Genomic DNA, 121,896 nt, shown 5'->3' with positions numbered 1-121,896 from the left:
TGCTGATATATGCATTGAGCTTCTGAGCTAAAAATAAAGATCACACTGAATGCTGTGCCACTGGAAGTTGCAAGACTGAATTCAAAGTGACAAGTCTAGTTCTCTCCAGACTACTGAGGTTACACTCTCACTACGGTTGAAGTATGTTTCGCCATTCATGTTTAGTACAGGGTTGTCATAGGCTTACCAGTGTTGCCATTTACCACAAATGATTAATATAAAGATTTTCATGTTAAATTAGAAATATCAGTGGCTCAAACGAGGAACACACTGCAGACAAACCTTGGAGTCACAATTCAGCTTTCCACAAGAACTTCACTGGTGGTTGTACAGCTATGTAGAAGCAAACCTCATTTAATTCTAATTGCCATTTACAATTAATGATAAAACTATACTGTATATACTTTCGGTACACAGCGGCAGGACCATTGTCTTCTATTGGACAGCGTTCCCATTTCCCATTGTGAGTTATGAGAGAATGACCATCCAAAAGCCCACATGAAATTTGTAAAAACATTTAATGTTTTATCTTGAACTCAGATTGGCCTATTAAGAATCATTTCCTGTGCATGGGATTTAGGAAGAAGCACAGCACTTGACAAAGTCTACCGTGACCCGATAGCTACACTTCTCTTGACCACTGCTATTAAAACAAACAAAATACTGCGAGTAACGAAGACATTTGAACACTGTACTGGAGACACTTTCAAAGGATTGGTCATTTTTGGGTAGTGGTAGTCTTAAATCTGGAGATGAGAGCTTTTGACAAGAATGTCAACAGTTGGAATCCCTGGATAATTTGGCAAGTAATGCTATTCACTCCCTCAGCAATCCCTGCTGAGATGCCCTGGGCCTAGAGCAAAGCACATAACTAATGTTAATTAATTCTTAAAGGTATATTCAGTGATTTTACTTAATTCAAATATCACTTATTTTTTCTGGATAATCCTCCCTACTATAGAGTGTGCTGACCATATAAGGAGTTCCTCCCTGTCCCCAGTTAGCCCCTGAGGTAAAAAAAACCCCCCTAGTTTCAGTTTTGGTGGCGGGTGGCAAAGCCTTCATCCAATCAGGATGAGAGGGGCCTTCCTCCAATCATGATCGACTGGGGGCGGGCCTTGGTGCACATGCTGTTGGCCTGTTGCACTTCCCCCCACTGTAGAGCGTGCATGTGCACATTTTGTTACCGGGGCGGACTGGGTGGTTTTCCAAATCACCCAAATCACTGAATGCTCCTTTAAGATTATTATATTATTTTAAAAAAAATATATGAGAGGGGGCAAAGGAGCTGTGCTTTGAGTTTATGGCAAAGTGGTCCATTTAATTACATTGACTCCTAAAAAAAGAAAATAAAGGGTGCTTGGGTAGCGCAGTGGTAAAGCAACAGCAGTGACAACACACATTTTTGTAGGCAGAATTCATTGAAATAATGACTACATTGGGGAGAAAAAGGGGTATAATAATACCTCTACAAGTTTGGCAGATTCACACAGGAATATTTTCTTTCAGTATATTCTTTTCCCTTTTCTTGTAAACGGCAAATGATGGGAATTTAAAAACAGGTGTTTCACTGATGCCTTCATCAGGGTCTCTAGTGCCTTTCTTCAGCAATAAACAAACAAAAAACAGAAATAAAAATAAAAATAAATTATCTTTTAAGCATGTTTTTCTATAAAATGATTAGTTTATTATGTACATCAACATTTTGTGAAAATAACAACAACAAAACAAGGTATGAAATTTGCTGTACTACAAAAAAACAGCAACACATTTTTAAAACCAAAATGGCCAGATGATGGGGAAATGATTACTTTTTACATCCTCCTGGTGACACTCTTGAAGGTTTTGTAGAAAATTGACTTTGACTTTTGAGGTTCAAGACGGCTGAGATTACCCTCAGAGATGCTTCTTACCACTCTTCTGGCAGGCTGATTCTCTGCTGATGCTAGGGGCAGAAAGGAGAAAAGTAAGGAGCATTAGAGGTGATTTAAGTGGCTGCCATGTATGAATAAGGCGGAAAACTAAAAACTAAACAAAGAGCAATAAAATCAATCCTCAAAAATACAACACTATAGCTATAGCCTGAGAAAAGCGAGCCAATCACGTTCCAGTAGGTTTGGATTTATAATGTTGAAGCTGCTACATTGTCTCAGTGAAACGGATTAAGAAATATTAGGTAACCCTAGGTTACCTCCTCCTTCAATCAGGAAAAACTGATATTGTCTGCTGATACTCACCTCCAAAACGACGACGCACTTTCAGGGGTCTAATGGCCACAGAAGGCTCTACCTTTACACGCTTAGCTGCTGAAAGGCCCTGTTTTTCCTCTTCCGTGGAGGCCCTTAATGAAAGGGTAGAAACATATAGGTTCAAGCTCCAATACTATCATTTTTTACAATTGCTCAAAAAACGAACCAAAACATACATAAAACTATAATTGCACTCTGTCGAGTGCACTAGTAGGCCATAAATGGCCTACTAGTGCGCAAGCAGAGCGTGCAAGTTGAAATTAAATACTAAAACAAATAAACAAAACGTATTATTATAACTGGCTGTCGACGGTGACGTAATTACGATATGTTTCAATATTGGTTGGGTAACATATGTATGTATACATATGGTATGCACGCATACCATACGTACATACGTCCAGCCGACCACAATACTTGCGCGCTCTGCTTGCGCAAGTAATTAAGTTATTCAATAAACCATTTTGATGTTTAGTTATAACATAATGCATTATGAAGATGTAACCAATCAATGTAAGTGTAAAAATAATTCACCTTACCGGGGTAATTTACGCTTTACTTGTGCAGCTGACGTCAAAGCCATGTAGGGCGGCTCTGTGCGTCTCATCATGTCTGATAAAGCTGGGATCGGTTCTCTGTAGGGCACAAATTACCGTTAGTGTGGTATTGCTTGTTTGGATTAAGAGCTTGGAATACTTTTTATTTTGTACTATTTGTATTATGTTATTATTGGGTATTAATTTTGGTGAAAAAAGAAAAAAAAGAAAAAAGACAGTCAGACAAAAAGGTCTTTGATCACTAAAATTCTTTGGTGAGACCACCTGGTCGCGCAAAGTAAAAAAGAAAGTTTTCTTTCATCTAAAATATCACATGCGCAAATGTTTTGGATTGTGTCATCGCAAGGAGACGCACAACACAACACAGCATGGACCTGTACCGTGTCTGTCATCTGCCTGTGCAAAGCACCGCCACAAATAATTCGATTGAATACTAAATCATTTGCAGACATAATTAAGGAGGTGAAACAGTGCCGGTGTCGGTTTTCGTCCGCAGAAGGGAGACACGACCGAGCGGATAAATGGACGGTGATCTCAGCCGACATACTCTTCCCCCCCACGCTCTAGGCTCCCAGGCTGGGTGCGTGTTGGCCATGTTCGACTTTAAGTATCTAGCCCTGAGATGCGAGGAGGCGGCCTCGGAGCGTCCTTCGGCTCATGCCTCTGCCCCTCCATCAGCATTTGACCGGCTGTTTGCAGCCCAACAAAACGTACACCTGCCCAAAGCCAAAGTAGCCCAGAACAAAAAGGAGGAGTTGTTTAACGACGTACACGACTTACTACGAGAGAGAAAAGTCGGGGGAAAAAATCCTTGCTACCCATCCTTCCAACGAAAAAAATATATATAATAAAATAAATTCCCTACCTACCAAAAATGACAGCCAATCGGAAACCAAAGTATTTTTTTGTAAGGCCTTATTAGGAAAGCCACACAATAGTGCCAGACAATATTGTTGGCAGCTAGGAGCGTAACAGAAAAAGTGAAATCAAGAGAAACTTGTCCAGCGCACAAGTAAAGATTTATTACTTGTCCAGGACAACAGGACAAGCCTTAATGTCAAGCCCTGCATACAATTGTGTATGAAAACTTAAATCAATCCACAGGGGTGTTCAACAGTATAAACATTCATTTCAGTTGCACCACTCCATTCAAGGCCAAATCATTCAGCTTTGCAATTTCGCAAATTGGAGTATATTGTTGTTCCATTTTTTCAGGTTTTTCTTGTCATTAATTTTTCAGAACTTGAAAACGTTATTGTTCAGAGAACAATATCCTTGTGGTTAGAGCGTTTGCCCAGATATTGGGACCCAATGCCTTCCTGCTTGGCACTCAAATGATAACCATTGCACTAGATCGTCTTGTTTAGAAATCCATTTTGGACTGCCCTTTCTCTTACACACATTTATTTGCGGCCTCTATTATTTGGTAGTTCTTATTGTAATTTTGGTATTTTCTATTAAATTATTCAGGTCTAGTCAGGTGGCTGTTAAGTATGCATGAATGAATTGTTAAGTTAATTTATTACCACTGTATTACCAACAAGAGCATTGTACAACCACTTCAAACAATGTGCCTACACTTCAATCTACAGATCTTAGATTAACTTGCATTGAAAATGGCCAGTCCAATTTCAGGGGATTTATACTGCCAAGTAGAAATGAAACAAACAACAACAAAGATTCTTTCACCTTTTGGCGGTCTGTTGCTTCCAGATGTTGGTCCCAGTAGGCTTGAGAGGTTGGTTGTGGACCGAGTGGGCTGCAGATGTTGATGCTTCACAAAAGCTGGCAGTTTCTACTATGATGGTTGAATTAGCGATTGGACCATCAGACTCGGTAATTTCAAAAGTCATATTCGGATCAATCGTTACAGGTGGATGGAGTGGCAGGGTCAATGGAGCATGTTCAACAGGTTCTGGTGTGCATTGGAGTGGTAACATGCCCTCCTCAAAGCCTTGTGACTGGGCAAAACCAATGGTCTTGGGGCTCTGTGGTGGCATTGACACAGCAAGATTTCTTCGGGTGGGCTTCCTTGAAGGGGCGTCGTCATTCATCCCAATGGTATGATCTCCTGTACCACAAATGCAATACAATAATTACAAGATAATCCAGAATCAAGTAAAACAAGTTCAGTCAAGCCAGAACGTATTTTGTGGGCTCAATAATTATGAAAAGTATATAATATTAGCTGGCAGTGACATAGCTTTGGAATATGCCTATAACATGGTTTCCCCAGATCGGCAACATTATAATTAAGGGACCAAGCCCGAAGGAACTTCTTGGTCCGCCAAAAATAGCAGTTCTGGCTTAAGGCTCATACATAGTCTGGATTTTCGGTGGTGGGGTGACCACCGAACTACAACATGACGTCACGAGCCGCGGTGAAGAGCAAACCACCGCCACCGCTCCAGCCCTTCTCTGTTTTTACTCACCACCGCTCAACGTTATTTCAGCTCCGGTGGTCAGCTCACCTCATCACCGAAATCCAGACTATGAATGAGCGTTTAACCGTGCAGTCGGTTTTCGCGAAACTTGGCAATATGGTAGAAGGCTATGCCAAACTGTGAGGACGCGAAGCCCATGACCACTGGCCAAAGGGTGGCGCTATAGCACTCAATTGAAAATGCAAACTTTGAACAGTCATAGCTCATGAACTGTTTCACAGTCAGCAATACAACTTCATACACATGTGTCTCCTCATGCCGAACAACTTTCAGCGATCCAGTTTGATATCAATAATAAAGCTTATCAGACGGAAAATTACGCCAGAAGCAGTTGCTAGTTGGATTCCTTCTGACAGAACGTTCCGCCACGAGCAGCTAATTGGTTAAAAACTGTCAATGAGAAATCACGTTTGATGTCTCACATCCTTACTCAAATGGACCTCCCAGGGGCGGAGCTAGACTCTCAGTTCAAATTTGGCAAAGCACTCTTGAGGTGTCCTCACTATACCCACTTTCATATCACAATATCTTCATAATATCTGCCCAGATCTAATGTATGTTTGTCTTTCCTTCGCATATAGAGAACCTTTCATGCAACCAACTACATACTTTGTGGGTGTACTTCTGATTAAGGCAATCAGATGTCTATTCACAGTTGTGCATCTTGTGCTGACCATACACGTGTGTGTGCATTTGACTTGCTCAACGATTGTTTCGCATAGTGTGCATAGTGTGCAATAGCAATTTTTTTAAACCCTTCTCCCGATAATAAAGACGGCTTCAATACAACAATAATGCTAGTGTAAAAAATACATTAGCTGCAACAAATACTGTTTTACATGCTTACATAAATGGATCACATATACTTAATTAATTTGACAAATGTAATTTATGACTGTCATAATACATAAATAAAAATATGCGGAAATGTGAAGATGATTAATGGAACTATACATAACATTACACTGAATAGCAATAACACAAAAACGTAATATTTAACACAATTTAGTCAGAGCTCAGACTACACTGCAGGATGAGGGAACAATGATAAATGGCTCATTTCTGTGACGGAGGAGTTGTCCCTAGCAATAAATGGCGGCAGAGTTCCTTCAATCACATATTTTTGGATGTAGGGGATTAATACATGCATGAGTTGCTATTTTTGGTCGGAGCTGACTGAATTAGGGTCGCCTGGTTGCTACTGTCTGTTTTTTTTCATGGTGCTGCTTTTTTAGCTGGTGGGCAGGGGAGACTACGTCTGCTGACGTCGTCCCTGCCCTGCTTTGGATTAGCATTTTCATGAATGAAGCTCAAGAGGGGTTGGGGTGAGAGATTGTAGATAGACAGGGAACAAATAGAGAAGGGGGGGGGGGTGTATACACAGAGGCAAAGAATGGTCCAATAATAGCAATAACCAGACTGACGGACACTGGGAGAAAAAAGAACAAAAGAAGCGCGAAGGACACGAAGGAAGAAAAATGTGGCGGGGAGAGAGGAGAGAGTATGAGGATTTAAGATGACGCGAGAGCTAGGAGGTAGACAAAAAAAAACTGACAAACGAGAGGAAAGGGAAGGAAGATAAAATAAATAGAAATTTGGCAGCACAGCATGCTCATTTAGGCAAATAATGTCCCTCTCCTGTGAACCTGAGCGTTTGCGGCAATGTCCCTTCCAATATTTTTGAGTAATCTCAGTTTGGCTATTTATATCCACTCCACAAAGAGTTAACATTTCCAAATCCATGCCCTAAAAAAAAAAAAAAAAGAGGAAAAAAGGAAAAAGGGAACTTCAGTATGATTGGCTCACAAGGCTGCAGGGTGGAGCCATTTTTCATAACATGCAGTGACTAACAGAAAAAGCTGAGGAAGCAGCGAGGGATTGATGAGATTGATATCGATTAATGAGAAGGACAGAAATAGGCCATGAACCCCCACATTTGGTGTAATTGTTTTTTATCTCTGGGACCCGCAATCTACACAAAATCCTCAGTGTTAAACACCATAAGGGTCCATTTGTTTCCATTTAAATACTGTTGGGAGTTATGGACCAGTAACGGTCCATTTGGTTCCCATCAATCATTTAGCTGTGAAAACCCTTGTAACCCTCTAAGGACCCCTGGGGGTCGCTAGACCCCACTTTGAGAACCAGTCATAGAATATTAAAATACTGAACTATATAAAGTGAAAGCTATTTAATTGGCAGGCATTGTGATTTGGTTCTTGGCCAGCTAGACAGGACAGGTGTCACATTTTACCAGTAGTGCTTTGTGTGGATGTGAGATAATTCCACAGTTACCTTCAGTAGATACTAGTGTAGATAGACACAATCTGACAATGATCAGTGAGCTACTTAATACGTACAATGACATGAATCAGTGATATTATGCATGCACCACAACCAGTTTGCGTCCCGGCCCACGTGTTGTGAGCCAGAAACGTACTCCTAAGTGACTAACCCTAACCCTGATACTTAGGATGGGTTAAATGCGGATACATAGGTCTACTACATTTCACTGTATATGCAAATGTGTAGTGACAAATGGAGCAAAGTTTTATTAAATAATAACTTAATTGTATGTTGCGTTGTATTGTAGGGGTGTCATGATACTCATTTCACTATATTGGGCTCAAAACGATACATAAAATATTATTAAATTTGTATTATATATTCATCCAATTATCAACATTGGCCAATTGAAGTAAGTCCTCTCCAACTGTAAACCACATTGTGTCAGAGGACACATTGTGTCTTAGATTAGATGTAGTCCTATTTGACAGTGCATAAATATAATTGCCTTGATGCATGAAACATTAACGAGCGTGCAGCATACACAAGTGCTCTAAAATGAAGATGACTGGAGTCCGTTTCATTTCTCTCCAAAAGCCCTTGAATATGATGGAATGATTATTCCAGATTATGGTAAACTCACATTTCATATTGCACACCCTACAGTAAGAACTCCTTCCATGAACCGGAAGTACGGCTATGTAAAGTGTCGCACAATCGTTATTTAATCCAACCGAAACATACATTTTGTAACCGCAATCAGCAAAGCTTTATTTATGGGCCCTGAATAAAGTTTGTTTTGGAGAAGAAAAAAACGTAATCTGGGATCCGAGATAAATGCATTTTACGAGATAAATGCATTTTTTAAAAATATGTTTACATTGAAGAGGATGGTAGCCGACTTTTTCACGTCCGGCTCATTTCCGTTATTGTCGATCGCCTAGCAACCGCAAGGCATTTATACGTTGCATAAGTGTGCAATCTAACTTAATAAATAAAAACCCTTAATTGACTCGTCAAAACTCGTCAATGGCAGTGAATGTATAAAAAGTATAGCAATAGAGTATGATAATGGGTCTTGTTCACGAGTGAGGGGAGGACTGAGAAGGAGATCAGCCGGAGAATCGGAGCATCAGGGGCGGTATTGCAGTCGCTATACCGCACTGTTGTGACGAAAAGAGAGCTGAGCCAGAAAGCAAAGCTCTCTGTACCTTCGTTCCTACTCTCACCTATGGTCATAAAGTGTGGGTCATGACCGAAAGAATAAGGTCGCGAATACAGCCGGCCAAAATTAGTTTTCTTCAACGGGTGGCTAGCATCTTCCTTAGAGATAGGGTGAGAAGTTCAGTCACACGAGAGAGACTCAGACTAGAGTAGAGTCGCTGCTTCTTTGCTTGGAAAGGAGTCAGCTTAGGTGGTTTGGGCATCTGGTTAAGATGCCTCTCAGGCGTCTTAACCAGGGAGGTCTTCGAGGCACGTCCCACTGGGAGGAGACCCCTGGGCAGACCAAGGCGCAGTTGGAGGAATCACATCGACTCACTGGTCTTGGAATTTGCACTGCCTGTATGCATGACTGGCAAAGTATAGTTATCGTTCCGGAGTGTCTGTGTGGTTGGCTGAGAACAAAATAACCAGAGAACGGATGGGCAGATTTTCCTGGAACTTGGTAGTAATGAACAGTGGGCTGTCAAAGTCACCATCCAATTAAATAATTGGCCAGATCGGTGATGAGTGGTAGCATAAAATCATATCCCATCCCCACCCTTTGCTTATTTTTCTTACCAGGGTAATTACAACTAAGTGCACTTCTTCCCAAGTTCCCAACACCAACTCAGGATGGCATCCTACCACAACCACAACCTTTTCACTCTCAACCATACTTTTTGAAATGGTTTAGATATTTGCGTATGCACTGCATGTGATTATTATGCATACATTGTGCTTGCAGATGTTGAGTTTCCTTTGTGTATAAAGATTAACTAGCTGAATTTCTTTTATTAAAAAATAAATAAAAAGTGGTGTAAAAAGCAAAATTTCCCACAATCTGCTTCAATAAAATGGAGACCACCTGTTCAGTTGAAAATATCATTATAGTCAATTTGGGGGACTATATTTCACAAATGTCCGTGTTATGCTTCCCTAAAGGTTTGCATTGTGAACCTTTTCCTCCCTAAAGGAGGTCTTGAGTGTTCATTTCATTTCATTAGTTAACTTTGGGTCAGGCAGGATGTCTGCAGCGCTGCATAACTGTAAATCAAACTGAACTTTCATTTGTGAACTTTTTTGGTGCATATTTAGCACTCACAACTATCTGACCCTTAGATGACAACACCCCCCCCCCCCCCCCGTTATACAGAGTATAGTAACACAGAAATAGATGGACCGTGGTAGAGAAAGTTGGCTTTGATACAGGTATGCAGGGGTTTTAGATTAATGACCGGGTTAGCAGGGGATGGGGGGTAGATTTACCTTTGGATGATGAGGCGTGGCTGCGTGACATTCTTTTATTATGGCTCTCTGCACCTGCAAGTCAAATACATTGATTAAGAACAACTTCAGAACTATCAAAATAAAGATATAGTCAGACAGACAGACAGACTGTACAGTAAATGTACAGTACCATAGGCCACAGAGATGAATAACATAAGATTAACAACATAATGTACAGAAAATAAGGTTAGATATAACCAATCATAATAGGAATAATTCTTCTGAAACAAAGGCCATCGGGACATGAACCTGCGACGTGCTGTCATACTACCCTGAGCCTAGGTGCCCAGACCACAACACCAGCTATCCAGGCCTCCACTTACATTTTTGGCCGATATTTGGCCTGGAAGCGGTGAGGTTAAAAAACATTTTACACAAAAGATTGCAAGCTTTTATGCTTGGGGGCGTGGCAGCAGATGTGTGAAGCTCTATATGCTGCAGCTGCCTTTCAACTGGGAAACATACTGTATGTTGTCGCTGTCTGGTGGAAACCTCAAAACTGTTTTCAGGATGTAAAAAAATAAAATTGATCTTGTAGAGCTACTATTTTTGCTACTTGTGTGACACTGTAGTATGTCAAAGTAGGGCATTATGGCTAAGAAGTAAAAAAAAAAAAAAAACTCCCCCCAAAAAGTTCAACTATGGAGATCAGAGTTTTCTTCCCAACAGCAACGATATGAAATGTTGCAGTTATAGCAGGAACAAGACCATTTTACAAACATCTTTGGTAAAACACCAGTATTACAGGAAACAAATGTGAAGCTGTGTTTTGATTAAGGCAATATTTTAACTGCCTCAAACGGGCGAGTAGAGCACACACAGCCAGCTGATTCAGAGTGTTTCAACAGTGCGTCCAGCCAGCAGGCCATTTATAATGTTGAGCATTAATGTAAATATGTAGTAAAGAACCTGCAAATCTGACATAACGATCACATGACATCACCTGAAATTAAAACAAGGCAATAAGAAGGATGGAACCACGCAATAGGAAATGGCCAATGAATCATGTTAAATAGAGCTATGGTGGAGGAAATGAGCTCTGAAAAGAACCCTGATAAGAGACAATTTACTGTGAGTAAAATCAACAATGACACCTGTTAACAGACAGTATTACCTATAGAGCACTGGCACCATTATGTTTGTGCACAGGGGTTGTGAAGAACAAGGTGTCAAGTTACACCATATCATTCAGCTGCAAGAGCAGACAGACAGGCCAAAAAAAAGTACAAAATATAAGACACTAAGGGAACAAGAAAGCAGTGGCGGAGGGGGACAGGTGCAGAGTGCACTGGCTGACAAATGATGGACACCATCATAGTAATTGAGTATTGTTGGCCAGCTTTGGTTCACGCTCCATTGTCTGTTACAGCTAGGATGTCACGAAAGGCTTGACTGAAGTCTTGGCGCTGCTGGGTCACACAGGGATGACAGACCAAAAATACTGTATGTAGTACATTCCCATTCCCTCTGATGGTGTGTGTGTGTGTGTGTGCGCGCACAAAAACTATGCAATTAATCATGCAGTCACGTTTTCTTTAGAAAGAAAAACAAACAGAAATTGGTTGTACTGATAAGATTGTATCTAATTGAATTAGAGTTTTGTTGTTAAATTGTAACTACTCTAATATGTGGAATTGATGTCCTATAAAAGTATAATAATAGAATCTGTTCATCCGTAAATTGACAATACAAAGTGCCTGTCATCTGATCTCAGTAATTTTCATTATGGAATATTCAAGTCTTATCAGTCAGCAGAAATGAACATGTCTAAATCTAAGAACGTATTCCTTCATGTGTGTGTGTGTGAGACTGTGTCACACACACACACACACACAGTCAGTCTTAGTGATTCTGTCTGTCCTGGGCATAACTCGGGCACCGTCAGATTGAACTACCTCAAATGTGGTGTGTGCACCCCAGATGACCCGAGGGTGTGCAGTGCCAAACACTAAAATAAAAGAACACTAAGATCTGCATCACTTTGTTAGGGTTATATATTGTGTTGTCACTACTGTTGTACCCTACTGGCTCATCTGCCAATGAGGAGCCCACACCAGGAGGACATAGCGGCTGCCATTTAGAACCTCTTAAAATCAGGGGGTATTACAGAATTTGCTCAAACCGTGGCCTCGTTATGCGCCCTTTCATATTATGGAAGCCGTGCTGAACGCACACACATATACACACACACACACTTTCCTGCATATTTTAGCATTGTCCATATGTTAATTATATTCGCTTTGCACAATTTGCTATTAAGCCCCTTGACCTAAAAAGAATCAGGGCATACCGATTACACCTGGGTCTGACTACCTCTTAAATGCAAAAAGCAATGTTTGATTTTACACAAGAGCGATCTGTATTCTGTGCGCTGCTCAGCAGTGTTGCCATGTCTGTTTATTATAAGCGACTTTGGGCTTCTTTTTCTGTAAAGTTGCTTGTAAAAATTGGTAGTTGTGGTTGCTTTTCTTGTTTCTAAAGTGCTTATTTGGGTTTGTCTCCTAATGTTGTTTAAACCAGTGATCCTCAGTGACATTGCCATGTCAAGGACCCCCAGATGAATGCATTTTCCCAACTAAGGACCCTAATTCAAAAATATTTGGGCCAGTGACAGATTTGTGTTTTTAAATGTTTCAAAAATATTCCACAATTGTCACTTTTTTCCAAGATTCCTTTTTAAAATAGCAGATCTACCAGCTCACAATGCATCACATTGAGACACGTTGTGAGCTTGTAAATGGGCACCAGTGCCACATTGGCAAAAGGAGGGTGACAACTGAGTATTGTCGGTTTAAACATCTATAGTCAAATAACATTCTGCACAGCACATTCTATACATTCATTAAAACTATGAACTCTGACTGCATGGATATATTATAATGATCATTATAACGTGTGTGGGGGATTTGGCTGTGGAGACCCCTGGCCTCTACCCCCGGCCTAGTCTAAAGTGGCTATACCACTCACACGCTATTAATCAAAGCTTCATTTGCGCATATCGTACCGGGGATCAGCTGACTGTTAACACTTTGAGAGCCCAAAAATCACTTTCACCTAGAAAATCCATTCACATTTTTTATAATTCAGCTGACTGTGGAGACACATGCTGGAACTTTTTACTTTGAAATGTTTTATAGTTTGAGTTATTTAATTTAAACGCCAAATGCATTCTCAATGGCGAAAACACAAACTTTGGCACCACGTATTAAAAAAAAACAAAAAACATTGTTTTGATTTTTTGTATTAAAAAAAATATATATATATATATATATATATTTTTTTTCAAATACGTCTACAGACGTCTTGGGCTCTGCCCGTGCGGTAATACCAAAGACGTCCACAAACGTCTTGGGCACAAAATGTGTTAAAGGGAATGGCACCCACCAAGCTGTTTATGGAGGTGACGCCCTAAACACACCCATGACTATTTCAGGGCCGCTTTGCGCACACCACGTTGTCGTAGAGCACATTTCACCGTCTTCATAATTGCAAAATGACATTTGCCATGCCTCCACCTCTTAAATTATGTCATATTACATGGTGGAAAATAGGAAGTTCTAAATGGCACCCAGCGCCTCCTACTTCTCCCACCCAACAGACCCTGCTGACAGGGAGTGTGTGGAGTGGATAGAAATAACATCCCTAAACACAAACCCATAAGAACTATCAAAGTGAATCAGGGAATTGTGACTTACTGCAGGGGCTGTTCTGGTGGTAAAGCAGGTGGGAGAAAGTCAGGACAGGTGCTAGATCCTGGCAGAACGTGAACTGCCCTGCCTTGTCCATCTTGGGTAGTTCTTCCATAGTTTGCTCTCCTATCGGATTCTGCACACCTCCCTGGTCTGCCCACACCACACCTCTCTCTTTCAACACCAGTTGCTCTATCTCACGGTTTTCCACTTCATCTGCTGGTGTGAGAAGCGCAGCTCCATGCAGAGCACAGTATTGTCGACTGTAAGTGGGCAACAAGATGTTCACCATTCTGAAATATAACAGCAATCAGAACAGAAAGGTGTTAAGGACGAGTGCGGTTTCGGAGAAGCCTCGCTATTGAACATTGACATTCTAGTTGTGTGAAATCAGTGATACAGGCCCTGTCAACCTACTTCTGTATACGCTTGTTCTCCCGATCCTGAAGCACAGTGAGCTGGATCATCTGCTCAATGTGTTTTTTCAGGTCATTTACTTGCAGCTGCAGTCTGTGGATATGGAGGTCTTTCTTGAGGACCTGCAAGGGGCGAGAAGTGAGAACAGCCTATTCAGTAATTCAGATACTTGGAACTGGCCCTCTGGCAAGAAAGGTTATGGGAGCAAACCAAGGGGCCAGTGAGGCTATTCAACGTTGAAGCTCTGGGCCCTAGTGGTAGGAGGAGGGACTACAGGCGGACCCGTGGATTCATGACCGGGAAACCCCGTGCAGCTGGGCTTTAACATTGAGCGCTCGGTTGCACTTCCGCATTTGACCACCAAAATTTGGTGGTCAAATGCGGAAGTAGACGTTCTGAGACGGTACTTCCGGCAGTCTTCCGGGTGCTTCAAAACGCCACTGAGCAACTTCCACTGACATGAATAGCTGGGGGGGCGGAGCTTCGTGCCAGTTCAGTCTCTATCCTTTTATATACACTCTATGGAGCCAACACAAGCAGGAAAGCTTCAGAATTTCTCCTATGCCATGTTCCCTGTTCTTTGGCGAGGAAGGGTGAGGGAGGGGTGGTGGTGGTGCACAAAACAAAACAAACTCTGACGTAAGGAAAGTACGACACAACAGAAAAAGAGAACATTTGACCGGTGGGTGCATGATAGTTCTGAGCCACTTCCTGGAAAGAAGGATGAAGAAGAAATAAATAAATAAATGGTTTTAGGTAACTGGCGGCCGTGTGAGGGATGAGTAAAGGATATTGATTTATTCTCTTCAGTGATCCATGAGTGAGCCAGAGAAATAAAATGAGCACGGTTCTAATTACTGGGAGAACAGATGGGAAGAAAACAGTCACGACAACCAGTAGAGAGACAGCCTACCTTCCAAAACAAACAAACAAAAACACCAAGCAGTGAGTGAGCCTTAAAACTTGAAAGCATCAAAAATCACACACACACATGTTTTTCCCCCCTTATCTTATTATGTTCCGTTATTATCCCCAACTGTTCCAATTTACAAATCTAATAATTCAGCCGGGTGATTTATCGTCTCATAGTTTATATACACTTTAATAATAATAATATTGTTGTTGTATTACTGTTTTTTTGTATGTAATCTCGGCATCATTGTAAATGAGGGGTTCCCTCAATGGTCTCTCCGAGAATTTAAATAAAATGTTGAATGAATGAATAAAATTGAAAGTCTAAAATATAATAAAGAATAAATATTTGGGCACAACTGGCCATTAATTGCATCAATTCACAGCTTTCTAGGCTGTGGCAAGCCGCTTTGTATTTGCAAGCAAGTCAAAATGATGAACATATGTAACTAAACTACTGTAGCCAAGATGCAGCAGCACCCTGAAATTATTAAAGCTGCATTGTGTGACTTGTGGCCCAGATAAACAAGTGGAATTACTATAACAAGCCGTTGTGTTTCAAAACAAGGCAGGTCTTCTCCTCCACATGTCACCTCCCTTGGGCTCCTCAGTCTATCAAATGCCTTCACACACACACACACACACACACACACACACACACACACACACACACACACCCCTTTCTCCCATGGGAAAGACTGGAAATGAGGTTACACACAGACACGCTAGCTAAACTTGGCTAATACTGGCAGTCTGCTTCCGCTTTGTTTTCACGTCACGGGAAGAGATGCTGTCACAGGCGTGTGCACTAATTGGCCGATTATGTTCACCCAGCATATTATCGTTCGTTTGAATAGTCCTAAAACTATTTGACTACATTCAAATAAATATTTTAAATGTAAAAAAAAAAAAAAAACGACATTTTGACCACCATTTGATCTGCCGTCAATCTAAGGGTGTCATTATCTTCCAGGAAGCATGAAGGTGTGCAGCACATTCCGTGTCAATCCAGCCAGCAGGTCTTTTTATTTTTTTTATTTCCAGGGAAAATAGATTTGACTGCACAAGAGTTTTAGGCCAAAGGGTAAAGCTGCCATTATAGTACCACCGTGAAGCCAATTATAGTGCCACAAATTAGGCTGATTTGAAAACATTGGGGTGGAATGACTTCGGTCCAGCTGTTTGCGAGATCAGCTACGCAAACATACAACAGTCACACACCGAAAACATTCTCCTCCTCCCAGCCTGTCGGGAGGGTGCTCAGGTGGCACATGGGTCAAGTAGCTGTCCATCACAGGTACGTTATCTAGGGGTTTGTATCCACAGTGATGCATCCGGCTTGCCAAGCATCGACACAAACACAGCTGGCCATGTTCAAGGGATGCAATCTTTCTCACTGCACTAACGACTTAAAAATTACTCGATACATTTGATTGCGTTTTCACTCACGTGAGTTTGTCTGTTTGTGAGCAGGTAATCTTGGGCACTGTTGAACCGATGTTGGGATTTGCAACAGTTGACGGGTCAGGCAATGCATTCAAGGTAGGCTTACACAGCACACATCAAAGACCGTCAGTGAGCACTGCTTTGTTTGAATTGTCATTATAGCAGTAGGCATGGTTACTAATCGTATCGGTTTATATTTTTACAATGCCCAGTTTTTTTAATCACCCAACAGATTAATTCCAAATGACATGACGTAGGTTGTGTTTACCTCTGGGGGCTGGGCATCCGGCCCCAGCAGCTTCATCTCATTCTCTACCCGATGAAGGCAGCCGTCATTCTCCAGGAACCGTCTTTCTGCCTCCTCCATACGCTTGTGTATGTGCTGTTTCTTTGTGAGCAAAGCGGCCATCCTGCGCTCATGTTTACAGGTGGCCTGATGGAAACGAAATATAGATTCAAATGTATCATCATTTACAGATGTTACATGAAAATACTTTGAGAAGGGTTATGCAGAGAGCAGTATGACGCATAGTCTTTGAATATCAACAATGCTCAACCAAAGGAATAAAACTAAGTATTTGGAATGGAAAAACAGTTGGAATCAATTTGTCAGCCTCATAAGGTTACAGCAAACCCAGAGCTTAGAGCAGCATTGTCACTGTCCCATAGGGGTGTGAAAGAGTGGCTAAAATATCCATAATGCAGGGAAAAGTGGAACAATGACTCAGCAGTGGTTGTTTCTGAGGAGATGAAATAATCTGTAGACAGCAAAATTATGTATCGTTACCTTCTCAGTCTTTTCTCTGCCACAGAAGAATTGGATCTGCAGGTTGTTCTCCTCACTGTGGCGCTGGCGCAGCTCATTCTCCTTCAGTTGTCTCTCCAAATCCAGCTGTTCACTCCTGACCTGGGCCCGGCTGGAGAAAATTGTCTGCAAAGATTCGGACACCCTAGAGACAGAAAACGGTACAACTTAAATATTTACTTTTCAGAATTCTTTTACTTAACACCTTGAGGGACCAGACCTATTTAATCCATTAATAAAATGTGCCCATCATTTATAGCGCCCGGACCACTTTTACCGGGGGACCGGAAGTTGTTGTGAATGTCTGTGTAGCAGCTAACAATAGCCACACCACTCTAGAGTTGATCGACAACAGCGGGAGGTAAGAATAAATCTATCGCGACTAGCGACTGGACCGCCGTCTAACACAGGATCTTTTTTCATAATTAGACGGGATGATTTAGATCGCGAGTTATGAACGTTTTAAGATTTTCGCTTTCGTCCGCTAAACAGGCAGGGAACATTTTCGATGACGTGTCACTGTTGTGCAACACCGAGGATTGGGCAACAAGCGCTCCTAGGCTGTGGAGCGATGCGACCGGTTTTGATATCATTAATCTCCGTCCCGTTTATCAATCTCCGTCCTGGTCAACTGACCATGAACTTGATCTCCGTCTGGGGCCCTTAAACTGTTAATATAGTGGTTGCAACTTTATTAATCGATTGTCCCGTGGTGGGAGTTCTGCTCTGGTTTTGGCGAAATATTAAGTAGTTCCGGTCATTTTGTGGGGGGCACAGGGGGCCACACATTAAAAGTAATTTGTATTTGTATTGCTGACCTATTTCTACCATATAGTGCAACTTTCGTTCATTTTTGACCCCTCTATCAAACAGAACTGTTTTGTGTGTCACTACGCCCAAAAAATAGTTCCATGTGATAGAGGGTGTGCCCCCCACAAAATGACTGGAACTACTTAATATTCACCAAAACCAAAGAACTGTACCGACATTTATTAATGTGCCATGTAGCAATGAGGTGCCATGAAAAGTGTTACACAGAAAGGTTTAACAATTTCACCCAAATATTGAAACATAGTGCACTAGCTTTTCCTCATTCATTTCTCCCTTTGGAGATGACACCAAATAATTAGTAAGTGAGTCGTCTCATCATTTCGAAGAACAATATTGTCCAGTAATCTATAGAATATTCTTATGATATTCTAGCATTTAACTAGATAATTAATAATAATAATAATCTGAGAAAGGTGGTGGTTACTGAACCTCATATAGAAGTTAATTTGTTTAAAATTGGGTTGACAGATGGGCTGCATATAAATGCAGTCCCTGTCAGGCAGAGGACAGGAGGTAAATAAGCAAACTGGAGTGCTGTCGCTGAAATGTGACTGCACTCTCCAATGTAACCCTTGTGACGTAGGAACCGTCGTGGCCTTGCTAGACTGCTGAATTTTTAATAGTGAAGCGTGCAGCCTCTCTACAGAGGCTCTCATTGTGCGAGTTGTGAATTCTGATGCCGATGAATGAAATGTGTGGGACTGAGACTCATTCAGTTTTTCAGCGCCATCTTCACAGCAGGTCCACCTAAAACCTGAATATCTGAGACGCTACCCGATAGTTGGGTTCACAATCTTGTCTTACACAAAATTACAATAATTCATGAGTCCTATTTGCCATTGTCTCAGGTAAATTAGAAACAGTTCAGGTGGTACATGCACAATTGCACACCCAACATTTTGACGGGTGCGGGATAAAAAAAAAAACGTACACTTGCAGTGAGAGAAAATGAATAGTCAATTGATCACAATTAGATTTACATGTAGGCCTATGGACCTGCAGGGCTCTGGCCAGCTTTTTCCCTTCTCCACAATGTGCTTACTCAATCACTTAATTTTTAAAATATTTGGGAACCATGCAAGTCAGGAATGATGTAAATAAGGAATGCAAGGCCCACCCGTTATAACTGTTGTCAGTACCTGTTCTAACAGTCCGTCTTTGCAGAGCCATTGTGTCTGTGTTCCTTTTGTGCCTATATATGGAGATCTTGGAGTCTGTCTGCCTGCCTGCGTCACTTTTATGCCCATAAATGGAGTTCTCCATATCTCTCCGTCCTTATCCCTTTTATGCCCATATATGGAAATCCCTAATGCCTGCAGTATATTGTCATATGTGGGAATTGCCCATATAAGCCGATCCACACAATTTGCATGTCAGGTGGATCGGCGGTTCTGGACAACTGGAACTCCAATATGCATAATACATTGATCATGACCTGACGAAGATGTGACTGATGCATCGAAACGTTGTCGCTTTTTTTTTAACTTGCACCCTGATAATAAATTAAGGGCTTAAACTGTCTGAGTTGCTCCAGTGCCTCCTTTCCTCCTGTAACCTGTCCTTTTTTTTATTAAGAAGTGATACATGTGCCATAAAAGTGTGCTCGGGATTGAACGTATGACCTTGTGGTCCAAACTTAAGGCGAAGAGAGCTCTGTATTGACTGAGCTACCCGGACTTGTAATGTATGTTTACTATTCTTTTATGAGTCTTTGGCACCAATGGAGCAGACAGAACTTCCAGTTGACTCAGTTGTTCTGCACAACTTGCGTCAGCCTCCTTTGACCTCGACCATCAATGAGCTGTTTTCAACCACTGGCCTGACGTCGGCTGCATGTCCTTTGAGTTGTGAACCATTGCAGATATACACGGACACTGTTGAGTGTGAAAAGCCCAGCAGTGTTGTACACAGAGACACATTCAAACCAGTGCGTCTGGCACCTACCATCAAGCCCCGTTCAAAGGCACTTAAATCTTTTTTTCCTCTACAATCCATGTCTTAAATAACTCATCTTTGAAAATCTATTTACACTACTCAACACTAAAATTAAAGGGATTTGCCCATGCCCACTTCAATTGTTTCCTTCTCTACATTTACCAATACACAGTAATACACAAGCTATAAATTGGGAGGGCCTAAAGGGCTTTACATGCTCACATTTAACAAAGAAACATACAACCTCCAGGGTGGACTACCTTCCAGGTGTGTGTCGAGGGGGCAATATTCAAACACACAAAGGAACAAAGCTGATGTCCATCCTGTTAAAGTGACAGTACTAATAACACATGTACTAGCCCCTAAGCTCAGCTCCAACACATCATGGCTGCACCACACATCTTCCATACACAAACGGTCTAGTTGTTGATGTTCTTCATTCTATCTTTGCATTTCACCTGCTGTGGTTACTGGTTGGTATACTGAAACACTGTAAAGGGGGATAGAGGCATATTCTTTCTTGAAATACGACTGGGGTCACTTTGTTTCAAATGAACACGTAATATTTAAGTAATTTATGTTTGCTGATTTTGGTCTATGGTCCCCCAAAATGGATAGTAAAATATTTTCATACACGGTTAACCATGTAACCACCCCATCCAGCTGGCAAGTCAATTTGATCTTAATGATAGGGCTATAACCTACACCACCATGCCTAATTAGATCCTAAACTACCTGACCCAATTCATTATTTATTATTGACCTAAAGCCGCCTGAACCGCTGGTAAAACCACAAGTCTCATGGCTTCTGGGCCAGTTCTTTTATCACAAGCAAATGGCTTTGTGCTTTGTCTCCAGAGCCAGAATTAGAAACGATGTCTCTCACTCTCACACAAACTTACTTTTTAAACTCTGCTTGTTTCTGAGAGGCGATCATGTTAGAATCCCCAGGCAAAGAGATTTCCTTCTTGTTGTCCTCATAAGCTTTCAGCTTCTGCTTCAACTCTGCAATCTTCAATAGAAATACAATATTAGATTAAAACTGAGGGTTAATAAAAATGCTTCTATACATTACCATGAAGACAAATGCAATATGAAAATGTTTGAAGACATTATTGGTAGGGATAACTGATGCCAGACTGTGAATGCATTTTTAAATGTGTATCTTGTCTGTGAGTAGAGTTGCTTGTTATAATACCTCTTGTCGCTGTTTTTCACATATTAATGCATACTGGCCAATGTGACTGTCCAAGGTGACAACATTGCTCTTCAGCTGATGACAGAGACAGAGGACACATATATTTCAAAACAAAGATTTTACTTTGGGTGGAAAAAAATATTACACAGTAATAGTAATTGAATAATTCTGTCAATGCTTCATTGAAATCGACTTAACAGCAAACAATTATTTTATAGAAAGCTAATATGATATAACTAGTATTGAGTTGACGTACCGAGGTCTTTATCTCCTTGGCCCTGTTAGCATACTTCAATGTGTTAAGGGTGTCGTCATACGACAGGGACGAGGGGCTGACATTGGCGATCATGACTGTCCTGCAGTTGCCTCCCAAGGAGTCTTTAAGAAGTCGTGTCAGCTTGCTGTCTCTGTATGGTATGTGAGCAGACTTCTTACGCTGAAACAAATTAATAACACATCAGCTTATTTAACAAGTGCATTTGATGAACAGGACGGAATAAAGGCTGTGGTGTTCCGATGAAAACTCTGCGGAATTACCGCAGAATTTTTACACGTTCATGTTGTAGTTTACTAGACCAGCGTGATTTATTTGGGTTAACCAGTGGACGCATCCCGCCCCGGCCCCCTCCTCTCATTGACATTGTGACTGCTGACTAAATGTTGTGAGCTGGTCTGGACTGACTGGACGAGATTATTATATAACTTCATCAAAATACAGTACAATGATATTGTGTTTATATATATATATATATATATAACACACAACTATTATAAAAAATTGATTGGTTGAGGCAGATATTCCTCTTGAGAAAGCCCCCAAGCTGGCCCCTGGCTATCTGGCTGGCTGGCTAACTGACAGAAAGCCACATGCTGGCTGACTGACTGACTCAGAATTCGTGACTGACTGACTGACTGATGGAAAGCCACTGACTGAAAGCCACTGGCTGGCTGGCTAAACTTGTATGTATGTTCATGTTTGACCAATTGTAAATTTCACATTTATTTGAATTGTAATAATGTTCATGAAGGAGTGAATTATTATTATATAAAAATTGACGAAATCGAAGGTTTGACTAATAGATCTTACTTTGTTGTGATACTTTAAGGTTTATTTAGCTTGTTTAGAGGTATTTTTGCTCCAGACACATTGATTATAGACCTGGATAACCTTAAAAGAAACATTAAAAAAAACACCCGCAGATTTTTCTCCGGAATCACCGCAGAAAAACAGAAAGAAACCTGCAGATTCCGTTTGGCCTAATGATGAGGTTATGTGGTTTGTTTTAAATACACAACGTAACAGGTTTGGTCATCAAGTAATATACCTGAAATACAAGCTGTTGGCGAAATAAGATTAAAACAAATGTGAAAACGTTTGTGTATTTATGGGGCGGAAAAAATACAATTCCTGAGTATATGATCACCCTGAACCAGCAAGATTGTATTCAGTATTGAACTGCACGGCTGTTCTCAAACAAACATGGGTCAGTCAGAATGAGGTGAAGTGAGAGCCATGGTTGCTAACAGAGGTTCCAGGCTAGCCAGATGCTGTTCCTGTCTAGCTGCACCTCAACTGGTGTAGTGGTAGGTGCGTGCCATGAGTCTGATAGTGTGGCTGAAGGGTTTCAGTATTGTCTTGAGTAATTCCCGACTTTGGCACTTTACTTCATAAAAACAAAACTGGCAATAGTTATTTTCAATTGCAATGTTTTCCAATTCACGCATTAAACCATTTACAAAAAAGGGGGGAAAAAAAGCAAGCTAAGCTGACAACAATGATCAATTAAGTATATCTCTGCAATATCTAAAGACATGTTATAGCAACCACATAATTAGTGGTCAATTCTTTCTTCCCAAAGGGGCAGATGATGACGATGGAATTCTCTACAAAGGGTGCAGCATAATTTAAGTGAATCTGAACAATCGTGCAAATATTATCTGATGTTTTCTAAAATGTTCATGCATGTACAATTGTACATACCCAGACCTAATGGAGGACATTGTGTTTTTCTGATGTAGACCTCTTGACTATATAGTCGACATGTGGGGTAGATTTAATGTTCTTGTCGAGTAGAGCATGAACACACGATTGCTGGGCTTTATGCTGCACAGTGCACACACTTTATAGAGTAATTCTCTGCACCTTGTATGCCGTTTAATTTTCAGCTCATATTATGAGGCCTCAAAAATCTAGGGCAAACACTAGACATTATTCTTGTGGTATGCAGACTCCTAGCTAATTGTTTGCTTACCATCTGTTAGTTCTGACACAAGGCAATACACCTGTGACATCCAGAATTGCATACAGTACACATGTCTGTGGTCGAGACTGTGGACACTGGACAGCCAATGTCTGTGGTCGAGACTATGTGGAGAGCCAAGAGATGTCTCAAATTAAACTTTTCTTTTTAATCAGACGGTGCCATTAGACTTCTTTTCATCCAGTTACAGTTCAACGTTTTCCATTACGATTTTGATTCGTTTTTTCTTAGGTTATAACCACACTGGAACAATCATTAGGATATCAGGCTTAAAAATAACCATGAATATGCCTGCGTTATGAACAAAATGTGTCCATATACACTTATACAGTAGAGTACACATTCTTTGACTCAACAGTTCCGTCAATGGCAGGTAACACTGAAAGATGGCTAGATTGACATTGTGTAATGTATGCTAAACTATTGTAATATCTCTGGAGTCACAGTTTTCAATGGTAACCCATTTTATTGGAACTCTGAACTAAGGATCAATGCCAGGTTAGAAAGGCACTTGGCACCGTATGGGTGTAAAACTAGACAACATAGTTGAATAAAGGCTGAAAGTAAAACCAAGAGTCATGACATTGGCTCATAAGCATCAACACTGGAGCACTAAGACACAAAGACAGCTCTGTTTACAACCACAGGTGAAGCTCATTAAGACTAAACTATGTGGTTTGAATCAGCAGCCACTGAAACCAATAGGAAACCAACCTCAATATGAAGAGTTAAGGTTGAGTTACAAACTGAAACAGACACCCTGACTGGTCTGCAGTCACTGTGCAGCTGGTCTATAGCTCTGTCTATAATGACAATAATGACACAGCTACAGGTGATTCTCAATCTCATGGAGATTCAAATTGCAAGAATTCAAAGGAAATGGTGTAGAAACACTGAAGGAAAACAATAATCTCTTCTCCGGCTTGCAGCTGCCATAGCTCCATTCAGCACTACATTTGGATCGAGCAAAACGTCAGTTTTTACGTCAGGGGTATTTATGACACATGGCAATTTGGTAACGGTAAGTCTTCCTTATTACAAGATGCAATACTTGCAATCACATTTGAGCAATCATTAGCAAATAAATCGCAGTTTCCCTCCACAAAGAAAAGCAGGTACTGATGTAAATCAGAGCCGAGTAGCCAATCACTGAATGAAAATAAGTGCTACAAGCATTTTTATCTGAAGTAAGTAGCAAAATGACATACTGAGTGCATGACAGCAGATGTTCCTGTCTGGTAAACAAACCACCACCTCTTTTTGAGACATAAATTCCCTGTGGGCCTACAGTAAACTGTACAGCACTGGTAACCTTTGGGATGGGGCGGTGTTATGGTTGGTACAGCATACAAAAGGAACAAAAATGCAACACTCGATTGGTGGCTAGTACCAGACTGACCCAGCACAGCAAGGACATAAAGATATCTTTCCCCAAGAATGAAACAAGCTGGTCGGGACGGGTCACATTTCACTATGGCGGTGGCACGTTTGAGCAGCATTTCCTAAATGCATGTGGCCTGCTTGCGTTTGGGCCCCTGGGACTGGTGCGTAAAACGAGACGACTGGTTGACAGGTTAATGTATGCAACTGGAATGAAATAATACCCAAATACTCCGTTGACTCCCCCCACTTCCCAGGCTCCTTGAATCATAGGGAGGTCAGATATTTACTCTATATTCCATGAGAATGTCAGGCACATTGTGTAAAATTACAAATGATCCCATTTAGCAATCAACAGTTATTGCTGAGCAACTACAAGTATAAAAACTAAAATACTTGTAGTAAACACCAGAAACAAAGGCCTGCAATGGGTTAATCTAGACTAGTTGAACATCAATATGCATCCATATATTTTGTAATGCATATACACAAGCGTTACAATTTCAGGATCACCAGTAAGAAGAAAACAACTAACAGTGGCAGTTATTGGGTTAATTTTAAAGTGTGAATTGTAGCCCTACTAGCCCAATCACCAATCACATTTTAACTGGTCGATAAAAAGAAAACATAATAGTACCATGTCATATGTAGGATTCTGTGTCACACCACACACACACACACACACACACACACACACACACACACACACACACACACACACACACACACACACACACACACACACACACACACACACACACACACACACACACACACACACACACACACACACACACACACACACACACACACACACACACACACACACACACACACACACACACACACACACACACACACACACACACACACACACACACACACACACACACACACACACACACACAAGAAGTACTAACACAGAATAAAGTGTTTACTGTATTTATTTTCTGAATTAGAATTAATTGGCATAGTATCTTCTCAAGACAAGTTGCTCTAGTATATGTTCGCTCAAAACACAAATGGAAATGCAAATTTCTGATAGGAAAGGAAAACTATCAAACTAATAACAAATGTCAGCTGACATAGTTTGAGCATACGTACATACATGTCTCAATGATATGTATAATATATAAGGGCTTGTCTGCACGCCTAACTAGGCAGGCATGGCAGAATGTTGCACTGGCTACAGTGTACTTAGAGAACACGTGTATAATGTAACATTGAACAATGTAACATTGAATACAGCATTCTTTCAGGCTTAGCTTTACTTATGCATGCGTGAATTACACACAAAGTACTGCATCTAAGTAGTACTCATAGACAGGGACAATTAGGGACAATTTTAACTTACCTTGGGATCAGCAAGAGCATTGATAACATTCCCTAGAGCGAGAAGTGACTTGTTGATGTTTGCGCCTTCACGGAAACGTGCTCCTTTGCAATTGGTGGCGCTGGCTCTCTCTGAGCCTGCCAGGTCTATCAGGCTCATTTTGGCCACACAGGCATTAGGATTGAGGCTGGCAGTCTTGTCCTTCTGCTTCAAGTAAATCTAGAGGATGAGAAACACAAACATGTCAACTCACGGTCAATCACATTGTGAATGATAAGAATATTTAGAGGCATGCTATCCCGTTGTTGAAATCTGTCTACTCTAAAGGCATCAGTGGTTAGAGTACTAATGATCATCATTAGATTCATTACAATTAGACCTAGTTCACCTTCCTCAATTGAAATACCTGAAATACAGCATGGGAGCGAGAAGAGTTGGCATTCATATCAGTTGGATGCTGTGTCCTGTTTTGATTGCCGTATTCCAAAGCCTCAAGAATGTGGTCTGCAGACTTGGGCTTCAAAGAGTCAAGAGGAGAATGACATGAAGTTCAATCACAATTGCACTGTGAGCCGTATGGCACGGTGTGTTGGTGTTCTTTCCGTTCAACATGTATGCCCCATCAGATTACATTAGGGTGCAGTGCACATACCCTCACACACAGACTAGAACCAAAACTCATGAAAAGTGATGAATCTTAACTTCTGATTGGTCTGTGGTAGATACTTTAGATGTAAAAGGCAAAGACAAACTCGGATAAAACAGAGATACGTTGGGGCATGATGGAGGTCAGAGCGACAGAAATATCAATTTATTTGACTATGCTAATGATATTTTATGAGAATAAAGTCCTTAATGATCCTTGTGATTGTTTAGTTTTCTCAAATTAAATTCAGTGTAGCTCCATGTGCACAAGTACACGGAAGCTGCATTGCTTTTATAAACCAGAAAGCAAAAAGTGGAAGAGCCAATCAGTTGCTGCGCTTTGGGCCCTGTGATTGACAGACCCCGATTGGCTCTTCCACTTGTTGGTTTCAGCAAAATGCCCAAACAGCTAGACCGGTCTGCAGGATAATGTGAATTCACGTGACCAGGATGGTTTACCAGGCTACTCCCCATATATTGAAGACCATGTATATTTTAGGCATGAAACATGGTGACTATCAATCTTGTATGCACCAAATTCTACAACAAGAGAACATAAACGATAGAGAGTTGACAGTTGAAATAGATTAGAATTGTCACTAACCCGATGCAATGTGAGGCCTGTCACCACGACTCCTTTACTATTGTCCTCCCTCACTGCCAGGGGGCCAACATTAGCCAACAAGTCTCTGATCTGCTCATTGTAAACCTGCAAACATGGAGAAATCAAGTATAAATCAGTGGCAGATTAATGAATCCGTCACACATTGATCTTGACTAATTAGCCCTTCGCTAAGTCCCTCCCCAACCCGTCCTTGTCCAATAGAGGGTATGCGCGTGACATCATCATCAAACCCGGAAGTTATGCGGAACGTCTACTGAGTGGAAAAAAACTACTTTCTAGCCTTGACAGCACATACATCCAAACAGAAAAGTTGTATTTGATTGCATGTTAAACCGTGTAAATATTCAACAACACAGCCACGCAAAATAACATTGACACCTATGAGGTGGCGAAAGCTTGACCCAATACAGTTCCTAAACTATTTTGATTGGCATTGGACAGCGATCACACAGCGATTTAGAAACACAGACCAGGCTTTCCTCCGAGGTGACGCGAGGTTAGCAAATGTCAGGTAGCAGAGTAATTTCTGACAGAAGCAGCCAATGTAGATCGCAAAAAGGAAAAAGAATACTCACCTCGAGATATGAGAATGAAATATCAAAGTCCTTCTCCTCCTTGAGTGACTCCATGCGCATGAACAGCTCCTTCATAGTGCGGTACATAACCCCCGGTTCATCTGGTGAGCCTAACATCGTATGCGTTTTGCCTGCTCCAGTGGCACCATAGGCAAACACTGCAGAAAAGAGGAGTCACACAATAAATAAATAAATTACAACATTGGTGGTGATGATGATGACCTTGTAAGCTTGAAAACTATATCAAGCCATACAAAGTAATAGAAACAAGTAACAATATAATGCATTTCACTAAGTGGCAAATAAATGCTGATGCATTATTTTGCACAATAAGAAAACCAGTAGTTTGTCCATTGTTATTACTAGAGCGGTGCCCATGGGGCCTCTACATGCAAGTGGGAAATGCATTCCCCACCAAGATACTATGTCTGTGTCCCTTTTATGCCCATATGGAGTTTCTTTGTCAGCATGCCCAAATATGGAGTCTATGCAGACATCAGAATGATGTCAGAACAGGCCAGCTCCATATATGAACACTGGGCAGGGGTCCTGTCCAGAGCCCGGGCAGAGGCCTTTTGTGGCGGTTCTGGGCAACCGTGGGTCCGACTCGACACAGGGCACTGCACTCCCTGTGGGGGTGTGGAACGCGTGTGTCGAATTTGAAGTAGGTGGGGCGAACGGTTCTCAAGGATATCGTCTCCGCCAGACCTAAGCTGTGAGCAGCTAATCTCCGGCACTGTTGGACCGATCTGCGTGATCTCAGCACACACTCTCCCTGGAGGCCAGAGCAGAACCAGAACCACATCGGCCTGTTATAGTGGCACCAGCAGGCCGATTACTTCCACAGATTTTGTCCAAAGATCACCCAAATTGGTACACATTATCTCTATAGTCAAGTGATCAAAACCATCTGTCCGATTTTTCATATTCCATCACGATAGGCTAAGATTGGCATCTAAAGTTAGCAGGAGTGGCTCGTTTTGAACAAATTGCCTCAAATCATGAACACAGCCACTGATTGCCATAAATCTTTGCACGCACATTCCCACTATGCAGAGGAAGAAAATGCCCCCTTTACACATTGTCCTGTTATAGCGCCACCAGGAGGTAGATTTGTGCAAAATATATTTTTTATATTACTCCTACAGAACAGACTTTGTCCAAACATGACACAAATCGGTACACATTATCTCTATGGTCATGTGTCAAGACGGATCTGTCCGATTAGATTGCCAATGCCATCTAAAAGTTTGCAGGAGTGGCTCGTTTTGAACAAAATTCCTCAAATCATGAATGCAGCATGATTGCTGTGAAACTTTGCACAAACATTCTTACTAAGTATGCTGAGGAAGAAATGCCACCCATTTGTCATTTGCCTATTATAGCACCACCAGCAGGATGATTTTTGCCATTTTTATATTACTCCTACAGATTTTGTCCAAAAACCACACAAACGCATTACAGTCATGTGATCAAGACGGATCTGTCAAATTTTTCATCTTCCTAACATAATCACTGTAACAAAATACATTTATCTTAAGTGAAACATACCTGTGCAGTTAAACCCAGCCAAGACTCCATCGAGAACTGTTTTCGTAGTGTTCTCAAAGATGTCCATTTGGATAGAGTCCTCTCCAAATACATGATCAAACACAAACTTGAGGTCTTTGTTTGGCCTCTTGTTCATGTCCCTGTTTCTTACACGTTTTGACCCAAAACACAAGATATCCTCCTGTTGCTTGGGATCAAATATCAGCATGTGATTGTCCACAACCTGGACCACGTTCCTGAAGTTGTCACGCTGCTTCTCATTGTCATTCTCTGGCCTCACTCTAACAACCACCTTCACATGACTGCATACCTCTCTTGCCATGATGTCTCTCTGTAGTGATGTTGAGCAAATGCTCTGCAAAACAAACAATGCCATAGTTAGACTCATGTAATACTGCCACATCAAGCTTTCAGTAGAAGTTCTTTTTTTGTTGTTGTGTGAATTCAAACAGTAAATAATATTTTAGTAACTAGTAAAGTGTGTGTGTGTGTGTGTGTGTGTGTGTGTTTGATTGATTGAAATATGTATTAACAGTTTGCAGAATTACAGTACATTTCAAGCACAAACTCAATACAAAGTCTGTTAACTGAGTGGACGACCCAATTAAGCATTACACTTGTTTACAAGAGGGTCCACCTTGTTCAATTCATCAAAACATTTAGAGACGTACAAATAAACACTTCTATATAGTCAAAGAACAGAACAGTGTGTGTGTGTGTGTGTGTGTCATACAGACAGTCACACACAATATTCTATATTATATTCATTCCAGTACACAACACAACCGTATTCATTACTGTCTAAAGACATCGAAATAATCATGAGTTCCTCAGGAACATCAGATATAGTTTCAGCCGGTGATGTTTATACATTGCACCGTACACTGCTTTACAGATGCTTTCGTAACGAGTGGGGTGGGCTACATGCAGTTAGCCTAACGTGGATGTCAGGGAAACTTTTTCAAAATGCTCATGTTCTTCTAGGTGCACGTACATTATATACGCAAGAAGGTGCTCAAACATTACTTTGACACCTGACATTATGTCTCATTTACATTAAAGACAGACGCATGATTCGGGCTCAACGAACGTGTAACGTACATGTTAGCTTGTTAGCCAAAGGAGCAATAGCAGCACAAAGAGCTACATATCTGCCAACGTTAGAATACTTTCTGCTAAGTTACCGGTTTATTTAATATAACTGACGCTGTGCCGCTCATATCTGGCGTAGTGTGCAACGTGTCTTACCTTTATCAAAAACTGGGGATCATTAGAAATGTAGTTTGAAGTCCGTGCTAGCAAGAGCTTAAAATGCGGAACAACATCAACAAGCGCCAATATTTTCAAACACAAGCCCTGAACGGTAGATCTTTTAAAGCTTTTGTGATTGGACAGACTGGTGATGACGTTTTGGTGTGACGAGTTTTGTAGTCCGGTCTGCGATCGATTCCAAAATCCAAAAACCTGGTGATGCAAGGATTGATATGGTTAGGATAATAATGAATTATAATAATTATATATAATAATATCATAAATAATAATAATAATAATAATAATAATAATAATAAACATTATTATTATTATTATTATTATTATTATTATTATTATTATTATTGTTATTGTTATTATTATTGTTATTATTATTATTATTATTATTATTATTATGTTTTATGATATTCACAAGATTATTCTTCACCAAGATAATCTCCAGAAATTAAACACACTTCTTCCGATGTAAGGGTATCCCGTCCATAACGCACTTCCGGACATATTTAGGACTACAATCATGGAAGTATTCGACTACAACTGTCACACCAAGGTGGAGCTACATAGACGTACCATATAGTCGATTCACGGTAACTATCTTACTGAGAATGTTAACACGTGCAGAATTTGTTTCGTTTTCTGACACTCTCTGATTTATTTAATTACTGGGTTATGGTTATGTGCTCGCAAATGCTACTGATGATGATAGTGATAGTGTAGTGCATCGATCTCGCCTTGTAATGTCACACATGACGTGCAGAGCTAACGTGTTAGCTGTCATTGTACTTTCTATTTGATTTGTGTGCCACACACACACACGCACACTCGCGCACGCACGCGCGTGCAAAAGCTCTGTGTGCTATAGCTTCTTCCATGGACAGATGTCATGATAAATACATAAACTGACAAACACAGGGACATTCCACAAATGTGGAGAGGACATTGCTTTCTTTTAAAGATTTAGAATGTGGTTACCTTTTATAGAATTTAAGTATTTTTCTGGGTGTTTTTATTGTGGTGTATTTATGTATTGTATTGTCTTGTCTTTAATGTTTGCATTGTCCCGAGCAAAACGTTTTCCCCTTCTGGATAACTTCTGATCTAATCTACAGTGACATTCTTAGCAATCCCACACTGTTTCTTCAGGAACAGTACTTTGTAGTTAGGCTATAAGATCCATTGTTTTTTGTTCTGTCGTAATGTGCACATTCTTTTTAAGAGTTAGTGTAACACAATTTCAGGTGTAAACCATAGGTGTATCAAAGTATTTGACATTTAATTATAAAGTCTCCCAAATATTCATCACATTGTACCATTTGCTTAATTATCATAATATGACCCATATGAATTATCATATTTTCCCCAGAGTTTCTGTCAGGAGTCAGGACCATGATATACCGTGATGTGTCCAAGCTCTGCTATTTGGGGTCAAGACAAGCAACTCTTTCTATTTGGAGAGTCAGGATGCCTTGGATGTTCTTTGTGCACTCATCAACAATTGGCTCATCTAGTCCGTGTTCCCAGGATAGATCTCAAGATCTTTCTTCCTTTGCAACTGAAAAGACTCCTCACAAACCGGTCATGCTCAAAGAAGTGCTTTGTTGCTTAGATGTCCAACCCGCACAGGTAATAATTATTTCTTCTATTTTCATCATTTCAAATTATACAGAGAGAACAGTCACACAACTATAATTCAACAATTATACTATTGTGTGCATCATGGATAAATAAATATATATGATATCATTCCTGGGTTATGACTGAATAGGACCTCATTGTGACTTGAGGGAATTTTGTGAAAATTCACCACTCCTTGTCATATGTAAGCCAGTACCTCGGCTTCAAACAGTTTTATGTACTATCCTATAGTATAGGGACAGATGGACATGACACAAAAGCCTGCTGGTGTGGTGGGCAGCAAAGGAGGGTTAATAATGGTGCCCTCCACACCTTGATATGCATAAACTGGGCAGGTGGGGGCCATGGGTCAACAACTTAGTCAGGGATTTCACCAATATAACAGTGTTGGCAGGACATAAAGTGCTGCATGAACTTAACACCTCTAAACTCCTCCGCTTCCTGCCCATTTGCCAACTGTCCCAACATAGCTTGCCAATTTGTTGCTATTAAAACAGATTATAACATTTGTTTGAGGAAAGTCATGCAGTACATACCATAACTTAGTGTTACAGTCTACCAAATTGTAATAATGCATAATTACAGTTGTAACTTGTAACCTATCGTCGATCGATATCTGTCAAGCAATCAAAAGTCAACACACTGCTATTAGCCTCTAATACAGCTACTGTACAATCAGGCAATCACATAATTGTAGTGGTTAAGTGAAGGTGTGACTATATTCAATGGCAGGGAGGAGCAAAACCTCCCTGTGTTATCAGACAAATTCCCTCTAAAATCACTGGGGACTAAGGTTAATATTTTTGAATGGTTGTTGTAAAGCAATCAGCCATGTGTAGCTGCTTTTTTCAGTCAAGCCAGAGTTTGTATAAATGGAGCACTCATGTGATTACGGGTGTCTGAGAGCAAATACTGCAATTAGACCAAAGTGGGTAAATGCAGCCTTTCAACACCGTGCTGTCTCCCACACATGAAATCTGTCTGTGGATATCTACTGAATATGGGCAGGAGTCATATTGCACTATTTTCACAATACATTGCACACACATTTTCACACATTGTCAGACACACAATAGTATTTTGTGCTATGTCTTTCATGAATACACACTAATTACATTCATTAATGGTAAAGAAAACCGGCAGAAAAAGACTCACACTCTAGTTCTACATAAACCTTAAACCTTTAAGGAAGACTCTTTAGACAGACTAAGACAATATTTTTGAGCGGTGCTAGTTCCTCCAACACTTGAGTATGTGTGTAGCAGCATGAGTCTGTGTCTAACTGTCTATTTAGCCTGAAAGAGACGGTATGGTTTTCTGGGCACAGAGGGGCGGACCATCTCCCGGACTTCCTATTGGTTCACCAACCATTAATGTTACAAATGGTTTGACTTAACTTTGTATGTGCCTACAAGCAAAAAAGATGTCACGCTTGGAGAACCTCTCAAACAATGTGTACATGCATTCCTTGCTTTCAGGCCTAAAGTGCAAGTGTGAGATATAGACCCCTGGCAAGGAATAGTGTTACGGTTGCAGAGTGTAGAGGTTGTGGTTAGGGTATATAGACCCTGCATAGTCTGATGGAAAATGTTCATGCAGTGAGATGGAATGGAAGTCATCTGGGTTAGGTTTGTTTGAGTTCTTCTTAAAAGGATCCCTGGCTAATAAGACTTATATGCCTTAATACATACTCAATACTATGAGTCCCCTAATTAGGAATTAAAAATCACACCCGTGTTATCGTGCATCATCATGACGTAACATGTCTGTTTGCTCAGACACATCCATCCATCCATCCATCTTCAACCGCTTATCCGTAGTCGGGTCGCGGGGGCAACAGCTCCACCAGAGTGCTCCGGCCCTCCCTCTCCAGAGCAACATTTAATAGTGACTTCCTCCTGGGGGATTCCGAGACGTTCCAAGGCCAGTGAGTCGATGTGTTTCCTCCAACTGCGCCTTGGTCTGCCCCGGGGTCTCCTCCCAGTGGGACGTGCGTCAGACACATATGATGTAAATTCTCCATTCATTGTCAATGGGAATTTAATCTTCATGTAGGACAAAAATACAGATAGTCTAGACCACACATGGATTGACAAATTACATCATCAACTTGTGACAGGCATTGCCCCTATTGAGTGCAAGATTAACTTGTTTTTAAAATAAATACAAATATTTAAGGTGTTTTAAACAAATAGGGCAATTATAACGTATTAAGGCATATTTGGCTTATTAGCCAGGGATCCTAAGGATTTAGATTGAATGAAGGACTTTGGATTTGCATTCCTCCTTTGGCAATATGGTGAAGTTTCTCCTGTTTCCTGTTATTTACAATGGAATAGTCGTGCTTTAACAACAACTGCTTGTGTTGGGCAGTAAATACATTTTAAACCGATAATGGCTTCAAAAAATGAATCAGAACACAAACAAATATTACAAAATAAGCTGTTTTAATTCATTTTAGCCATATACATATATATAATGTTTGAGAGTAGGTCATGGGAGAAACATCCACTGTAGTTACTATAGTCAGTATCGAGTTGCATGACAAACAAGAGATCAACAAAAAAATAATAAAGTCTACACACTTTTAAATAATCTCCCACTGTTTATTACAAGCTCAGTCCAACAATGTTTCAATCCTGTCTGGATCTTCATCATTCATTCCTGATGAAGTTCTAGAAGGGACCATATGCATATGGGTTATTGAACAGAAATTGCAATAAACAGTGGGAGCATATTTAGCAGTATGAAGGCTTTATAGGCTTTATTTTTTATTGACAATTTTTAGCATGGGGACCAGTGTCTTGCTAAATAGCAAACTGCTAATGGCCACAAAAGTATCCATTGAATGGGTTGAGTTGTATAAATATCTTGGGATTTGGTTGGACAACAAGTTAAACTTAAAACACCACATCGATTCCTTGGCAAAAAAGCTAAAGTTCACACTGAGTTTCTTGTACAGAATGAAGTCCTGCTTTTCTAATGCTTCTCACAAAAAGCTGGTTACAGGCCTCTTCCTGTCGCAGCTCGATTATGGCGATACTGTCTACCGTTTTGCTAGTTCCTCAACTCTGAGCAAACTTGACCCCTTTTTTCATGCTGCACTGAGGTTCATAACCAACTCCCCCTATAGGACTCATCACTGTACTCTGTACGCCCTAGTGGGTTGGTACTCTTTAACGTCTTGCAGGTTGCTATTGGTATATTCTCACTTATAAACCCATTCTTGGTAATCTCCCACTTTAAATTTGTTCTAAATTTGAACTTGTCCAAAACTACCTCAACCTCAGATCAAATGCTTGGCTGCGCTATGTCGTGTGGCACGACTCGTGCCCCCAACAAAATCTGAGGCTGGGAAAAAAAGCCTTGCCTTTTTTGGACTCTGGTCATGGAATGAACTACAGACCAAACTCAAACTGGCTTCTGTGATAACCCTACTGAGCTTTAAAAGGATTGCCATGGGCACACTTCCCAAACATTGCTCCTGCTTTGATGTATAGCAAATGTTGGTTCTCTTGCTTTTTAGTTTATTAGCACATTTCGTTGCTTAGTTTTTATATATTAGCCTTTTTTGGTTGCGTTATTAGATGTTCCTGGCTGTATTCCCTTTGAGCTTATTTGGTAGTGGGTACTGTAATTATGAGCGTTGCATTTTTGTCCTGTTATTGGTATAGGGGCGACTGTGGCTCAGGAGGTAGAGCAGGTCGTCCAATGATCCATGGGTCGGCGGTTCGAATCCCGGCTCCTCCTGTCTACATGTCGAAGTGTCCTTGGGCAAGACACTGAACCCCAAATTGCTCCCGATGTGCTGGTTGGTACCTTGCATGGCTTCCGCCGCAATCGGTGTATGAATGGGTGAATGTAATGCACAATCTATGTAAAGCGCCTTGGATAAAGGCGCTATATAAATGCACCATTTACCATTTTATTGTCTTGTGTTTATTGTTACTGGCAGAGCTGTGTTACTTATTTTGCCTCTTCTCTTGGCCAGTTCACATTTGTAAAATAGACTTTAGTCTCAATGTGGTTTTTATTGGTTAAATTAAGGTTAAAATAAATAAATAAAATTAAAACAAAATCTTTGCGAGGCCTGCTTGCCTACCGTGTCAGTCATGGGGTGCAGCCATGAGGACATGAAGAAGCTGTGGGAAGCTGTTTGTGTTTGTGGTGACCCTATAGGTAGAAGTGAAAGCAGTTTTGTTGGTGCACTCCACAGAGGCCCCTTAAAGGGCCACTTCACCCCTTTTGCAACCAGATCTTTTTTTAATGATGTTTGGGAGACATAAACACTTTCCTGGGGTTTTTATGTGGGTAATATGTGTTTTTAGATATTTTAGTATTTCAAGGTGCCTGTGATGTCACACACACTGGTCTCACGTCCTTCCTGGACTACATGTTGTCTCAGAAAGACAGCCGCCCCCCTCTCCACAAGGTGGGGTGAGTGCACCAAAGCATTATGGTCATTGAAGTAATCCAGCAATCCAGTCGAACCCTAGTCAAACACACAGACTACATTATTTTTCTGGCCATAGGGTGCAAATTTCTAATTGTGCTACTGTTATCTACTGCAGTTTCTTCCATCTGTGAAATGTTAAGTTTCTTCCTTGTCCCAATGCAAGTGTGACAAATAAACACACATACAGACGGACAGGGAAGAAAACATTATCCCCTGCCGTTCCGGCCTGGCAGAGATAATTAGTTTATTTTATTTTTGTATTATTATTATTATTTTAACCAGAGATAGAAGTTTACTTTATTTAAAGCCAATGTTCCAGTCAGTTTATCCAGGTAAACAATCAGGATTAATCAGGACTGTCCATGGTGCTGAAGTCTCATTGCTGTATGGAGTGCTGAAGGGACAGCGCCCCTTTGTGAACAGTAAGCATGAATGACTCCAAATCTAATCAAATATAAATGGAGTTGGATAAGGAGCTGCTTCACTGCAATGGATTCAAGAATGCTTGGAATGTGGATTCATACTTCTATATTAATATCATTGCCCTTGTAGTACTCAATCAGGGGTTTAACGTACACATATTTGTTCCGAACCATTTTGGTACAGTGCATTCGGTTCTGTGCACATGTGTGCACCAAACGAGTGTCAAAAAACACTATGTACCTCCATTAAATGATAGATGCATTGCTAAAAGTATGATTTCCATTACACTTGGAGAAACAGGACTGGAAGTTTTCTGTAAGGCATATTTCAAGTAATTATTCAACTCATACAGTAAATCATTGAATGCTAATATTGTTGAGCTAATATTTATTTTCTTCTTAGCTTTCAACAGTATCATTACTGATCTGTTTAATTGAGTTCAGTATAGTTTCTGAACATTAAATATGCCTGTAGTCAGCTGTAGAAGTTGTGCAATTAAATATCCTCTCACATAGTCAATTAGTTTCATGTTCAATTGTTGTCATGTTTGTATGAATGATTGCTTTAATTATTGTGTCCACAACTTATTTACTGCAGAATAGCCTGTAATGGTGTCGGTTACATTATAGTGCCATTCTTGTGTATTATAATGCCAATTCTATGTTTGAAACTATAGGGTTTGTTTTTGTTTTAGTTGGATTCTCAGAGTTTGTTAGGTAAAAGTGCTGTACTGTACTCTCTCCTCCCACCCACGCAAAGGGGAACATCCCAGTGACTGCATACAGAGAGGAAATTGTTTGTTTCAGTAGTGCGAGGAAATCCCAGCTGGCTTGTTGCTTCTGTGGCATCATCCTCTTCCCCCTCCTGTTTGTCCACCCCCTCTACCTCACTAGTACTGATGGGCAAATAGAACAGTTCTGGTGAGAAAGACGAGGCATGGGGAATCCTCCTCTGGCACCGGCTGCTTGGGTTGGGGACCTCCGCCAGAATAGATTAATGAGCCGTCAGCTGAGAGTCCAGGGGAAAAACCCTGTGCTGCTTTACTAAGGGAAAGAAGCTGCCTACGCTTACACTGCAGTCTCACCACACTCCCCCTTGTGGAGTTAACAAGGCCATAAATGTTAATACTTCCTTTTTTGGACGATTATCCAGAAACTGCTCTTTAACATGTGCATGCACTGTGGAGAGCTTTGATGCAGAAATCATGATTATTTGCCGATGTGACAGATGATGAATAATTGTGTATGGAGTTGCAATAGTATGTGACAGTGTAAAATATAGTTTGCTCACACCCATATGTGCATTTATATTGATACATGATGTGGGATGGCGTATTGGAAATGTGTCCAATCTTCAATTGCAACTTCAGAGTCAGAGTTTTGATCCTCTTGACATCCTATATTCACCCTGTTTTAGTTTGGATCTATGTCCAAGTTCATACATTCTCCAGGATATCTGCCACCAAGACATGTCTGCCATGATAGATGTAGTTTGACTCTGACAACTTCACACTCTGAATCAGAAGTTCAGTCAGAGTCAAACTACCTCTCTTTAAGAACATAACCTGTCTTACCAAGTGTGAACTACCATCATATCTGGAACAAAATGTCACTTATTAAAAACTTTCATTTTGGGTGAATAGGAAATATATATCTTTCAGTATGCATAGTAAAGATTAAATATCGAACAATAGAAAACAACGGTAGTAAAATGCTATATTATACATTGCTCATTGTATTATATGGGACTAGCCTCTCTAGTGGATTAGAATTAAATCATCTCGAAAACGCATATTGTAAAATGAACATACCGTAATACATTCTGTTGGAGATGGGGAGATCCTACATATTTGTTTAAGTCTCAAAAGTACAATTTTAGGAAATTAGGAAATCAAATTCACTGTTGTATACTGTACAATGTTTGCAACTATGATAATATAATAATAATAATAAAGCTTTATTTTTATAGCACCTTTCAAAACAACGTTACAAAGTGCTTTACAAAAGGAAACAGCAAAGTAAACATCACACAGCAGGAAAAACACAGAAAGAATGCAAAGCAAATAATAATACAAGGCAGAGTAAACAATCAATAGAACACAATCAGGAGAGAACAGAATTAAAAGCTAGTCTATAAAAATGAGTTTTAAGTAGAGATTTAAAATGTGGAACTGACTCAGCGAGCCTGATTTCCAGGGGCAGAGCGTTCCATAGGGTGGGGGCCCTAAAGGAAAAGGCCATGCGACCGGTCGAGTTCAGGGGCCCCTTTGGTAGGGCTAGGAGTACTTTGTTAGAGGATCTCAGACTGCGGGCTGGTATGTATGGGGGCAGTAGGTCTGAGATATAAGGTGGTGCAAGACCTAGGCTGGCTTTGAATGTGATGAGTAAAACTTTGAAATTGATACGAAATTCAACTGGCAGCCAGTGCAGAGAAGCTAAAATGGGTGTGATGTGATCATACTTTCTTGAACCGGTTAAGAGACGGGCAGCGGCATTTTGTACTAGTTGGAGACTGTGGGTAGATTTTTTTGAGAGGCAGGTGTAGAGAGAGTTACAGTAGTCTAGGCGGGAGAAGATGAAGGCATGAATTACTTTAGTCAGGTCGGAGGTGGTGAGGAATGGTTTGATTTTAGAAATATTTCTGAGGTGGTAGAATGAAGATTGGACGACCTTCTTTATGTGTAGTTGGAGGTTGAGGTCTGGGTCAAAGATGACACCTAAGTTTCTGACAGTGGGTTTGAGATTCGGTTGTAGTGGTCCGAGGTTATTTTCGATGTGGGCTCTGGCAAGGGGGGGACCAAACACTAGGACTTCTGATTTGTTATCGTTGAGCTGAAGGAAGTTATTGAACATCCAGTTTTTTATATCGGTTAAGCAGTTGTGGAGGGTGGCTACACTATCTTTATTGTCCGGGGTTATTGGTAGGTAGAGTTGTGTGTCGTCAGCGTAACAGTGGAATTGGATGTTATGACTGCGGATTATTTCACCTAGGGGGAGCATGTAGAGGGAGAATAGTATAGGGCCGAGGATCGAGCCCTGGGGGACCCCACAATGTAGGGGGGCTTGTGATGATGACACATTGCCGATGGTGACCGAAAAGTGTCTGTCGGTTAGGTAGGAGGTGAACCATTTGAGAGCCACACCGGAGATTCCCATGATATATCGAGTGTTTGACTCAAGGCTGTGTTGAGTCTTGCTGGTGTAATTGGATGGTTGTAGAGACTTCCTGTAACTGATAACTGGAAGGTTCAACACCACAAAAGCCTTTGTCTGTCTATAGCTGGAAGTGTCTTCAAGCAAGACACTAAACCCTTACCTGCCTCAGAGGCGCTGCAAATGGTTCACCTTGCACTAGATCCCACCTTGTGAAATGCGCACCATTATGTGTCACAAAGGCATGCAATGCATTTCATTTCGTGACTGACTGTAATAAATTATACTCAAACGGCTTGAGTATATTCATGCATACTAGACAGCACATCATCTGATAGAAGAAGAAAGAAATGATGCAGTGATTATAAAATAATACTGAGATAAACTTTATTATTATTGCAGAGAGACTCAACATAACGATTTTATTGCTTGAACTTGAAGATGTTGAAGCAGTTCATCGTCTTTGAAAAAGGCATCACAAATAATGCATGTAATGGGCAGTAAATATACTACCTGGAGCAAGGGATTTTCTGTTTTCTCAAATGTAAATGCACCACCCCACCCCCTTGTGGGTCTTACCTTTTGTTTTGTTTTTTTCACTCCTCTTTTGTTTTTGGGAGCACTGAGTAGTGAAAGAGGAGGCTGGTGAATAATTGATCCTTGTAATTAAACACTCCAGCTAGGGACGCTGGGGCTGATTGACGGCCAGATATTAGGCCCTTGTCTCGTAAGGTTGCAAGTTTAGTCTGAGGTTATCAGTGGCCAGAAGAGTCTTACTCCCTCCCTGCCTCATTACTTGCATGAGTAGAACATTTCATAGTGGAGTGGTGGGGGCGTGGTGTGAAAGACAGTCTGGGACTTCATTAGCCAAATGGGGTGCCTCAGTCTATGGTATGCCAAATTGTTGCTGAACAGACAACCCCCTTGTGGGTAGTAGGGTACTTCACTACGTCCTGTGGAGTTGCCTCAACCCATTTATCTTGCTCATATTCTTCAACTGTAGATTTCTACATGAATAATGTTTATAATAAAAGTAAGCTGTGTCATCTTTTGGGAGCACTTCACATGATGTATAGGTGGCAGCAGCTTTTGAATCGGTTTCCCATGCCAGTGTTGTTTGTGTTATTACGATTTTAACAACTTGCACTGTATATGTATATGAGAGAAGGGAAAGCCGATTTCTATACTGTTTACTGAACATAACACACAGGGGTAAAGGAGAATGAGAGGCTGCTATACTATATAACTGCTAAATGAATCACTGGGAGCTGAAAACAGTTTCAGTAACTTTATTGTGTGTGTTACATGTATGCAATATTGCTGAAAGTAGGGAAAATAAACAAAGTGAAACCCACCCAACACACAGAATCAATACTATTACAGAGGAGTTCATGACAATATTTACATTTGTGCGTAGTGTATGAGCGTGGGTATGGTAATCAGATGTATGCCCTGTGGACAGCTGAGTAGGGATGATGACTCATTCCTGCAACACATCCTTGATTGGGGTTCAGATGAAGGCTCACAAACTAAAAACACTGCCAGTGATTTATACAGTGATGCATTTTAGAGTAGTTAATTTTACTATCCCAAACTAGAGAAGCTCGGAGTGCATATCCCCACCAGGTTGGGTTGCATAGCCAGGGCTATGTAAGATCTTGCATCACATTAACACAATCAGTGCCGGGATGCCTTCAAAATAGGAGCTCTGGGGTGCCGGAAAGACATGGCCGCTTTTACTCTGAAGCTACCCACCCCCCTCCCCCCCGGAAACAATCCGGAAGAAAACCGGAGAAATATTTTGTTAGCTTACCATGGTCTCGAGTCTATTATATCGCTAGAAGCTCCAAAGCATTCATATTTTGAACGAGAGGCATGTTGAAGTCAGAAATGAAGCGCGTAGTATATCGGATCAAAACCACGGAGAGCGCCCTGGATTAGGAGAGACGAGGCATTATTTCTGCCGCGCAGCTAAGTGAACGGTAAGCTAATATGACCGTAGGCTTCGCTCTACAGTGGCCGAGTGTCCGACTGAAACATTTAAAAAAGGAAAAAATTCAGAATATTCTCCCCACGTCCTTTGTACGCGTCGATTGGGTTCCCTAGGACGTGTGGAGCCGTCCTACGGACGGAAACGGTTAAGGGTGTGAGGAAGTGTGGGCGGGGTGGGGAAGTTGTAGTTGTAGCATGTCTATAACATACAGTACAACTTTACGCATTTGGAGGTGCACTCTGTAGATTGAGGACCCTCATCATGCGATGAGGGTTGATTGTATGTTACGTTCATGATATAACATTTTGGAAAAAAATAGTCCCTATATTGGTTAGACCAGTCATTAGTCCTACAATCTCAAACCCTCACCCTAACCCTAACCTCACAGGGCAGCACACCTAAACCTAACCTTAACCCTCTCCCAACACTTAACGCACCCCTCACCAACCTTAATCCGGTCGTTTTAACGCACCCCTCACCAACCTTAATCCGGTCGTCTTAACGCACCCCTCACCAACCTTATGTCTAACCAATGACTAGTCTAAACTAAGTATGCACCCCACTCCAGACCATAGACTCTGCCCAGTCACTGAGTGGTATTGTGTTTTGAACCTGCAGTTTATCCTGGTTGAAAAAGCCATTCTTCAATGAGTACCAGAGGTGGGGGTGGGTGGATTAGCCAATCAGCACCACGGTCCGTTATCCAGACTATGGGGTCTAAACACAAGGCACTTGCGCTGTGTGGTGCACTCGTAATGTGCCTCATATTCAATAGCGTAAACATGGTGAATGGCCCAAACTAGAGGTGATCGGTGATCAATCAGGTCAATCAGATAGGGCTGGCCAAATGGAAACATTTTATTAACCGGTTACCGTCAGGCCTTGCCGTTAGCCGTTAAGGAAAAAAATGCGCTATTTTTATCCTTTCAAAAAAGACAAATACAACAGGGTTTTTCAAATCCCAGTCCACCCGGACGGGGGAATTAGCAGCCGCAGCGGTAACGTGCGTTATCATGAACACATGCACTGTGATGCACACACTTTCCCAGTAGCCTAAAGGTGCTTAACTTTCGAGACCACAAAATGGAACGACCGGGTCCATTTGGTTACACTCCCAATGTTAAATTACTGTGTACTTTTTATATCTGTTATATCAATAATACAATCCACCACTCGAGGGAGGGGGAAGACAGTTACTGATCGTGCACGAAAAAGAGTGAGCTGGAGCGAAGGGACTTTTATTTTAATGAGTTTTTACCAACGCTGACCTGCATGACCGAAGTGATTGAAGCGACAGTGGTAGCCTTGTTCAAAAGATGCAACCTTGTCTACTTGACTTCCATAGAGTCCAGTGCATTCCGTGAACTTCCGGTCCAGGGCTGTCGCTATTAGGCTCCCCATAGCTGCCCAGAGCCGCCATTGGACTGGCCCCATGAAGTGTACAGAGTTGTTGCAACTCTCTCATCTAAATAGCTCTGGTTCCTACCTAGGGACACCCTAGGGACGTAGGCGTAACCACATGCGCTTAAGGCCCTGTTCAGACTGGCAGCGCAAATGTGATTTCCTATCCAGGAGTCTGGACAAGGCTAAGGAGGAATGCCATTCAAATCTGATTAGAAAAAATCCTTTTGGCATACAGACTACATAAAAAAAAAAACAATGTGACTCCAATCTGGATGGGCCTCAAATCTGATTTGAAACAAAAGCTTTGCAGTTTGAAAGTGGATATTCAAGCTTGCCCTACAGCTGCAATGTTGGTGAGTTTAATGTCGTTTAATACAAGCAGATCGCAGATGCAAATTGGATGAATGGGGAGTCAATGGATGGTATATGGCAAGTTACTTCATATCATTATAATAAATCTAGAGTTGCAAATTGCAAAGGACTGTGTGCAGTGGGTGAATAGTCTGTCTTACTGGCTGTGTGTTCACTGTACCTAGTTAAGGCTTCCCTAAATTTTGGGTCGTTTACCATGTTCAGGTATTCAGCTAGATAGCATTCCATTCCATTTCGCTTTGGTTTTGGGTGGTCTCTTTCCAGTGTTTTCTTTTTGTTTTCTTATATAATCTAGTTAAGTCCATTGGGTTTTCCGTCTCGTAGTTGTGCTTGTGTTTGTGCACAGAGTCCCTAGACCATCTGACTAAGGGGGCATCTCTGTAGGTTTTCTCTATGGTGAGGGCTATATGCTATGGAGCGTGTCTGGGTTGCTTTTCTTTGAGGTGCTTATACATTTTAAGCGCTCTCTTCTTTATTTTGATAATGAGTGCTTTGATTTGCAGAGTTCTGCGTGCAGAGTCTTGGTTTATTGTTTATCCCATTTCTCAAGTTCTTGGTTGGTAAGGGCATTGAGACCCCAGATCACGCAACCATCGAGGGAGATGGGTTCTATGACATCTTTAACCAGATTTTTATTGAGATGTCTAGCTTAACATTCCTTAAGCTAGCCTGATGGCATAGAAAGCTTTTCTCTCAGGTAATTTGCAACTTGTTGAGGTTTCCTGTGCTACTGATGTTTAGGCCGAGGTAAGTATATTTTTTTGTGTAACAGTTCACAGATTGTTCGTATTCCATCCTGATTGGCTAAGTTGGCTTCCAAAGTTTGCAGGAGTTTTGAACGAAATGCCTCAAATCCTGAACACAGCGTGCGATTGCCATGAAACTTTACACGCACAATGCCACTATACATAGCAAAACTCTAGTCAATTAACAATGGGTAATTGGCCATTGGCCAAAGTTGGAGTGCCAAGAAAACAATTAAGTGTTACAAAGTAACTAGGATACTAGGTGAACATCAAACTTGCATCTGTCTAAACAACATGCTATCTTAATCCATTGTCCCATTGGCACATAAACAAAGCTGTTAATCCACGTTAATCCAGGTGTCATGTGGGAAGAGAAGCCGGTATCGATTGCTGTTTTATTTCGCTCCATCAATCTCCCCTTTCTCAAGCTTGTATCATTTAAGTAACATTTACCCTGGAGCTGGAGAGGAACGACGGGAACGTACAATGTTTTCTTCCAACTGCTTCGTAATAACAGTGTGAGTTTAGTTAAGTTAAGTTAAGTTAGTTTAGTTAAGATCAGTGATCACAGGGATGGGCATTTGGACCTTTTTTGGTAAACGTTTAACCTTTGGACTGTGGGCTGTTAACCATCTAAAGTCATATCAATGTACAGTATAAAGTTACAGTGCTATGTGTGGGATGTTCAAATATAAAACATGAATTGTTACATACATTAGGTCTATATCTCTTTGTTGTTCTCTTGGTTGTTTTCTTCTCTTCAAATGTTCTTTTGTTTATTAGGTATAATAAAATATTGTATGAGGAACAAGTATAGATTATAGTTAAGTGATTTATTGGTTATTAAGTGTTAACATTTAGCTGTGTTGCTCATTCCACGAATGCCTGGCCCTTACAAGCTGTACCTTGTTGTAAAGGTAACTAATCAATGATAAAAACGATATGAAATACAACACCAATAGGTATTGTATATATATATAAGGGGAGAAATAATCGTGAGCTTTTTGTGAGGAGTTTATTATATCATCCCCAAATGCCTACTCTCACATGCTTTAGACACCTCTTGCATGAGTATTACGTACTGTAGCCGTTTAGTGTTACATTAAACTACAGACGCATGTGGGAGGGCAATCTTTGAATGATCCACTGCCTTTGCTGACAATTTCTTCGTACAGCAATGTTAAGAATTCTAAGTGGGAAAGGGGCTTAAATAACATACTTAGCATCTGTTGACAAGAAATCAGTAGGATATACACCATAACATCCATAGTACATAGATACATACCATATGCATTATGAACATCTGCATAGCACAAGTAGAGTCTATCAAAATAGAGTTTTCAGACTGTGGCAAAAACGTGAGTCTGTAATCCTTCCTGAGGTGGGAGGTCATTCCACAACTTGGGAGCCAGGAGGAAAACAGTCTGGAGGTCCTATCTTGCGCCACTACCACTCAGCCCTAAACTTTTTTTTTTTTTTTTGTATTTTGAAAAACATTTTTAAATAGTTCAACTAGCCACTACACACGTTGTGAGGTTGTAGATCGACTACTTGAACTATTTTAAAGGTTTTTTTTTTAAATAGTAAAAAATGGCAAATAAGTTTAGGCATAAGGGGTGGTGCAAGATATAGCCCTAGGTTGTTTGGAGCATTGGCCAAGGTGTCGGGACAGACAGACATCCTGTGCTTGCTTGCTTGATGTTGTTGGTTCGATCCCTGGCTGCTCCTCATGGCTTTCTGTCAAAGTGTCTTTGATCAGCGGATTCACCTTTTATCACTGTATTAAATAGACGAAATCAACCGTTATCAGGACGTTGGAATACGGCCAATATGGCCATACTGGCATACTAGACATTGTGGTGTCACGTGTCATTTCCAACTCTATTGTCGGCGCATGGAAACTAGGGGCTACTAATATATACTATTCTCTGCCTATTGGGACGTAACTTGGACGGCGCTTTGTCAGGTCTGGTGGCCTTCGCAACGCTCGGCACAGCGACTCGCTCGACGGTGCCTCACGTGGCTCAAGGCCACCAGACACGGCGCGCCTCCTTCATTGACATCAGTGACACAAAAATACCATTATCACCCGTCACAATAGGTGATAATGACATACTGAAACAGTGAGTATGTGGAAAATGTCCACCATTGCATGGTCCTGATGACGGTTGATTTCGCATATTCTATGCACTGAAACAGTCGAATGGGGTGCTTTAATCAAGACACTGAACTGCTCCCGATGAGCAGGTTGGTGCCTTGCATGGTTGCCTCCACCGTTTGAGTGAATGTGCGTGTGAATGGGTGGGTGAATGTAATGCACATTGTAAAGTGCTTTGGATAAAGGCGCCTATAGAAATGCAGACCTGCCATTTGCAATGCCCTTGATTGCCTTGTAGGTCATCACCAGTGTTTAGAATTGGATGCAAGGCAGCAACCGCAGGCCAATGAAGGGAGTGCAGAAGTGGGAAACGTGTAAAAGTCCTATCATATGCATACCCGGTACATGTCATTGGCATTTGGCATCATTTGCACTGTTGTTCTGAATGGCTTGTCAGTACTGTGAATGAATCTCAAGAGAGATTCAAGATTGTAATTTGTTTTGTCACATATAGGTGTTACAGGAGTACAATTGTTTGGTTTAAACTTTTGGTCAATTTGTGAGTTGACATGAATAATTGCAAAACACACTGTACATGGCAGATTAATACTCACTATCATATGTGTAATGACTCAATTCCATTTCTGTGATAGAAGGTGGTGTTGATGACACGTTGTGAGCTGGTAGATCGTCAATTTATGAATAGCCAAAGTAGAAAATAGGTTAAACTGATTGTGTTGTATATTAACAGTAATTTTGCATGGGAACTCCTGGAGCCCAAGGCCCCTGGGGTCCCCGCCTTGAGAACCCCTGTCCTAGTGTGATCGTTTTTGGTCTCCCAGTGGTTTCCTGGCTCTTGTTCTGAGTTCCTGTTGGTGTTGTTCCTGTGTGCTTCCGAGTTCCTGTTGCTTTGTCTTGGGATTCTTGGGAACATTATACTTGCCCTTTATAACTAAACAATTAAATGTAACACCGTACACGACATCTTCTTCGCTTTAAAAATAGTTAATATTTTAATCCTAAGGGGGACAGTGTCTGGCGCAGATATGACAAAACAGCATGTGCTGCACAGCTGCTCACAGAAGTATTTAAAACATTGTTGTGGTGCTCACATTAACCTCAGGAAGTATTGAGTTGCTTTTCTGTTTGTGACAACGTCGTGCATATGAAGAAGTTGAATTCATAACGTTTCCACCTAAACCTTTACCCTGTTCATGGGGGACATTTTATAGTGCCTTTATTTGACCAGCGGGGGTCAACTTTGTTTACGTTGCAATGCACTACTGGGTAATTTGGGTGTTTCTCTCACTCTCCAACAAATAGCATAGTGATAGCGTGTTTGTTCAGCCTTTTTAGATAGGGTTTGAGTCGTTTGGCCGAGCGCAGCGCAGACAGAGACATTGCTGCTACATGGTGGTGGACTAGGACGAGCCTAAAACGAGATGCCGTGGCTAATATCTTTCCTCACAAGGACAGCGAGTGAGAACCGCAAGCAGACGAAAAGATGCGCTCCTCAGGCTCCTGGCCTACTACTGGTCAACACGCAGGCAGCCTCAGGCTCCTGGCTGGTAGCCTACTACTGGTCAACCCGCAGGCAGCCTCAGGCTCCTGGCTGGTAGCCTACTACTGGTCAACCCGCAGGCAGCCTCAGGCTCCTGGCTGGTAGCCTACTACTGGTCGACCCGCAGGCAACCTCAGGCTTCTGGCTGGTAGCCTACTACTGGTCGACCCGCAGGCAACCTCAGGCTTCTGGCTGGTAGCCTACTACTGGTCGACCCGCAGGCAGCCTCAGGCTCCTGGCTGGTAGCCTACTACTGGTCAACCCGCAGGCAGCCTCAGGCTCCTGGCTGGTAGCCTACTACTGGTCAACCCGCAGGCAGCCTAGGCTCCTGGCTGGTAGCCTACTACTGGTCGACCCGCAGGCAGCCTCAGGCTCCTGGCTGGTAGCCTACTACTGGTCGACCCGCAGGCAGCACTTGAATGCTGACGTGACATAATAATCCCATCTAGTGTTTCATTAGCGCGACGGAACGTGACAAAATAGGCTACAGTTGAGTTTTGTTGTTCTGCTGACAGGCAGCTTCATGAACACAGTAACACACGCGTTGAAACAAGGCTGTGGTAAAGATACCAAGAAGGAGTGGACAGTGATGTCACTGTTATGCAACACGGACGTAGTATGGACTTGAAGCTGTTTATAAACCAGTCAGTCAGTGACATCACTGACGAATCCTTGGTGTTACTCTTCCTGCGACCAAGTAGCCTCTGAAACCTTTTCACCGTCGTCTTGACTCTTTTTTCCCCTTTTTTTCATGGGCCCCTTGGGGGGCTTAGCCGGTTGCACCGTCTATATATTCGCCACTGGGATCAAACAATTGACAGCTGCAATGTTTCAGTGAATACCCCCCATTCACAATTTTCACAAACATAGTTAAAATAGCCGATCTACAAGTTCACAAGGCTGGTTGTAAGCTTGTAGCTCACTTATTGTCATTGTTTGTGAAATAGGGCTTACAGTAAGTGTACATTTTTTTTGTTATCAAATGTTTTTATTTGTCAAAAACAGCACAACCAAACATGTTGACATCATGAATGAATAAAGAAGTTTGGATGGCCAACATATGGGAACGTTGGCCTGCAGACATGCAGAGGCCAGTAGGGTGCAGTTCAGTGCATGATTCAGGTCTTCTAGACGTTCACTTTCATAAACAATGGATTTATAATAAAGCTTATTGTACCTTTGTACAACTTCAATAAACATCCATAGTCTAGGACTTTACCGTAGCAAGCTTTAGTATTTGCACTGTTCATTAGGCGACTCATTCTGAAGCAAGGAGGTTATATTTATGTTTGCTTCTGCCTGAACATGATCATCAGCGTCCAAGTAGAGACAGCTCCCAGGTATGTCTCCATGGCTCTCCAACTTGTAGTCAGCATTGTACTGCTTTTGTCATGTTTCCAGTAACCAAAACCTGAGTGGCATTTCTCAAGTCCTCAATTTAATAAATGGCTGTTAAGTGCTGTCTTATTAAGTAACTTGCTTTTCAAAAGAGATAACCCTACACTGAATGAAGATGATAAAGTGGTATAAAGCTTTGGCTGTGTCATCTGGCAAGTTGTGGAGATAAGTGCAGAAGTGGGAGAGGTTACTAGTAGATGGCCCGAACTGCCATATGCGTCAATATAGTGACAGAGAGAGAGAGGTATAGATATAAGATATTTTGGCAGTGAGTAAAGGGGTGGAGGAGAGGAGCAGGGGGGAGAGGATGTAAGACGCTATAATTGGCAGTGAGTAGAGGAGGGGAGAGAGGGCGATGTGATTGGCTGAACTTTGCATAACGTTTGAGCCACATGAGCCTATATAAGTGGGAACTGAGAAGGGGGCGAGAGTAGAGGTAGGCTAGTGGTTACTAGATGCCAGTTGCCGGTCTCTGGCACTCTCTCTGGATCTGTCTCTCCTGCCCTCTTCTCTGCACTCCCTATTATGTTATCTTATTTCCTTGTATTCAAATAAAGCAAATCATGTACTGTAACAAAAAGTCTAGGTCTGACATCAGGCAGTCATCCAGGGACGTAGCTGACCATGGTTGCCCTACTCCTCGTAGGATATTTGTGCTGCCCCCCGTCCCGACGAGAGCGCTGCTATTTTTATGTTATTTTGAGGGTCGGCTTGGCACTTTTTGGCACATTTAGTTTCCCCCCTCGGCGTGTTGCCCTACTCGCAGTGCGTATTGCAAAAAAAAAAAGTGTCGCCTGTCTAAGACCTTCCTTAGCAGAGAGCAAGACTGTGCTCGCTTTGGGGCCCATCTCACAATGCCACGGCGCATGGACAGCCACAAGGAACCTAGTGCCCACAGCCCTGTCCTCCAGCCTCAATGTGCACTGCTTGCAACCACCACCATTTGCTTCCACTATTTTAATTTACTTCATTTTTGCCAAAAAACAACAACTCCTACACCCGCCATCTTCCCGCTGATCATACATCACAAGTGAAATGCATGTTGGTAGGGACACAGATTAATGGGTCACCGTTTTCGGTGCAACACTCCCCTTGCCTTACCCACCGCATCGGCACCCCCCATTTTGGAATTAGACAGTGTCTCGCAGCAGAGCCACACAACAACACGGTCGCCTATACCACTCTTTCTACCACCACCGCAATCTACAAAACCATGCCAAAGTTTAAACTGCTCGAACATCACTCGACATAACTTTTAACTACGCGGATGATACACTCCTCTCCTCCGCCACCTCCTTCACCGTGCCAGACAAATACAACAGGGTTTTTCGAGTCCCATTCAGTCCGGGACGGGGGAATTGGCAGCCACAACGTTACGTGCGTTATCGCCAACACATGCACTGTCATGCAGTGTTTCAACACCACAACATGGAATGACCGGGTCCATTTGGCTACACTCCCAAAGTTATGTTACTGTGACAGCGCAATGACCGCCATCCCATGCCGTCTGTAAAATAAAATGATACATTTACATACATATACATACATACAATACATACAGAGACAGTTAATGACAGATATCTATCTATCTATCTATCTATCTATCTATCTATCTATCTATCTATCTATCTATCTATCTATCTATCTATCTATCTATCTATCTATCTTATATAATAACATTACTTTTGTTCCCAAGTTCAACCCAACTTCCCAAGATCATCCGTTAACAATTCCCTCTCAATCAATGTGATCTATTATACCACATTACCCACACTGTACATACTTTGCTGTTCATATATTAGAATGGGTAAGGCCCTAGTTTAATAAATGACTGGTATGTTTCATAGAGAGATACAGTTGAGAATTTAAATGAAAGGACGAATTGAATTATAGAGTGATGACAAAGCCCACGCAAAGTATCAGTGAAGCAGGAGAAATATAATTATCCAATAGAACATTTTAAAAGTTTCATGGGTAACATGAAGACCAATCCAGTGTGCCAAACATACCACCCAGTTTAACCACTTAAGCCCTTTCAATTCAACTAGAAGTTCGCTGCCCTTGGGTGGCTCACCTCTAGTTGCGTGCGGTGCGAATGGGAAGAAGGACATTTCGGGATTTCACAGCCTCCACTTCATGTTTCAGCTGTGTTTTTAAACCCTGTATTCTGCCCTTCACATGTAGTAGCGGATGGCCACACATCGTAGACACACACTTGGAAAGACCTTATATTTAATAGTGTGCGCTTGTGTATCTGTGGAAGCTGCAGGTAGTGTTGGCAAGTGTTTGTCAACCACTGCTGTGAAACCACATTGGACAATACATTTTGTGGCAGGTTGAGGCCAGTGTACTGGACGCATGTAGTGAAAGCATACACTGCATACACTGCATCATGCATGCATGAAATTGCCAGGTGTGGTGAATAGAAATATATTTGATACACAGAAGGTACACCAGTGATTAGTATTCATTGGCAGGTCTATTGTTAGGTTAATGTGTGAATTGCCTCGAAACTATATGGCTCACAGCCACCCATTAGCACAATATGAGGGGTCAAGGATGTTGGGTTGAGGGGGCAATGACCCCTTTTGACCCCTGTGGCACCGGGCCTGGCTTAACTTCCACTGTCAAAGAAGTGATAGTATTTTCACACACAATGTGGTGGAAACAAAGCGCGCGCGTGCGTGCGTGCGTGCGTGCGTGCGTGCGTCACTTGTTCGCTGGCACCGTTAGTCAACTCTTTTTCCGGGGGACAACGAGCTACCTTTTCATTTGTAATAAACTGGATACTTTGTTGACCAGGGTCCCCCAGGGTTCTGTACTTGGCCCCATTATTTTTGCACATTGTGAGCTCATAGATCTGCTATTTTTGCAGATTGTTCACCAATGCCAAATGTCTGTCTATTATGACATGCACAGAATAGGGATGCCATATAGGGTTCATGTGTATAATGTGTCAGGTGGGAATACCACGGTAAAGGTTGTGCCTGATGCAAACAATAAGTTGAAATACAGGCAGGTTCAGAGAAATACTCATCATCATTTATGGCCATTTTGTATTCAATGTCCTTTCAACAGGAGTGGTAATACTGACTAGCATTGGTAAATGGTGCATTTATATAGCGCCTTTATCCAAGGCGCTTTACATGCATTACATCCACCCAATCCAATGTCTTGACCAAGGACACTTCGACATGTAGACAGGAGGAGCCGGGATTCGAACCGCCGACCCATGGATCATTGGACGACCTGCTCTACCTCTTGAGCCACAGTCACATTCTATTATCGTATACTTTTGTGTTATTGAAAGATAGAGCAGTACCACCTGCAAACTGATATGTCAAGCTTGTTTGTTTTCATTGTAAACCATCAGAACCTGAGGGAAATTCAAGGGACAATCCAGTTGACATCAGACAAACTCTAAATATGACTGCACATTGATTTACCACAGTTGATACACACAAACGTCACAAATGAGCTTGTCTCGTATAGTGCCAGTTGACCTGTGCCATGGTTATGTTTGGTACTTCCTTGCAGATTCATTGAAGCTTATATTTTTTTAATGGGTGAAGGAAAAAGTTAAAGGTTATTGTTCGATGACTCAGCCTATGTTGCCAAGCTGTCACTTCAACTACATAAACTAAAAAGGGTATCTTTGAAAAACAAAGAAGGGTCTATTCGACCTTCATCTGTCCTGATGAAGGTCGAATAGACCGAAATGTTGAATAAAGAGCAACATTTGGCAAGTTTTCTGACAGTGTGTGGGACCCTTCTTTGTTTTTCAAAGATACCCTTTTAAGTATGCTTTATTGCCCTACGCACCTGTCAATAGCCTTGAGGTGTGCATCAGCCTTTTGCTAAAAACTACATAAACTAAACAGTCTTTGCTTTAATTAAAGTGCAGTTGTTAGTTCAACGTACACAGGGCTATCATTGCATTTAACCATACATACACATGTAAGGGGCAAGTGCAAGTTTCCTGACATATGTAGTTGCTATGAAAAGATGTTGTATGCATCTTGAACAGATGTCGGGTGACATACATGACAGTAATTACATATAGTATTAGTACTACAGTATATATCAGTGATTCTCAATATGGGGTTCACCGAATAATTTGGAGGGGTCGTCAGATGCTTCTCAAGCCCGGAGGAATACAGCCAAAAAGGTAGTGAACCACTGCTGTGTATTAAGCTAGCTTGGGAATCCCTTAGTCAAGAGTTGGACCATCTGTAACAATTTGTTGTTTGAGTGCCTTGGTCAAAGGCTGAGAGAGGTATTAACTCGCCAGTCTCGCATTAAACTGCATGCCATAATTTTGGATATAATCCATATATTACAATAACATTAACTACTATGATAATAACACAAATTAAAAAAATAACAAAGAACTGCAATACACATTCATATAATAATGAAATTATTATTATTAATGTTAGGAATAGGAATGGATGATGAAAGTTATTTGGAAAAATGATTGCGACCGCTAGGTCGCACTTACTATGAAAACGAGCAGTAACGCTGTAACGCATCACACTCTGTGACTGCCAGGGACTTTCCCATCCATTTCCCATGATCGCGATGGTTTGACTCATATGGATATAAAGAATCAAGTAACTGACTGAGAGAAAACGCTAATGTTACTGCCGTCGAATTATTACAAATTTCTGAGACAGTTTATTTACATCTGTGACGACACAGAGACAACTCCCTGACAATATCGCTGAGACAGTTTATTTATTTTTGGACCACAATGCTTATGAGACGATTTAAAATGAAACTTATTATGCTTGAGGACTAAACGGATCTATGAAATAAGATGGTTGTTTAACTTAATAGCATAACATACTGGCCCGGTGCAAAGACCTACTGTAGGAGAAATCACATTTGAGCACAACAGGCGAAAGGAGAAACCGTCCGTTTGCTAGCTGGCGAAAGAATGGTCAAACGTCACTGTGCCTCTTAACGCAAAATTCATGAATAGAGAAAAAATGTGCTCTCCATCTTTTCCGCAATTTGGTTTTTGGTTGTTTTTTACTGCGATAAAGACAATGTTCATGAACCATTGAACTGAATGACAGGCCCTGGCACACTACATTTATCTTTTTTTGGAAATTGGACAGACGTTAAGCTTAGTGTTCGCTGTGCTGAAAATAGTGTCTCCCATGTTTTGTTTATCTACTAGATTGGCTACTTTTACTAACTTTTACTAACAAAGTATACAGTAGGTCTTAAAGTAAACTGGGTGGGTGACCTGACAGCCAAATGGTAGGCAGCATACTACAGCTCTAATGCCTGGCAGCAAGTACCTGGTTTGATTCCTGGCCGGTCGGACCATATGTTGCATGCCACTCCACTCTCTTTCTGTAGTTTCTGTCTCTCTGCACTGTATAGCTTACCTAAGGCTCAGAAAAAGTCCCGCAAACAACTTGAGTATGAAGCCTATGATTGTAAAACATGCTGAATGATTGCGATTTGAAATTAGCTGGAATCAATATAACCCATAAATGTTAATTGCACCAACCCAAACAACCCAGCTTGTTGTACAAATGATTGTTGCTGCTTGCTGGTAGCTGGTGGTAGGCCATCTGTTTGCATTGTATCTGTGTCATAGCCTGTAGAGGGCTGCTCAAGCACATCCAAAATAAACACTGACGTAGTGAAATGGCACATATTTGGCTTATAGGTGGGGCTCTGTCATCCCCCGCCTGATGTTCTTATTGTTAAGTAGAAAGAAATAGGCGAGATAGGAGCTACAGGGCAGGTGCAGCATAGCTTTCAATATGCTTTTGTCAACATGCCATCTTCAGTTCATTAAATGCTTTCACTAGCTAGAATAATTTTAAAGTAAAAAGATCATTTGAATTACAAAAGTCTCACTAATATGTCTGATTTTATGTGCTTCTACCAGACTGAAACATTTAACTTAACTCTATAGCAAGTTTCACAATAGTGAATACATGGCAAGTCTACAAACATAAGTATATCTGCATTAATGCATTATGCACCATATGTCTTTTTGGCCATTATAGTATTGTTTCCTACATTTAATCACATTTGTGTGATGGCGGATTACTCTGTGAAGCCAAACGCTGGTGGTATCCTTTAATTAAAGCCAGGTGTTTTGGTTCCCACAATCATTCTCACTTTGGTGTCTCTGAAGACATATCCAATGACATACCTACCTCTAAGTAATTTTCAGAACTGATAACTCGAGGCTCTCAGGCATATGCTTACTGCAGAAGGCTGTCCAATATGTTGCTTTTAATGCTTGTCCTACTTTGTCACTAGCCTAGAGGCATACCATTTCATGTTTATGATCCAGTCCGGAGCGGATGATAACTTATGTCATGTTGTAGTCTGTTCATCGGGCTGGAACCCCCAGACCCTAATCAGAAATACCCATAATAATTCCCTGCATCATAATTTTAAGACCTACCCAACAAAAGCCTTGATATGGCGTATGAATCTGACAAGGCCTATCCATATTTTATTCCAACTCTTAGCGACTGGTGAGACTAAAAACAACCAGGGGGACCATAACTCTATGGGGTGGGGGGACCAAAGCAACGCCTTTTTTGTTCTTCATTTTTTTATCATTCGGTCGAAATCACGCCTAGACCGGACCAAACGTGCAATTTCGTAACGCTTTCTCCGAGGTGGAAAGTCTGGTGACGCGAGGTTACTTTGTCACTGGCCCACAGGATTGCACACCTCAATTACATTTTATAAATATATTTACATTTGCAACATCATAAATTAGGCCGTGAGAGACTCCAGTTCATGGTCAGGCATGCCACCAACTGGAGAGGTGGGGCCTACACCCCCACCTCTTTTTAACTGCTTCATGTATACAAAACATTGGAGGGCTGATAATACTGGTCTTAGAAAGGCCTGGGGCAGAAACTTTATACATTAAAGATTACACTTACAGTGCATTGGCCTACACTAAGGACAGCCTACTCTCAAACCCTCCCTTATTCACTTCCTCACTTCACTCTTCCGTCCTCCATTTCCTTTTATTTTGCCCTGCATTGTCAGACCAGTCTTAAACTACTGGGAGCTCTTTAAATGCCTCTAGATCTGTCTTTTCCTATTAACATGTCTTTCACCATGAAGTCTTCATTTAGCTTCAGTCCCTTTTTACACCCTAATGGATTTGGCCCTGTTCTTCTTTTGTCTCCTGTTAGTAGCATGAAATTCACCTTCAGGAGAGGAAGCCATTTCTTGTGATGCTTCTTTACATTTTGTGAATATAGTTACATGATTCCACCCCCCTCCTTTCATTTTCATTCCTGTTTCACTTGAGCTATATATAGTTTGCATTGTTTTCTTTGCATCCTATTTTCACAATGGTGTTACGCTTAAGAGACGTTCATCAGAGAAGGCACCAGCAGAGCGCATAGTCATTTTGAATGGATCCGCTGCATCATGCTTGACCTTATTTCCTGTCAAATTAAGAGCTGTTTGGTTTGTCTTTATATATATATATATATATATATATATATATATATATATATATCCTTAAACATTTTATTGTTAATTGAAATATTTCAAGTCTAATTCCAGTTATGTATGGATGTATGGAGTCTTTAAGAATTTCATAACCATTACACAGATTTTTTTTTAAATTGCATCAAGTGTTAATTATCGGTATTAATAGGAATGCATTCTTCCAATGAAATGAAATGAAATGAAATGAAATCTATATTTACCCAGGGTATCTGGGCTAAGCTCAATAACTTGTTTCCAGCCAGGCCCTGCTCATAGAACACATTTCATCGTAGTGGTTGATGCCTTGTTCAAGGGCATTTCAGCGGTGGTAATTTTAACGTGTCGGACGGCTGATACGAACTGGGAACCTTCCGGTATCTAGACCGCGCCGCTATCCGTTCGGCCACCGCTGCCACTGTTAATTCAATATAACTTATACAATTGGGGCTGTTGTATTTGGTCTCCCTGCTACTCTGTTGAGACATTTGGATCCTGATCTGGGGTAGAACATGAAAGTTACACAGTGCCGCTTTAAAATATGTGTCATGTAGCTGTCAAGAGATGTTATGGAAGTATTAGAAATGTGCCCCAAGCCATAGTGAAAACATATTTAAAGTATGGAGACCATCCGTCTGATGGACGTCAAACTCGCCGTGCGCAGCGCCATTGGGCGTGCGTATTGCAGATCTTGTCGTCATCACCAGGACATCGTGTGGACGGCTTTTTAGTGACCTATAATGGTCTCTAGGAAGTCAATTTCCCAGCATGCACTGGGTCGTATTGGGGTTTTTTGTTTTGGGTCATTGTGTTTAGTGTTTTGTCGTGGTGTCATCTAACAGCTTTCTCATCACCCAAAATCGCTGTCAAAACAAAAAGGCCCTATGATGTCCTGGTGATGATGTCCTGGAAATGACGTATTAAAAGATCATCCCCAAATGGGCTGTAATCTGTCCTGAACATCACTGGAGGATGTCATCATAACGTCATCATGATTCACAACGTCATTGTGCTTGCTGGGGAAAAGTCCTATCTAAAAATATTAGAATATTTTACGAGACCACTACAAATATATTTTTGAGGGGCGCCCCTCCTATGTCCAGCTTTGAGGGTGTGTGTAAACACAAACATTGTCCTAACACAAACATTAAATGCCATTGACAATGAATGGCCAGCTTTGACTGTTTGTGTAAACACAAACATTGTGTAAACACAAACATTGAAGACGAAGGTGAGGACGCAAATTAAATTGGCCGGAATGAGATGATGTATTATGAATGATGATAAGAGCGCCCCTCACTTCACACGTGTGTGATTTTTTTTTAATTGAGAAATGTCGACCATCTGAAAAGTATATTGATGTACGGAGTCAATACTTCTCTGTCTGGGCTACTTTTGAACAAATGATTTCATCAATGGGGCGTGGCATGGAGGTTATCAGCCTGTGGCACTGTTGAGGTGTTATGGAAAACCAGGTTTGCTTTGATAAGTAAGTTAATTTGTATTGTATCTTATGTCTCACACCTTAATGACAATACAACTTAAATTCCCTGTGGGGTTCAGGTCCAGCCAGTTGGCTGGTCAGTTAAGCACAGTAATACCACAGGGGTAACACTTGCTATGTGAAATTATGACAGGCAGTTGCTACTGTCAAAATTAGGGGTGCCAAAAAAAATCGATTCGAATTAGAATCGCGATTCCCGTTATGGACGATTCAAAATCGATTCATAATTTCATTTTTATTTTTTATTTTTTTGTTACAGTTACAGGAGTTTTCACTACATGGTGTTTGTGATATGAAATGTAAGCTTACCCTAATCACAGTAAACATCATGTCTTCAGTCATTTTCAAGTTACTGTAGTATAGTCACTTCAGTTGGCTGGAGTTGATTGTGAATCATATTGAATAGAGAATAGTTTTGAATCTGAAAAAAATAAGCTTTTGAATAAAAAAAAAAAAAACGTTTTTGGATTGAGAATCGATTTTGAATCGAATCGTGACCCCAAGAATCGGAATCGAATCGTGGGACACCCAAAGATTCACAGCACTAGTCAAAATATGACCCCCAGTAAAAAAAACACTTTGTGTTTGAAATAGACACTCATGCTTTCTAAGGTGTGATTTGAGGCCCTGGATATCAATACATAGATAGGGAGGGGGTTATGACAGGCAGTTGCTACTGTCAAAATATGACCTCCCACCCCCCAGTCAAAAAACACTTTGTGGTGGAAATAGACACCCATACTTTCTAAGCCGGTGTGATTTGGGGCCCTATAAGGATGAATACAAAATCAATATCAACATCTTAATACTGTTCAATACTTAGATAGGGAGATTTCTGCTGTCAGAATATGACTCCCCCAGTCAAAAAACCTCTGTGTTTTAAATAGACACTAGTGCTTTCTAAGGTGTGATTTGGGGCCATAGCCACTTGCCAAAATGTGCCCAAAATGTGCTGAACTCATCACATTTGTGATGACGGCTGGGGCCATGTTTAGTGTTTTTTGTGCAAAACTAATGCTTGGAATGGATTCAGAATCATGAAAACCCCCTATAGTTTGATATGCCACATGCTACTTAAAGCATAATAGGATGTTAATGGTATGGTCACATATAAACCCCTATTAAAAAAATGCTCAATGCTGACAGCCGGTCAGCAAGTGTATTTATGAATGTATGTACAGTATATAGACAATATTTTAGGCCAATAAAAAAAAGACTATATACGAAATGTTGCACTTTAAACAAAAGAAGCCTGTTGACTGCCGGACTAGAGGACATGCATTTTACTTAAAGCATATATACAGAGTAGCTTTACTGCTGTGTGTGCGTGTGCGTGCGTGCGTGCGTGCGTGCGTGTGCGTGCGTGCGTGCGTGCGTGCGTGTGTGATAGATAGGTACTGTAGATATAAGTAGGTACAGTACATGAATGTTTCCAGCAAAGACAATGTAGCTCAGTGAATCTTCAACCTGAAAGGCTAAGACAGACAGTTTGGAGGGGGTGGGGGTGGAGAGTGATGACTCATGCACACACTAGAGGTGCCTCCTTCTCCATCTCTTTCAATATCCAAACAGTTCTTTTCCAGCTGTCATTCAAATCATTGCCTCCACACCGTACTTTAAAACAATTTGTTTGCTAAGTTCACATCAGGTGATTAGCCTAAGTAGATGAATACAAATATGATGTTATGGCGCTCACTGCTCATTCATCTTTGCATGTTTATGTGACTTCCTTGCAGCATATATGGTGCAGAGATTGCAGATAAAGCCTTAATCTCATACTTTTGGGCTTTGCTGAAGCACTCTGCCGTATAGTTACTTCGACTTAGCATTTCAATAAGTCCAACATTTCATAGCTTCCATTCCCAGTTTGCCAGCCGTCGAGGCTGTCAAGGTTCTGCTGGATTAGTTATGGGAAAACGAACAATCTCAAAGTATACAAAGATTTTTTTTCTTCTTTTTCTTTTACAAAAAAGAACATTTTATCCTTTTTTGTCGTTTTTTCAATAATATAAACACCAGCACATCTTTTAAAGCTTCTTAAGACTTTTCAAGACTGCTGTTGTCTCCAATTTCATTATCCTTTTAACAGTTTTGACAAATAATTTGAATTGTCATATTTGATCTAAATGTCTTAATCACAGCCTATTTATTATTGTATTGTGGGTGCGCAATACAATGGGCATTTGATGTATTCATTTGTAGCTTTACAGGGGGATGCAAGTGTCTTCTATATGTGTGTACACAAGTCTCCTGGAATCTCCCTCAGCTACTACTGTCTGTGTAAGAGACTCAGGACTCCCTGCCGTGGGAGGAGAGCTTGACATGGACTTTGTGAAGGGGAGGACAGGGAGTGCAGTTTAGATGGCACTGGAAACATCTCCAGGGGCGTTGATGGAGAGAGATATATCTGCCTGTCCTCCTCCGTATAACTGTACATTATAGTAGTACACTCAAGCGGAATAATCATGGCAAGAGACAAGAAAAAATGAGAGTAGGAAATGGGTTTATTATGGAATGTGATCACTCTAGTAAGATAATTAACTGGGCATCAAATTATGACAGAATTACCAGGGCTTTCATTTTAACATCCCACTTCAGCCACTGTGTCTGTGACCCTAAAGGAAGAGTCAAGTTATGTTGTGTGTGTGCGTGTGCATGCGTGCGTGCATGCGCGTGTGCGTGCATGCCCGCAACTATAGGGATCAGTGAGTACAGCATTGTTGTTAATGTAGTGAAAGAGTATAACAATAACTGTTGTCAATAACGTTTTATAAATCTTAATGATCTTTGTACGCACACTACATACAATTATATTTTTAAAGTGTTCATGTTATAAACCATGCAATGTATTTTGGCTTTAATGGTTATAAAATCAAAATGAATGTACTGTACCTGCTATTTTGCTATGCAGTATAGTGTGAAAGTAGCAAAATACTGTGTAAAGCTCAACAATGAACATCATTTGCATCAAAGGAAGAACCTCTACCCCAATTTTCTTACATAGTCCATAGTCCTGTTATAGCGCCACCATGAGGCTGTTTCTTTTTATTTTATTATCAAACACCGGTTTGACTTATCAGATTTTTGAGGGGCACTAGCCCCTCCTATATTCAGCTTTTAGTGAATATAGGAAACTTCATCCTATTAATTCCCATTGACATTGAATGGAGAATTTTACATCATAATGTCTGAGCAAATCGGCTTAGTGTCTATTTTTGTCCTACACAATCATTAAATTCCCATTGACAATGAATGGAGAATTTTACATCATAGTGTCTGAGCAAATAGTCATAGTGTCTATTTTAAGACATGATGAGGTACGATGATAAGAGCACCCATCACTTCACACAGGTGTGATTTTTCATATTCCTTTCTGATTAACTACGATCGGCTTCCAAAGTTTGCGGGAGTGGCCCATTTTGCACAAAATGCCACAAATCATGAACTGTCTGCTTGCCGTGAAACAGTCCACGCACACTCACAGTAGGCCAGCCACTCAACGCCATTGACAATGAAGGGAAAATGTCATTTTCTCCCTAACACAAACATTAAATGCCATTAACAATATAGAGTTTGTGTTTGCACCGTTTGTTTTACATCACATTACATCACCTGATCAACATGAGTTACACTTTAATATATTAGCGCCCCTCACTTCACACAGGTGTGATTTCTTTGACTATAACTCTTGAACCCTAGGTCATAGAATCAAAATCTTTGTTCTTGCAACTCACACAATCCTCCTTTGGCCATTTGTGCCAGATTACGTTTTCCACCATTCTGTGTTTACATCAAAACACACTTTTTCCAACTAAAGAAATTTGTTCAAAACTCACACAAATTGGTACACATCATCTCTAGGGTCACGTGATCAAGATGTATTAGTCAGATTTTTCAGATCCCACTCCGATTGGCTATGATTTCTCGGGTCTGGCAAAGGAGGGTTTAAGCAATAAACCCGAGATATTCCGGGTTTGGCATAGATTGGGGTATTAAGAGACTTTAGAGGCAGTTTAATATACAGTACATAATTGATTTTATACATAATTTGTTCTAATCAGTGTTATAATAGCAGGCAGCCAGCAACATAGTGTTAGGTAGCACAGTTTGGAGTGAATATTGTGTGTTAGGTAGCACAGTTTGGAGTGAATATTGTGTGTTAGGTAGCACAGTTTGGAGTGAATATTGTGTGTTAGGTAGCACAGTTGGAGTGAATATTGTGTGCTCCCATGTGTTTTGGTCATCATTTGCACCATTCATCGTTGAAAAATAAACCTCCCATAAACTTCCTCACGTAGGCTTTTATAAAAGTAAATGAGCATGGATGGTTTGGCACAACATGCATGCTTGGCTTGTCGAAACTAGTCCAAATACCTCCTAAAATGTGTTCATTTAAACTCCATTCCAAAAGATTTCAGGCAACACTGAATAGATGAGCAATGTTACTTTTTTGTTGTAACTCTACAACATTCCATTGACAAAAGGGAGATTAGCCTAGCACACAGGAAGGCAGTTTGAACAGCCCTCTGGCAAGGTTTTCCTCAATGTTTCTTTTTTTCTTTTCTTTTTTTGCTACTCTATTGCTCATATGCTCATTGCTCACACATACATATAGACACAGGCCTAAACACATTATACACAGTCAAGATTTCCAGGTAGGTCCACTTACAGCTTAACGGTAGTGGAGGCAGGAGGCCACAAGTGTGTGTTGGCTACCAACATCAGTGAATTCATGATCAACATAATAACTTCTTGACAGAATAATTGCTTGAAGCTTTCATGTCCTTAGGTGAGTTAGTCCTCTCTCTCACTTGCCATCTGTTTTGCCTCCCGAGCCTAGGCTAATGGCCAGACAAACACTGTCAATCGGTCTGAAAATAAAATAAGCTGTGTTTTATGACTTCCCTATTTGTGAGGTTGTGTGTGTGTGAGGTTGTGTGTGTGTGTGTGTGTGTGTGTGTGTGTGTGTGTGTGTGTGTGTGTGTGTGTGTGTGTGTGTGTGTGTGTGTGTGTGTGTGTGTGTGTGTGTGTGTGTGTGTGTGTGTGTGTTTTTAAATGAAGCGTCAATGAAGCGTGAGTCTTGTCCATCGTCATTGGGGTGTGCGGTCACCATCACCTGGATGTGCACGAGAGCTACCTGATTTTATATTCTGTATATGCTGAAAAGAAAGTGCTTATTTCTACACTATATATCAAGTTTTAAGATTGGTTAATGGTAAATGGTGCATTTATATAGCGCCTTTATTCAAGGCGCTTTACATAGATTGTGCATTACATTCACACATTCACACACACATTCATACACCGATGGCGGCGGAAACCATGCAAGGCACCAACCAGCACATCAGGAGCAAAGGGGTTCAGAGTCTTGCTCAAGGACACTTCGACACTAACTCTAGGGGAGCCCGGGTTCGAACTGCCAACCTTGCGGTTGCCATCCAACCACTCTACCCCTGAGCCACCGCCACCCCTGAAACTATATGTTTATCAGCAGTTTGGAGCTTACTAAAAGTTTTTAAAGTTTGAATTAGTTGTCAGACTTCAGTGCACACAGGTGGCAGGCTCATCCATAACGCAACCGAACTTGCCATCAAGCTTATTATCCCAACCTGTACCTTCACACCACATGCATTATTCAATACTCATACCATACTCTCAGAATTGTCACTTTTGCGTGTGCTTGCATCTTGCCATGAACTTTGTGTGATGGAGAGAAATGCAAACCGGGTACCTCCACCCTTGCCATGGCAACGGACGCGACGAGGAAAGCGATCCTGTACCCGTGTATCTGTCTCCCTAATGGTCTGTCTGTTAGTGTAACAGGATCTGTAAAAACTCCCCTCGGTGACATTTTAGATCCCCCACTGTAACTGACCTGGGCTGGGGAGTCACAAGTAGGATTTACGTGAGTACTCGGCCTTCTCTCAGGTTCCTGCCCCCCTTTTCCTAATGAATTCAGCCAGCAGAAGACTGAGAAATGGCCCCTTTTTCCATATAGTCAGCAGTGTTCTTCTGCAGGAGGTAGACCATGTGAGAAAGAATCTCACTTATACCAAAAATGCAAGTTGCTTAACAAGGACAATTCCTAATGTATATAAACAGGAACAGTTTTTGATGCAGCATACAAATGCCTGATGTTCATCTCTTCCTTTTAGGACCTGTATATGGATGGATATTGTGGAGTGGCTAGTTGCAACTAAACAGTCCTGCATTCTGCTACCTTGCAGCTGCACACAATGTTGGACTGCACCACTTGGACCACTCCTAACTCTCCTGTTCCCTCTGCTGGGAAAGGCAGATATTACACAGCCCAAAATAGAGAATAAAATGTACAGAGCAGCAATTATTCTCATTGTGAGCGTCATTGATCAGGTGGTCTCTGTAGTTAGAAATAGGAGTTTGACAATGTTTCATCCTGGATTGACAGACTGTCTCCTGCTGGCCTCTTCGGCATGGCTTGGTCCAGGCAGAGCTGGCGAGATCCTCCCGGACACTCCTCTGTATGAAATATCAATGTGAATGACTCACTCCAACTTCAGTGTCAATCATCATCGCAAATGTCAAACCCATTATAGCCAAATCCTTGAGGGAGTTGTTTCGTCCGTCTGGTGGCGGAAATATCAGGTTTTTAACTTTTTGAGAAAGGGAAATATTGTCGAATGGCATCGAGAGTCTCTGTATAGCCTTTTGGTTTTACATTCTATTAAGTTTGTGTTGCACATTTGGTTCCATGCTTTGCAGCAGATATCAAAATAATGCTTAGGTTGTCATGGAACCGATGCTGTTTAAGTTCTATAACATTCTGAAGCCATAAAAATGCTAAAGACCTTGCCGGTGGAATTACGTTGCTAGGGAACAGTTTGGGTCCAAGTTTATTTCCTGTCAGCTAGTGATATTCACAAACACTGCAACAGGAACAAACTTGGACCCTTTCACAATGTTTGTTGTCAAGTGTGAAAAGGTACACCTTCACACTGAGAAGGTCCACCTTCTCACACTTGACATTCACAAACACTGCAACAGGAAATAAACTTGGACCCTTTTAGAATGTTTATATTGAAAAGGTCTGTAGTAGGGTCCAAGTTTACTTACCATTGGCATTGCAGTGTTTGTGCATATCAGTAGCTGACAAGAAATAAACTTGGACCCAAACTGTTCCCTAGCAACGCAATTCCCTGACAAGGTCTATTGGCTACGTTATTGCTAAAAGCAAGAGATACTGTAGATCTGATTTATAACCTGCAAGAAAAGACATGCTTTTTGCTGACATAACATGATTCTGCCGTGCGGTTAAATGATTACTGAAAATTGAAAACGAAGAGAAAATAGGCTATCATTTAAAATGGCTGCGTGCAAAAAGAAAGTATATATATCATCTGGTGCACCCACTGATAAAAGCCACCCTACTTTGCTGTTGTGTTTTCTTTTTCCTGTTTTGTATTGAATAGCACAACAGGCAAGTTCATTATGCGTGTGACTCATCCCACTAGCCCACACCCCCTCCCATCTGCTGCTGTGCTCTAGAAGGGAGAGGGAAACGCCATTGATCACTTCTTCTCTCACACATGCACGCACACACCCCACCTTTAACGTCACTATCGATCGTCATGTTTAATGTTTTTGCGGGGAATGGCAGGCATTTACTATTGTGTCATTTGCCATTAATTGAAATGCAAAAAAGACCAATTTGTTGACAATATAATACAGCTTATTTACATTTTAAAACTATGGAACAAAAAACACCCATGTTTATTTTAATGGTGATATGGCTGTTTATATCATTATATAATTTACATCATATATATATATCAGAAATAAATTAAAACAAATGTACAATTTACTTAAATTCACTTGAATACACAGGACCCCAACAGAAACAAGCCATAGTGCTTTCTTGGGTTTATTCTTTTAGCAGCCTTTGTATAAAACTGTACCTCTGAGTTTAGTTTTTTTATGCAAACTGTTAAAGTCAATCAATCCAAAAAATATTCCAAAAGAAAATCCAGGAGTGATTTATTTCTTTATCTCGGAGTGATTTCTAACAGTTTGGAAATAAAAACTTTCTGGATCATAGATGGATACAATTTGACTTTATTCTGACAAAGGGTTTTATTTCAGCAGTATGTGTTCTTGGTAGCTTACAGGGTGGACAGCTTCCATTGAATGTCAAATCACTTTGACAAATCATGGTTGAAGGGAGCCACTTTCACAAGTCATGTCGTCTCTGTTGTATGTTCAAAACCATTACTTTTCAGGGAATGGAAAAAAAATAACATGTGTTCCTTTGGCTTCAATGTCATTCTTTAGTCACAAGCTTAATACTTTTCAGTGGTTAAATATTTATAAAATTCACAGACGCTGATGTAACCATTTTCAACCTACTATGCACCCTAATTGAGAGAATTGATAGTCTACAGTTCAGACCAAAAAAAAAGCTTGTGCCCAGTCCCACCCTCTCACCTCCCACGGCAATGATTCTGCATATGGGCAGTCCAACTAATCATAAAGAAAACATCCTTTTAACATTCTTGTGCTGGCACACACATAGAGTCAAGTGTTGGTGGAACGAGCTGTTGAAGCAGGTGCTAGTTCATAGCTTAAAGGCTGATCTGCAGGCTGAGCTGAGTTTTTCCTTTTTTTTTCAGAGCGGGCAAGGAGGATGACTCACATCGACTTATGGGTGTGAATGTGTAATTGTCCTGTGTGTGTGTGTGTGTGTGTGTGTGTGTGTGTGTGTGTGTGTGTGTGTGTGTGTGTGTGTGTGTGTGTGTGTGTGTGTGTGTGTGTGTGTGTGTGTGTGTGTGTGTGTGTGTGTGTGTGTGTGTGTGTGTGTGTGTGTGTGTGTGTGTGTGTGTGTGTGTGTGTGTGTGTGTGTGAAAGGAAATGGAAGAAATTGTTGTATTGTGTTGAATTAGTTGTTGCCTTTCTCTGTTTTGAGTTTGTAAGAATTTGCTAAGATAGCGTCATCGCCACTTCATGGAGCTCACTATGACGTTGGTTGGACCCAGACTGTTTTCTTGCTATGTTTGTACACTGTAGTTATTAACTCAATCTGTGCCATCTCCTGTGCTACCTGTGCACCTGTGCTATCTCGAGAATAGCTATTTAATCCTCCTGTGCCAAAACAATATTACAAATTTTGATTAATACGCATTAATCCAGCATTAAAAATTATATTTTTATATCATCCAAATCCGAGCCGTGTGCATGCTTATTATTTTTTATTTTTTTGTAATTTTTCTGCTCAAAATGAGACAAACTAGGATGTTTAGGACCTTATAAAACATGAAAACAAGCTAGCTAATGAGGCTGCCGCCGGGCGATCGTGCTCCTCCTAGAGCAAGGCTACACAACAGATATGCAGGCTATTACTTCCGGGTCTGGCTGAAGTGTGCGGATTTCTCTGGTACTGGCGCCATAATCTAGCCTAGAGGGCCGGGATGGATTGTGTTAAGCACAGCAATCACAATTGGCGTCCTCACTTTTCTGTCCTCATTTTTTATCCTCAATTCCGTGGTACACACTCCGTGCTCAGCCAATCAAATCATCGCTATGGGGTACACACATTGCTCAGCCAATCAAATCATCGCTATGGGGTACACACAAACACACCAAGCTGGGCATAGGAGGGGCCCCTAAAAAAAAAGAGTATGACATTTGTGATAAGCTGCTACTATGGATTGCCTGGAGGTTGCATGACAACATACATACAATACAGTACAGTACGGTACGGCGCGGTGCAGTGCAGTGCAGTGCAGTGCAGTGCAGTGCACATACATACATACATACATACATACATACATGTTGTATACAACATGTACATACAACATTACATTTAATTCAAATAAAATCATGTATTTTATTACATTTAAAATGTTAAAATGTCATAAGACATGGCCTAATTAAGCGGGGGTTCCCAGCCTATGCTATACGTACCCTCACAAAAAACATGCTGTAATCCTGGTCTCTATACTGCCTCCCCCTGGTCAGCCGGGGTGCCTGATGGAGGGGAAAGGAACTGGTTGGAATAACGTGTTCCTTCCACAGGTTACATCCTACCGGGGAAACTCCCCCCTGTCAGGCGATAAGAAGCGGCCTGCTCCAGTTGTTCCAGCCCCGAACTGAGGGGCTCTCGGGATAAATTTTAAATAAAATTTAGATGAAAAAAGGATACTGTTACATGAAAGTGTCATTATGCTTTATTGAGCTAAAATATTTTCATAAGCCATGATTTTCCATGGCCAACATAGAGAGTAACAATTCTAGCTAATTAGAGTAAATCGAGTTGAGTTGAGTAGATTGGCTTAGTTAAAACTGCTATCAAACTGCTGACCAATCCCTGTGGTAGAGAGTGACTAGTACAATAAGAATAAATAGTACATTTGAAGTTTTTGGAGTTGGTCTCCCTACTCTTCAATTGCGTGTCGGGTAGGACACCTATACTTGTTGACAGCTTTTACTGCCTGAAGCTCTTAGCACAATATCTCCCTGCCCTGAGAAAGCAGAGATGCCTTATTGGAAGATAGGTAGATATTTAGTCTCTCATGTGTGGGGGCCTGGGTTCAATTCTCCTTTAGGATTGCATTAGGCTGCAAAATGATGGATTGCAGCTTTAAACTTATTCCCTCATCAATAAGCTTATATAAGCTTACATACACATTGTCAGTGTAATTCGCAATCTAAAATACTATGCAGTGTCATAAAGCATCTTAATGTGAAGACTAAGAGAATGCAAATAGGATGACAACATTGTATTGAGCAATGACCGGGATATTCATTCATGTTGTGAGCTGATATTGTCATCACACCCTGACCCTACAGGTGGTTCTCGATATGACGTTTGGAGGTGGAGGTCATACTACAGCCATTCTGAATAGTAGTCCTGATGTCACAGTCCTGGCCTTGGATCGAGACCCTACAGCGTTCTCTTTTGCCCAACAGTTAGCCAAGCAGCACAAGTAAGTTTCTTATACTAATAATTTAATTACAACTCCATTGAGTTATTTTGTCACTGTATCCCTTGCATTGTGCTAGAAAGCTTCCGACACAAAAACATTGATTATTATCCAATATATATATTTTTTTATTATGCAATGTTATCAATGAAAACACTGTTTTAAATGTTACCACTCCAATTAAAACATTTTTTTAATTACACATTATATTTCCTATACTGACGACAATGGGTAATTGTGTTAATAATATTAGAACAAATTTGCAGGTTCACTCTTTAGAGTCCACTTATTGCGCCCAGGACGTCCCCACACGTCTTTATAATTACACCCATAGGAGGCCCAAGACGTCTGGAGACGTCTTTAGAATCGCTAAATCAATTTCTTTTTTACAGCGGCTGTTGCTAGGCAACGCCTTGCTCAAAGCTCCCAGACATGTTTTGCGTGCTCGTGCAGCCATTCACTTACTTGTTTACGGGCCGACAAAATTAAGCTATTAGCTATTATCTCTGAATCTACGCCGCTCTCCATGGTTTTGATCAGTCTTCAGCCACTGCCAGCATTTTTTTGTGTTTTCACTAATCTTCCAAGACCCACAGAATATGTTGTTCCATGATGATGTAAACACTGAATATCTCAAAAGAAAGACGCGAGTCTCTGCTTTCACCAGGGAAAAAAGTGTGTCTTGACAAATACATTCGTCAATGGTAGTCAATGAGTTAACATACGAGTTCAGTGTCGGTATTGGATTTTGCGTTCATGATAAATGTCATTTTTTGGAAGAAGTAAGCCCTGCAGACATAATGGTGAGGTGTGCATGGGTGTGTTGTAGGGGATTTTTTTAATCAAATTTGATCCACAGAGCAGCCTAATTAAGTTTTAATTGATGCATGCAACAGCCAATATTGTCTGCCGCGAGTCATATTTGACCCATAACACTAGATGTAGTCCTTCGGAATTTCAAAAATGGTGACAGCTTATTTTGTTTCGTTAAAATGATCTCATGAAGCCTTGTTCCAATAAAGAAATGTAAAGGGTACTTATTCTGAACTTGAAAACGGGTCAAATTTGACCCTAACAATGGAAGGCACAATGGTATTTGCACATAATCTGTGCAAATTTCACATTTCACAAAATGTGTCCACTGCAGTGGGTGCTATTAATACAGCACTCAGGGTTGAACAGTATCTCTCTACAGTAAGGCAAGTTATAGTTTAAACCCAGCATTTGTGCACGCAGGTGCACAAATGCTGGGTTTACACACACAGACACACACACACACACACACACCCGCACGCACACGCACACACATACTCATAGCTGGTGGGCCCTGGCATGTCATTTGTCAGAGCAAGGGCCCACGGCTGCAGTGTGAGGGAGATGCTGCCTCCCACGGAGGATCCATCAGATATGTGGGGGTGGGAAGTAGAGAAAAGCCCAGAGAAGTTAAGCAAAGAGAGCGAGCGAGAGAGAGAGAGAGAGAGAGGGAGGGAGGGAGGGAGGGAGGGAGAGGGAGAGAGAAAAACATGAGCATTACATTAGGAAAAAAACAAAACAGGGAGACACCAGGACAGTGTCTAATAAGGCAGTGAGGGAGTGTGTACTGGTGTATGTGCGTGCGTGAGCGAGCGAGGGAGGATGAAAATGAGATGTTCCTAAGACCATGGCGTGGGTAGGAATCCTTTTACGTAGATGCTGGGGAAACCTCTCTCAAGGGAATTGGCTAGAGAAATGCGCCTGTGAGAAGGGGATGAGAAAAAAAAGGGAAAATCAAAACACAGCACTGTGTCGGTTATAAACCCTTTCACGCCCACTTGTGAGAGAGTTCAGAGGAGTTGGAGGAATCAAGCAATTAGCCAATATTATTGGATGCCTGAATAAAAGGCCCAGGCATCCCCCGCAGTGCATCCACATAACAGGATCGGAGAGTTCCCCCACTTTCCTCCTGTGTGTTGCAGAAAATACAACCCTGATGCAAATTGCTGAGGGGTGGTGCTGCGGTGCATGGTGTTATGTATATTGTTTAGATTGCAGCACAATAGAAATCAAGCACTCATAAAGTTAATGTGAGTTTTTGATATGAAAATAAACCCTGTTCTCTGGAGGAGAGAAATGATATGCAGTTCATAAGAATGGAGATAATGCCTGCAGTGCTCTTTTTAAATTAATATTATTCACAATTCCAAAAGACAATCTTTGCTGTGACAAAGTCAAGGTTAATATAACCACAGTGGCTTTAACAATAAACAGGTAATTTGTGACCTACACTACTGAAAACATTTATAATAGTTTAATATTTGCTTGGATACTTCAAACTTTGGCTAGTGTGTCGCCAAAGACCCAAGGGCGTGCAGTGCCTTGTGGGTTGATCAGATCAGCGGGTGTCCAGAAATCAGTATTTCTGGACACCCAAAATCAGTACGGCCAGTGTGTCTGTCCGGGCAAAACTGGGGCGAGTCCGACTTAATGACGTCAAACTTGGCATGTGTATCCCAGATGAACCAGGAGTATGCAGTCAGAGTGGAAGTTCAGTCAGTTCAACCATTTCCAAGAACTGAAAAAAACTGTCCCTGCGTCTGCGGAGGACGCACTGAAATTCTCTGATTGGCCAACCCAACCCATCGGCTTTACTGATTGGTGTATCCCTATGTATCGAGATCGTATCGAATCGGGAGGTATGTGAATCGTCCAAACCCTCTTTGCCAATATAGTCCATGGGCCTTCCGCCTGACCAGATATCGGTATTTGGTGCCATTTGATTGGGCAAAACCTTACGTATACTGTAGGCCTACTAAATTGCTTGAGGGGTCAAACAAGTAATTTAATATATGCTGATAGACTATCCATAGGAGTTGCATTACATATGTACAGTATTGGACATTTTGTTATCTCCTGCTATTGGCGCCTTTTCATTGTTTCCAAAAACCACTCAAACTACCAATATCATATTTAATCTTGAACCTAAGGCAACTAAAAATTGTATACCCATTTTGTTTTTTTATAATTAAAAAAAGGAAAAACAATCATCTGCATGTTTGACCGGGCATAGGCTATTATGTAACAGAATGATTAGGTAACAGAAATAGTGTGTAACTATGACAGGCACAAAGAACACCGTCATCAGGATGAGGGGGTTCCACACAATTTTCTTCCATCTACTTTCCATTCTGGGTGAAATGATTCCAAGATGCAGGGTTGAGAGACCTCTGTGTGGAGTCTTGTGTTATTGCAGAAGGGTCAGTCGTTATTGTGGTAGAGGGCAGAAAGAACAACAGAGCAGCAGCAGCGCATGCTTATCTTGCCTGGAATGGCTTCCTTCTCTGGCTAAAGGGCAAACATAGAACAGAGGATCACCTCCAGGAAGAAGCCCTGAGGAGCATTTCAAAGCTTCCTACATGATGTCCAATTTGTCCATCAGGCGCCACTCATACTACTATCAACTATAGCTTTTCGAGAATTGATTATTCACCCTCATCAACATTGAACTTGTCCAAGTCTACCTGGACTCTATGACGCCAACATGGTCCTTCAGCTTTCTGGATGTCCTACTTGATATGATAGAGATAAGAGATCATTATGATCATGCTTCTAGAGAAGCCTGAGGAGGCAACTGGGTGTTTCACCTTGCACGCACCCAAGAGGTTAGGGTTAGGTTCCAACAAGTTAATTATTGAATTTTTCATTCAATTGCCTCTAGTGAAGACCTTGTGATTACTTCCCCACTATGTATGTGGACATGTAAAATTGCTGATCCCCATGTCCATTGAATTTTGAGTGGTTTAATCCAGTCTGGCAGTGTGCTGCGGGTTCGACTCCCGATCCCGATGGCCTTTACTGCATGTCATCCCCCCATCTCTCTCCCCATTTCCTGTCAGCCTACTGTCTGTCCCCCCATAAAAAATATAAAATAAAGGCAAAAGCCACAAAAAAACATAAAAAAAAAGGCAGGACACGATCAGAAATGACTACATTAGAGGATCAGTGCAGGTTACAATGTACCATTTAAAATAGGCTTGCACAGGACATGGTTATTTTCCCTCTCTCCCTCCCCAATGAGAAATGTAATGGCTTCGAGTTAAATAAGACGGATTTTTAAAGCAAACTTTACTGACTGTCTTGGACAGTCAGTTTAGATACTGTATTCCTCTTTCTGTGTTTGATCTCCGCTGTTGGGTTTGTTATATGGGGGGTGCCAGGCTAGATATTAGTCTGGAATCTCTGTGTGGAACCTGTTTATTCTTTGCGCACTGGCAGATAAGTCTGGTTTCCAGGGTAGCTTTTCAATCATTATAATTTGAAGTCCTTGTCAAGAACCTCTACTGTACATTATGTAACCCTAGATGTTCAACTATTTGTTTATAGAGGGAACATTTAGTTTGAACTGAAATGTGGATGAAAGGGAATAATGCTAGCCTGATTATCAGACTGTAGCTTTCTTGAAGCTTCAGTCTGACATTGTCTCCTGTCTGAGCGATTTCAAGGGGGAGGGGATTAGAATTTCCCTCAACCAATAGCCATTGTTGTTGTTTTTCCCTTCTTCCTCTGTGTGTTGCGCTGTGTAATGACGCTGAAAACGGGCCTTGGCGCTGATTGGTTGTTCGTTAGACCCACCCCCACCACCGATTCTCTTTGTATAATACATTTTTGTACCGAAGAAATTATAGGTTCACAGTGCAACACCAGACCAAGAGACGCAGTCCACTCAGAGAGTGGGCACACTGGGCAGGGTCTTTGGGCTGGATCCAGGCTAGAATAATGCAGCATGGCCGAAGCTCTTGTAGCGTGTATTCAAACCCTGCATTGTCTACATTGGAATAGGGTCTCATATCTGTGGCCGTAAACATCCCTATTGCTGTGGTGATCTCCTTTGCCCTTCCTGAATAATTTGCATAAGGTTGCCTGAAGGCTGCTGATTTCATATGTGTGTCTGCGGTTTTGCATTGTGCCACGGATTGACACACTGATGTTGGTGAAAATTAACTGTCATGTTTGAGGTATTGCCACTTATATATCCTATTCTTGTTGAACAGAGGTGGCACACCTCTTGAAGTTGAACACAGGGCGGGTAGTGCAACAGCAGTAGTGTCAGCACTCTTGTGCTGGTGGTTTGCTGGCGAAAGAAAAGGGGGCTTTCGTACTGCCGCTCCTGTACAGGCCTGGACTGGCCGCTTGACACACCGGTCGGCCAACCAATTAATGGGCTGGTGCCCCATCACCGTTTAGTAAAGTAGAAGTAAGTAGCCTCGCCGAGCCATGAGGCCCATAGGGCAGGAGCCTATCTCCTGTTTCTGTAGCGTGAGGCAGCTTGATGTACAAGTACACCCCCTGGACATGACGCTAGTATGTCGCAGGGACTTACCCCCAATCCAACCCTCGATGCTGCGTGTCAAGCAGGGAGGCACTGGGTCCCATTTTTAGAATCTTTGGTATGACCCGGCCGGGGATTGAACCCCAACCTCCCAGTCTCAGGGCGGACACTCTAACCACAAGGCCACTGAGCTGTTTAGTACCATTACGGTAATTATCAGAACATGAAGGGATGTTGTTGTTCAGTAAAAGTGGAAGGGCTTGTTAGTTTGTGTGCCTCGACGGAGCGGGGCAGTAGAGCATCTGCTTTCTGCAGGCTGGTCTAGGGGTAAAATGTCAGGTCCGGATTTTTGACCCAGTCCAGCCCTGCTCCTGTGTAGAGAGGCAGTCAGCAGAACATGCTAAATGTTGTATTGTTACAACATTTTTGGGGTTGCAGAGGTTTGCACTGAGGCTAGGGCAAGTGTATGAACATTTCAAAAATAAATAGGGTTGAAAATCAGACCTGGAAGACTGCCCGAGATATCCCATTGAGGACCACCGTGGTTATGACTGTGATGGCCAACAATTGATGGATAGAAATGTTCTATTTCATACAGGCTCAGGAAGCGGACGTGCTACTGAATGCTGATTCTGAGCGATATTCTGAGCGATACAACTTCAAATCAATGCCAATTGTAGTTCAAATAGAAGCTCTACAAGCTCACGCTAGTTTAACATGCCACCATTGTACAACTAAAGTATAATACAGGGCTGGTTACAATGTGGTTATTCTGACTTTGATGTAATCCATTATTAAAAATCACACTTGTGTGATGTGAGTGGCGATCTTATCATCACACATCATCATACATCACAGCCGAGCACATTCCGTGCTCATACAGACACACAAAGCTGTGCATAGGAGAGGCTAGCACCGCTCAAAAATAATTTATATGTTGATTTGTTGATAAGGAACAAATATGCTTCTTAATTATTCGATTAAGCTACTGTATGTGTTACTTTTAAGTTGTTTAAAGGTTCTAAATATCGGTTTTGAGATATTTTTGGTTAATTGTGCAACCATAACTGAGGCTCAGATGCAGCATTCAGTAGCACCGAGCGCTTCCTGAGCCTGTATGAAATAGAACATTTCTATCCATCAATTGTTGGCCATCACAGTCATAACCAAGGTGGTCCTCAATGGGATATCTCGGGCAGTCTTCCAGATCTGATTTTCAACCCTATTTATTTTTGAAATGTTCATACACATGCCACTAGCCAAGTGCTTTGGTGCTGTTGCTAGATTATACATTGTACACTATTTATACATCACTGTAGGTTCTAACAGAGGAGTGGTGGGATGTCCTATCGTGGCTACCTCATCAGAAATCATAACAAAAAAACAATGTTGCATTTAACATTTAGACATATACTTTGCACGTATGTGTGTCATAATAAACTGACCTTGTTTGGTAATTTTGCTTGTGAGTGGGTACAGAACTGTGGGTCCGACTCCTAATAGAAGTAAATAGCTTACAGTAAATAGCCCAGTAACACTTTATAATGTTAAAGGTATAGGGCTTTAATCTTCATACAGTGGAACAGGCTCCCTATTCCAAGGAGGCTCCCTATTTGGCAAGGAGCATACAGTTTGTCTTCGACAATTTGAAGGTTTTACTAATGATTAGAGAAGGAACCAGTTCAATGAACAATGCACAGTGTGTATAGCAATTAAGACTAGTATCAAAGAGAAAACGTGTAACCTTTTGAAAATATGTCACGAGAACTAATCACAAGAAGTATTGGAAATTGACAATACAATTGTCTGTTATTGTCTGGCTGGATGATGATCAGTATTCAGTACTGGCCGGCACCATTACTGCGACCGCTAGGCTCCGTGCAATAAGCACTGTTTTGACCAGAAATGCCGCCTGGGAGGGGGATTTGGAGACTAAAGCGACTGAAAGCGTGCGATTAAAGCATTAAAAGTAAATTAATTCACAAAACTAGCGTCATTTGTATTGTTGACCTAATTCTACCATATAGTGCAACTTTCGTTCATTTTTTACCCCTCTATCACACAGAACTATGTTTTTTGTGTCCATATCACTACGCACCAAAACCAGAGCAGAACTCCCACCACGGGACTCGGGCAATCAATGAATACAGTTCAACCACTATATGGCAAGTATTTCATATAGCTTAAGTTAAAAAAAAATCTGAACTATCCCTTTAACTTCTAATAAGTGTCGAATTTATTTGCATCAATTTATTAATTCATTTTCATATCTGATACACATATTAGTATACTGCTTTGAATTGGTTCTAAACTTCTGGCGGTGATTTGACTCAGCCCAAGTTCACATTCCAAGGAAAGCCATTCTTCAAAGGCATTAGGCCTTGTTTGGTTGTTTTTCCTTTTTCTTCACTCACTGTAGATATTTTCATCTCTGCTCCCCTGCTGAAAGCAATCAATCAGCATCTTGTCTTAGGCTTCAGTGACGCAGGTAAAGGAACCGAGTAGGTCAACACTGGGGAATATTTCAGGCTTGATTTGTGAAGAGGCAGCACGTCATGTGGAATGCACACACACACACACACACACACACACACACACACACACACACACACACACACACACACACACACACACACACACACACACACACACACACACAGATACTGGCCGCTCTGAGATGTCCTCAATGCTTTTGTTGCACGTCCAAAATAGCAGATCTACATGCTCACAATGCACCATATCGTAACGCATTTTGAGCTTGTAGATCTGCTATTTTCATTGCACAACAGTGTGGTACGACAGAGTATAAGTGTTACCTAGCCATATAGTGTTTCAGTTGATGTGTGCATGTCAGTGTCCGCAGCGACCAATCACTGATCCCCATTGTTGGTGATCATAAAGTACAGGCAGTGTACGTCACTAGAAAAATCCATGCCTACTGAAAAATGCCAATATTGAAGGTGCTGTCACTGCTGTCAATAAATACATTTCAAATGATTTATTTTTTATCATAGAAGTACATACAACAGCAATTGATTTTAACTTATTGATCTTTAAACTAGAGGATATTCTCGGTTATATATAGTTTAGGTCAGGAGGTAGTTCAAATGTATCAAGTAGTTATTACTTTTTGCACATTCATATACAGTACGCTTCATTGCTATGGTCATTCTACTGTTGGAAGCATGAATACCGGAGAGGGAGCCTTACACCAATACGATGTTTGACAAAGGGTAGTGCTAGAGGCCATGGTGCATCCACACATTTTACAAAAGTGAAACACTGTTTTTGATAGCTGGGATGTGGAGCCAAGGGGAGGTGCCACAGTATTGTGGAAGACCTGGCTTGCGTATAGCTTATATTGCTCATGTGTTAGACCTTATCGTTAAATTGATATTTTAAGACGTAGTTCATCGTTTGCCAACTCATCCATTGACCTGTCAATCGGCATGCCAGTCTGCCCGCCCATCTGTCCGACTCTGTCTGTCTGCCTGCCTGAACCCCAGTCGTGATGTGTCGTGTTGTGAGCTTGTATAATAGAATGTAGAATTTTTGATGAGCGACACCACTGTACGAAGAATGGGTTGTCACAGTGCTAAGCATTCACTGCACTCTGCATCAATTTGAGTGAAATGAGGCAATACATTTGATCATTTTTGAGACATTGTCAGTGCAATGAACTTTGGCACTGAATGCCATAGAAATGTTTATACTCTGTATTTGTGCATTGATGCACAACTGTGTACTGTGTCGTCACGGCCCAGCTTTTACAGGTTCGCTTTTCTCCATTTCACCTCGATGTAATCCCTTTGGTGTATTAAGGTAGGAATCCGTACACCATAGTAGGAGAAAGAGAAAGTTTGTGAAAATCCGTGACTTTGAGTCCGACGACGCGCAGGAGCGAGAGAAAACACGTCTTGTCATGATGAAAGCGGAAGTGTGTGGAACCAGAGCAGAACTACCACCACGGGACTCAGGCAATGAATCAATTAATACAGTTGCAACCACTATATTATTGGCAAGTATTTCATACAGCTTAAGTTAAAAAAATCTGAACTATCCCTTTAAAGGAGCATTCAGTGATTTGGGTGATTTGGAAAAAAACCCGGTGAAATGCACATGCACACGCTCTACAGTGGGGGGGACATGCAACAGGCCAACAGCACGCGCACCAAGGCCCGCCCTGCTCGATCCTGATTGGAGGAAGGCTTTCTCACCCACCACCAAAGCCGAAACTAGGGTTTTTTGACATCTGCGGTTCACTGGGGATAGGGAGGAACTAATTATATGGTCAGCACACTCTATAGTAGGGAGGATTATCACAAAAAAGGGGAAAAAAGTGATGTTTGAATTAAGTGAAATCACTCATATATACCTTTAAGTCAGCATTTCATGTGTGATTTAATGTGCCAAATTTGTTGCCTGTCTCAGTGCAACCCTTTTAGGTAGATCCAACGGGATTCCAGAGTAACAAAAATGGTTTCTTCGTTATTCTGTTTTAAGTTTCAAATGATGTCAATGTTGTGGGTTGCTACGGCTATAAATAGATCAGATCTCTTAAGCAATTATGAGCCTACACGTGGACCTCAGCACACACCACTGAAACTTGTCCTCTTTAATAATATAAGACCTTACATAAGGAATTTATATCTCCAACCCTGTGTCTAAGCCACATAAAGAAGTTAATAATTTACAAATGTTATGTAACTGTTTTGCATATTTTTAAACCCGTCAGTGGCTTACAAAAACATGGTGTAGAAGATGCTACAAAAAGATCCTATACAAAAAGGTTATGTTACCCCCCTATAGGTTCTTTGTGGTATGTGGGAGTGACTTCTAAATTGCTGTTCCTGCTATTATGAAGAAGGAAAAATAAATAAACAAAATAATAATAATATATATAATTATATATATATATATATATATATATATATATATAATTATATATATATATATATATATATATATATATATATAATTGTATTTATATATATATATATATATATATATATATATATATTATTATATATATATATATTATTATATATATTATTATATATATTATTATAATTTTGTTTCTTTTTTGTTAGTCACCTTTACAACGAGGTATAGATTGTAAAGATCAGGCGTTCGTGGAATGAGCAACACAGCTAAACGTGTGGGTAGCACCTCCAAAGAAATTGCCAAAATGGCAAGTGCTTGGTATTCAACCCTTGCTTTGAGTTGCTTAGTGGATTGGATGATTGCACTCTCCCACAGTATTAAGGGGGGAAAAAACATATTGGCCATTTTTACACTTTATTAATTTTACACTCAGTGTTAGGGAACTCTATAGCGGATGGAAGAGTGGGATGGCATCCCATTCCTCAACCAGGTTTCTTGCAAGTCATCCAACGTGGTTCTGTTGGTCACTCTAGCACGTACAGCACGCCCAAGCTGATCCCACAAGTGTTCAAATGGGTTGAGGTCTGGACTCACGGCAGGCCATTCCATCCTCTCTCCTCCAAAATGCTGGAGGTAGGCTACTCTGTGATGATCCTGGCTCTGTGGGGGAGAACGTTGTCATCCTGGAGAATGGCGTTAGGTCCCAGATTCTGAAGATATGGGATCGCCGCTGGCTCCAGAATCTCATCCCGATATCTCACTGCATTGATATTGCCTTCAATGATGACAACTTCAAGTTCTGTCCTGTGAGAGAGATACTCTCATACCCCATACCATGCCAAGTGCTGTGGCTGCACATGGAACTTTCTCCCGCTACCAAGTTCCCTAACACTAAGTGTGAAGTTAATGGCCAATATGTTTTTCCCCCCTTAATACTGTGGGAGAGTGCAATCATCCAATCCACTAAGCAACTCATAGCAAAGGGTTGAATACCAACCACTTGCCATTTTGGCAAATATTTTGGAGGCGCTACCCACACGTTTAGCTGTGTTGCTCATTCCACGAACGCCCGATCCTTACAATCTATACCTCGTTGTAAAGATGACTAACGATTCAAATTATATAAAATACAATACCAATTGGTATTATTAAAGTGGAGAAATAATGGACCAAAGTTAAGTTTCCGAACTTTTGTTGCTGAGTTTATAAAATTACAAATACAAGAAATAGGAAACTTCAAGTTATGTGCATTAGTTTTAAAATGATTTTAAAATGATACATACTTATTACTTACTTTACTTAAATGTTTTTTTTATTCTGGAAATAAATGTAGCTTACTGGTATAAATTGTACTCCTTACCTGTGATCAGTTTCAGAGCTCATACAGTAAATCAGAGTTGAGGGTACGTCTACCCCTAGGGTTACATGAGAGAAAGTGGAAACATTTGTATATTGGCTATTTTCACAATTTTTTTTAAAGAATAATTAAAAACGTTTTGGGATATGCTAGGTTTCCACCCGATAGCAGCAATAACAGTTTCTAAGCAAATTGTTGTAGTCAGGTAAAGGGGGTTCTTGGAATCAGAAATAAGCAGTGGTGGAAAAAGTACACACAATTTTTACTTGAGTAAAAGTATCAATTGTGAAATGTAGAAATACTCTGTTACTAGTAAAAGTCTGGAATTAAAAATGTACTTGGGTAAAAGTAAAAAAGTATTGGTATCAAAATGTATTTTGTAGAAATATCGTCTATAGCTGCCCTTGCCAGAGATTCAGAGCATTTTCACAAACTTTTGAAAAATCCTAGAATATTATTAATCTATTATTCGATTCTTTGTGTTATCACTTCCAAACCTTGTTTATCCTGTATCCTGTGTGGGTTCTCTCTCCTGACTGGATAAAATTGGTATCCCGACTTGAAAATGTGTTTTCTGTTTACCATAGCTGGAGAGACAAAGAGACTTATTTTTAACAATATATCACATACGAACTTGGTGTGGCAATGACCAACAGAGTCCAGTGGAAGCAGCTTGTGTCGCAGATCTCGAGGGCACTCGAAGGATGATGATGACACATACTGTATGTTTAGAATGATAATACTGAAACATCATAATAGCATATTGTCTATAATAGATTAGGAAACAGAGTGCCAGCCAGTGTGTGGAGTGCTGAGTCCTTTCACACTAGAAAGAGTGCACCTCCAAAACGGCTTCAACTTCTGCACTTTGTGGGCCACCACAAATGCACACAGTTGCATTGTCTTTCTCTGCAGCTTCCTTGTGTCCTGACCCCTGAAGGCTGCACCCGACAATAATTTGACACAGGGTAGGCCTAGGGCCTCACTCAGACCTTTACTGCATTGCTGTATGCTTGTTGGATGAATGTTGTGTAGTGTCATGGCCGCCCCAATACATTTCCAATGGAGGTCACATGGTTTGACACAACATCTGTGTTGTGTGAGGGGGAGGGGGCAGTCGAAACACAGCTGAAAGCCATACAACAGACCATGTGACCTCCATTGGAAATGCATTGGGGCGGCCATGACACTCACAACATTCATACAACGCTGTAAAGGTCTGAGTGAGGCCTAGGTCATCAACCCGGCCTGGCAGACATCTGAAAAAATACTGGAATACGCTTTTTTACTATTTTATTTGTTTTGTTGCAGTATTATCACACAATGTTTCCCTTATAGCACAGATACACCAATATGTGTAAATATGATTTCATGTATAACACATTGTCAGTAGTATGTGATTAGAATGTCCGAGATTTGACATGTTATATCCAGTTGAAATACTTCCAGAACATCATACTGGATACTTACTATATCTATTCAATTTATATTCAATTTAGTTTCAAGTTTTTAGTTCACAAAATAATAGCTCTATCATAAAGGCCACCCACACTGGCTGTCAAATCCGCAATATCTTGAGGGAAATAAATTCAACCGCACTACTGAAGGTTTGATATGTGTGTTACTGGTTTGTAAGGACAGGGTAGCAAAAGAGCAGTGGGCAGGTGAGGGGGACGTTGAGGAAAGCCTCTGTTATAGATTTTCAACAAATCTGATGTACAAGATAGCGAAGGATATCTGCAAGGCAAAGGAAAGCCCTGGCAGCTTGGGTGAGATGCTCCCATGCTCGCTGTACTGTATCTCTCCTTTTGCATCAGTGGGTGTAGAAATAGTGGACCCACTGGGGTATGCTCTGCTCTGAATGGCTCTAGTTAAGCTTTTGAGTAGGAAGATACTTCAAATTATGTTTTACGAAATTTACAAAGACAATTCTTTGTAAATTTCACCTGAGTAAAATAAGTGGGTGAATAGGAAGATAAAGAAGGATTGTGTCAGTTCTTATTTATCTGTAGAGGACTAAGTGGCTCAGTCATGTCAGAGCTTGAACATAGCCATGCTGCAAGCCTGCACCATAAGGCTTTGATTTCCATGCCCTTTTAATATATTTGATTAACCATGTGGGTTCCTGACCTTAAAAGTAGGACAATCCTGTTACAGATCTACTGCTCCCTCTGGCTCATGTATAGAGGCTTGCTCCTTTGCTTATTTCTACCATCATCTTTGTTCACACTGTCTTGAAAGGTCACATGAAAAATGCATGAACATGACTTGAGGATCTCACCTTGTGTGCCTGAGGGAGTGGCTGAGCCTTGTACAGTTCCAGACAAGGAAGGGTGGCTGAGTGTTGTACATTACCAGACAAGGAAGGGTGGCTGAGTGTTGTACATTACCAGACAAGGAAGGGTGGCTGAACAGTTTCATCATTAGGCTAGAAAATTGAACTCCTAGGCTGCCTTTCAGGATACATTTCATATACATATGTTTATGGGGTTAAGTTGACTTTATAATAATGTATCCAACATTTATATAAACAATCCTAGACGACATAGTATGTCCCTCACTTATAATGCAAGAGCACCTTTGGCCCATGATGTGACTATAATAAAAGTTGAAAATGTGAAAATAAGGTGGGATATGCACATTCCCACAGTTTAAGCAAAAGTGAACAATGTTTCCTCCATACAGGGCTTCATCAAGCTATACTATAAGTTATAACATGATAGATCCAAATTGGAAAAATATGAAAGATGGAGTGCCGTGACTTTTGTATATCTTTCCAGTTTTGCTTTTCATGAGGTGAGAGTACTTCATTAGACCCCTTGGTGTGGTTGTTATGTGCAATGATGTCTTCCCTTTGTATTTATCCTGGAGGCTGAAACCTTGACAGTCAAATGTGCCAATGAAAAATGCAGTGATCACACTATCATCCCTCCCCTAACCCCTCCCCCTTTATCATACAACAACAGCTGTGGGTGCAGCTTCAGTTCAGGTGGATCACCTCACCACCCATTACCCAGACACCCACACCAGGCAAACCAGGCATACTTAATTAACTGGTGGGCGTGTCCACATAACGACATTTTAACAAATACTGTACACTTTTTTTTTAAACTTCTTCCTCCTTTCCTTATATAATATACCTGATGATCATGTTTTGAAAGACGAAGGCTCCCTTGACTCAAATACACCAGAGTAAGGCCAAGTGTGGACAAGGACGGACACATGCACACCGCACAGACGAACAGTCTGGTGAGACGTAGGAGGACACTAGGCAGGAGGCAAACCATAGTGCTAGAGACCTCTCAGTGCCTGATATCCCCCAAGAACACACAAGGCAGCGATAAGAGAGCTTCCTGTTAGTTCTGGCAGGGGAGAAAGGACAGTGGACGGGTCCGCGGGGGGGTGCCCTGGGCGCGGCGGTCGCTGGGGTGTGGCCAGCACTGGTTTGCTGCACCTGGCCGGCAGGTTTCGAACCACAGCCTGTTGGCCGGGTGTGGTCTTCTCTCCCGGTGCTGGTTGCGCCTCGGTGATGGCTGCGCACGGGGCGCGCCTCCGTGGTCTTGTCTATAGCTGGAAGCCTGGAGGAGAGGGGCAGTGACTTGGCCAATCACTGTTGACCCACCAACTGGAGAGTGTAGTGGTTGAGGGTTGAAACACTCTAAAAAGGTTGGAGACCACCTGATGACTTCTCTTCCAGGCCAAGGTATCCATTAGAAATGGATTATTTTCGCATCATTGATGTATTTACAAACTGAAACTGATGAATGTTCAAGACTTTTTAGGTGATGTGTCTTCTTAGATATTGCATGATGTTTTGAAATTAAATGCTAGACTGACAGATGGATACACATAACAGGATATTGAGGGTTAGAGCCATCTTGAAGAAGGCCTTTGTGACCATTTTATTTGTATTTATTTTTAAAAATAATTGCATTTTAAAACTCAATTTTTTGTATCTTTGGGTTGTAGTTTTCATCTTATATATTCTACGACAGGATTATATTTTTATGGCGTCAAGCCTGAAAAGTAGACCAATTGGACGTGATAGCTAAAAGAAATTAGCAGAAAAAGAGAACTGGAACACTGAGAAACTGCAACTAAAACATATCACTGTCTTACCCATACCTTTAACTGTATGTCCCCATTATGACCATGGATATGCTCTAAATGTCTTTTATTTCAAATGCCCTTTAATGACAAGTCCCCCAAAACAACAAAATGTTTTGGCCTGGAAAAATATCTAGACCTTCCGGCTTCCTCTCGTCTTCAACCCCTCAAGTGAAAACAAGACATTGCCTAACGCACCCACGGTTTCCCTTTGTAAATGTGAGTGTAGCTACGCGGCGTGAACTTCAGCTTACACGTGTAATAGTGAAAGCTGAATAGTAATATGAATATATTATCTTGAAGAATACCTGTACACTTCACCACTGATGTGCTAATTCGAATTAAATGTCAAGTGAAAACATTTCTATAGCTTATTTTGGTGTGAATTGTTTACCTTCATCTTTTAACATTGGGTACAGTGATATGCATATTGAACAAGCTTGACATAATTAATGATGAGATAACATGAGCTTTGTGTGGTAGCTGAACTGTGATTGGCATAGCAGCGTCAGCTGAATGTTATGTGCATGTAGAATTTGCGCTTGTGGGGGGGGGGGCTTCCACAGCTAATCTCAAAAACTGCAGGACCAATTTGCATCAAACTTTTTGTACACGCTGGCAGTAAGCCAAGGAATCCCAGTTATTAAATATTTTTCATCATAGTCTGTTCTACTAAGAGCCAGTCAATCATGGCAATATAATAATATATTATGTGCTTTCGAAATCTTGAGTGCTTGGCTGTGCACGTTGATCCTCTGCGCAGTCCACAATTGAATCATGTCATCACAGATGCCATCTATATCAGAAACATGAATCGGGCTCAAGATGTGGTTGTGTTTGCAATGTTACATTAAGTGAATTCACTAGAGCCGTTGTCTCTCTCTTTTCTCCGTTCATCCTTTCCCTCCACCAAATGCTTCCTTCAGTGATCGAGCAAAACCAATCCTTGGCCGTTTCAGTGAACTTGAGGGCCTGCTGACTGAGTTGAAGATTGAACCAGGTAGTGTTGACGCTGTCCTCCTAGATGCAGGCTGCTCTTCCATGCAGATGGATCAGCCGGAGAGGGGCTTCTCACTCAGCAAGGATGGACCCTTGGATATGAGGATGGATGGAGCCAGGTAAGTGTTCCAACATGTGATCTATTGGTTCTCAGTTGAATCAGTAGTAGACCTACTGTGTTCATAACATAAGTGATCTATTGGTTCTCTGTTGAATCACTAATTGTGGACTCACAGACCAACGGGAATGGGGGCGTGACAGACCAATGGGAATGGGGGCGTGACGGACCAATGGGAATGAGAGCGTGACGGACCAACGGGAATGGGGGCGTGACAGACCAATGGGAATGGGGGCGTGACGGACCAATGGGAATGGGGGCGTGACGGACCAACGGGAATGGGGGCGTGACGGACCAATGGGAATGGGGCGTGACGGACCAACGGGAATGGGGGCGTGACGGACCACTGGGAATGGGGGCGTGATGGACCAATGGGAATGGAGCATGACGGACCAACGGGAATGGGGGCGTGACGGACCAACGGGAATGGGGGCGTGACGAACCAACAGGAATGGGGGCGTGACGGACCAACGCGAATGGGGGCATGACGAACCAACGGGAATGGGGGCGTGACGGACCAATGGGGATGGGGGCGTGACGAACCAACGGGAATGGGGGCGTGACGAACCAACGGGAATGGGGGCGTGACAGACCAATGGGGATGGGGGCGTGACGGACCAACAGGAATGCGGGCGTGACGGACCAACGGGAAATGCACGTTTTCATCATAGTAAATGCTACCTGCGGTCGCAATAATGCAAGCAGCTATAAGTCGGGGTCAAGCCCAAAAGTAAAAAAGCTATACGCAATATACACAATGAGCTATATAAACATTGATGACTGAAATTATTTGACGGAAAGGTAAAAAAGTCTGAAGCTCTGATGCACGTTTCCAGGTTCATAGCCACCTAAATATGGGTATAACGATACATTTTAAGTATGGTTGACGATATAGGATATATGGACGTAATTGGTTCATTAAGGCGATACGATGATTAAAATCAATGATTTAAAATCGATACAGTAACTATTTAGCGAAAAAATTAAATCTGTGTGAAACATGTGGATAGTGCAGATGTTTTCAGGAAAAAAATATGAATATGGATATAAATAAGTAAACATTGATTCTCTGGCAAATATGTTATATTTAACCAGTATACTGTAGATAAACCCGTACCTTGACATGAACACAGAGAATACACACATCGATGGACCAAGTGTAGAAATATTGAATTGAAATTGAATGGAAAAGTAATTATCGATTTTTTGATGCAGTTTCTATATCGTTACATCCCTACCCTAGTGTAGCAAACAGCACAACACTCTCAAAACATCTGTCAGAATCCAGTGCTGCTGCAGAAAACAATACTCTAGGAAAGTAGAGATCAAGACTTTAAGGCAATAACCTCTGCCAACAGACTCTTCAAAGAGGCCTCTTATGAGTTACTAATGCTTCCCTGTGACCTCTACACACATACTACACCCACCTCAGCAAGCCTTGCTAGTAAAGGTGTGACAATACAAATCCCCTGCCAGACAAGGGCCATCACCTGGACAAATATAATCCTACTTAATAACTTTCAGAAGCTTCTACAAAAGGTCTCAGTGGAACAACTGCAACAGCACTTCAGCAAATTTAAACATGCCATCAAACTTGAACACAATCTGCTTGAGAAATAAAAGATCCACAGGATCATATCCTGAGTGATTAATGGTCTTAAACAGAAGTTATATGACCACAGATTTATGATTGAGTTTTTCTTCATAGAGGAGGTATTGCTGTTGCCATTTAAGTTTAAAAGGCAAATGATAATTGAGATACAGCACCACTATCCTTTTCACAGTCAGTTATCCATTTTTCTTCACAAATATATTTGGCAGGAAGGATCGTTTGTGGAAATTAATTCAACAACTAACGGTATAGACTCTTAGTCATGTGCTTTGAATCATCATGCTCCTTCTACAGAGATTACAGATTAATATTGTTTTAGAGGGGAATACATGGCTTTTGAAGATTTTGTTATGTGGCAGCCAAGTCTATACATTTTAATGTTTGTTTAGAGCACTTATGACGTAAATCGTTTGCCAGCCAAGTCTATGGACTTTAATGTTTCTTTAAGGCACTAAATGACGACGTAAGACGTCATGTGGCCGATGAAAATACTCACTTATTTCCCCCCCAGCATTGTGAGATGTCAATATTATGAAAAATATATTTTTTGAGTGGTGTAAACCACTCCTACACCTGGCTTTGTTAGTTTACGTGTCTGTCTGTCTGTCTGTTCGTACCAAAAAATGAGCATGGTTGCTATGGTCACCCAGTTCACACGGGTGTGATTTCATTACACACGGGTGTGATTTCATTACGTCAGACATTACGTCAGACCACAGCTGATCAGTCTATATAAGACCTTACACCACTCAGTTCACACGGGTGTGATTTTTTTTATTTACCCTATAATTATGTAGGGTAAATAAATATTTTCCTGTCTGTCCAGCTTTTTGAGGGGCGCTAGCCCCTCCTATGCACAGCTTTGTGTGTTTGTACCATGGAATGTGATGATTGGATTGGCTGAGCACGGAATGTGATGATGTATGATGATAAGAGCGCCCCTCAATTCACACAAGTGTGATTTTTGAGGGGCGCTAGCCCCTCCTATACACAGGTTTAATGTTTGTCTTTAGTTCAATGTTTGTTTTGTAAACGCATTGACAATGAAGGGAAAACTTACGTCATTTACGTGTAATTTACGTCATATTGTCTCTTTATTGTTAATGGCGTTTAATGTCTGTTTTACATCACCATTACATCACCTAATCAACATGAGTTAGACTTTAATATATTAGCACCCCTCACTTCACACGGGTGTGATTTTATGTTCACTTAACAGCGTTATTATGAAAACGTAATACTGCTGGTTGCAATTTTATGTCATTTGCAACAAACAAAAAAGTCGATTTAATGCATGCACATTACAAGGACTATTACTCTCCTCCCATCAAGCAATCTTTCCATTCTAGAGGATGTTGATACTGATTTGACATGAGCTTTTCAAATAAACTATTCCTAGACGGACAGTTTGATTGTTACATAGGTGAGTAATCAGATTTAAACAGCAAATGTTCCAGTCTTTACTCTCAACATTGAATGTGTACTTCAGTTTCATTTTGTAATGTACTTGGAATATAGGACAATAATTCAAAAGCAGTTAATTTAACACATTTTACAGTAAGTTATTCAGTACATCACTTAACTCTAGTATCAAAAGATTCAGAAGCACCATCACTAAACTTCAGCTTCCATATTCTGTGGGGAAGAGATTTGGTGTACTGAAAGAAAATAGGTCCAAGTACAGAGCCAACAGGTCCAGCCAAACTGCCGTGAGATGTTTATATTTCCATAAATTGACTGGTTCAAGTAGCTGCTATGAAGCTGTTGTTGAGGTGTTAATGAATGTGTTAAACTTCAGTTAATTAACGTCATGGTCACGACACTTCCTGGAAAACATTGACAACCTAAAATAAGCCTAAATAATTATGCAGTTGGAGTTGCAGTCATTGGAAAGGAGGAAATTGTCAAAAATTGTTCCTGAGCAACGTTACTGTATGAGTGTGTGGCTCTCTCCTTTTGTTATGATTGGATTTGGTTGTCAGAACCTCATATAACAAAAAACATTGCATGGATGCACCTGGGACGTATCCTCAGTGATGTATCCCAAGGTCATCGGTGTTTTGGGTCTCGCGAACATCATACCCCTCACTCGGGTGACCCAGCCGGGGTGATCAAGTCCCGACTTACGTCCCAGTAGCTACCCTCGATCAGACCCACTAGGGAAAGACCAGGGCCACACAATCCGTTGGATCCACTCCGGAACTACTCTGCCGGGACTGGGAGGTACAATTCTGGCATGTGGAGGGACTAGGCTCTGTGGGTTGCCTCCTGTCCGGGCCCCTCCTACGTCTCACCAGGTCCACTCCTGCTCTCACCAGGAGTACCGCCAGGACCTTTGCGTTGCACCAGACTCCCAGCACCAGACACTTCATTCAGGAGTGGTGGTTTCTTGAGCCGCAATGGTTCTGCAGGCTCCACCTGGGCAACGGTGGTACTGCAGGCTCCGCTTCAAATCTACTAGTTAAAATAAATGCTAAAATACTATATTACTAAAATCCTAAAGTCCACTTATAAAAACAAATAAAAATCAGTTCATATATAGGAGACAGATAATATTGCACGACAGGAGTCCTTAGCAGCATAGGGATAAAGGTTAGGGGATATTGCACTTGTTTAAAAGTCTAATGGCTTGGTGGAAAAAGCTCTTGGAGAATTTGGCTGTTTTACTCCCGATGCTGCGATACCTTATGCCTGAAGGCATCAGAATGGACAGTCCATGATGTGGGTGGGTGAGGTCAGTCCTGATGTTGTTGGCCCTAGACAGACAGCAGTGAGCAGGGTGAGGTCAGTCCTGATGTTGTTGGCCCTAGACAGACAGCAGTGAGCAGGGTGAGGTCAGTCCTGATGTTGTTGGCCCTAGACAGACAGCATTGAGCAGGGTGAGGTCAGTCCTGATGTTGTTGGCCCTAGACAGACAGCAGTGAGCAGGGTGAGGTCAGTCCTGATGTTGTTGGCCCTAGACAGACAGCAGTGAGCAGGGTGAGGTCAGTCCTGATGTTGTTGGCCCTAGACAGACAGCAGTGATGTGGGTGGGTGAGGTCAGTCCTGATGTTGTTGGCCCTAGACAGACAGCGTGAGCAGGGTGAGGTCAGTCCTGATGTTGTTGCCCTAGACAGACAGCAGTGAGCAGGGTGAGGTCAGTCCTGATGTTGTTGGCCCTAGACAGACAGCAGTGATGTGGGTGAGGTCAGTCCTGATGTTGTTGGCCCTAGACAGACAGCAGTGGGTGGGTGAGGTCAGTCCTGATGTTGTTGCCCTAGACAGACAGCAGTGAGCAGGGTGAGGTCAGTCCTGATGTTGTTGCCCTAGACAGACAGCAGTGAGCAGGGTGAGGTCAGTCCTGATGTTGTTGCCCTAGACAGACAGCAGTGAGCAGGGTGAGGTCAGTCCTGATGTTGTTGCCCTAGACAGACAGCAGTGAGCAGGGTGAGGTCAGTCCTGATGTTGTTGCCCTAGAGTAGACAGACAGCAGTGAGCAGGGTGAGGTCAGTCCTGATGTTGTTGCCCTAGACAGACAGCAGTGAGCAATGTCCTTGATGGAAGGCAGTGACGAGTCTGACGACCCAGTGATTTTCTCCGCTGTCCTCACTACTCTCTGCACTATTTTCCAGTCTGCTTCCTTGCAGCTTCCAGACCAGAGATGCTCTCTATAGTGCCCCTGTAGAAAGTAGTGAGGATGGGAGGGGAGAGTTGGGCTCTTCTAATCCGTTGCAGAAAGAACAGACGTTTCTGGGCTCTCTTCACAAGAGAGGACGTGTTTGAGGACCATTACAGACTGTCCGTGATCTGTACCCCCAGTAACTTAGTGCTGCTAACTACCTCCACTGCAGTGTCCTCTATAAGGAGTGGTGTGTATGGCTGTGCTTGTTCTGTCTGAAGTCAACAATGACCTCTTTTGTCTTGTTGACATTCAGGACCAGATTGTGTGTATTGCACCAGCCCACCAACTGGGCACTTCCTCCCTGTAGGCGTTCTCATTGTCGTCCATGATGAGGCCCACGACTGTTGTGTCGTCCACGTATTTCACCATGTGTTTGGTACTGTACCTGGCACAGCAGTCATGGCTCATCAGGGTGAACAGCAGTGGACTCAGAACACAACCCTGGCGAGAGCCAGTGCTCAGGGAGATGACTTGCAGATATTGGGGTCTTTTCGTTAGGAAGTCCAGCAGCCAGTTACACAGGGGAGTGCCCAGGCCCAGTGGGTCCAGTGTGTCAACCAGTTGCTGGGGGATTATAGTGTTGATTTCTGAGTTGAAATCCAGGAACAGCATATGCACACACTGGTGTTCTTCCCCTCTAGATGAGCCAGGCTCCGGTGTAGTACAGAGGCAATGGCATCCTCTGTGGAGCGATTAGCACCGTAGGCAAACTGGGGGGAGTCTGGAAATGATGTGTGCCTCCACCACCCTCTCAAAGCACTTCATCATTATGGGGGTGAGTGCAACTGGGCGGTAATCATTGAGAGATGTTATTGTGTTCTTTTTTGGCACTGGTATTATTGTAGCACCTTTGAAACATGATGGGACAACAGCCTGGTTTAGTGAGATGTTGAAGACGTCTTTGAGGACCGGGGCCAGCTGAGACACACATTCCATTAGCACCCGACTTGGAATCTTGTCGGGCCGGTCACCTTCCGGGCGTTGATGCCTCTCAGTGTCCTCCGAACAACATGTACGTCCAGACTGAGTGCCTGCTCATCTGGAAGAGGAATAGTTTTCCTTGCAGGGATGTTATTCCTTAACCTGACTCCGCCAGATGGCGCTAGAGGCGGGATAGCTGCTGCTGATTGGCCAGGCCGTTTTGTGGCCGGGCATCAAGTCTGCCTGAGAGTTCCCAGATGGGAGCAGGAGGGGGGAACCCAGTGTACTCTCTGCTGCCCCATCTGGCGGAGTCAGGTTAGTTATTCCTGGCTTTGCATACAAAATAATTGTTGAGCTCTTTGAGGAAGTCCTCATTGTCCTCACAGGATGATGGAGCCCCCTTGTAGCCTGTATTTTCCGACTGTAGGCACGCTGTGTGACTCTGATAGCATGGTTCAGGTTGGCTCTTGCTGTTCTGAGCTCCACACCATCCCCTGCCCTAAAAGCATTGTTCCGCACCCTAAGCAGTGCATGTACCTCGCTGGTCATACAAGGTTTCTCATTGGCCCGTGTTGTGGTGTTCATGACAACATACACACTAACATACACTTTTCTGCCCCTGGTTGGAAAGTCCACATACTGATAGAACTGAGGGAGAACTGTCTTCAGGTTAGCCTGCAAAATCCGCAGCCACAATGAAGACCCCCTCTGTATGTGTGGTTTGCAGCTCACTGATGGAACGATATAATACACTGGTATGAGACACCGCTGCCTCGCCGGCATAGCAACCCGAGACTCTGCAGAGCGTCTATACGGCTGGACGCACGTGGCACATAAGTAGCCTTGCCGAGCCATGAGGCCCATAGGGGCCTATCTCCTGTTTCTGTAGCGTGAGGCAGCTTGATGTACAAGTACACCCCCTGGACATGACGCTAGTATGTCGCAGGGACTTACCCCCAATCCAACCCTTGATGCTGAGTGTCAAGCAGGGAGGCACTGGGTCCCATTTTTAGAGTTTTGGTATTACCCGGCCGGGGATTGAACCCCACCCGACCTCCCAGTCTCAGGGCGGACACTCTAACCACAAGGCCACTGAGCTGGTACTGTACGTGGCACATAGTTCTGTCAAAAGGGAGACATCGAAGAGGAAGGATGGATGGGGAAGGATCAACATATGGAATGTCACAAGAGGTAGGCTCCATATATGGAGATCTAAAGGTTTGAGGTTTGAGGTGAGATGTAAAGTTGCTGGCCAATATTGACGACATCAGGGATCTCCATATATGGGCTTAATATTGATGACATCATGTGATGTCACGAGGCATGACCATATATGGGGCGTGACCAACTGACGTGACCAACTGACGGGAAATGCACAATTTCATAGTTAACTGCGACCTGCGGTCGCAATAAAATATGAACATATATAATTACTTGATATCGATATACAGTAGGTAAGTCCTGGAAATGTACTGGGAAATTACCTCTTGAAAATAGTGGGGAGCCTAAACGTGTTAAAACGTGTTACTAGAAAAGGAAAAGTATGATACTCAGTGTAGAGTATCATACTAATCCATCCATGGGTTGTTTATCAAGCTTCTTTTATGTATATGTATATGTGTTACACATTTTATAAAATGTATTCTAATAAGTCACCCGATAATACAATGGCATTGTTACAGAATGAGCTAACCACTGTTAGGCCTGTCACAATTATTATGTAATCACAATTATTGCGTAATTATTATGTAAGCAATTATTTGAGATAATCGTAATTATTTCGCATAATTGTCATAATCGTTTCCATGTTGACATTAATGTTCATACATTTTCAAACATTTTCCAAAAATAGCGGAAATGGTAGATCACAACGCATCACGAGATGCGATGCGTTGTGAGCTTGTAGATCCGCTGAGTATAAAAGTATTAAATTCCAGTCATATATTTAAGTTATTAGTCATCTGCCCTGTGCACGTTTTGTTTACAAAGCCTAAAAGGCAAACGTAGATGTATTTTTTATTCATTATTTTCCAATGTTCAGTGCCAAAAACACAACTCATTACTTAGCGTTAATTATTCGTGTGACAATTCAAGTCAAGTGATGGTGACTGGCCTAACTATGGTGTGAGCTACCCTGTCTTTCCTTAACCACACTCAAATCATTCATTTTCTGTCCACCATATAGGTTTTCTTCAGCTGTATCTGAAATGTGTCTAGGATTCGCTGCTGTCAGCAAGGGTGTGACGTCAAGATGCTTAATTGGTCTCTTCTTTGTGCGTAGGTACCCTGACATGCCCTGCGCCGCTGACGTTGTGAATGCCTTAGATCAACAGGCTCTTGCATCCATCCTCACTGCATACGGAGAGGAAAGACATGCCAGGAAAATAGCCTCATCCATTGTCGAGGCACGTAGTGTCTATCCCATCACCCGGACACAGCAGCTGGCTAGCGTGGTGGCAGGTAGCTACCTACTATACTCATTAATCAGTAAAAGAGAAAGAAAAACAGGGGATCAAGTTATTAAGATGGTCTCCCTGATCTGTTTGCCCTGTTTGTCTCCGAAAATCACAACAGCCTGTGGTCTGAACTATCATCCGCTTTCCTCGATTTGTTTTGGGTGCCTGCATGGCCCCCACAACGTCCTATCCTATCTTACATTTGGAAAGTGGTGCAGAGTGGAGTCATGCCCCAAATTTCCATTGCTATGTTTTCACACATAACGTTTGCAATTACCCGACGTCAGTAGCCACTACGTCCGTAACGCTCTTTTGCGCTGCGCCGTGATATTGACATTGCTCCCTACCAGGTCCAGAGCCCGGGCAGAGGCTTTTGTGCTGGTTCTGGACAACCAACCGTCTATCCAACGGACTCGACACTGGGCACTGGCGCACTACACTCCCTGTGGGGGTGTGGAACACGTGTGTCGAATTTGAAGTCGGTAGGGTGAGCGGTTTACAGAGTTACGTGGATTACAGAAGTATGTACACACGTACATGTATGTACACACGTACGTACACACAGAGACTTGGTGCATTTATAGATAGATATTTACTTTCATATTTTTGCCCCATTTCACCTCCAAAGCTAAAAACATCGGACCGCTCATGAGGGGACGCCATTAGCCATGGTTAGCAAAAAAACGTTTCCCACTAACCATGTCTTCATCCAGTCTCTGCCGATTACGTCCGTAATCCATTATTCAGCCACTCCAGCCACATTCCTATTTCCCTAATTTTCGTCTAATGCACATCCCACATACAACAACAAAACCTTGTATACTATTATAATACAGTCCGATGTCTAGTGTCACCTCATGTTGTCGACCACTGACGTCACCATGTCACCTAACCCTCACGCACAGCCTCACGTCTTGCCGGATGTTGATGACTTTCTCAATGCAAATTACACTGACTCATTTATTTTCGTCTAATGCACATCCCACATACAACAACTTAAATGAGAACTTTACTTTAATTCCAAGCTTGACGTAGTAACAACAACCGGAAGAATAGAACATAGTAAGACTGACTAATCAGTGACACATACTGTGAGAGAGAGAGAGAGAGAGAGTAATTTTCCACCAGGGGAGGACGGAGAAGGAGATCAGCCGGAGAATCGGAGCGGCAGGGGCGGTATTGCAGTCGCTGTATACCTCACTGTTGTGACGAAAAGAGACTTGAGCCAGTTGTAGGAGTGGTTTACACCACTCAAAAATCACACGTGTGAACTGAGTGGTGCAGTGACGTCACACACTAACCATAGCAACCATGCTCACCCCTACGTGGCCCCACGTACAGGTACACAGGTACATACAGACAAAGCTGGTTATTGGAGTGGTTTGCACCACTCAAAAAAAAGGTGAGGCTACAATTACACACAATTACAATGTGGGTGCCTGGCCTCCACAGCTTCCTATGAGCTTACAATTAATAGGAGAGAGAGCAAGAGGAAGATTGAAATGGGATGGGGCCCATGTTCTGACAACAACCTGAATATCATTCATACAATTCCCATTCTCTTTTGATATTGTTACTGGCAGTTGAACATAAACCTTGTATCGCAATATTGCATCTTTTTAAGTTTTTCATAAATGATTTCCCTGTTTTATATTTGGTCGTATGATAGTGTCACCTCTGATGATATGGCCAAAATAGGATTTTTTTTCTTTTCTTTTTTTCTGAAAAGTAACAGTTTTGGACATACAAGGTTGCCATCTGACAACGACAATATGTTTCTCACCCCAAGTCATTTCATGGCGCTCTCTCTCTCTCTCTCTCTCTCTCTCTCTCTCTCTCTCTCTCTCTGACGCTCGCTCACAAATGCATACTTGCACACCCTAACACAAGTACAAGCACTTATTTATATAGAGGCACACACACATTATTCACTCATGCGCATGAGGCTAGGATGACATTTTATGTCTTGGTGGATCATTTTCTCAAGGCGTTCCTTCGGATTTGAGCTGGAATGAGAGCGAGCTGTCCTTTCAATAGATATCGCACATGGTGTGTGCGTCACACAGGGAGAACAGGTGTGAGCGAGGGCAGTTGTTTGATCTCTTTTGAAGAGCATAGCGAGTCACTACTAATGTTTATCCCAATCAATCCTTGTGTAAGTCCCAGGGGGTCTGTGCTCAGCTGCTTATGACACTATATTGCTGAGAAAAAAATGCTATGGACATAGATGAGAAAGGTTGGGGGGGGGGGGGGGGGGGGTTGTGGTTGTATAAGAGGAATCACATTTGGGGTTATTGTTGGGAGTATTGTCTCACTCAATCTAATCACTTAAAACAGATTCTGAGCTCTGCAGCTGAATCTGTCGGCAACTCCTATAATGGAAATATTAATATCCAGTCAGGGTGAAGGTTGACAATTTATTATAATATTTGAGCAGAGTAACAGCATTACAGCAGCCCCTGCAGACCTGGCCTGGGAGACAGACAGCACATTGGGGCAGAAGACCTTCCTCCAGAAAAAAAGGAAGTAATGAAGACTGGATTTGAAAAGCCTCGCTACCATCGCCTAGAAGCTGTTCTTCTCCTTACACCTGATACAACCAAACCAATGTGGTGTGAATGTGAACTGACCGACTAAGGATGGGTCTCTAACCCATCCTTAGTTAAAAAAAAAATCACATCCGTGTAAAATGAGTGGCGCTCTTGTCATCGTACACAATTTATGTTAGCGGACATTTGACATTGCTACATAAGGTACATAAGGTGGTCCCTTATTGGCCAAGCGCTCCCACCAACATGTGATTAGTTAGCCGATTTGATCGTTTACATACTGTATGACGATTTTCCCTTCGACGTCAATGGCGTTTAATTTACGTCATATTTAGCGGAATTATCAGCTCTTATCATCATACATCATCATGCATCATCTCATACTGGCCAATCAGAATGCCTGTTGCCTGTGATTGGTTAGCTGATTTGCTCGTTAACATATGACGTACATTTTCCCTTCAATGTCAATGGCGTTTAATGTTGATGTTAATGTTTGACCTGAATTCCCCTTTTATTGTCAATGGCAAATCTTGAGATGTGTGGGGTCAAAAGCTGTTTATAGAAGGGGCTAGCGCCCCTTAAAATCACACCCGTTTGAAGTGAGGGGCGCTCTTATCATCGTACATCATCATGCATCATCTCATTCTGGCCAATCAGAATGCCTGTTGCCACAAACTTACGTCATATTTGGCGGACATTTGACCTAATTTCTCCTTTATTGTCGATGGCAAATATGAGACGTTCATTGTCAATGGAATTTCATGTTTGTGTTGCGGACATTTTGTGGGGACAAAAGCTGTATCAAGGAACACTTTTTAATGTTATTAAAGACAGAATTGCCTTTAATAATAGTGCAAGAACTCGTGCAAGAATTGCACTAGCGGAAGGAAAGGCCATTGGGATCCCATTGGGATCAGGTTTCATCCTGCAATCCTGGCCCACCCATTAGATTGTGAGATGTAGTATCTTATGTGAAAGTGGAAAATCTGGCCATGGGGTCATCAGTATCACTAGCAAGGGGTGCATGGAAGGGGCCCTGCAAATTCCATGGCAATCCTGGCAGTAGTCCTTTAAAAAAAACCTGAAATAAAAACATGTGTTTTTCTATGCTTAAGCTTCAGTAATGGGCTGACAATTAAGCAGCATCCAGTTATCATGAAGCATGCATACGGTACCTTGTTAGTACAAAAACAGATGGTATTGCATTTGCTATTGATGCTTGGGTTTACAATAATGCATAATGAGCTGTTCTCCAAGCCTTTATTGCGACCAAAGGTCGCAGATAACTATGAAATCTTACTTTTTTGTCACATAACCCACAATTCCCGTCACTCTGTCATGAAGTCGCAATTCCCGTCACACACCCCAGGCAAGCCCCCAGGTCATCGTGACATCACGTGACATCAGCCCCCTGGTCACCCCAGGCAAGTTAGAGCCTGTTGCAGTGGTGTCGGATCCGAACTTAACCGGGATGCAGACATTTCTAACCCAACGATATCCGGTTTGTAAAGCCAGATATCACTGAGGACATTTGTGTTGCAAGTCCAGATATCCTGTTTCATCCGGAAGGCAATGGAGTCTCTCGTGAGGAGCGTAGCAAATGCTTTTCCCTTTTTTACCTCCTTTATGATGAATTCCTGTTCTGTTCTTTGGCTATATAGAAGTGTCTATTTGTACGTCTCTAAATGTTTTGATGAATTGAACAAGGTGGACCCTCTTGTAAACAAGTGTAATGCTTTATTGGGTCGTCCACTCACAGTTAACAGTCTTTGTATTGAGTTGTGCTTGAAATGTACTGTAATTCTGCAAACATGTCTATGTACCACATAGACATGTGGGACATAGACATGTTCACTTCTCCAACATTTCATAAATGTTGCTTTGAACCATCTCTCAAGTGAAACTGAAACTTAACATGCAATAATAGGTGAAAGATGAAAGTAGTAGTTTATCCTATCCGATCACATTGTTGTTATTTCTTGTTAATCACCCCTATTCCCTTGTCTTCTCCATCTCCACCTCTCCTTTCACCTCATCTCTCCTTACCCTGCCATCTTTCCCTGGCTCTGTCCGTGGGACCTTTGAAAGATAAATGAGAGAGAGAGAGAGAGAGAGAGAGAGAGAGAGAGAGAGAGCACGACTTGGTGAGGCTAGACTAGGGCTGGTCCTTGCTGTGCAGGCATTGTATTGATTGCCGGGTGAGTCACACTAAGAGCTGTTGATCGCAGGAGGAGAGAAATGCCACACCACTCACTTTCCCCTTTTCATTTAAATGCTGTGTCTTACTATCCATCTTTTTATCGAATTGTTTATTTTTATTCTCTCTTATTGTCTTACCTTCCTTCATCCCCTGCCTATTGCACTCATACTTAATCTCTCTCCATCTATGTGTATTTATGTATTTATGTTCACTAATACACATATGGTAGTGGTTTTAACACTGTTTGTGTTAAACAATTCAAAGGGCAAGTCAAAATCTCAAGGTGCACATGTATTCATTGTCACGCAAAATAGCCTCTATTGCAAACCTCTATCACCAAACATGACAAATGATGTGATATATTTCAATTGTATATATTTTATAATATAATATGATTATAATATTTTCTTATTGAGTGGTGTAAACCACTCCACTGGCTTTGTACCCGTGTCTGTTCGTCCCAAAGAAAATGTACCCGTGTCTGTTCGTACCAAAAAAAATTAGCATGGATGCTATGGTCACCCAGTTCACACGGGTGTGATTTCATTACGTCAGACATTACGTCAGACCTCAGTCTATATAAGACCTTACACCACTCAGTTCACACAGGTGTGATTTTTACAGGTTACAAATAGATTATTAAGATGTGTAAGACGTTTAATGCACAAACAAAATGATACAAACTGCACTCATTTTAGACATTTTTTTCTCTCTCTATCCAGGGTCATTTTCTGCCGCTGCAATGTATGCCCGCAAAGACCGACTTCAGCGACCCGCACATGTGGCCACCAAGACTTTCCAGGCTCTACGTATATTTGTCAATGATGAGCTGAATGAACTTCATGCAGGTCTGCGTGCTGCCCAGACATTTCTGCGGCCTGGAGGCCGCCTTTGTGTGCTTACCTTCCATTCACTGGAAGACAGACTGGTCAAACGCTTCCTTCAGGGCGACGATGACTTGTCAACTTTCCATCAGAGATGGAGAGATCAAAGAGCAGGGGTGGAGAACAAAGACGATGGAGGGAGGGACCATCCGCACTGGGTTTCCATGCAAAAAGTGGTCACTCCACAGATGGAAGACGTAGCAGAGAACCCACGAGGACGCTCTGCCAAACTCAGGACAGCAATAAGGCACTAAAAAAAATATTGTTTTTTGTTTGTTTGTTGTTTTCAAAGACAACAATGCAAATGTTGCTGTGTTAAACATATAGACATTAAATAAGGCTTTTGTTTTTTCATGCCAAGATTCACTCTTAAAAGTTTTTCTTGTCTTTTTTAAGGTAGATAATCTGATCATTGCTATAAAGTTATATTAGTGCTTGTTCAGTGACAGGGGTCTCCCTCTACAGACAAACATTTTCAGGTGGGTCACTATTAATTTAATCCAGTCAGGAGAGAGAACCCATTCATCAGTTTGAATTTTATAGTGTTCCAATTTCAGTTTTGTCGACTCATTGCTTTTTTGTTTTTACCCATCACTCCCAATTTCTCTTGTTTTATCGTGTATCCCGTATGAGATTTCTCTCCTGAACGGATGATTGGTATCCATTCCTGACCTGAAAATGTATTTTCTGTTTAGCCTCATCCTTCTCTCCCTGACCATGTCCGTGACCCATGGGAGACCTCCACACAGTTTCACATCAAGTGCCATTCATAGCATTCTTGTGTATGACTGTATTGATTCAGTACAGAACTGATTCTACTATAGCCATAAACACAGGCCTTGACTGACCACTTGATGTACAGGGCATACTGTATGCCCGGTGGGCCGCCCAATGAATGGGCCGCCCCCATTCATTGGGCCCCCAATATCTTTTTGTACATGGTTTCAGTATACAAGTGGTGGTATTAGGTTTTGTTTGTTTGTGTGTGCCTCGACAGAGCGGGGCGGTGAGTATCTGCTATCTGCTTGCCGGTTGTGGTGGGCTGATCTGGGCCAAATGTCAGGTGCTGAGTTTTTTACCCAGTCCAGCCCTGCCCTGACCTCTTGAGGTCATCTTTCAACACTCATTCTCATCCCGTACACGGCATTCCAGGCAAGTGACCTCTGGACCTTCAGATCCTGTTCTGTCGAGGCACCGTTGGTACTGTACAGAGTTTCAAAATTGGACTTGAGAAAAAGTGCAAAAGTATTGGAATCAAAATATTTGCATTAATTAAGTAAACCTTAAAACTTTTTGAAAATAGGGCTAATAGTAATAGGGCATAAGTAACTATAGCAGTCACATAATTGTAGTGGAGTGAACAGTACAAATTTGGCTCTGAGATGCAGGCGAGTAGAAACGGCATTATTAGACTCAAGCTCTTGTTGCGACCGTTGGTCGCAGATTACTATGAAAACCTGAAAAGCCTGTCCGTCGCTCCATCGCTCCGTCAGTCACGCCACCATATATGGCCGTCAGTCCATCACACCTCATGACATCACGCCTCGTGACATCACGCCTCGTGACACGTCACGCCACCATATGGCAATCAGTCCATCACGCCTCGTGACACGCTCCAAATATGCCCGTCTCCATGAAGATCATGACACTGACCTCATCAAACCCTGGATAGCCATACATGGAGAAGACTGGATCATCACTTAGATCTGCATGGAACTCTACAGCAACTCTACATCTGACCTCAAACCCTTAGATCTCCATATATGGAGCTGACCTGTTGACATTAAATATGTTGATCCTTCCCCACTAGGGTTTAATATTTTCCCGGATTTGGCTCATTTTAAATCTTGGAGGGAGTTATGTCCAAGTAGTGTCTCCGTTCGAAAAGTTAACCTTTTTAATTAATCTTATTCGTGCAATGTTCCAAAACAGAGCTACAGCTATATCGTCGTGACAAAGGACAACTTTAAATTTGCTATTAAATATCTAATACTGTAAGTTTATGGTTTACATCAGCCTCTCAAACCATAGCTTGTTTCAATGTGTAACGTGCGTCGGGTCGGCTACCCCCCAAAAAACATACACATGCTGTCGATACGCCGTTTCAATGCATGTTGACAGCTTGCAGATCTGTTATTTTGGACACAAACAATGATGCACGACCCTATGTGCACAACGCGCAATGAAGTATAGGCTACAACTAAACATGTTTGTAACCAAATAAGCCAGATACTGTAACATTACGTGGACATGGTGGGAAACATATATGGAACTTGATGTTATTGCAGTGAATATTAATTACGTAGTGTTTAATAACGAGGCCGCAGTGCACATGATCCATGAAACCCGATGTTTCAAAAACCTTCCCTCACAGACAATCCCATGCTCTTATCAACATATTGAACAAATGCAAAGTTAAATGAAGTTGGATAGCTAATGCAGAATGTGTTTACTTCCGCCGTTTTAATATTTAAATGTTATGATGAAAGGCATCAGTTTGTGTGCCTCGTCACTGTGGAATGAAATCAGTTGAGCTCATTTGAGGTTCATTTGCGTAATTGTGCTGAGGGTGTCCCCACCCTTCCCTTCCTCTCTCTTCGATGTCTCCCTTTTGACTGATACTGTACCTGTCCATTCAAACTCTAGACGGGCCCGCCCCAAAGTTATTAGTGCAGCCACGCCCGGCAGCCGGCAGAAACTAGAGTTCTCAACAGGCCCGGCCATTCCTGGGCCCTCATCAAACCCTGTACACTCAAGACACTGCCCCGCTGCCACCTTAGATCTCCATATATGGAGCTGACCTGTTCTGGCATTCCATATGTTGATCTGACCTCATCAAACCCTGTACACTCAAGCACGCTCCGTATATTATATGGCCAGTACAGAATTAATTCCATATGTTGATCTGACCCCCCCCCCCCCCCATGCCAAAGCGCCAGCGCTCGCCCAGCATTCTGCCATCACCCAGGTGGATGTGTGCACGCTTCTTCTCGCCCTCAGGGCTATCTGGTTTTCTGGAAATTACATCCGATAATGTACAGTAAGTCTTATGCTTGAAGACCAGACAGACATTTACATGTCATTATCATGGGTTGAAATGTGCTGGATTTTAATAGTTTACCAATGCACCAGATGGAGGCCTACATTCTGCCACTTGTAAACAAACACAATCCCACCACAACAGCGGACAGCCACGTCACTCGCATCCTCTCATTCAATATTCAGCAACAGTGTGGGGTTGTCATTCCTCTGAACATTTATACTTTTGTTTTCTCACGCTGTCTCCTCCATCGTTCCTCTATTGACACACACTGAAAGGGGATTTTCTGTTGTGCTTCTTTTGGTGCTTCCCATTTGTATGAGTTCAGAAATGTGCAAGACGTCCATCGGGCAGTGCACAGTGGTAAACAAGTACTGTAATAGCCAGCATGCTATTACTCTGAGTATGCATGTTGGCAGAACGTCTCAGTGATGGTCTAGGCAGAACTGACCCAACCCCATTGTTGTCTCCACCAGGCCGAAGGCATGGGGAGAGAGTATGTTTTGCACTCCGTGTGTGTGTGTGTGTGTGTGTGTGTGTGTGTGTGTGTGTGTGTGTGTGTGTGTGTGTGTGTGTGTGTCCGTCCGTCCGTCCGTCCGTCCGTCCTTCCGTCCGTCCGTTACCAGTTAATCTCCGGCACCGTTAACCCGGTCGATGCCAAACTTTGCACACACACTCCCTGGATGCCAACGATGAACCTCTGCCCCGCATTTTCCAGAACGGCCTGTTATAGCGCCACCATGAGACAGCTTTTCAATTTTTTTACCTAAAACTGCACCGATCTGCGTGAAACGTTGCATGCACACTCCCTAGAGGCCAAGGACAAACCTTTGACCTGCATTTTCCGCATCTGCCTTTTATAGCGCCACCAGGAGGCCGACTTTTGTAAAACACATTTTTTGATATTACTCCTCCAGATTCTGTCCAAAAAGTCCACAAATCGTTACACAGTATCTTTATGGTCATGTGCTCAAGTCGGATCTGTCCGATATTTCATATTCCATCCTAATTGGCTATAATTGGCTTTCACAGTTTGCAAGATTGCCCCGTTTTGAACAAAAGCCTCAAATCATGAACGCAGCATGCAATTTACGTGAAATCTTTCACACATTTTCTTACTAGGCTGAGGAATATATCCCACCCTTTTCACATTGGCCTGTTATAGCGCCACCAACAGGTTGATTTTTGCAAAACACATTTTTGGAACAAAATGCCTCAAATCATCCAATTGCCATCAAAGGCAAACATGTTTTTATTACTCCTAAACATTTTGCCAAACATCTCACAAAGTCCTATCCTCCTGGTGGAGACCTGTGCCCAGAAGGGCACTTTTTCTAGTTTAATACTGTGTTTCTGGTTTAAAGCTCTATATTCTGATAGTAATTATTATAGAGTGTTTGTTCAGTAACAAGGCCATACCCATCTCTTCAGCTCTTTTAATAAGCAGAAAAAACATTTTCAGGTGGGTTGCAAATGTTCAGCCAATCAGGTGAGAGTACTCATTTATCAGCTTAAATTGTATAATGTTACAGTTCTAATTATTTTGCTAATTTCTTTGTGTCATCACTTCCAAATTCACTTTTTTTATCCTGTAACCTGTGTGGGAATATAGAGCTATTTAACGCTTGCTCTGTCATTGGCTTGTGAGATGTTCAACTTCCAAATTATGTGGCCAAAACATCTGGCTCACAGGGGTTGCCTTACATGGTACTGTATGTTAGGCTTTATAGCAACAATCTTAACAATCTTAATTCAACACTCAAAATAGCAGATTTATAGGTACATTTAGGACAGTGATCAGTTAGAAACAAAATCTGCTTAAAGGACAACTTTGGTTTTTTTAATCAATGTTCATGTTTTAGCTTGTAATTACAGAAAGTAAAAGGTGAGTGTTACATTTTTTTCATTTGCTGCTTCCTTTCGTTTTAGCGATTGTAGGGCGGGGGCATTCAAACAAGTGGCTAAATATGTATTTATTTTTGTACACGTTTTTGCGGTGATTTCTTCATTATTATTATTTACTATAGTCCTACTAGACCCGTGGAAATGACATCTGGCCACAAAAGATCACGGGGTTTATGTGAAGGAGGTGTATGGCAGTTGTCAGTTGTTCGTTCAGACACACTGAAAACAACTACTGTGGCCAGATGTAATTTACTGGGATCTAGTATGACTATAGTAAGTAACAATAAAGATATCTTTGTAAAAAAATATTTAGCCACTTGTTCGAATGCCCCCCAGTCAAAAATAGCTAAAAACCCTAAAACGAAAGAAAGCAGTGTTGTAATCTCTAATTGGACCCTCGTCTGGTTCTGACAGACTGGTAGTGTGTGCAGGCTGGGTGGTGTGTGATAATCCGGTTGAAGTATTCCTTTCGTACGGCGACTGCACGAGACAGTATCACGCTAAAGGTTCACAAAGTTTATTTCACAAACGGGAACATATATAGTGCTGGATCATAATGACGTGACAACAAGATATGAGACATAGAAATGTGACATGATAATGACTAATGCAGCAAGGCTGACCTTGCTGGTGCTGAGATGTCTCTCGTAGCCTATCCATAAAGTATGCTACAGTACAGGCAGTACACAATACCAATTACACTGTATCTCAAGTTCAAGTACACAGACGTACATGGGCAACTCATAATATAACAAGCAGCAAATGAAACAAATGAACACTCATCTTTTACTTATCTTTATCTAATAACCTAAAACATGAACCTTGGTTGAAAAAAACCCCCAAAGTTGTCCTTTAACCACTTAAACCCTCTAAACTTAGTAAACTGGAACTGAGTTGGCTCTGCACCGCTTTTTTCTGTCTTCACCAACAATTTAGGCCTAGTGGGCTCCGTCTTGCGCCACCCTTATCCCTAAACTTATTTGCCATTTTTTATTATTTAGAAAATCATTTTAAAATAGTTCAACTAGCCGATCTACATCTACATGTTGTGAGCTTGTAGATCTGAACTATTTTAAAAGGTTTTTTAAAATAGTAAAACATGGCAAATAAGTTTAGGGATAAGGGGTGACGCAAGATATAGCCCACTATATATCTTTAGGCATTTAGCAGATGCTCTTATCCAGAGCCACTTACATCAATCATGTTAAACACATAACAACTTAGACAAAACATGCTGATCTACAAGGTCACAATTTGTTGCAACAGCTTATAGATCTGCCCCCCCCCCCCCCCCCCCCCCACGAATAGGAACGCTAGGGCTCAAGTGGTTAAATACATTTGAACTAAGCATTAATTAAGCCCTGTAATGCGATCACAGCCACACACAGGCAGACGTAAGACAAGTTACATGTTGCAATCACATGCCACATTTTCTTTAGAAAATGCACCTCTCTAGTTGTAATTGGTCCATCAGGAGGATCAACATTTTTTTCCCTCTCTTACTCTGCCTCATTCTGTACACTCTAAATATACCCTTCTTGTTACCTTGGAAACTAAATGGCGCAAGTAACATTTAACTGTGTCTAAAAGTGTATACTGCGTTGATCTAGCATGAATGCCACTCCCTTTGAGATCAATGGACGTCACGCAATTGTGCTTATTACTGTCCAACAGAAAATGTCATGATATTTGATCTAATGCAATTCAAGAGTCATAATTCAAATTTACTGAGTTGAATTATATTTGTGAGGAACTTAAGTGTGTGTAGTGGGGGGAAAAAGCCTTGTTATTTCATGTCATCACACTGTGAGGCCCTGCAGTGTGGTTATAAAATACATTATTAACCAAGCAAATTATTTAAGATTCACACTATTTTACAGATAATTATGAAGTAATTCAGTAGCATGCATGCAGTATTTATCTAAATTCTATATGACTTCCACTTTCTCTACACATTATCTATAGTTTATATCTTTGGAACCCACGGTTCCCAAGGTCAGGAGATATGCCTTAGCGTGAGGAAGCTTGATGTACAAATACACCCTCTGGACATGATACTAGTAAGTTGCAGGGGCTTTAATACCCCAGTCCAACCCTTGATGCTGAGTGCCAAGCAGGGAAGCATTGGGTACCATTCCTTTAGTCCTTTAGTATGACTGGGTGGAGATTGAACCCCAGCCTCCAGTCTGGCCATTTTCTGGTTCCATCGTTTCAGACCCTATTATTAAAATATTTATATTAATTAATTTAAGCCTAAGAATCAAGCCATCCAGGAAAATAAATGAATATTTAATTATATGATATACTAATAAATACCCTTTGTTTTGCGTTTTTCTAAATCTACTTTGTAGGAAATGTTCAGATGCTTTTGCACATGGGCCAAAGCACAAGGTCAAGTTAGCTACCCTGTAAGACTATAACATGGAGCATTGAGCATTGTGGAGTCTTGTGTTAACACATTAACTTAAACAGGTATTAATTAATTAATTCTTCCTCTACCGCCAGTGTTTTTCAGTGACTGTAGTGTGGAGTGACAGACGATTGAAATAATGGATATACCTGGAAATACCTGGATGCGTGCATTGTTGCAATTTAATGCATTGTATGCCATGTAATACATATGCGGGGGAAAATACACTTGCCCCACAGATTTAGAAGTGTGTCGACAATAGCCCCATTTACCCTATACTAACAATGCGTCAGCTTTCCGCTTTCCACACTGTGTACTGGAACAGGTGGTGAAGGTGGCACAACAACTCTACTTTCTCAGACACAACTGAAGAAGTTTGGCATGGTCCCAAGGTCCTGCGGGCCGGCTGCAGAGGTCCCACAAGAGAATCCCGATTACTCCTTTCCTCCCTGTACACTATAAGGGCTCCATTTCCGTCACCGCTAAACCCCTTATCCCTAAACTTCTTTGCCTTTTTTTTACTATTTTGAAAAACATTTTTGAATAGTCCAAATAACCGATCTACAAGCTCACAACGTGTTGATGTAGATCGGCTAGTTGAACAATTTTAATGTGTTTCAAAATAGTAAACAAAATTGCAAAGAAATTTAGGGATAAGGGGTTTAGCACTGACAAAAATAGGGCCCTAAATATCACATTTGGCTCTGTCATCTCTGCTCACAATCTAGTTTATCACTTCTATGCTGATGACACATAACCCCCCCCCCCCACCCCCCGGCGCTGCTGTCTGGCTGACATCACAGCGGATGTCTTCTCATCACCTCAAGCTGAACCCAGACAAGACTGAGCTTCTCTTCTCCCCAGGTAAGTCCTGCCCCATTCAGGATCTAACTATTTCCATAGACAACACCCTGGTGACCTCGGTTCCAACACCCAAGAACCTTGGTGTTGTCCTGGACAGCTCTCATTCAAGGCACACTCGATCCTGTAGGTTTACACTCTTTTCGAAGGAGTATACCCTTCTTCACCCATGAGCCAACCAGCTCATTCTCTGAGGCACACTGTCTCTATGCATTTGAAAGTATTACTTCGTTTACCTTGCGTCCTGTATATTCCTTTAATTAAATGTGACTAGCTGATACATGTCTAAATTGTAAATTGTACTTATAGCAGCAATGGAAAGATACCCCCCAACGTCCTAGACAGACTCATCCCCTCCAACGCACATGTGATGAACAGCACCAAGGACAATGGCACAGGTCACTTTACAGCATCTACATGGAAATTATGTTTACAACCTATTGGTCAAAATTATTCTCTTCATAATAATACTTCACTATGCTACTGTTATGACCCTGTGGGTCATAATGTGTATACTCCTGTATTGCTCTGTCTTTTTCCCTCAGTGATTGTGTGAATGAGTGAGGAGTGACTGATAGAGGACCAGCTGGGGTGACTGTGTGATGAGTAGTGATTGAGTGAGTGGTGACATCTCTTCATAATAATACTTCACTATGCTACTGTTATGACCCTGTGGGTCATAATGTGTATACTCCTGTATTGCTCTGTCTTTTTCCCTCAGTGATTGTGTGAATGAGTGAGGAGTGACTGATAGAGGACCAGCTGGGGTGACTGTGTGATGAGTAGTGATTGAGTGAGTGGTGACAAGCTTGTGTGAGTAGACTGAGTGGTGTATGAATGTGAGTGGCTAACGACCAGGTGGATCTTGCTGGTGATTGGCTCCTGTGACCAGGCTCACCTATAAAGCTGCCTGTTGTCGTCCTTCTAGCAAAGTTCTAAGCACCACAACTTTGTCAGTTTTTATCTTTGTGATCGCGATGTGATAGTCGGTATATGTAGGTGTGGCTGACCTTTCTTTTTGTCAACTTTGTTTTGTTAGTTCTGGTCGTTAGATATTTGTATTTTGATTTCCTTTGTTAGGAGTTATGTTTTGTGTTTCAGTCCCCACCCTGAGGTATTGTAATTCATGTGTATTTTATCTTAAATAAATCCTAACGCCTTACGATTTTAACCATGTGTGGCCTGTCTGAATTGGGAACTGGTTAGGAGCGAGTCCATTTTGATGTTGCAACAATATAGGTTCCCCTAGGCCGGGTCGTAATAGCTACAATAACAATAAAGACCACCCTTAAGCCTGGTTTTCATTTTGAATTAACCAGTGTGATCCGTAATTTTCACACAAGTGCTATTTCCGTGATCGGCTCTAGTCCTAGACCGGATCAAGCGACTTGATATAGACTGGGAGTATACCCTGTAGAGTATGTGGGCTTATGCCATCTAGAAATACCGCATTACCATCCTGTATTGCTCTGCCAGCCAGCTGCTGTTTATATCCGTGTATGTTCGGACATGTAATGAACAAGCTAACATAATGCAGACGGAGCCAGAAGCATACAATTTGAACCCGAATCATCTGCATGAGAAACCGAACATCAACCTCTCAATGAAAAGGGTAATCTTCCCAGCCAAGGGAGAGCTTCTGAGCTTATGCCTGTAGGCTACATAATGAAGGCTTCCTTTATACTACATTCGCTTAGGCTAATATTTGCTGTGTGGTTGCATCGGATTCGTCAGCCATTCTAATGGAGTTGGACGAGGGTTATGTTTTTTCCCTATTCCACCTTATTGTGTCTGTCCGTACATCATGAGTTATGACTAGCTAGCTAAAGTCATAACTTATGTTAATCTGTAACCTCAGCAACATTTTTGTTGATATGAGCTGAGCTGAATGGTGGAGCTGAGCTGAATGAATGACAAAATCATCAACAAAACCATTCCTTGATGAATAATTAATAAAATAATTGTGTTTCAAAAGCACTGACACTCAAGGTCTTGCTGTTATAAGCTATGTGTATCAGCAGCACGGCTGTGACTATCTTCATGACTTGGCTTGTGGCCTCAAGCCTACGACAATACAACCTCATGTTGCTTAATTTATTATAAACATTTCCCAATGACTAGAATTCCTAAAATACCATGGCAACAGTTCAACAGTCATTTCAACAGTTAATCTGGAAAGATGCTATTATTGTAGACTGTAAATTGCTAGTGTAACACTTGGTATTAAGGATTGTAGCCAACTACGCCACCTAGGGAATTGCACCCCAGGAAATACTTAGAATAGACCATTTCAGTGAAGACTCCCGATTACAATTGTAACTCTCCACACAAGTTCGTTGTACAAAAACATTAAAGGCAGAAACGGGTAATTAGCAAAAGTACAAAATGTATTTATTTCCTTAACAGCATTATTTCATGTAAGGGTTTCTCACCAATATCCTCATAATCATGAATAGATTCAATGGCATAAAAGGAATTTAACAATAAGATATACTGTGTATTGGCCAGTGGTGGGGTAGGCGAAATGGACATAGTGGCCGAATTTGGTATTGCAGCGTGGGCCCAAACACATGAACGCGCTTGTCCATTGACTATCATTGTGCACGTTCATGATGACGTGAACGCTTGGCAGGTCCACGCTTGGCAGGAACACGTGGCAGGTCCACAGGGAAAGTAAAGTCTGCATACAGGAACAGATCCACAGGGAGGGGAAACAGTCTGTTTCAAGGAAAGTGTTCCAGTTGACAAGCCGGCCTTGCATGGTGACCTGTCTGATAAAAAACACGAAAAACACGTCCTTGGCGCTCCAGGACTTATGTCCTTGGCAGCCATTGAGTTTTAATGCCAAAGCCCCAGGCACTCTTAAAGTAGAAACAATGAGCAACATAAAACCCACTCTACTATCAAAACTAAACTATGTTCTCTAAACTGCCTCCCCCTGGCCAGCCGGGGTGCCCGATGGAGGGGAACTGGTTGGAATAATGTGTTCCTTCCACACGCTACATCCAACCAGGGAAACTCCTTCCTGTCAGGTGTAAAGGAGCAACTTGGACACTCAGGCATGAAGGAAGCATGAGTTCAATCCGTTGCTCTCCCCATGTCCCCCATATATGGGGACTAGGTTGGCGGAGGGTGTGTAGAGCCCAGGATCACATTAGAGAATTGACACAGGGGTGAAAAATGGGTTACAAAATCGTTAATCGGATAAATATAGAGTTAAAACTAAACTATGAGTGTGGTTTAAGTTGCTATAGGAACAAACTTTGAAATCTTGCTTCTATTTTTGCCAGACACAGGGGCCAGCCAATGAGTCCATGACACTTACTGACTGGGTGAAAAAAAGTATCATGACATTAAATCCCAGAGTTTAGCATTTACTAAAAAAATATATTTCCAAAGTGATCCTAAAAACAAAATAAGAAAAGTGATAAGTTCCTTGTATTTATCACTTTTATTTTACACCACTAACAAGCTATACTTTTCCATATGAGTGGAATGGTTAAGATCTGTCGCTGAGCTAACCTGTGCTCAATACCATTTTTTGGTTCCTGATCCAGTCAGGAGCGGAAATAACTTGCGTCATGTTGTTGTCGCATGCATGGTTTGTAGTCATCAGGAACCACCAAATCGGAACCGATCAAGGGCAACATCATTTTAGGTCCTACCCAATAAAACCCTTGATGTGGCGTAGTTTAGCTTATAGGAATACTTTGTTTAATAATAATAATAATAATAATCTTTATTGTCCCGAAGGATATTCGTCTGCACAGTCTGTTGGTATATCCATCTTCTATTCAAACTCGTAGCGACTGGTGAGACTAAACTAGTTGCGACCCGTCAATGAGGCGGATGCGTGCATCTCGCCCTCAGGCGTCTTACTGGTAGTAGTTATACTCGATTCAGCATTTAAATGGGGATTGGGCGAAACCGGAACGAGTAAACCGGAACCACCGTTTTCAGTATCTGTGGCCTAGACTGCAAATTAACACTGTGGTAAATCAGTATCCGCCACAGATACTGATTTACCACAAAGTGTTAATTTTTTCTTTCCGTAGGGCAACTGAGAATGTATTTCTACTAACTGGATGCAGATAGGTGATCCAGAATGAATTGACAACCTATTCTAATCTGAGCTGCATTATTTATGGGGGAGTGACTTTGACAGGTGCACGTTACAATTACAATTTAGCGCATGCTCTTATCCAGTGTGACTTACAAAGTGCAAGATCAGAGTAAATGGCATGAACCCTAGTCGACAAACAACAGGATAATTGAGTAAATAGAGTGCCAAGAAAACAATTAAGCGCTACAAAGTAACTAGAATAGGATACCAGGTAAAAAAATAACCCAGCATCTGTCTAAACAACATACTACCTAAATATCATATTATAGCATCTGTGGACAAGCAAATATTATGTCTAATTAAGTTGCATACGCACAGTAGAATATTTGAAGAACTAATCAATATACACATCCACATTCCATTACCAATGTAATGTAGGCTGTAGCATCTATCAAAACAGTGATAAAAGGAAATGATGAATGGTAGGGGTGTGGTGTAAGTCTGAAGAGTTGAGTTTCTAGACAGCAGTGGAAAATGGGAATTGAGTCTGCAATCCTGACCCATTGTAACTTCAAACTTCACATCATCAAGATGTCAGAAGGCGGCCATCTTGGCGTTCAAAGATGGCCACCATGTAATATCTATAAGTGCCACTATCTCTGCTTCTACGCCACTTAGAAGGTCAGTCTTGGTGTCAAAATATACATTATCTGGGTTAAGGAATGCAATAAGGTCATTGAGAATATCACTAGATGTTTATTTGTCACATTTACAACTGCAAAGAGCTGTGCAATTCCAGTGTGCCTTCTTACATGAGCACCTTGCACCACAACCACTTTTACAACCGCACTTTACCAGTTCATTGCAGGCTTTTTTGACGCCATAGGTAGAGTGCTCCACACAAGGAAGCCAGACCTCCAGCAAGGGCAAAATCCACATCCTTCTGGACTGGGTCTTGGCTGCTGCATGGCCAGTTCAGACGTGGCCCAGATCCCAGACTGGTAGACAACTTCACGTGCTGCAGCAGTGAATCTTGCGTTGGTGGAATGTGTTCCATCGTTTTGTTCTTCTGTTCTGGCAGAACAATTCTCGCCGTGCTTAATTGACAGATTCCAAATCACTTGTTTTTCACTGTAAAGCGCTCAAGAAGCTGAAAGTGTTGGGTCACAGAAGTGTATGGATTTTCTGTCATGTACAGTAGGTGAAGGCCTGGGTGACGTCAGGGTAGGATCTTCCAAGCCACCCATGCTGACTTCTTCCCTTTCCCACAGAATGCTGATGTTGTGTCACAGCCTTTGTAACAGATGGTGTTTATATGAACATTGGTGTGGTTTTTGCCAGTGCCAAAAGCGACCCAGATGTCTGCAGCTGGATACTTGGTGAGCAGGGCATGGAACTTACCGATGAGGATAACGATAACATCCGTATCCACAATGTGTATAAAGCAGGTAGAACAGCCATGTTCCAGGGCATCAAGCAGGTCAATCACTATCCTGGTGTCTGCCTCTTCATGGTTACATGGCAGCTATGACAAATAAAGAGGATAGAGCACGGAGGTGCGGCCCGGTCTCCTGCGGGAGGTTTGCACATGTGCAGTGTAAACAGGAACTGCGATGATGGAGTGTTCCAGCAGAGGTGCATGAGAGTTGCTGACCCTGAACTGAAATAATAAAAAGGATATCAAAAAAAGTTGATTTTGTTTTTATTTTAAAAAGTATATCAATTTCATAACTGTGGAAAAAATGTTGTGTATAACAGACTGAAAGATATAAGGACAAGTACATTTACTAAATGTTAATGTTTTTGTATATTTTCTTTTGTGGATTTTCCATGTTCTTTAGTACATGTGTCAAACTTTTATTTTTGTGAAATTACAAAGGAATGAAAAAGGATACTGTTCATTCAAGTGCTGTGGATGATATAAAAATTTGAAAAGGGAAGGGTGACTGCTGTTTAATTCTCAACTGTTCTGGATCTCATTATTTACATCACAAGTTATGAGCTTTCTATCTAGCACCTCTGCTGGAACACTCCATCGCAGTTCCTGTTTACACTGATCATGTGCAAACCTCCCGCAGGAGACCGGGCCGCACCTCCGTGCCTTATCCTCTTTATTTGTCCTAGCATGGCAGCAGGAAGTGACTGGTGTCTGTGCCAACCACTGTGATGCCAGATGTAATGAAGACCTGCTTGGCCTCTGGCCAGACAGTGGATGCAATCTTCTCAGAGAGAAAGGTAAAGAGTTCCTGCTTGTTCATAGGATCTGACCAATTCCACGGCAGCTTGTTCTGACCAGCCATCTTCCGTCTGATCCCTTTGCCTCGCTTCTCTCTTGTATGCTGCTGGTGATGTAAGTATCCCAGACCACATCAACTCTATTGGAGGTCTCCAGGTGTTTCATGATGTGGGGAACAAAGACACATGACTGGCGTATTGGTCAAATGTGGTAATGTTGGTAGTGGACAGGAAGTGCACCACAGCAGCGCCATCTAGTATTTTGACATGAAACATACCTGGAGGTTCTTCTTGTGTCTTTTGTGTCAGCAGATTTAGGAGATCTGACTTCTTTCCCAGACGTAGTTTCCCGTTGTCAGATAGAGAGGGAGGGTAGGGATGATTTTCATGTTTAAAGAATGTGCTCATATCCCCCTCCCTATGTTGCATTGCAATATATAACCGGGAGAAGAGTGCCACATCATCTTTCAACATTGAGATCTGCCCTGCCTGCTTGGTCCTGATCTTGAGTGTTGGGCATCTGAAGAGAGGCAGTGAGTTATTTTTGATGGGCTCATGAATGGAGTGTGTGCGGTCCATGATCACAGTCTTGTGGTACTTGTTGTACTGTTCTCTTCCCACTGATTCCACAGTGCAGACTGTGTTAATCACTGCCTCGTTAATCACATTTTGTGTGTCCAACATTAGAAGCTCGTGGCTGTCATCTAGGAACGGAGAGGGACGAACAGTACACAGGTGGAGATAACTAATAATCACAGGGAGGAGAAACAAGGTAGGTAAACAGTAACTAGGCAGACAGGAAACAATAGGAACGATACTGTAATGCTGGTGCTATGATGGTTCCTATGCCTCATATTGTTCTCATCTTATTATTTAGCTTATAGTTATTGTTACAGCATAAATGATTCTCTCGTATTCCTTATATAATTTTGATCTGGTTGTCCGGTTTTGTTCTTGTATTGTGATTGCGACGCTCGCTGGCTTTGGTGTGGACCTACGTTCCTCTGCACCAGAGCTAGAGCGCACTGAACCTGTGTAATAATTACTGCCATTCTGACAAGTAAAGAAGTTAATGTGATATTCCTCGTCCTGGACATTCCTTCCTCCTGCACGTATACACTGAAGTTATTCCTTGTTGACGTCTCGCAACACTGGTGTCAGAATCGGGACCTCCGTGTCAGGAAGTGATTTATGAACGGAGAGCAGCATTGCCACGTCGGATGAATCAGTCCAGCAGGACGAAGGTAAAGGGATTCATTAGAAGGCTGTTATCACCAGAACCAATTACATGTGTTTTAAAGGACTGAAAATGGTGTGAAAATGGATTTCTCTCTTTTCTTGATTTGTGACTTTATTTGATCCAGCACCCAGCCTAGTAGGTACTTTTGTGCGTGTTTGTTCAGCCTCCTCTACCACTTTTAAAGGACTCTAACATGGTTAAAATGTAGTTTAAAGTTAGTGAGTTTAAATAGGAAAGGCGCATGTCTGATAGGCCTATCTAAATACTGAATCAAGCAGCTTAAAGATTGAGTGTCCCCCCCCCCCAAAAAAAACATCATCAGATACTATGATAATTGCGACCACAGGTCGCATTTACTATCAAAATGTGCATTTCCCGTCAGTTGGTTGGTCCCCAGGCCAACCCAAGCACAGACCCTTGTGACATCATGTGACATCATCAGGGATGGAGATCACTGATGTCATCAATATTAAGCCCATATATGGGAATGCCCATATATGGAGATCCATGATGTCATCAATATTGGCCAGCAACTCTACATCTGACCTCAAACCCTTAGATCTCCATATATGGAGCTGACCTGTTCCGACATTCCATATGTTGATCCTTCCCGTTTGACCCAATTGCTTTCAGGAATAAACCAAAAATACACAGGGAAGACATATTTGAATATTATAACCACACCTGGTGGTCTAACTCCATAGACACATACAAAACAGAACAAGTACAAAAATCACAGCACTCATCTTCTCCACAAGCGTAAGCGTAAGAGTAAGAGTAGTTCAAATGACCCCAAAGATGTATGAAAGTTAAAATCCCTTTACCTTATTGCTACATCATTTGTTTTACCCTTGGGTGGCAGTCATTCAGTTGTTTTCAGCGTGTCCTCACAGCAACGGGGTACTTATAACTTAGAAGTCTTCAGTTTGAGAATTCTGGTTTTGTTTAAAATGTTGACTTTAACCACTTAAGCGCTATATAATTCATCAACCAGGGTCTGCTTGTCACCATCTGCTTGACACCATATCTCATGTTAGCCTGTTATGACATTCCAAAGGCATTTGATTTGGTCTAGACTCTAGACAATGGTCTGTGTCCACAGAAAGCATTTTTGACTGCGTTTTGATGGTTTATTGATGGCCACAACATCTGAACTCAACCAACCGTTGTGCTCTAACAACCTGTCATCCTCGTTATTAGCTCAAATAGCTTTGCTGAAACAACGTAAACATGAAATTCTCATGCTTGTGGTAACGCTACAACGTCAACATTGTGTCGTGAATTACCGGGATGTCAGACACAACTAGGATGATTAAATGACCGACGCCCCTCTCCAAAAGTTGAACTATTGTCTGCTTGAAGCGCCAAGGGCACTCTGGAAAAAAACACTGAGCAACGAGAGTCATAATATAACCCTGTCGTCATGGCAACGTACAGTATCATGACTTGGTTACAATAGTTAACCACAGCGACTCCACTGGACTGGAGGTGTTTTCATTGATGACAATCACTTCCTCCAGAGTGCAGGAGATGAAGACGTTGTCATAGGAACTACAGATAATCTTGATCCAAAGCCCTGACCTCATCGTCATGAAAAAACAACTTTCTTTATCAACGCTGTATTTCTTGAGGCAGACAGAAGTACTAAGGAGAGACATCTACTGCAGGTGCAAGATGAACTAACCTCCTACTGGTAGAGCACAACTTTCGAACCATCTGACATCGTGAAGCAAGATTGGTTAATTTACTGGTGATTCTTCTTCTTTTATACAGTAGCTCGTAAATACAATTATTTTAATCCAAAATTACCATGAAATGCTCTTTTTTAACATTAACTTAACTAAATTATGCAAACATGAAATTGTCACAACATTAAATCCATATGAGTTCTAACTTACAGCATTGCCTCCTGGTGAAGGTACATAGAAAGTGAGAAGGAAAAGCATCTCACATTGTTGCACAGAGAAGAAGTGGATGCACTCTCTGTGCTGCTTCTAACACAAATGATCACACATTGTTGCACAGAGAAGAAGTGGATGTCCTCTCTGTGCTGCTTCTAACACAAATGATGTTTGCAAGCCCGCACAGCTGATTACTATCCAGTGCAATCATTTAATTTAAACTCACACACCTGCCTTAACTAATGTCACAGTGACCTGCCTCTCAAGTACTTCTGTCTTTCAAAATAAAGCCATTGTAGACAACATAACAGCATACATGATACAAGAATCACATTAGTAAGTAAGTACATTTTATTTTAAGACAAGACAATGACAGTGAGACATGCACTCTGACCATAAAAGATACATCATTGTACAATGGTGTCACGCGTTGTTAGCTTGTAGATGTGCTATTTTTGGCGAGCGACACCATCATACTACAGAGTATAAATTAAGCATGAAGACAGAGACACATGCTCGCCTATGGCTCCCCCTCTGAGAGACTGAAGGATGCAGATGTACAAGCAGCAGCTTTGGCAGTCTGTTAGAGGAAGTGAGGACAGAAAGTGCATTCTCACCACATCTCTCTCTCTCTCTCTCTCTCTCTCTCTCTCTCCGAGTCCCCCCCACTCCCCTGCTCGTACTCCCCACCCATCTTTGCTAATCCACCTGCTATAAAAAGAATTCTCAGTGAAAAAGACTGAGGTCAAAGCTATTTGAATAATTTTTGTGAATGACGCAGGGCCTGCAGGTCTCATGGGACTCCGAGCACACTGTGAAAAGTAGACATTGATGTTGGATAATAGTGCAATTGCACAGTATGGAGGGGGGGGGGGGGGGGGGGGGGTTCTTCCATTACCACTTATTACTGAGTTTCAATTTGAAGGGAATGAGCTACAAAATGCTAACAAGTTAAAAGCCTTTACTCTCATGTCAGTGGAGTTAATAGAAATCCAAGGTTGCCCTATAGTAAATCTTCCCAAACCAGTCAGTCAGTGGTGCAGTATCAAAGTAGGCCTACAACAAAATTAAACTTGCATTGTGAAGGTATGTTGATCCACCCGGAACAAACTCAAGCATGGGCTTACCTTACATACATGAGCATTTACATAATTGTGTACAGTTTGCAGAACGTTTTCATAACATTAGGATTCTTTTCTTTGTATTTGTTTAGTTGCACAGTTTTAGTTGCACCGTGTTGATTTGATTTCATGATTTGTTCTTATTGGATTTCTTCCCAACTAGTCCCACAAGAAGAGTAGTTCTGATTTAGCCTGGCTCCAGCCTCTGAATAGAATGTCTGGCCTATTTTATACTTGTTGTAGAACAGTGTTGTGTTTCATCACGTTCTGATGCACATAATAAATGCACTGTATTAATGGTTTACTAAGATAATTTTAACGTCAAACTATCCTCAAGAACAACATGTATTTCAATATAATTGTCAAATGTTTGTACATTTTACAATTTAAAATGTAGACATTTAGAAGACGCTCTTAATCCAGAGAAATTTACAGTAAGCAAGAACAACGCATGGTAATACATCAAATACATTAAAAGATAGTCATCAAGAATACGTACGCTAAGAACCTAACGGTGGAATATCTATATAATGAAACTATCTATGCATATACACTATTATAGAGTCCTATGTCTACATATCATACTATCTAAGTTACATAAGTTGAGCCTTTGCATACGCCTGTAATTAAGATCATCAAGGCTATAGCTGGTCATGTGCTTTAAGGGTTAAGGTCAGGTGGAGTCTTTGTGCATGTGATATTGTGGTAAAAGACGTGACTGTTGACTGCAACTGCTGCTACTAGGCTATAGTACTCGTTTCTACATCAAAGCTTCTCTCTGGAGTAGTAAGGTAACATACCACCAGCTAGTGCCAGCGCAAAGTTTCTATGCAGTCTATTGCTTTCAAATATGAATTAACTGTAGTGTCCATGTCATTCTGCTCAACAGCGCCAGTACGGGACTGAACGAGAGTTAGTGCTTTGGCAAGACTCAGAAAGCTATCTAATCAACACCAATGGGGTGATATATAAAATGAATGGTCGTAAAATAAATAAAACCACCACGCTCACAGTAGGAATCTGTGAACAAATCCAACAGCCCCTTAACTTTAAAGCCATTATCCCACCATAGGTAAAATTATATGTCTGGGCCAAAGCCTGAAATATTCCCAGCAGTAGTCCATTTGCCTTTTACAACACATAGCCATTCTAGAGAATGACAGTGAAGCTGAGAATGACAGAGAATGTGCAAGTGTAAATTACTTCATCCTCCAGGAGACCTGCATGTACATTCCAGCTGTAATGGAGACCTTTTCAGCCTTGGTGGTTATCTTATCAGCACGACTCCTTTTGGTTTGTGAAATTGCTTCGGTGGTGTAAACATGGGAGTCCTATAAGGTCAGTAATGGTCATTACACCTGCCTCCTATGCAGCTATAATGTTGTTGAAAGGCATTATTCTTTAAGAATCAGGGCAGAACTAGATAAAGTGCCCCTCGGGGCACAGGTCTCCACCAGGGCAGGTTAGGTTGTGGCCTCCTGGTGGCGCTAAAATAGGCCAATGTGAAATGGCCTATCTTATGCCTTGGATGGCAATTGGATGATTTGAGGCATTTTGTTCCAAAAATGTGTTTTGCAAAAATGTACCTGTTGGTGGCACTATAACAGGCCAATGTAAAAAGGGTGGGATATATTCATCAGCCTAGGAAAGTCCATGAAAGATTTCACGTAAATTGCACGCTGCGTTCATGATTTGAGGCATTTTGTTCCAAAAATGTGTTTTGCAAAAATCCACCTGTTGGTGGCGCAATAACAGGCCAATGTGAAAAGGGTGGGATATATTCCTCAGCCTAGTAGGAAAGTCCATGAAAGATTTCATGTAAATTGCACGCTGTGTTCATGATTTTAGCTTTTTGTTCAAAACGGGCCAATCCTGCAAACTTTGAAAGCCAATGTTAGCCAATTAGGATGGAATATGAAATATCGGACAGATCCGGCTTGAACACATGACTATAGAGATAGTGTGTAACGATTTGCGGTAT

The 121,896-nt window shown here is 41.7% G+C and overlaps 2 protein-coding genes across 2 annotated transcripts; one reads left to right on the top strand and one right to left on the bottom strand.

Annotated features, from left to right (window-relative positions):
- Positions 1-1,368: 1,368 nt before the first annotated feature.
- kif18a (kinesin family member 18A) lies at positions 1,369-30,989 on the bottom strand. The gene is made up of 18 exons (XM_079496703.1): positions 30,878-30,989; positions 29,630-29,984; positions 28,079-28,236; positions 27,483-27,587; positions 26,640-26,750; positions 26,255-26,452; positions 21,516-21,695; positions 21,260-21,334; positions 20,964-21,073; positions 17,278-17,440; positions 16,759-16,923; positions 14,133-14,254; positions 13,722-14,008; positions 10,006-10,059; positions 4,496-4,877; positions 2,789-2,884; positions 2,238-2,341; positions 1,369-1,945 (listed from the first exon to the last, which is right to left on the bottom strand). Exons 2-18 carry the CDS (start codon positions 29,949-29,951, stop codon positions 1,815-1,817), a joined length of 2,763 nt encoding a protein of 920 aa, XP_079352829.1. The 5' UTR covers positions 29,952-29,984; positions 30,878-30,989; the 3' UTR covers positions 1,369-1,814.
- A 395-nt stretch (positions 30,990-31,384) lies between these two features.
- Positions 31,385-101,494, top strand: mettl15 (methyltransferase 15, mitochondrial 12S rRNA N4-cytidine). Its single transcript, XM_079496962.1, has 6 exons — positions 31,385-31,485; positions 32,262-32,521; positions 69,953-70,089; positions 86,666-86,857; positions 95,332-95,510; positions 100,978-101,494. Exons 2-6 carry the CDS (start codon positions 32,285-32,287, stop codon positions 101,391-101,393), a joined length of 1,161 nt encoding a protein of 386 aa, XP_079353088.1. The 5' UTR covers positions 31,385-31,485; positions 32,262-32,284; the 3' UTR covers positions 101,394-101,494.
- Positions 101,495-121,896: the final 20,402 nt, after the last annotated feature.

This window comes from Electrona antarctica, assembly GCF_951216825.1.
Source record: "Electrona antarctica genome assembly, chromosome: 3".
Taxonomy (NCBI): Eukaryota; Metazoa; Chordata; class Actinopteri; order Myctophiformes; family Myctophidae; genus Electrona; species Electrona antarctica.
Note: the sequence above shows the minus strand (reverse complement) of the source record. Positions and strands in the feature narration are given on the sequence as shown.

Excerpts from the sequence above, each read along its gene's own strand:
- kif18a (XM_079496703.1), bottom strand. The coding sequence starts at position 29,951 with ATGGCAAGAGAGGTATGCAGTCATGTGAAGGTGGTTGTTAGAGTGAGG. Across the intron at positions 28,237-29,629 it reads GGCTGGGTTTAACTGCACAG|TGTTTGCCTATGGTGCCACT; the intron begins GTATGTTTCACT and ends TCTTTTCTGCAG. Across the intron at positions 17,441-20,963 it reads AAACAAGCAGAGTTTAAAAA|GGTGTCCGAATCTTTGCAGA; the intron begins GTAAGTTTGTGT and ends TTCTGTCTCTAG.
- mettl15 (XM_079496962.1), top strand. The coding sequence starts at position 32,285 with ATGATATACCGTGATGTGTCCAAGCTCTGCTATTTGGGGTCAAGACAA. Across the intron at positions 70,090-86,665 it reads CAGTTAGCCAAGCAGCACAA|TGATCGAGCAAAACCAATCC; the intron begins GTAAGTTTCTTA and ends TGCTTCCTTCAG. Across the intron at positions 95,511-100,977 it reads GCTGGCTAGCGTGGTGGCAG|GGTCATTTTCTGCCGCTGCA; the intron begins GTAGCTACCTAC and ends CTCTCTATCCAG.